The sequence below is a fragment of the Ylistrum balloti genome, unplaced genomic scaffold (assembly GCF_031769215.1).
Source record: "Ylistrum balloti isolate Yb309-2 unplaced genomic scaffold, AGI_CSIRO_Ybal_v1 Utg369712, whole genome shotgun sequence".
Lineage (NCBI taxonomy): Eukaryota > Metazoa > Mollusca > Bivalvia > Pectinida > Pectinidae > Ylistrum > Ylistrum balloti.
This window is the reverse complement of record NW_026781937.1, coordinates 37,594-181,772: the sequence shown is the minus strand read 5'-3', so window position 1 is coordinate 181,772 and position 144,179 is coordinate 37,594. Positions and strand designations below refer to the sequence as shown.

Genomic DNA, 144,179 nt, shown 5'->3' with positions numbered 1-144,179 from the left:
GACAATAGGTAACGTCAAACACGACGTAAAGACAATAGGTAACGCCCAACACGACGTAAAGACAATAGGTAACGCCGGACACGACGTAAAGACAATAGGTAACGCCCAACACGACGTAAAGATAATAGGTAGCGCCCCACACGACGTGAAGACAATAGGTAACGCCCCATACGACGTAAAGACAGTAGGTAATGCCCCACACGACGTAAAGACAAAAGGTAACGTCAAACACGACGTAAAGACAATAGGTAACGTAAAACACAACGTAAAGACAATAGGTAACTTCAAACATGACGTAAACACAATAGGTAACGCCTCATACGACGTAAAGACAATAGGTAACGCCCAACACGACGTAAAGATAATAGGTAGCGCCCCACACGACGTGAAGACAATAGGTAACGCCCCATACGACGTAAAGACAATAGGTAACGTAAAACACAACGTAAAGACAATAGGTAACTTCAAACACGACGTAAAGACAATAGGTAACGCCCCATACGACGTAAAGACAATAGGTAATGCCCGACACGACGTAAAGACAATAGGTAACGTCAAACACGACGTAAAGACAATAGGTAACGCCCAACACGACGTAAAGACAATAGGTAACGCCGGACACGACGTAAAGACAATAGGTAACTTCAAACACGACGTAAAGACAATAGGTAATGCCCCACACGACGTAAAGACAATAGGTATTGCCCGACACGACGTAAAGACAATAGGTAACGTCAAACACGACGTAAAGACAATGGGTAACTTCAAACACGACGTAAAGATAATAGGTAACGCCCCACATGACGTAAAGACAATAGGTAATTTCAAACACGACGTAAAGATAACAGGTAACGCCCCACACGACGTAAAGATAATAGGTAACGCCCGACACGACGTAAAGACAATAGGTAACGCCCATCACGACGTAAAGACAATAGATAATGCCCCACACGATGTAAAGATAATAGGTAACGCCCAACATGACGTAAAGACATAAGGTAACGGCCCACATGACGTAAAGACAATAGGTAACGCCCATCACGACGTAAAGACAATAGATAATGCCCCACACGATGTAAAGATAATAGGTAACGCCCAACATGACGTAAAGACATAAAGTAACGGCCCACACGACGTAAAGACAATAGGTAACTTCAAACACGACGTAAAGACAATAGGTAACGCCCAACACGACGTAAAGACAATAAGTAACGCCCAACACGACGTAAAGACAATATGTAACTTCAAACACGACGTAAAGATAATAGGTAACGCCCGACACGACGTAAAGATAATAGATAATGCCCCACACGATGTAAAGATAATAGGTAACGCCCGACACGACGTAAAGACAATAGGTAACGTCAAACACGAAGTAAAGACAATAGGTAACTTCAAACACGACATAAAGACAATAGGTAACGCCTCACACGACGTAAAGACAATAGGTAATGCCCGACACGACGTAAAGACAATAGGTAACGTCAAACACGACGTAAAGACAATAGGTAACGCCCAACACGACGTAAAGACAATAGGTAACGCCTCACACGACGTAAAGACAATAGGTAATGCCCGACACGACGTAAAGACAATAGGTAACGTCAAACACGACGTAAAGACAATAGGTAACGCCCAACACGACGTAAAGACAATAGGTAACGCCTCACACGACGTAAAGACAATAGGTAATGCCCGACACGACGTAAAGACAATAGGTAACGTCAAACACGACGTAAAGACAATAGGTAACGCCCAACACGACGTAAAGACAATAGGTAACGCCCCATACGACGTAAAGACAATAGGTAACGCCCAACACGATAATGTTCAATACGACGAAAGACTCCACATATTATTCACAAGAAAATGTTCAGACAGAGCACACAAACTTTCACATGGCCAAACTGAAACACCATTTTCGAATCCCTACATATGTACTGTTGCCTGAAATAATAATGCTAACTTAGAAGGTTGGCTTGTTCCTCTCCGGCTACACATCAGGCACCAACCCATACAAACGTTAACAGATAGTATATCGTTTCTATAACTAATGGTCACGGAGTGTGTTTTGTGACCTTTAGAAGGCTATGTAACCATGACATTAATATCAGAATCGCTCAGTGGACACTCTTAGTTGTGGTTGAGTTTTTTTTATTTTTAGGCAGTGGAAGGTTAAAAAAAATGTAGCAGACAATAACATTTGCGAGGAGTCAAGCAAATACCAAACCATTGAAAACAAGGACATAGTCATCAATATCCACGCCCACGTTCATTTGTTAAATATATACATTTAAAGTGAGCAACATGGAAAACTGGAAAAGATATCAGCCAATCAGTTAACAGCTGTCACATTGATCATGCGCAGAATTTGCCGATAATTGTACCAGGGCTTAAGGTAACAAGTCTATCAAGCAAGTCTCATCATAATTTATTTGTTCCTTCGAAAGGCAACCTGCGGAAAGCATTCAGTTAGAGTACCAAAAGGTATTCAGCCAATCAGATCACATCAGTCGCATAAAATATACATAGAATTTGCCGACAATCAAACCTGAACAAGGAATTAAGGTAATAAGTCTACCAAGCAAGTTTCAAACTTAAGTATAAGTAGATAAAATCATTTATGGCTAAAAAAAGGATGGATTTCAATGGAAGACTTAAGTATTAAGCTGGAAATACTACCCGGACTTACTTCTGAGACAGGGCCAGGATTTCACTTTCATAAACGTCCTGGATGACTGTTGTCATTTTTGTTATTACCTTGTAAGATCGTGCTAGCTGTATTTGTACTTAACCTATATAAGTAGTGTAAGGGTAGTCGGTAAGCCATAATGGCTGGTATTGTCCATCAAGTAGAAGGCGCTTACTCGTCCAGAATACCTGGTCTTATTATCCTTATACTTTTTCATGGGCCTCCGTAGAAATCTTTCATTTGTTCATCTTTTACCCTTGTTTCATCGATGATGATTTAAGATTCTATTCATATGTTGCCATTTTCTTTTTTTTTTCCGAACTTGATCGCCAAATCTGCACATTCATGATTTTCATATTATATTCGAAAGATTCGTGAACGCACTTGTTAACGTTCATTTATTAAGTATAGGCATAATGTTATAGTGAAGATTTTCTGAATACATCGGTGGTGAAATGTCACTGAATAACACATTTTCCGGACTCTCGCGCAGGAGTATTTCATTCATCACTCATATAAATCTACTTTTTAAAGATGACATCACATCTATTTCCTATCCTTCGCCTCATATTGTGAAACACCTAATTGACTAGTGGTTAAGATTGATGAGTTTTATGTATTTTGTCGTGTTCTTATTTATTCCTCGCTCTTTAAGTTACGGTATTTGCTTTATTAATATAAAAATGATATGTATCTGTTCGGGAGTAATTAGCGGTATAGGTGTTCTGCTTGAAAGCGGTTGTCAATCAGTGATCACATCTAGACAATAGTGCCATACAGTTTTCATGACAGAGCACACATTAACTAATAGAGATGATTCCCATGTCTGTGGAAGTTTCTAAAACAGAAGAAGAACCTCACAAAGGAGTGTTAATTAACATGGGACATATCGACCCTTTCACGGCTGGCAACCATGCCACTTACTGGAGTGGACGGGTTAGTCTGGAAACACACCGTATAAGAAGTGTTACTTATGTGTGTAGACTGTATGGGAACACCTTCATATTGTTTACTATGAATAAATGCAACCACAGCGACATAGATACGGATATATTTTAGACTGTATGCTTTTCATCACAGAGAACCAAGATTCCCTAATACTCAGATAAAATACAACTCCCAGCTTGAATATTAAAAGTAAATTTGAAACAGAATTAGAGTAAAGTTCCATATATGAAACGGCAGAGGAATATCAATCAAACTAGAATCGAGAATCGTTCCTTTTCCAAGATATGTACTTTTTACTGGAAAGAAGAATAAGAATACAATACATGCCTAGAATGTTGTGCCCGGTAACACTTCTGTTGTTTCTCAGTTTCATCTACAGAGGTAAGTGTTTACCGAGCATAATATAAGTAAGTTATATATTTATCCTGCAGCTTGCAACTGCTTTAATTCGACAGAATTACTCTCTGAATTTACTTAAATATTACGTTTAGAAACATGAATAATCGTTGAAGTAAGCGATTTAACATGTTGAAATGAACAATTTGATATATGAAAATTCATAAAAACGCCGCTATATCCGAAGAAGTTTGGAACTTTATTTCCGTGCGGAGCAAATTGGCATCCGTCATCAGGCAAAATTCAGAGTAACATCAACATCTGGTAAACACAGATTGAACAACAAAACTTTTTAAGTTTCAGTTGTCTGATTTTCAATTAATGTTGCAGGATAAATATAATAAATACGTGTCTTTCTTCACCCTCGCCAATATGCAGCTCGCCACTTTTGTCTTTCTTCATCCTCGCCAAAAAACAGCTCACCACTTTTGCCTTTTTTCACTCTCGCCAAAATACAGCTCGCCGCTTTTGTCTTTCTTCACCCTCGCCAAAATACAGCTCGCCATTTTTGTCTTTCTTCACACTCGCCAAAATACAGCTCGCAGCTTTTGTCTTCTTCACCCTCGCCAAAATACAGCCCACACTTTGGTCTTTCTTCACACTCGCCAAAATGCAGCTCGCAGCTTTTGTCTTTCTTCACCCTCGCCAAAATACAGCCCACACTTTGGTCTTTCTTCACACTCGCCAAAATGCAGCTCGCAGCTTTTGTCTTTCTTCACCCTCGCCAAAATACAGCCCACACTTTGGTCTTTCTTCACACTCGCCAAAATGCAGTTCGTCACTTTTGTCTTTCTTCACACTTGCCAAAATACAGTTCGCCACTTTTTTCTGGAGGGTGAATGTGTGTTTGTGTGGTAAGATGGATGCGAGAGTAGAGTGTGGGTTGGTGGAGGAGGGTGGGTCTTGGGAGTGTGTGGGAGTGTGAATGTGGGAGTGTGAGTGGAGCCACGCTTACAGGTTAACGTCATGCGCAGAAAAAAACGGAAATAAATTGATAAATAGCACAGACTAAAAACAAGCTTTACATTCCCACACAAAAAACCTAAAGAGTTTATATATACCACAGGAAAATCTTAAACGAGGTGTTTCAATCCATTCATTTTAAAATACACCATTTTAAGAATCGTAACGAAATTAGCATAGAAATGTCGGGTATTACACTTTTTAGGTCGCCTGAGCCAAAGGCTCATGGTGACCTATTTCCATCATGATTTGTCTGTCGTCGTGCGTCCTTAACTTTTCACATATTCGACTTCTTCTCAAGAACCACTGAATGGATTTTGACCAAACTTGGCACAAAGCATCCCCATGGGAAACTGCTTCAAGTTTGCGAAGAAAAAGAGCATGGCCCCAATAGGGGTCCCGGGAGGGGAAAAGGGGTAAAATTAGGTAAATCTTTAAAAATTTTCTTCTCATTTACCAACAGTCAGATTAAATTCATATTTGATATTTAGGGTCCTTATGGCAGGGTCTACAAAGTTTGTGAATGAAAAAAAATCGGGTCAAAAACGGCCCCACTTGGGGCGCTCAAAAGGGTCGAAAATTCAACTTTGACTGTTTTAAACCAAATTTGGTAGAAAGCATCCCTTAGTGAAGGACATATGAAATTATGTTGAAAAAAAGTAATTATGTCCCCTTTGGGGCCCATAAGGGGTGTAAAAGGGGTCATATGTTAAAACCTTCTTTAAATGACTTCTTCTCAAGAACCATTAGATGGATTTTGACCAAACTTGGCACAAAGCATCCCCATGGGAATCCGCTTCAAGTTTGCGAAGAAAAAGGGTGTGGCCCCAATGGGGCCGCAAGAGGGGGAAAAAGGGGGTAAGATTAGGTAAATCTTTAAAAATCTTCTTCTCGTGAACCAACAGTCAGATTAAATTCATATTTGATATTTAGGGTCCTAATGGCAAAGTCTACAAAGTTTACGAATAAAAAAAATCGGGTCAAAAACTGCCCCACTAGGGGGCGCTCAAAAGGGTCGAAAATTCAACTTTGACTGATTTAAACCAAATTTGGTAGAAAGCATCCCTTAGTGAAGGACATATGAAATTATGTTGAAAAAAGTGATTATGTCCCCTTTAGGGCCCATAAGCGGTGTAAAAGGGGCCATATGTAAAAACCTTCTTTAAAAATCTTCTTCTCATTAACCAACAGTCAGACTAAATTCATATTTGATATTTAGGGTCCTTATGGCAGGGTCTACAAAGTTTGTGAATGAAAAAAAAATCGGGTCAAAAACGGCCCCACTTGGGGGCGCTCAAAAGGGTCAAAAATTCAACTTTGACTGTTTTAAACCAAATTTGGTAGAAAGCATCCCTTAGTGAAGGACATATGAAATTATGTTGAAAAAAAGTAATTATGTCCCCTTTGGGGCCCATAAGGGGTGTAAAAAGGGGTCATATGTTAAAACCTTCTTTAAATGACTTCTTCTCAAGAACCATTAGATGGATTTTGACCAAACTTGGCACAAAGCATCCCCATGGGAATCCGCTTCAAGTTTGCGAAGAAAAAAGGTGTGGCCCCAATAGGGGTCGCAGGAGGGAGGAAAAGGGGAAACTTGATACGAATGTTCTACACAAGGTCCTGGCAAATGTTGGAACTTTTCGGGGCGATTCAAAATCCAAGATGGCCACCCTGGCCTCTGTTTGGCTAAGAAATTATGGACTTCCTCTCAAGAACCACTGGGTGGGTCATGTTCAAACTTGGTACAGATGTTTTACACTTGGTCCAGCACAAGTGTTATTACATTTTTGCAACATTTTAAAATCCCCAGATTATTGACATATATTCCTCAGGTGACCGTTAAGGCCCCTTGGGCCTCTTGTGTAAATTGTGATAATCAGATTCGGTTTCCGTACCCGTTCAACTAATTGCTTTTAATTAATTTTAGATGATATCATTGTGTATCATGAGAAAGGTAACGTATATTTAACGTATGTAAAACAAACCCACTTCACTAGAATCCATTAGCTTCAAAATCATCCCATGTTTCAGCTTTATTTTCCCTTTTATTTTTTTGCGAAAAAAATCTACGTAGTTGGTTTATTAATATTTGAACACATCTCAATAGGTTGCTTTTATTCGTTGCATTGAATTTTAAGAGAAACAGCACCATGTATGCTAGTAATTCTACACCAACATACACGAAAACAATATGAGAAGGAGGACTTTGGGGGTGTCTTTGTCTGAAAATGGAACAGTTAAACGCTACTATGTCCAAATTGTACAACATGAGTAGTTCCGGTCTACGCTAAATCAGATACTACTTGTTATAAAAAAAGTAATTAACAAGGACTAGAAAGGTTAGATTTTAATTTGCGAGTGATTGGAACATAAATACCTGCAGATTTACTTATTACCTTTTCATTTTCTGTTTAACTTTTTTTCATTATTATTAAAATGATAGAATTAACCTATCTATATTTCATTTAATAATATGTCACCAGCCAGTAACAAAGAATTAAAGCAAGGATGTGTTTTTGTTAGGTTTATACGTTATTCATGGAAAATGTTAACACATACTTAAAGAGTCATCTTATACTGTAATACGGGCTATCAAAAAAACACACAGAATTCATACTTTGTTTCCTTATTAAGAGATCACGCTTGTGTAATGTTTACTATATGTGCGTGCGTGCGTGCGCGTGCGTGCTTGCATGCGTGCGTGCGTGCGTGTGTGTGTGTGGGGGGGGGGGGGGGGTGAGTGGGAAAGGATGAATGTGTTGGTGTGTGACAACTTATTTATTTATGACAAAGCGTCATAGATAAATACATCCTTTGATAAACCAAATAGAAATATATCTATTCTTATATTTCCCTCCTAATCTGTATAAATGTATTTAAGACATAATCTTTCGTGGTTTGAATGTTGCTTTATGCATTCTCTGATATTAAAACGCGCAATACGTAGTTCAGGATTGTTTTATTTTTCTTTGGATTTATTTTCCGGGTTTTTTTTTTTTTTTTTTTAAAGAAGAAGGTAAACAAATTGAATTATTGTAATAATGATAAGGGTTACAATATGATCTCAATGTGTTTCTGAAATTGTAAGTTTCGCATACTAATTAGCGCCATTTCACTAAAGCTCATGCATTCTTGTAACTGTTGAAAAATAACTCACATGAGTGAAAGAAATACAGTTGAAACTCATTGTCTCGAAATCGCTTCGGTAGAAATTATGTTTGAGTCGAAATAACTTCAAAGTCCAATTTTTTTTTCATTCTTCGCCTTTATACTTTTAGTTCGGATGTCATTGAGTCGAAAAATAAAACAAAAACGGGAAAGTTATCAACGTTAGGAAAGAGAAATTGTCAACCTTATTTGGACATTTTGTTTAAGTCGAAATTCGGATAAGTCGAAATATTTCCACGGTTCCTTGAATTTCAAGATAACGAATTTCGACAATACTATAAACCTAATCGACCCGTTGTGTAATCTCTATTTATATTATTGATGTCAAATAGTCATTAAATAAAAATTCCATTATGTCTGTATGTATCACTTTACTCTATAAATAGCGCTTAAAATCTCGGGGACCTGTAACACATCGTCACATCAATGTATTCTATCACCAATTAAACTGATAAATGATGTTTATAGAACTGTCACAGCATTGTAATTTATCACTTAAATTGAAATATAATCTTTATCTTTAATTTTCATTTTCATCATCCGCATTTATTGAAAACGCATCACACCAAGAAACAGAAAATAAATACTTTGAAATCATGTCATCTATTGTTCTTTCTGTACTTTAACAAAGAATGTGACTGTAACTTTTCTATATGTTACCTATAACTGTTCTATATGTTACCTGTAACTGTCCTATATGCTACCTATAACTGTTCTATATGTTACCTGTAACTGTCCTATATGCTACCTATAACTGTTCTACATGTTACCTTTTACTGTCCTATATGCTACTGTCCTATATGTTACCTGTAACTGTCCTATATGTTACCTGTGACTGTCCTATATGTTACCTATAACTTTTCTATATGTTACAAATAACTGTTCTATATGTTACCTGTAACTGTCCTATATGCTACCTATAACTGTTCTATATGTTACCTGTTACTGTCCTATATGCTACCTGTAACTGTCCTATATGTTACCTGTGACTGTCCTATATGTTACCTGTGACTGTCCTATATTTTACCTATAACTGTTCTATATGTTACCTGTTACTGTCCTATATGCTACCTGTAACTGTCCTATTTGTTACCTGTAACTGTTCTATATGTTACCTGTAACTGTTCTATATGTTACCTGTTACTGTCTTATATGCTACCTTTAACTGTTCTATATGTTACCTGTTACTGTCCTATATGTTACCTGAAACTGTTCTATATGTTACCTGTAATTGTTCTATATGTTACCTGTAACTGTTCTATATGTTACCTGTAACTGTCCTATATGTTACCTGTAACTGTTCTATATGCTACCTTTAACTGTTCTATATGTTACCTGTAACTGTCCTATATGTTACCTGTAACTGTTCTATATGCTACCTGTAACTGTTCTATATGTTACCTGTTACTGTCCTATATGTTACCTGTAACTGTTCTATATGTTACCTGTAACTGTTCTATATGTTACCTGTAACTGTTCTATATGTTACCTGTTACTGTCCTATATGTTACCTGTAACTGTTCTATATGCTACCTTTAACTGTCCTATATGTTACCTGTAACTGTCCTATATGTTACCTGTTACTGTCCTATATGTTACCTGTGACTGTCCTATATGTTACCTGTTACTGTCCTATATGTTACCTGTAACTGTTCTATATGCTACCTTTAACTGTTCTATATGTTACCTGTTACTGTCCTATATGTTACCTGTGACTGTCCTATATGTTACCTATAACTTTTCTATATGTTACCTATAACTGTTCTTTATGTTACCTGTAACTGTTCTATATGCTACCTTTAACTGTTCTATATGTTACCTGTAACTGTCCTATATGTTACCTGTTACTGTCCTATATGTTACCTGTAACTGTTCTGTATGCTACCTTTAACTGTTCTATATGTTACCTGTTACTGTCCTATATGTTACCTGTAACTGTTCTATATACTACCTTTAACTGTTCTATATGTTACCTGTAACTGTCCTATATGTTACCTGTAACTGTTCTATATGTTACCTGTTACTGTCCTATATGTTACCTGTAACTGTTCTATATGTTACCTGTAACTGTTCTATATATTACCTATTACTGTCCTATATGTTACCTGTAACTGTTCTATATGCTACCTTTAACTGTTCTATATGTTACCTGTTACTGTCCTATATGTTAACTGTAAATGTTCTTTATGTTACCTGTAACTGTTCTATATGTTACCTGTAACTGTTCTATATGTTACCTGTTACTGTTCTATATGTTACCTGTAACTGTTCTATATGTTACCTGTTACTGTCCTATATGTTACCTGTAACTGTTCTATATGCTACCTTTAACTGTTCTATATGTTACCTGTAACTGTCCTATATGTTACCTGTAACTGTTCTATATGTTACCTGTAACTGGTCTATATGTTACCTATAATTGTCCTATATGCTACCTATAACTGTTCTACATGTTTCTTGTAACTGTTTTCTATGTCACCTGTAACTGTTCTATATGTTACCTGTTACTGTCCTATATGTTACCTGTAACTGTCTTATATGTTACCTGTAACTGTTCTATATGCTACCTGTAACTGTTCTATATGTTACCTGTAACTGTTCTATATGTTACCTGTAACTGTTCTATATGTTACCTGTTACTGTCCTATATGTTACCTGTAACTGTTCTATATGTTACCTGTAACTGTTCTATATGTTACCTGTTACTGTCCTATATGTTACCTGTAACTGTTCTATATGTTACCTGTTACTGTCCTATATGTTACCTGTAACTGTTCTATATGCTACCTTTAACTGTTCTATATGTTACCTGTAACTGTCCTATATGTTACCTGTAACTGTTCTATATGTTACCTGTAACTGGTCTATATGTTACCTATAATTGTCCTATATGCTACCTATAACTGTTCTACATGTTTCTTGTAACTGTTTTCTATGTCACCTGTAACTGTTCTATATGTTACCTGTTACTGTCCTATATGTTACCTGTAACTGTCTTATATGTTACCTGTAACTGTTCTATATGCTACCTGTAACTGTTCTATATGTTACCTGTAACTGTTCTATATGTTACCTGTAACTGTTCTATATGTTACCTGTTACTGTCCTATATGTTACCTGTAACTGTTCTATATGTTACCTGTAACTGTTCTATATGTTACCTGTTACTGTCCTATATGTTACCTGTAACTGTTCTATATGTTACCTGTTACTGTCCTATATGTTACCTGTAACTGTTCTATATGTTACCTGTTACTGTCCTATATGTTACCTGTAACTGTTCTATATGTTACCTGTAACTGTTCTATATGTTACCTGTTACTGTCCTATATGTTACCTGTAACTGTTCTATATGTTACCTGTAACTGTTCTATATGTTACCTGTTACTGTCCTATATGTTACCTGTAACTGTCTTATATGTTACCTGTAACTGTCCTATATGTTACCTGTAACTGTCCTATATGTTACCTGTAACTGTCCCATATGCTACCTGTAACTGTCCTATATGTTACCTGTAACTGTTCTATATGTTACCTGTAACTGTCCTATAGTTTACCTATAACTGTTCTATATGTTACCTGTAACTGTTCTATATGTTACCTGTAACTGTTCTATATGTTACCTGTAACTGTTCTATATGCTACCTGTAACTGTCCTATATGTTACCTGTAACTGTCCTATATGTTACCTGTAACTGTCCCATATGCTACCTGTAACTGTTCTATATGTTACCTGTAACTGTTCTATATGTTACCTGTTACTGTCCTATATGTTACCTGTAACTGTTCTATATGTTACCTGTAACTGTTCTATATGTTACCTGTAACTGTTCTATATGTTACCTGTAACTGTTCTATATGTTACCTGTTACTGTTCTATATGTTACCTGTAACTGTCCTATATGTTACCTACTTTTTTATATTTCTTACAATTTACTGAAAATGTTTTCTTTAAATCCATACTTAAAATGTGTTTTAATGCAGTTCTAATTCAGGGTAGACAACAAAAGGCAGTTGACCAGTGGATCTATGTAATTTTAGCCCTAAAATTAGCCCTAATGTTTTGTGCTGGACAGCCTGTTACATGTCAAAACTTGACATGGTAAATCCAATTTATTTCAATAAATCAAAGGTGTGTGAATTGTAAGCTGAAGCAAGATGCACCAAGAAAATCCTTCACAAGTATTCCATGATTATTTTCATAATTTCCAAGAAAAATGGTTACTTGTGTTCTCATGTGTTGAGCTCTTTAGTGTCTGTAGTTTGGAATTATTGATACTTTTTTATTGTTTTTTTCATTTTGTTTTATTTACATGCATTTTTATTTCTCAAGGCCACTTTATTGAACATGAATATTCCCTGGTGTACATTGATCAGTGTAGAACACACCTTTACAAATTTATGCTTCAGTAATGAAAGATACCTATTTCAAATGCATGGAAATAGTCAAACAGTTTACAGGATACATACACTGGGTATCGACGGCGCCAACTTCCACGCTGTTGTTTAGTTATTGATAGAAGCACCAATCGGTCTCTCTTTGGTATTGATAAAGTTGACTGTATATTCTCAGTGACAATGAAAAAAAGTGATATGTTTATATTTCAAATGTCACCCGGGGTATCAATTCTGTAACAGCTATTCATCGAACGACTGAGACCAAACCGAAAATTTCTTTACTGGTAATACTAGTATCAGCTAAAGAACGTGGAGTTGATTAAAGTGGTAGAAACATATCACATCATTGATGCGGCGATTTTTACAGTTATTTCCGCAACGTATCCAGAAATCTAGGGTACATTTCAAAACAAAATAAATTTATATGCCTTTCTAACCTTTTCAGATCTTACAATTTGCTATTTTAAAGCCGCTGTAGAGTGTTTTTTCCTTCGCTTCGTCAAAGATTAATAAATGCCTGGTACCGCCTGATACTGTCTTGTACTACCCGAAACAGCCTGGCACTGTATAGTGGTACCCGAAACAGCTCGATACTGTCCAGTGGTACCCGAAACAGCCCGGCACTATACAGTGGTACACGAAACAGCCTGGTACTATCCAGTGGTACACAAAACAGCCCGGCACTGACGTATGATTTTAACAAGTCATGCGTAACAAACTAAAAATAATCATTTTTGTCATCAGGTTCTGCACAAACTGAGGTTTGCGAAGAAGATACCAGTGTGTTGTTTCGAAATCTTTCCCTCAACAAACCAGCGACTCAATCGTCCCTTTATGATGGTTACTATGACAACGGTCTGCAAGGCTTTGCCTGGAGAGCTAATGATGGAAACAAGGACTCAAATTACCGTAACGAATCGTGTAGTCACGTAGCATTGATCCTGGACCAACATTGGTGGCAGGTGGACTTACGACATATCTACAATGTCACTTCCGTCACGATCGTGAACAGAGATAAGCTAAGTAAGTTAAGAACAATAGAGGTAAAATTAAGATAAACAGTAATGACACACGATGGTGCTGTTAAGGTACCTTCGATATATTTTATTCTCTGGTTTAAGGGAGGTATTGTTTTCCTCTCCATCTGTCCCTGTGTCTAGGAAAGTCTGTCAGTGCTCTAGCAGCTTCATTTTCTTGAGGGTTTCTCATCAAATTTTACACACTTATAAATCATCAAATTGTCTTGGACAAGTTCGAGTTTCTGTGTTGTTGGGTCGATGTTACTTTTTTTAAGTAATAAAGTAATACAGTGTAATACCTTGTCGGGGTCGGTAGGGAACATTGTTTCATCTATGCTCGGTATGTTTGTTCAATAGGAACATTTTATTTATCATGACTTTTTTCAGTATTTTTGAGTAATATTTACAAAACAAGTAAAATTAGAACAAAAATAGAAAATGTTCATAATTCGACACCCAAAAAAATCGTTTGGTGTGAAACGAGCTGAAGACACAAAGCAACGATTTGATGATGGGATGCACCGAAGTGCTACGAACACCATGATGATGTTTTTTTAAGGGAGATATTCTTTTTCTTTGTCAATGATAAACAACTCTAATGTATGTTTCTAACGATAGCATGTGTAACAGAGGTCATTATTTCTTTCAATGCCTCCGCCAGGAATCGAACCCGGGACGACTGGCTTACTCGTCTGACGCTCAACCAAGAGAAGTTCTCCCTAGCCGAGTGGTATATTGCGGCTAGTATTTTACCAGGGTTACACATCAATGACCTATGTTTTCTTCATTTTAAGGCTCAAGGTTACGTGATTTCGGTATTGAAGTGTCCTTATCTGATCAGGACGACGGAAATGGACATCTTGTAGACGCCATACCCTGTCACTATCACCCCGGAGCAGGTATTGGGGACAGTGAGGAGAGGGCCTTCCCATGCACGGCGGGAGCGGTAGGACAACATGTCCGCATATATATGTCCAGTACAACGTCTAAAGCGGAGACTCTTACCTTGTGTGAAGTTGAGGTTTCGGGTTAGTACCAAGTTAGCATAAATCTCGAATAGAATGTGTAAGAAATTTGTCCTTCCGAGAGAAATGGAAAAATGTTTATACACAAACGTGCTGAAAACATGTTCTATATAAATCTAAATCTGTTACAGGCTACAGCATTAACTGTTATGTACCAACCACTTCGCTACCGACCACAACTGAAGATTCAACAAATGGGCCTCTATGCAATTGCCAATGTGAGAACATGACTGTCCCAACAATGTCTGAACTGGTCCAGATAGTCGAGGAACTGAAGAAAACATTAACAGTGGACAAAAAAACGACCAGTTCTTTCCAGCGAAAGCTCATCAGCGCTCCAGACACCGGCCGTCTGCGAGAAACATTGGTGTTGTGCTAGGAGCAGGAATTCTGTGTGCTGTGTTCGGCAGTATTTTGGTAATGGACTGCTTTCGTCTGATATTGTTTTTAAAGCATGTGTTAAAGAAGTAGTTTTCATACTTCTCCGCATTTTCTCTACGTGAACAATAAGGAAGAGTGACGGCAATGCTACGGATGCCACATTGAAATCGCTTGGTAACCAGGGTTTTTTTTTATAAATAGCGGAATATGTTTTGATTTTTTGAGAAAGGCGGTATTTATGCTACACTCTGCTGTGCGGTACCGGTTTTGTGTTATGAGTTAACCAGAGCATCTTCTCGTAAATAATATATAGATATATTGTATACAAACAGTGTATATAACGTGTAAGTGTTGAACAAGCCGTTATACGTGACCGTTTTATCCGTTGTGACTGAGTATATATGACAGGTCCTTAATCTACAAGTGCTTCGTCACTTGATAACAATATGATAAATGGAGTTCACACATCTTAGAAAACTTAGAAACTATTCACCCAAATAGGAGCAAGCATGGACATAAAAATTATTCACCTTTTTAAGAGCAAGCACGGACGTTGAATCCATTCACCTTTATAAGAGCAAGCACGGACTTTGAATCCATTCACCTTAATAAGAGCAAGCACGGACATTGAATCCATTCACCTTAATAAGAGCAATCACGGACTTTGAATCCATTCACCTTAATAAGAGCAAGCACGAACTTTGAATCCATTCACCTTAATAAGAGCAAGCACGGACTTTGAATCCATTCACCTTAATAAGAGCAAGCACGGACTTTGAATCCATTCACCTTAATAAGAGCAAGCACGGACTTTGAATCCATTCACCTTAATAAGAGCAAGCACGGACTTTGAATCCATTCACCTTAATAAGAGCAAGCACGGACTTTGAATCCATTCACCTTAATAAGAGCAAGCACGGACTTTGAATCCATTCACCTTAATAAGAGCAAGCACGGACTTTGAATCCATTCACCTTAATAAGAGCAAGCACGGACTTTGAATCCATTCACCTTAATAAGAGCAAGCACGGACTTTGAATCCATTCACCTTAATAAGAGCAAGCACGGACTTTGAATCCATTCACCTTGATAAGAGCAAGCACGGACTTTGAATCCATTCACCTTAATAAGAGCAAGCACGGACTTTGAATCCATTCACCTTAATAAGAGCAAGCACGGACTTTGAATCCATTCACCTTAATAAGAGCAAGCACGGACTTTGAATCCATTCACCTTAATAAGAGCAAGCACGGACTTTGAATCCATTCACCTTAATAAGAGCAAGCACGGACTTTGAATCCATTCACCTTAATAAGAGCAAGCACGGACTTTGAATCCATTCACCTTAATAAGAGCAAGCACGGACTTTGAATCCATTCACCTTAATAAGAGCAAGCACGGACTTTGAATCCATTCACCTTAATAAGAGCAAGCACGGACTTTGAATCCATTCACCTTAATAAGAGCAAGCACGGACTTTGAATCCATTCACCTTAATAAGAGCAAGCACGGACTTTGAATCCATTCACCTTAATAAGAGCACGCACGGACTTAAAAACTATTCACCCAAATAAGAGCAAGCACGGACTTTGAATCCATTCACCTTAATAAGAGCAAGCACGGACTTTGAATCCATTCACCTTAATAAGAGCAAGCACGGACTTTGAATCCATTCACCTTAATAAGAGCAAGCACGGACTTTGAATCCATTCACCTTAATAAGAGCAAGCACGGACTTTGAATCCATTCACCTTAATAAGAGCAAGCACGGACTTTGAATCCATTCACCTTAATAAGAGCAAGCACGGACTTTGAATCCATTCACCTTAATAAGAGCAAGCACGGACTTTGAATCCATTCACCTTAATAAGAGGACTTTGAATCCATTCACCTTAATAAGAGCAAGCACGGACTTTGAATCCATTCACCTTAATAAGAGCAAGCACGGACTTTGAATCCATTCACCTTAATAAGAGCCATTCACCTTAATAAGAGCAAGCACGGACTTTGAATCTTCACCTTAATAAGAGCAAGCACGGACTTTGAATCCATTCACCTTAATAAGAGCAAGCACGGACTTTGAATCCATTCACCTTAATAAGAGCAAGCACGGACTTTGAATCCATTCACCTTAATAAGAGCAAGCACGGACTTTGAATCCATTCACCTTAATAAGAGCAAGCACGGACTTTGAATCCATTCACCTTAATAAGAGCAAGCACGGACTTTGAATCCATTCACCTTAATAAGAGCAAGCACGGACTTTGAATCCATTCACCTTAATAAGAGCAAGCACGGACTTTGAATCCATTCACCTTAATAAGAGCAAGCACGGACTTTGAATCCATTCACCTTAATAAGAGCAAGCACGGACTTTGAATCCATTCACCTTAATAAGAGCAAGCACGGACTTTGAATCCATTCACCTTAATAAGAGCAAGCACGGACTTTGAATCCATTCACCTTAATAAGAGCAATCATGGACTTTGAATCCAATCACCTTTTATAAGAGCAAGCACGGACTTAAAAACATTCACCAAAATAAGAGCAAGCACGGACTTTGAATCCATTCACCTTAATAAGAGCAAGCACGGACTTTGAATCCATTCACCTTAATAAGAGCAAGCACGGACTTTGAATCCATTCACCTTAATAAGAGCAAGCACGGACTTTGAATCCATTCACCTTAATAAGAGCAAGCACGGACTTTGAATCCATTCAACTTTATAAGAGCAAGCACGGATGTTGAATCCATTTACCTTAATAAGAGCAAGCACAGAATTAAAAACTATTCACCTTTATAAGAGCAAGCACGGACTTTGAATCCATTCACATTGATAAGATCAATAGTTCAACCACACTGTGCATCTTTATTTTAAATATATAGTAATCGTATTGTTATTTTAAAAAATAAACTAATTGTGGATGCTTTTAAAAAAGCGATTTGAAAGATCGCGGCATTATTTACGCAGAAAATTGCCGCTAGAGGGCTCTAACTCTTTTCGATATTTCAGCCAATGAGAAGGCCAGGATCGGTAAATTTTGTCTGAAAGGCCGTAGCAATAGGCTATTCGTACTGAGTACGTTTAGCCTAAAAAGGATCTCTAGACTTGTCGCGTTCCGATGAAAAACCTCTCGAGTAGACAGAAGGTCAACGCAGACCATTTCTCGGCCTGAAGAAGCCTGATATACTTTACACCAGCAGTCCGTTATTATTATTATTTTTTTTTAGATATAATGGCTCTATTTTACCCTTAAGCTTTCACAATAAATTTGAGTATTTTTGAAATCACAATAACCTCCGACAGCAATGTGAAAATGACAGGATATCAATGACATACATATAACAATTTAAGAAAACAAATGTTTAACAATGAATTATTGATTTCTATTCGACAGAAATGATTTTGATTACCTGCCCCTCTGTAGAATTTCTGTTTGCTTCAAAACGGATTCCTCATTTCTCAGCTATAAAGCACACCTTTCTATAGGTTTATATCACATTACGCTGTCTTCCGCCGTTATCAGGTATAGTGAAGTAACCTTTATCATCATCCTTGACACCTGGTCCCGGTGGTTTACAGGCTGGTTAGAGATAACTAGTTGTTGTTAAAGTCTTTAAAGCATCAAATGAAACAAAGTTGGGAACAATCTTTATACTTGTAATTTCACAGCTTGTTATGGTTAGTTGATATCTTTTGAATAAAAATTTCCGTGGTAATAATTTGAAATTTCACCTGATCTTATTTCCCTTGTACTCTTTCGGAAGTCTCCGTGTAAATCTATCTTTTTCTTATGTTTTTGTGCTGTTGTTTTCATCGTGGCGAAAAATTGAGATGTCTTTTGCTAAGGTTTGTTTCCTCGAGTTGTTGCTCCGACCTCCGACCTCCGACCTATCAAAACCTCCCCATACCTTGATCATGAACGTTCTATGTTACTAGCAAGGTCACGTAAAGCGGTATAACACATCCTTGCCAAGCATCATGCTATGTTTCCAGAAGATTTGACAAAAGGTACACAAGTGAATAGCATACAGTTGAATTTAGTAGAACTAGAAGGATGAAACAGCTGTATGAAGCAGTGAAATTCATTGTTTAGCTAACACTTAAGTTGTAGTAAAAGATGTTATTAACTTCTTTGTCTTTTGTACAACCTTTTGAAGACTAGGAAGCAACCGATGAAAAGTAATCCTAAGTAAAAAAAAAAGTGATCCAAACAATGAGTGAAGGCGCATTAGCCCCATTATCAAATAATTTTTGTAATTTTCATACTTCTGATAATTTTACAACAGCGTCACTTAAATGTTGTGATCCATGCCACTACTCGATTGAATTAGACATTTTGTGTTATCATTTACCTACTTAACACTTTGTTTTTATGAAATACACACTATACACTTTGTTGTTTATAACTATACCTGTTAAATAATAAATATTACCTAATTTTATATAGTAAATATTACCACTTGTTATATAGTAAATATTAATACTTGTTATATAGTAAATATTAATACTTGTTATATAGTAAATATTAATACTTGTTATATAGTAAATATTACCACTTGTTATATAGTAAATATTAATACTTGTTATATAGTAAATATTACCACTTGTTATATAGTAAATATTACCACTTGTTATATAGTAAATATTACCACTTGTTATATAGTAAATATTAATACTTGTTATATAGTAAATATTACCACTTGTTATATAGTAAATATTACCACTTGTTATATAGTAAATATTACCACTTGTTATGTAGTAAATATTAATACTTGTTATATAGTAAATATTACCACTTGTTATATAGTAAATATTACCACTTGTTATATAGTAAATATTAATACTTGTTATATAGTAAATATTAATACTTGTTATATAGTAAATATTACCACTTGTTATATAGTAAATATTACCACTTGTTATATAGTAAATATTAATACTTGTTATATAGTAAATATTACCACTTGTTATATAGTAAATATTACCACTTGTTATATAGTAAATATTACCACTTGTTATATAGTAAATATTACCACTTGTTATATAGTAAATATTACCACTTGTTATATAGTAAATATTAATATTTTGACTTGTTATATAGTAAATATTACCACTTGTTATATAGTAAATATTACCACTTGTTATATAGTAAATATTACCACTTGTTATATAGTAAATATTAATACTTGTTATATAGTAAATATTACCACTTGTTATATAGTTATTACCACTTGTTATATAGTAAATATTACCACTTGTTATATAGTAAATATTAATACTTGTTATATAGTAAATATTACCACTTGTTATATAGTAAATATTACCACTTGTTATATAGTAAATATTACCACTTGTTATATAGTAAATATTAATACTTGTTATATAGTAAATATTAATACTTGTTATATAGTAAATATTACCACTTGTTATATAGTAAATATTACCACTTGTTATATAGTAAATATTAATACTTGTTATATAGTAAATATTACCACTTGTTATATAGTAAATATTACCACTTGTTATATAGTAAATATTAATACTTGTTATATAGTAAATATTACCACTTGTTATATAGTAAATATTAATACTTGTTATATAGTAAATATTAATACTTGTTATATAGTAAATATTAATACTTGTTATATAGTAAATATTACCACTTGTTATATAGTAAATATTGCCACTTGTTATATAGTAAATATTAATGTTGTTATATAGTAAATATTAATACTTGTTATATAGTTTGTTGTTATATAGTAAATACACACTATATAGTTTATTACTACTTGTTATATAAATATTACCACTTGTTATATAGTAAATATTACCACTTTTATATAGTAAATATTACCACTTGTTATATAGTAAATATTAATACTTGTTATATAGTAAATATTAACTTGTTATGTAGTTAATATTACTTGTTATATAGTAAATATTAATACTTGTTATATAGTAAATATATACTTGTTATATAGTAAATATTAATACTTGTTATATAGTAAATATTACCACTTGTTATATAGCAAATACTACTACTTATGATATTCTTGCAGTGCATTTGGAAATAATTATTTACTAGAACGAGAACAATATTATTTCAATGAGCTTGTAAGTATCCTTGTAAATTCTTCTTAACTAACCGAAACATTTATTTTGGGATTAAACATTCATTAATTGACCGAGATTTACATGCTGTCGTTGAAAAAATAGAATTCATATTCAATCCATATTTCATTAAGCGTACTAAATTCTATTCTTGGAATGATGTAAAATCCCCGCTTTCTATATGTGTTAATAATGTGATTGAGTGACAGACTTGGTTGAACTTGTTTGGCGCTTTCCTGTTTTATTGATTCAAGTACATATAACTGAAAGCGTAACTTTCCGCCATGTGCAAACAGAGCTCTGTTTTTTTCCCTGTTGGTTCCGTTGAAGTATAGCTTGTTCTCATTTGAGATCGTAATATTACTTACTTGGATTAACCAAGGTTTGCCAGGCTGGTATTGTCGATGAAGCAGAAGACGTTTACTTTCCGGAACACCTGGTCTTAATCACCTTGTACATATTAAGGAGTTTCCGTGTAAATATTTATTTGTTCTTATTTTGGCCTAGTATTATTGAATTTGAGTTTGAATTTTTATTATGTTGATATATTGGTAATTTCTTGTTCTAATTCAAAGTAAATAAACACTAAAGCATTATACAAAAGACAAGTAAGCAAAACTGATTTTAGTAAGATTTTAGTATTAAACAAAGCATATGCCAAATAACGAACCAAACAGCAAAAAAAAAAAACTGAAATCTAACAGCCTTGTCAAAAAATATCATCATTTAAATAATTTTATGTCGAGTATTTTCAATGTTGGATGATATCTGCCAACGAACGTCAAGTAAATCCTGAATTGTGTCTTATACTGCCTATATATATATAATACATATATATATATATATATATAGAGAGAGAGAGAGAGAGAGAGAGAGAGAGAGAGAGAGAGAGAGAGAGAGAGAGAGAGAGAGAGAGATTTCTATATATATATATATATATAGAGAGAGAGAGAGAGAGAGAGAGAGAGAGAGAGAGAGAGACGTGTTTTCGAAACAAAACAAAAATTGTAAACTACTTTGTTTACAACAAAATCACAAAAATACACTTGTGATTATAGGTATCTGTAAATATACAGGTTTTAGGTTTGACATCAGAGCGATTTTATAAATAGCAGTTTTATTATCAACATCGAAAGTCTTTTGGGACTACTTTTCAGGAACACCTGGTCGTATTCTCATTGTACTTTTTCATGTGTCTCCATGTACATCTTTCTTTCGTTCATATTATCCCTAGTTTGATAGAATTTGAGTTTGGAGTATGATTTTGTTGACATAAATGTAAAAAAATCTTGCTTATTTTCTAGCACACCGTAGTAAAATTTAAACGTCCAATATCATTGTAGTAAGTGTATATACACATTTGTAATGATCGATGAGAAGTAGATGTACACGATTCACAATGACAACATTTTAACATGTATAAACTTGTATTACAACAATTGCGAAAACACCCTTGAATAGCACCTTTTAATACCACAATGAATTATATAGTAATCGGATGGACTGGAGATCGGGCATTTGTGGTAGTGGGCTAATTTATCATACAAATGACATCTATACTAACAGGCAACTGTACTTAAAACAAACTGATGTTGGAATATTATGGCTAGAGACACACAAATATATTCTTATTTGTATATGTAGACCAGAAAAGCAGGAGAGTGACGATAGTATATGTTATCATATCATTCACAATCAACCTCAAGAAAGAGATATTGCTAAAGTGACCGAGAGCGCTTCTTAATAGCAAGTCTTATGTACTTAACAAATTTACACAAATCTTTTATGTTATTAACACTGAGCAATTGAACAAGTTTGAATGCACTGGGACGGCGAAAGTAATATGGCTTCAGGTATTTCATCCGTATATCTGCATAAATAGGACACTTAGGTATAAGGAGAAACTCGTCACCAATATTATTAATATCACATAATATGCAAACTCCATTTGCCCTTGATACATTACTGTATCTTCATATATCAATATTAAACTTTTGAGAACTTAAAGAGCCAGACCCACTTCTCGACCGATATTATTTCATATAAAAAAAAATCATGATTTTCTATTTTCCTCGGGTAGCAAAAGTTCTGACTAACCCTGTAATACCGCAATTTTAAAGTAAATCGCTAGCAATCTAACGTAATAAATGGTTTTTAAAAAAATTCGAAACGACTCAGTTTCTGAACTTTTTCAGTTTCTAAGGCTTTCAAGAAACCCACACTTCACATGAACCCCAATACACTACTTACATAGGGGTCGAATACCGAACAGAATACTATAAATATGCCAACTAGATACTATTCTGATAGCTACCATAAATATAACAACAACAACCCCCACCCCACCCCACCCCCCGCCTTCCACATCTACTTTTTCCCTAGATACTATTCTCATAGCTACTATAAATATACATGTAACAACACCAACACCCCCCCGGGTATTCCATATACTTGTTCCCTAGATAATATTCTGATAGCTATCATAAATATAACACCCCCCCCCCGATATTCCATATACTTGTCCCCTAGATACTATTCTGATAGCTATCATAAATGTACCCTCTCCCAGATATTCCAAATACTTGTCCACTATATACTATTCTGAGAGCTATCATAAATGTACACTCTCTCCGATATTCCATATCTTCGCCCACTACATACTTTTCTGATAGCTATCATAAATGTACCTCCCTTCCCCCTCCCCCCTCCCCGATATTCCATATACTTGTCCCCTTAGATACTATTCTGATAGCTAACATAAATGCACCCTCTCCCTGATATTCCATATACTTGTCCCCCTAGATAATATTCTGATAGCTATCATAAATATATCTTCCCAATATATCTGATAATTGTTCCCCATTTACTTTACCTACTTTACTACTCCTGATGCCTTCTTACCTACAGGTAAACAAGCTGTCATAGCCTGCTAATATTGGCCGTATAAAGACAAACGGGTAAGCCCTGCCCCACCTGTGTACTGCCTAACGGCGTAAGGTAACACCTGACCAGGTGTAATTTATTAACTGGACAACCATATATGTATAAACAGCTTTGTATAACAGATAAAGTTATAGTATTGATCTCAAGGCGAGTAAGGGTACAAATATTTTTTTTCTGATGGGCGAAAAAGTAACCCCGGCTACTTCTATGATGGGGGAAAAATTATCCGGGTAATTTTAGGGGGTACAAATATGGTATGACACCTACCGAAATAGCCGAAAGATTAGTGTGGCTGGAATAGCCCACAGGCACTCGAGGCCAGGATATTATTTTTCAAACATTGGTTTTTGTTTTAGCACTCATGACTGACGTTATTTAAACGAAATATCAGCAGAATTCAAGTTTATGTGCCGGTTGACAAATCCGAGGTCCACGGTCATTAAAAATACACAGTTGCTTGCCGTTTGATTATACAGCTTAAACCTTTCTGAAAACCCTGTTGTTGAGCAGAAGGAAATTCAACGTGGGAATCATGAAGCCAGCGTGATACTCGTTTGCAAATCACTCTTTCCATAAGTTTGTAGAGTACCGGTAGCAAGGAAATCGGTCTACAGTTGTTAGGGTCATTCTTTTTCTTAAAGCCTCCTTTATGAATAGGAACAAGGATTCCTCGTTTCCACGTTTTTGGAATATATCCTGTGGTTCGGATGGAGTTCATTAGTTTTTGGATAACTTCGATGAGGGCTTTTCCTCCAAAGCGAACGTGTTCGTTTGATATCATATCTGCTCCAGGAGCTTTTCCAAGTTTCATCTGCCTGACAGCTGATACGATTTCTTCAAAAGTGAACTTGCTATCAAGATCGTCCTTTACTGCGAATTGCAAATTACAGTCATCGATGATCGTGTTATCTGCATATAATTTTTCGTAAAAGTCCGCAAACGTTTCGACTATGCTTTGGGGGTCACGGGCAAGTGTTCCCTCATAGACTAGTTCCGTGCAAGCATCGCGTGTTTTGTTTTTACGCTTCCGCACAATTCTCCAGAATAATCTAGCATCCACATCCGCTGTCTCGTCTAGCTCGCTATTAACTTGATCTAAATATTTATGGTGTGTTTCTCTATGTAGGTTCCGAAAGACGTTCTTTGCGTTTTTATAGTTCCTGTATGAATCATATTGTAGCCCACGAGGTCTGTTTTCATTAATCCATACCTGTCGGTACCTCAGTGCTGCATTGTGAGCACTTTCCAGCTCTCCTGTCCAATACGGTTTAAGATACTTCCTAAAACGTCGTTTAGGGATAGTTTCATCAGCTGATATTGCCATGCATAAGGTTAACTGTTCATATAATGCATCGATACCAAACTGTGTCGACATGTCATATTCATGAATATAACGTAGCTTATATGCCAAGGTTAGTTGATATGAAATCAGATGATCAACGGTAGCCTTGCTCCACGCAATATGGTCCACGTTATCTTTCGGTTGTATTTTGTGATTTGGAGCGCTGAAATCAAACACACAAACGATTGGAAGGTGATCCGAAGCGATCTCAATATCGGCACTGTCTGTGATATTACTATGGGATATATTGCTAAGTGTACTATCATCAACAAGAATATATTCTAAAGTAGTTTTGCAAGGCCTAAACGTATACTTTGGCCCTTTGCAAATCGGCAGTGTATTTACGACACACAAGTTCAAATCGTTTATAAGGTCGTTCAATGCACTGACTTTCTGTTTCACCGCGTAATATTGGGGATTATCTAAAATACGCGCATTAAAGTCACCAGCTATTACAACTTTTCCTCTTAGTGAGTAGAAGGTAAGTATGTCATATAGATACTGCAGAGTGTCTCTATACTCTTTAATGTCGTTATCACTTTGCATATATACTCCAAAAAAGTAAACGGATTGCTCGGAAACTGTTGTCATTTTTATAGCAGCAATACGATTGTTAGTAACTTCTTCTAAGGAAGAAATGCAATATCGTAGCGACTTTTTCACCAAAAGCGAAACACCAGTACCATTACTAGAACATTCGACAGTATTGGCGTTAATTGCGTAATAATCAGAGTTTATCGTGTCCAAGAAAGGTAGTGATTTATGACTCAGTTTATGTTCGGTTATAACGGCGATGTCACAGTTCGATTGCTTTAATAGCGTAGACAAACCTTTTGCTGATGAAAACGCTCCTCGAACATTCCATGTAAGTATGGAGAATGCCATTAGGTATAAATATAACGCTGTTTGTAACATTCTATTTTATCAATATGGATGTGTTTCACTAATGACGGTCGTTGTAGCGCCAGTAATTTTAGGAATCACGGTCGTAATTGCTGTAATAGTCTCTATTGTCATTACGCCATTCGTAATCATCTGTGTTCGGATTACTGAAGTCATTACGTGATTTCCAAGACGAATCGCGATCGGAGTTTTTACGCTCGTCTAGCTTTTCTTGCCATTCTTTGCTGCTGAGCCAAGGTCTGCAAGTTACACTGTTGGGCCAGAAATCTGGAATCTCTACCAAGTACGCATGGGCTGCGGAAACATTGACCTTTGCTGTAAAGGAACCGTTACGCTGTTCGAACATTCGTAAGTCAGTAACTTTTACTCCTTTGTTTCGAATGAATTTGAGAATACCGTTTTTGGTACTTTCAGATCCGATTCCAATTAAATAGTAACGCGCTGTTTGTTTACGATGAACACCAATAAACACGTCATTGTCCTCTTTGGCGTCGTGATTTAATTTCACTGTCGATGCATTGTTTCTATTTGTTTTTGTTGACCTTGTCGTACCTGGTTGATTAGCGCTTATAAGTGGCCCTTCGTTACCAACTGGCGTAGGTTTAATCCTCGACGGTGGTATTGTCGGTTCGGAGGGCGTAGATACTTCCTTATCGACATGGTCTTCACTGGCTTCCGTAGGGTCACTCACGTGTCCAACAAGTTTGATGTTATAGGCGCGTGTATCGCTTTATCATAGATATATATTTTATTATTCATAAGCCGAATTAACCATTTCCCGATGTTGAAATCTAAGGTAAAAGCCGTTTTAATGGCAATGTCTGTGATATATTGGCACTCTGTATGAAATCAAATTACAGAAGGAATTATCAATAGTAAGAGATCAAATCACTGAGTGTACTGATATCCAAAAATAATGCTGCTGTTATGGTTATGATATGGCTGGGCAGATGATCATGCTATAAGACAATACGAGTTGTCTCCCTTCATAGTGAGTTTTCCGGATTTTATTGTTTCCGGATTATTTCTGTGACCGGTTTTGTAACTTTTTTTTAACGAGAGAATAAAATGGATGAACAGAGCTGGAACGTGTTGTCCTCGATCAGCCATGTCTGAGTATAATACCCCAAACCAACACCGTTGCCACGCTACACTGCATAACGTTAATTTTAAACTGTACCGAAAAAAAAACAATTGAATTTTTGGAAAACATTACTTGTTATTATCAATAGTAAGAGTTCACAGGCCCACAGGGGGCTTTTAAGGAAATTTCACAATGGTTTACCCCTAGAAATATTAAACTGAATTCTTAGGAATCTTATACATGATTGACGCCTGTGACATTGAAGGTGGGTCAAGGTCATTCATATTTACAAATATAATAGACAATTATCTTACCATTATATTGGTGATGTATCGAACATTAAGGCATTTCCCAACTTTAGATGAAGTTACGTATATGTTGATATCTTACATTGCAGTTTTGAACTTTGACCTCTAAGGAAAACAGGAAGTTGACGTTTTACAAAAAATGTCCTATGAGAAGTGCCATTTGTTTTCAGTTCTACATAACATAAACAAAGATGATTTCAAAATATCATGTCATTATTGAGATGTTGACGTAAGTGCAAAAATTAGATATGGCGTGATGCAACTCTTAATGTAATAACGACGCTTAATGTAATAATTATTACAATAAGCGTTGCAACGGCAGTATAACAGTGTGGGTAGTGGGTTGGGTACATGTATCGAGTCTGCCATGCATGCCATGTACGTATGATATTATCTGCAAATGACTTAAGCTGTTGCGCGGACGTTAATCGACAATACAACACCACCCTTTTTTGGTCCAACTTTCAAGGTCACGTAATCAAAGGGTTATTGCTTTAAACCTAGGAGGTGACAGGCTACAACGATCACGGGGCGCAACGACCTAGATCGTCGGCCACCGACACCCCGGCCCCTCCAAACCTTGACGGGAATATACACCATTATAATATATCAGTGCTATATTGTCTTGTAATCGACACGCAGTGTACTTCCGTAACAATATAAAAATTGTTACATTAGACAATAACATATACACCTGAATTATCCTACCTGTCGAAAGGACGTACAATAATAATCCAATATTATAAACTTCTGTCTTTACTATTCATGATGATGAAAACTGTGGACATAAGACGAGTTAGGTGAAAAATTTCAGCCAAAATTGTAAAAAAAAAAGATTGGTACTGGTGTAATCTTAATCAGTACACTGATTCATTAACAGAGTTTTTTTTTCTTCATTCACAGGACTTAAACGCGCTAATACTGGATGATGCAGTGTTGCACGTTGCCGTGCTGTACAGACAGGATGTGTTAGCCATTGTTAGCTGTTGTATGTGGGCCATTCGGGACAAGTATCCTGATCAGTATGGCCAATATGTTGGCTTTATCCCATCAAGGATACAGTGAAGTTCATATGGACTGTTTGGGCCTACATGAGTGTTTACTATGACAGGGATTTATCTAGCTGTTTTGTTTTACTACCCTTTTATATATAAAGGGGAAATTAAGAGCCGAAGGCGTGAACCTGCTAGGGGGGTACAACACCACAGAAATGTTTTTAATATAAATTTGGCAAAATTCTGCATTCTGAGAGTAATTTCTACACTTTGTCAAGGCAAAAAACCTCAATCGGACAAAAATAGGAATTTACGAATTATGTGGTTTTTTTTTATATTCTTAGTTTAATGAGGTGATTTTCTATCTCAATGCAATATTATTAATCATCATCAATTTTTCGTTCCGATGAGAAAACATGCCTAAAGAGAATGAATAAATGTAAATAAAATTCAAAAGTCTACACTTTCGGAAAAGGGGAAATGTACCCTTTACTGCTAGTAAAAACAGCCTTGATAAATCCCTGTATGAGTTGGAATAACTTGCAAAATCATATTTGTCATAAAATAGTTTCGACATGCATCTTTTTTGTATAAATGTTTGTTAAGTGAGTAGTCGTTGGTTATATGTAATCAAACTCCTGACATTTTCTCAATTTTTCATTCATATGAGAAAACATGCCTAAAGAGAATGAATAAATGTAAATAAAATTCAAAAGTATTTGATTTCTTTATAAATATAACAAGATAATTTGTCCCCCAACGGACGTACTTTGATGGAGGTCAAAGGTGGAAGTCAAGGTCACAGTGACCTACTTTTGGTATGCGACATAACTGTCTCACCATGGTGCACCCATATGCCAATTTTGAAGTTTCAGTATAATGACCGTAGTTTAATTTGCTACATGTTAATGATCAGTAACTCAGTTATATCATTATTTTTAATTCATTTTTATTCCTGCACATAGAACCACTTACTTATTCACACTTTGAATATACTTTCATTCCTAGTCATTATCGTCATACCACCATCAGTCCATCACCCCACTGTCACCAAACATCATCATCATCAATCATCATATTCATCATTGATATCAACTAAAATCATGCATAATCATCATCATTGTCACAACATATCAGTCGTCAGCGACCTCATCATCACATGTCATTGCCACCATCATCATCATTAGCAAACAAATCATCTTCATCAAAAACTTATAATCATCATTAAAGTAAATGTTAGAGTCAAGGTCACAATCTAAAGAAATCAGTTATGATATCCAGTTCAACTTGTAAAGCAAGATTGCATTGAAGCTACCAGCTCTCTTGTTGGTGGAGGTTCAGTTGGGGCAAGATGAGCTGACAAGCGCCTTGGGTCAGTTGCCGCGAGAACAATATTGCCCTTCATCCCTACCCTGTCTTCAATTCTTCTTATGAAAATGTTGGATAGGAGATCCTTGATATAATAGTAGGTTTTCTTCTCTTTTATTTCTACAGCACTCCATCTTTCCAATTTCTTATTGTATGTTCTATGGTATCTGGAATACAAAATACAACTAGAACTGTAAGCCAATGGCTAACTAATACCTCTCCCCCACCCCCACCCCCGCTCCAAGTTATTTGCAAAAATTTTGTTGTGACCTGGTTACCATGGCAACCAATTTCTTTGGGAAAAAACATTGCACTCGCATAAAAACATGATCCCCAACAGAAGTGTGAAGTTTCATTGAAATTGGTATAAAAACTTGAGGGTACAACATTAATACTGGAAACTATTTAAAGGTTTTCCAGTTTACAGACTTACAGACAACTGATTCCCACAAATGGTCTTTTAGCAACCATAATTTATATATTGCTTACATTGATTCTACAGCAATCGACAACTAGATTTAGAGTAACTTGGTTACCAATTTTACAATAGGCGTTTTAAATTTCATTTGCTTTTTTCTACCACAAAATCTTATTCCTTTTCATATAAATATGTAGCATACCTTACTGAGCCATCTTTGTTATAAAGGACAGGCTGAACGATGTGGGCATAGTAGTCAATTGCTGCCAAGAGATTCCTTGCTAGGAGGAATATATGCATTTCTCTTGGCAGCAAACAAATATTCTGTATCCATGTATACATGGAACTACCTCTCAAGCAAATAATCTTAGAAATATACACGAGTCCCTTGGGTCTATATAATCATATGCCAAAAACATTTGGCCAGTCTGACCTCAAAAGTAGGCAAGTCATTCATTTGAGTAAACTTGGTTGTGCTTTATCCCAGCATGCTACACGCACTATATCAATACATGTATCCTAGGCCTTCTGGTTATTGGAAAGAAGTTGTCTAAAGATTTTACTTGAAATTTTGACCTGGGGATTTCAAAATGTTGCAAAAATGTAACAACACTTGTGCAGGACCGTGTGTAAAACATCTGTACCAAGTTTGAACATGATCCACCCAGCGGTTCTTGAGAGGAAGTCCAAACAGAGGCCAGGGTGGCCATCTTTGATTTTGAATCGCCCCAAAAAGTTGTGTAGAACATTCAAATCAAGTTTCCCCTTTTCCCCCCTCCATCGGCCCCTATTGAAGCCATGCCCTTTTTCTTCACAAACTTGAAGAGGCTTCCCATGGGGATGCTTTGTGCCAAGTTTGGTCTAAATCCATCCACTGGTTCTTGAGAAGAAGTCATTTAAAGAAGGTTTTTACATATGGCCACTTTTACACCCCTTATAGGCCTACAAAATCACTTTCTTCATCATAATTTCATATGTCCTTCACTAAGGGATGCTTTCTACCAAATTTGGTTGAAATCGGTCAAAGTTAAATTTTCGACCCTTTTGAGCACCCCCTAGTGGGGCCCTTTTTCTCCCCAATTTTTTTTTCAATCGCAAACTTTGTAGACCTTGCCATAAGGACCCTAAGTATCAAATATGAATTTAATCTGACTGTTGGTTCATGAGAATAAGATTTTTAAAGATTTACCTAATTTTACCCCCTTTTTCCCCCCTTCTGCGGCCCCTATTGGGGCCACACCCTTTTTCTTCACAAACTTGAAGAGGCTTCCCATGGAGATGGTTTGTGCCAAGTTTGGTCAAAATTCATCCACTGGTTCTGGAGAAGAAGTCATTTAAAGAAGGTTTTTACATATGGCCACTTTTACACCCCTTATGGGCCCAAAAGGGGACATAATCACTTTTTTCAACATAATTTCATATGTCCTAAGGGATGCTTTCTACCAAATTTGGTTGAAATCAGTCAAAGTTGAATTTTCGACCCATTTGAGCGCCCTCTAGTGGGGCTGTTTTTGGCCCGATTTCTTTTTCATTCGCAAACTTTGTAGACCTTGCCATAAGGACCCTAAATATCAAATATGAACTTAATCTTAGTCAAGTATGTGAAAAGTTAACGACACACATTCGACTCAGGTGACCTAAACATTAATACATTTGCAAACAAATATTACCTTATAAATAACTACACATTAAAAGTGTACTGGGCCTATTGCTTGATCTGCTTCTGTTGACCTCTCTGATCTTAAACAAACTTGGCAGCCCTTCACCCAGCATGCAACAAGACTCATATCAGTATCCTCAATCCATTATTTGGCTTATATAAGAAACGTTTTGAATTAAATAAAAACCAAAGATGGAACAATGTACACCAAACCAATGCAGTAACTCACTTGCACTTTGAACAGGTGAATTTAAATTACTCATTGAAAGAAAAAATATCTGAAACTACTAATTCAATATCTTCTAACTGCTCTAAAACACCTTCCTGATGACTAGACCAATAATCTTCTATTTATGTACAAGATAGGTTGTCTGTATCCTGTTGAAACTGGATTTGGAAGGGAAATGTAACTTTGTTAACTTGGCAAACAACTGCATTTTTATGAAGTTATTTCCTGATAACAGAACGGCGGAGGTGATCAGCAAGTCTCCACTATGGAATCTTTCATTTGTATTTAACATGGGAATTTCCACATACCTGAAATTGAATGTTGTTTTCATCATAAGAAATGTACATGAATTACCGGTACATTGTAATACCAAGTTAATAATGGCATCTTTCAGGCCCCGATAGCTCAAAACTTCTTACATACAATCTCATTCTTATCAGAAGTGACATTATGATGGTGAAGTCATTTTTCATTGATAGTTAAATGATAACATATTAAGAAGTTTCGAGATCCCAAGGCCTGGATATTATTTGATAAATAAAATTGATAACTTTGTATTGCTACATGTAAAATTCAACTCTCTTATTTGAAATTAATTATATGTGTGACGGTGCCACAAGTTTCTAACTGAAAATACATACAGTGTATAGTAGTAATACAATATCAGCTGACAGTCATAATTTCCTGATGTTTGTGATACTTATCAGTTAAATACACACCCAGATACTACTTTATCCAATTTTATTTGTATCCCCAATTTACATCCTTTCACCACACAGTTTCCATCTACATTCAAGTTTTCAAGGTGTTTTAGTTGATGGATGAATACCAAGGCACAAATGTCATCCAATAAGGTTCCCACATCATCTGCAGTTGACACTTTGGAGATTCCTGGACCAATGACTCTCACTTTCATTGTCACCATCATCTTCCTCCCAAAATACAATGTCTGCCCCTGCTCTGTCCTCCAGTTCTTCAATTTCTCCCCTCTGTAAAATGGTTGATGTATAAATTCACTTGTTACAAATGACAGGAAGACTTTCATGAAAAAATATGCATTTAGGAAAAACACTGGTGTCAATTGAATGGATTTTATATTAAAGGATATATGCAAACTCAAGTGTTTATCTCTTGTGGTGCAAAGGAGATGACCATGTAAAAGACAGATAGAAAACAAAAATAAATATAACTAAATTATATTACTTAACATAACAACAAGGGGCCCAGAATATATATTCAGGATGTAAAAACAAGGTTACTCTTTTTTAAATTTTGTTATGCACCATCAGGGGAACATACTGGTCAATTATGATAATTCTAGACCTTCCAGTATTTTAGAATAAGTTGTTTTTCAGGTTTCAACACATTTGACCCCTTTGACCTTGTATATAGAGCCAAGTCATTTCTTTTGGAAACCTTTGTTAGGCTTTAACCAAGGAACCTTCCAGCCAAATATGGTAACTCTAGGACTTTCGTTATTTCAGAAGAAGTTTTTTAAAGGAAAAGTTGACGAACGCAAGACTATGGAGGGATGGACAGACAACGTTGGCCATTCGTGCCAGTGGAGATAAAATTAATTTTTTATATTGTGTACTTTGGGATACTTTCAATAGCTCTTAGAGTTACTTTTCATGAACGTGAATTGTACTTGATCTTGTAATCCTTCATCGATACCAAATTGGTTTATGGTGTGACAGAAATTTATTAATGGGTATTTACATCATAAATAATAATTAAAAGATATGAAATGAATTGTTAATTACCCTAGTGTTATATGGAAAGTGGGGTCATCTTCTTGATTGTCTTCATCCAATTCTTCAGTCACATCAATAGTCAAGCTGAAATACAAAAAAAAAAAAAATAGAAACATATATACCAGATAGCTTTGACGACATCACAAGGTTATATAATTTCTGTGGTTGAGCAGTCTAAGGTACTGGACTAGATTGCTCTCATCCAAAAGCTTTGTCCATGTTTTGTTTTCCTTTCAAAATGAGTCATTTTTATTTTCCTTTCAAACAGGCTTTGAAAATATTGTGCAATAATAATGTAATATATTCAAGGCCCCAGCATAAAAAATAAAATAACCAAGGACCATGTAGGAAAATAGCCTTTGACTAAACATTTAATCTCTAAATGAAGTAAACTATTATCATGACAAGATCATCAATGTAACTTTGAAAAAACATATGATCAACAAAAGATAAAGACATGGTGTGATTCTTTAAAACCTCCTACACTTTAAATATAACTGATAACTAGTTAATCAACTGTTAAAATGAAGAGAAAAGCTAAGGCTTTGCGTACAATTTAATGCGAGAATACAGTAATCTTACTTGAATGGATCCATGAAAGATGTTGACATCTGTTTCCTGACAGGTACTCTCTTTCCTCTGTTACAAAATAAACATGCGCAAATGTTAAAACATTGATACTCATGGCTTTAAGATTTTACATAATTCCAAACTCAGGTTAAGGTTTTATTTCATTGTTGCTTTACTGCCAATCGATAGCCTAAAGGTTTGAGTGATTAAAAAATGTGCAAGTTTTAGATGTTGGGAGCATTTATTTATTTACTTATTTCTTTATTCTAAGGAAGTTGTTTTACATCATATGGACAGCAAGGGTCATATAAGGTGGAAACCAGAGTACCTGGAGAAAACCAACAACTTGTAGTCAGTACTTCCTGGCAACTGCTTCACGTAAGCCTCCAACATGTGACCCAGAGGTGAAAGCTATAGCAATTAATGGTAGTATGCCTGAACTATTTTGTCACACAGCGCCCTAAATATTGGAGTAAGCCAAAATATTTTTTTAAATACACGCAGATCTAGAATGCACAAGTAAGTTTGCTTCTATCCATAATGTGATATACTGTACTTACAAGGAAATGCTTGGGATGGTCATCCATTTCTTTACCAGAATCAAGTTCTCCAACACCTGATACCTCAGACGATGATGCTTTCACTCTGAATTCATAAATTACAACGGAAAGTGATTTTGCAGACTGATCTGACTACTGTACATGGTCTGAGAGTGCACTTACATGCTGTATAGAATGTATTTATAGTGATAAGAATTCTGTTGTTTTTCAGTTGCAAAATTATAAGTTTATTGTACATGTACGATAAATATTATACAATACAAAATAATTATATATATAATATACTGTTACCAAAGGCTACCCATGAACATTTGTATGCACAAAATAACAAGATATTGCCAAATCATAAATGAAAATATATTCAAATACATATACTTCACTTTATGCATTAAACTTACTACTTTAATTAGCTTGAAACTATTGTGATGTTAATTAATAGACCATTTTTTATTCTTGGTCAAAAAAAGTCAACAGTAGAAGAATTAAAATTAGGACAAGAAATAATTTTGATTTTATGACAGACTTTTATGCACACATGTATATGTCTACATGTATAAATTTACCTCCCATCAGACTTTACTGAAGAAATTTCTGAAACCATGAGTTCTGCTGCCATGAATTCCATGGTAATGGGTGTAGAGAACACTTTTGGTTATGCACTCCTGTCTGTCATCCTTGTTTTGTCGGTGTATAATCTATAGGGAAAATATATACATTGTACATGCATTACAACTTTACATTCTATAATTGACAATACTGACACTTTTAAAGAGAGTCGATAATAATAATCCATATAACCTTTATCTATATATTTTAAAATACCTTGATGCGATCAATTGTTATTCACCTAGCTAATCGTTCGACTGTTGAGTGTTCACAGTTTGTCAGTTCAGGCTCACTTTTATCACACGTATATCTATATTTGTTGCATTAAAACTGATGCACAGGCTTATAGGAAAAAAATTGCGTTGAAAAACGATACCGGACTTTGTTTCTGAATTGGAGACATCATAGAAATGAGAAATTAAGGATATTCCAAGGTATCTAGATCAAGACTACTTATTCGAAAATCTTGGTTATGATTTCCCCTCATGGGGCCCCCGAAATTTTGATCTCCGTTAGCTGCATGCAGAACACCGTATTTGTCTTAGATTCTTTAGCTGTCAGGTCATCATATGTCACGAAAACCAACAAACATACTTTAACCACATGCACAAAATAACCAAACATTAATATTCAAGCCTTACTTATCCCGTATTTTTATATTTGTGGATTGAGTTCTTACCTGTCGAGCAAAATACCCGCTACTTCGTGATTTGTTTTTAAATTCAGATCGGTCTTCTCAGCATTCCATCTTTCCGAATGCTCGCCAATATAAATCTTTGCCTTTGAGGTATCACGATCTCGCGCCATCTTCCTTCTTTTCGCCTCAGAGTCCGTCAAAACACGTTTTCTTCCCCCGCTTCCCTCGCACGCTTTCTGCTACGTTGGCAGACGACAGATTTGTTTACAGTTCCTTGCGCATGCGTCACAGTCGCAACGCTTGATGTAACAATTATTTCATTAACGCCATTATTACGTCCTGGCGGCCATTCTACTTTTTTGACAAAGTTGCAAATCACGTCAGAATTTAGAGGGCACGTAACCAAACCTCATCCAAAATTAATCAACAAAATTGTATTGTAGGATCTCGGGAGTAATTTCAGATCAAACTTCTTGTCTGCAGTTTACATCGAACTAAGGGATTTTTTTAAATGACGTAAAAACGTCAAAGAAAGACATTATAGAAGAAATGTATACACTGAAATAATCGTGGATACTGTTGGGAAAAAAAATCGGAAAATGTAATATTTGTTTTATCTATTTATAGGTGACGACGAACAATTGCGAGCTTTTTTATCTTAAATAATTTCCATGAACAAGTGGAAAGTTAGATATGACCCTCCTCTACATAAAATATATATTTGTAGCAAATTTGTAGGACAAATAGGTTGAGTTATTGCTGTTTTTAGAATTTCTGGTAATTGGGGCATGGCGGATTTTTGACCTACTTAAAAATGCGAAATTAACAAGTTCAGATGTACTGCCATAACATACTATACTACTCACAATTTGATAGGGATCACACCTAATAATTAGCAAAATTTTCTTTTAAAATAAAATGATACCTATTCCTTATATTTGTTGGTTTATATCTGTACCGAGGTCTATGTGTATCGGGTGTTTATGTGGTCAGTCACCAGTAACGCCTACACTTCACGTGTACACGCACGTTTGTGGCAGAATATCTCATTTTTTGCTTTACATTTTGAATTTTAACGGTTTCAAAATGCCCCGACAGCAGGCTAGAAGACGTCTAAGCACTTCAAATATGGACAGGGGCATTGCTATGATCCAGTCTGATAGGTCACAAAGGGAGGTGGCCAATGACATTGGTGTGTCCAAGAGTGTTGTGTCCCGTATGTGGAATCGTTACCAAAATTATGGAACTCTCTCCAGAAGACATGGTGGGTCGGGAACGACTTACCTCGCAACGTCAAGACCGCTATCTTGTTATTGCAGCTCGACGTAAAAGGTTCATCAACGCTACGTCACTACGTAATGACTTCCAGAATGCCACCGGAACTCGTATCTCCACACAAACTGTGAGAAATAGACTTCATGATGCTGGTTAAAGGTCGCGCAGACCTGTTGTGGAATTCCTTTGACGTTACGACATGTTCAAGCTAGACTTGCTTGGGTTCGTGATCATGTGAATTGGAACCTCCATGACTGGTCCCCGGTACTTTTTACAAACGAGTCTAGATTTTGCTTAGATTTCACTGACCAACGTGTCAGGGTGTGGCGACTACCAAATGAGAGGTTCCATGCCGCTAACATTTCCCAACATGACCGATACGACGGTGGATCTGTTTTGGTTTGGAGTGGCATTAGCATGCAAGGCAAGACCGACCTTCATGTGCTCCTTAATGGCAGTTTGACTGCACAGAGGTACTGTGACGAAGACCTGGACGTGTACGTCGGGCCTTATGCTGGTGCTATAGGTCCGGAATTCATTCTTATGGACGATAATGCGCGACCACACAGAACTCGTGTGACTGAACAGTATCTGGAAAGGGCAACAATTGAGAGGATGGACTGGCCAGCCCAATCTCCATATCTCAATCCTATAGAACACGTGTGGGACATGCTTCAGAACGCCGACATTTCGGCGAGAAATATCCAACCTAGAACGCTTCAGGAACGGACAAGTATTCCCCAAAACCGGATACGAGACTTGATCAGAAGCATGCGCCGCCGCTGCCACAGCGTAATTGATGCTCGAGGACGTTATACTCGATACTGACACTGTATTTTTCGCTGAACGACACTGTTTCGTAGGACTTAATTTTTCGCCCCTTTCGTCATAATTTGCGATTTTCGGGGCATCTGTGTACAATGAGCATTGAATCAAATTAATACTGTTATTCTTCGCCTGATGTTGTTAAATCTTCATCTTATAATGCAAAAATATGTATAAATTGAACTGTAGAATATATTCTTAAAATAGATACCGTTACACATTAAATAAAAAAGTGATCCCCATCAAATTGTGAGCAGGATATATAGGTTGCGTGCCTATCCCTTACCGTTTATAAAATTATGAACCCATACATACGGAGGAAGAATGCATAAAAACAATAGGGTCTTTTCACCTTTTAATGAAAGCCCCAATAAGCAAATTGTTTAAAATATTCCCTGTATAAACTATTGTAAAATTTACCCCTCCTCAAGGGTCATGAAATTAACAATTTTGGTAAGCATCAAAGTTCTTTCCATCCACGAATGAGTTTTTGATCCTTTCATATCTGGGATTTGTGAAGATTTCTGAAGTACCGAATCGTCCATTTCTTTTATCAACACCCCTGCGTCCCAAACATCGGGTGTAAGCATGCCGCAGTTAATTCAATACTCAAAAGATTTGTTCAAAACATCACAATTTTTGTGTTCGATGTCAACTCAAAACACGAGGCATGTTGATGCGTTGCGTTCACGGTCATCACTGGGACATGTTTTGTTGTTTGCTTGTGGAAAATCTAGTTAGGGATGTTTGATGCTCGCAAGTAGACGCGGTGGTTTTTATCTATTCGACCCGTCATGGCACAAGTTCACTGGTCCAGTGGATATGAATGAATAGACTGATCAAAAGAATCTGCAACTTGCTTGTCAGTTGTAATTCTACTTTTTAAGCACAAGAAGTCATTAGTGATGACAATATGAACATTAACATTTACGCTAAAATTTGAACTAGAGATATCGCGGTCATTTGCAAGCGCGCGATTTTATCCAAAATGCCAAAGATATGAAGCTGCTAGAATGACATGAATGAAAGTAAAATATATCCTGCTGCGATCTGAAATGTGGTTCTCGATTTCAACACATACACATATTCAAATTGTCAACAAATACATTGTTACATGAACAAAACTGGTATCAACAAAGTTTGTTTTCAAATGGAACGATATCGTGTGGTAGTTTAGCATTTTTGACCCGAACTCGGAAAGTAAAGGTCATTCATTTGAACAAACATGATAGCCCTTCATACCAGCACCCTGGACCTTCTGGTTATTGATTAGTCATTTAAGATTTTGACACTAGATACACGCGACCTTGAAAGTAGGGCCGTGTCAATCGTTCAAGTACCAACTCGGTAGCTCTTTATTTTATATTAAATAGTCGAAAATTTACAGTAACTTGGCATGACAGACGACGCCACACAAAAGGCTATTGCAATAGGTTGCCTTAGACTTCATCTTGAGCGACTCTCTCGGATTTGGATTCTGAAAATTTCAGATTAGTAAAATGCAGCTAGATACCCAGGATAGCATCTTTGTACCTTCTCTGCTCTAGTTTAAAACTGGTTGGATTTGCATATAACTGGACCAAGAAAAGAAAACAAGCAAGTTATATGTATTTAAATACTTTAATGCCATTACCTACAGCATCAAAACTTTTTCCTTCTCACTTCCTTTCGATGGATTTTTTTTGTAAGAAGTTTAACAGTCCAATAAATGCTATGCTGTGGATCATTCAAAAATGATTTCATTTGACCAATTGTTTTTTTTAATTTTGTCTTCTTGGACAAACCTAAATCGGACAAAATAAAAGGAAATTTAGAATTGCTTGGCTTGTGGACTGATGAAATAGATTCATTTCATTTCTTGGAAGCTTTCTGGGCAGCTTTTGTCATTTTCCCAGTTTTCTCCATTTTCTTGGCAGACTTGATGACTCCAACAGCTACTGTTTGACGCATGTCACGGACTGCAAAACGACCAAGTGGAGCGTAGTCTGTAAAAGCTTCTACACACATGGGCTTCTGGGGGACAAGCTCGGCAATACATGCATCACCAGACTTCACAGTCTTTGGGTTTTCTTCAAGGGTCTTTCCAGTACGACGGTCAAGTTTCTCCATAAGCTCCTTGAATTTGCATGCAATGTGAGCAGTGTGGCAATCAAGAACTGGTGTGTAACCAGTACGGATTTCTCCAGGGTGATTCAGGACAATAACCTACAACATAAATATAAAATTTTAAAGTCTTAACTGGTAAAAAAGCCTAAACAAACTGTCTTCAATAGAATAGTCTCTTCCCTCTGAAAGATATCTTTCTTACAAAAACAATTATTTGAATACACAAGAAGTCACAAGTCTCACCTGAGCAGTGAAATGTTCCACACCAGCAGGGGGGTCATTTTTGTTGTCTCCTGCAACATTTCCTCTCTTAATTTCTTTAACAGAGACGTTCTTGACGTTAAATCCAACATTGTCTCCAGGGAGAGCTTCTGGCATAGATTCATGGTGCATTTCCACAGATTTAACTTCAGTTGTCAGGGCAGACGGAGCGAAAGTTACGACCATTCCTGGTTTAATTATTCCAGTCTCGACTCTGCCCACAGGCACAGTTCCAATACCTGATAGAAACAAAAAGAATTTCAATGACGATGCATTTTGTTTGCAACTGCAAATCTTTAAGTGACATTCTAGTCAAAGAGAGTCATTAGGGATGAGTTATGCTCCCCCTTTGTGACAAAATTTAAGTATTGAAAACAAGAGATCCCAGAGGGATCTTGGTGCCCACCATTTGATAATCTGTTTTCAGTTCTTGATGATTTTTTTTTTTGTTACAGGTGTTGTAAATGTTCATGAACTGGTCTTCATTGAATGTACTCAATGATGGCACAAGATATTTTTATTAAGCACCTATTAGCAAATTAAGCACCTATTAGCAAATATCATTTGAAAAAGATCCCAAAGTATTATTAGATAGCAGTCAGTTACAGGTGGATAATGGACAATATGCTTGTGCTGTATTACTGTCGACATCCAAGATGGCTGCCGGTGGGCCACCTTGATTTCAAATCAGTCCAAAAAAGGTACAATGCACAACTAGGGACCAAGGGAAACCAATATCTATGAAATATCAGAAAGATCCATCCAGTACTTTCCAAGAAATAGCAGTAACAAACTTTTACATTCAAAATCCAAGATGGCCACCTGTCTGCCATCTTGCATTCGAATCAGTCCAAAAAAGGTACAATGCACAACTAGGGACCAAGGGGAAACTGCATATGAAATTTGAAGATCCATGCAGTACTTTTCCAAAAATAGCGGTAACAAACTTTTACTTCCAAAATCCAAAATGACCACCTGTCGGCCATCTTGAATGTGAATCGGTTCAAAAAAGGTTCAATGCACAACTAGGGACCAAGGGGAACCATATGAAGTTTGAGAAAGATCCATCCAGTACTTTTCCAGCAATAGTGGTAACAAGAATTGTTTACGGACGGACCACGGATGCAGGACGATTTGAATAACCCACCATCTATTTGAATAAATGGTGGGCTAATAAAGGGCAGTAACTCAAAAGAGAGTGATCAAAGGTTCTTGTGCACTGCACTTCTTGCCGTGATATATCTACCTATGAAGTGTTAGTTGATACCTCTTAGTTTATGACAGACAGCAAATACTACAAATATATGCTCTCCCTTGGGGAGCATAAAAATCTTGCAATTCTGTACTTATGAATTATGCATGTCCTTACATTGGCAACAATATTAAGCTTTCCATATGATTTTTAATTGATAAGAATTCTTAACCTAAAAACCAACATTTCATCAGCATACCAGGGCACTATGACCCAAAACAGTCAAGAATGTCAACAAAAATGGCTTCCGACCAAAACCAGAGTAAAAAGTAACAGGGTCTTGCACCAAATGAAATGTATTGTATGCAATGCACTTGGACCATTCAAAACTAGGGTGTCACTTCACGCTATATGGCGATTTTTGCTATACCTGACAAGCTTTCAAAACACACCCAATTTACCACACTGAACAGTGGTTATGAAGCAAATAACTTTTAACAATGTTCTTCGTCTGGATATATTATTTTTTTTTTCATTCTACTTGAATTAAAAAAATGACGACTTAACTGTCCCTTTAAAAATTCACCTATATTAACAGAATCATTCTTTTCAAGAAGAGGCCTCATAGGACCTGTACTGTTCACTAATTAAACTCAATATTATCAAAACATTGCATATATGATCTCTCTGGCTGGTCGAGATTTCTGAACTTGCCATACTGAAGATACATTCTACAATATCTGATCACTTTTCCAGAAATAAAATTAGATTATGTTTGGGAACAATTACCTCCAATCTTGTATACATCCTGGAGTGGGAGTCTCAAAGGTTTATCTGTAGGACGCTTGGGAGGAAGGATGGCATCTATTGCATCCACAAGGGTATGCCCTTTTTCATTGCCTTCTTTCCTCTCAATGGTCCATCCGTTGAACCAGGACATGTTTTTAGTTTGTTCAATCATGTTGTCACCGTTCCAACCAGAAATGGGAATGAAAGGTACAGTTTTAGGAACGTAACCAACCTTCTTGATGTAGGCACTCACTTCCTTGCTGATTTCGTTGAAACGTGTCTGAATACACAAAAAATTACTTTGTCATGGAACTAGCAATACATTCAATCATTCAATTTTGTTAAGAATTTATCAAAAAATCAACCCTACAACTACCGACTTACTCGACAACACATTACTTTCCACTTAATCAAATAATTCAATAACGTGAATACTCATCGTTATATATACATTTCTATTTAGTTACAACTTCATAACAAGGCATATTTGCACTCACCTTTATACATAATACTAACATGTTAATCATGCAGTTCAAAAACAATGCCTACCAATAAAACTTGCTTTGTATTTTACAACTATTCGTTAAACCATACTAATTTCTAAATAATGCCCACTAATAAACTTTTATATTGTACAGTTTATTTAATACAAAGTGGTATGTAAATATGCTTCCCGTCACATAATGGAGTTATATAAATTTTAAAAAACTAGGGGGCAAAGACGAATTAAGTCAATTCTTTATATCATGTACATTGTTTGCTGCTGGTTCTAATAAACACTTTAATTGATGGCCAACTGAAACTTTTAAATAGTGAAATTCTGCATCAAAATGTTATACCTGACAGTATGGTGGTTCAGTGCTGTCCATCTTGTTAATGGCAACGATCATCTGCTTCACGCCAAGGGTGTAAGCAAGCAGGGCATGCTCACGAGTCTGTCCATTTTTGGAAATACCCGCTTCAAATTCTCCAACACCAGCAGCAATGATAAGTACAGCACAGTCAGCCTGGGAAGTTCCTTTAATTCAAAACAAAAGCCATTGTCAACAACTACAAAATCCACCACATTCAACTTGCACAAGTTTATTCACAATTTGAGAAGTACTATCCAGTGTTAAATTTTTTAGCAATTTCTTTTTAATGAAGAAATTTCCGACAGCTTTTTCTGTCTCAAGTCAAGAGGAATAGGAAAACAAATGTTGGGAAATTCCTGAAGATTACAGAACTAGAACTATCATCCCGAGGTTAACCAATTCTACATGCAAATGCAGACTTTACATATCAATTACATGGCTCTACAATAACTTTTTACCTCACTTGTCCGAATTTTCAGCAACCAATGCTATCTTACATTATGCAAGTTTTGGTTCATATACATTTTTAGAGCTTATGTTTCTATGGGCGTCATTGATTGTCGCTAGCATATTAAATTTTGAAGTGTTGTCTTAATTTTATCTTGCATAGGCAAGACATGAATATGAGTGACGGATGTAGTAATTACCAATGATTGAACTACATGCAGTAACCTGCAGTACAAAGCTGTTGAAAATCTCTTTGAACTGTGTTCATGTTTTTTATACAGACGGTATTAATGCATGATTGAAGAATAAAATAATCAGATTATAAATCCAAGAACAATCATAGGGTTGGCTTTGCATTTAGTTTTATCCACCAAGTAATATTCATTTTAATGACCGAATTGGTGACTAACCAGTCACCACTTCCCGGAATACTTATAGTGACAAGATGACCTGCAAAGGCAACTGAATAACAAATAAGTCTAGATAATCCAATCCAATACATTTAATAAAATTAATAACAATACCAATCAATATTGCAACAAAAATAAAGTCAGGCAAATCGAACACAGCATGCCAGCAGTCTCATCAAATGTCAGACCGGGATACTCGGTCAGTCATTTTTGCTGGAATGTACGCTTCCCTTTTAGTTCATACAATCTATTTTTATCATTTTCTGGCTGTGTGTCTGTCTTTTGTTTCTCCTTTGGACCATCCCCCGAGGAGGTAAAACCAGGATTTCCTAAAAGCTTTAAACAGCCTTTCCAAACAACGCAAAATTGACACAGATTACAAACGTTTTCGGAATATCACAGACTTTCTCGTACAGAACAATGATTATTATTTAAGGCCGAGCTTTTGATCTCAATGGAATAGAGTGATTACGCCAAAGAAAAATCAACAGTAAGCGCAATTTGGCAGAGGAATGATTCAATTGATTTTAACAAATGATTTAGTTACTTTGTCTGCCGAAATTCACATAGATGTACTTGTCCGACATGATCTTGCACTGGCACAGACAAGTCCGGCAAGCATTATTGTTGAGCCCTGAATTACAGTGAACACATAGCGGCAGCTTTTTCATGTCCTGCAATCAATATATTGCTTTTAGTACAAGAGGCCCATAGGGCGTGCATCACTCACCTGGATCTTGAAGCCATGCAATGTTATTCATGCCTACAGGTTGGGTATCTCGATCATTTCCTAATTAAAACCCAATCACTCAACTCCTTTCACAAGATGAGACCAAATATCAAGCCAATTGGATGCTTGGAAAATGACTTTCTCAAAATGCAGATCCAAACAAAATTCTGTACATTATGTTAAAGGTAAACCACTTTTAAAGACAAAGAACAAATTGTACCAACGACAAACCCCCATGCATGCTTCATTCCAACTTACCTGTAATCATGTTTTTGATGAAATCTCTGTGTCCAGGAGCATCAATAATTGTCACATAAAATTTCTTGGTTTCAAATTTCCACAAAGCAATATCGATGGTGATTCCACGCTCGCGTTCAGCCTTCAGTTTGTCCAATACCCAGGCATACTTGAATGAACCTTTTCCCATCTACAAATGTCAAAATAATAAGAATTGTATTGACGACAGGACCTTCAAGGAACAATTCACTACACAAATATGAAAAAGGAAACAAGCTAACAATTATTGTGGTAGGGATCCCTGTAGTCAGGCAAGATAATCTTTTTGTCTCCCTTTGTGAATTGCAAAATGAACAGTGGACCAGCAACTATCTTTTAGCTCAAAATTTGTGGCAAGGAAAAGGAATATTCATTTGCCACTTCACTCAGAATTGCATTAATTTATCTTCATTCTAAATGTTGATGTGGTGGGGGAGTGAATGAATCCGTCATGTGTAAATTTGCACGAGAAATAGTAAAATTTCAGGGCTGTTTTTTTTATACAACTACATTAAATTCCATGTCAATTTCATTCCTTGTCCTTTAGGACAGTGTTATTCAATTGCAGCACTTCCCCACCCCACCTTTTTTTCTTACCTCTTGGGCTTCTTTCTCATACTTTTCGAGGACTCTCTTGTCGATGCCACCACATTTATAAATCAAGTGGCCGGTGGATGTGGACTTTCCAGAGTCGACATGGCCAATGACCACAATGTTGATGTGAGTTTTTTCTTTACCCATGGTTGTTTCTCAGTTGTTACAAATTGGCAAAGATCTGCAAGAGAAAATTCCCATATACCAAAAACAAAGTCGCCAAATAATCAATGCCAGCATTTATTTTGCAAAATTCTTTTCTTTAGCCAACAAATTTTGCATTCCCACACTATTCCACTAGTTTGGAATGGCTTTAAATTTGGGGGGGGGAAACCAGTCAGTCCCGGTGGTTCACATCATGGCATTAAACAATAATGGGATGCTACTATTATCATTATATGAGAAACGTTGTATACTGGTTATTATTTACAAAGATGAAAATTCCTCGAGTGAAAGATTAATCAAATATATAAACCAAACCCCACATTTGAAAGCCACGTGGGTGAAAAGTCGCCATATTGGATTTGAAATTAGGTTGACGTTCCGTTGTGCAATACTCGGGAATGAAAATCGTCCACCTACATAATAATTAGCCGTAAACGAGGAAACGTATTGTTTAAAAATACTCGACATTACATATTTTTCAAATCGCCAGGTTTCCAACTAATTCTACCGAGTAAGACAGGGAGTAAAGTATATTGTATAGTATGTAGACCTACGCGAAGGATACGATCCAATTCAAGGCAAATATTTTTGATCAACGACTACTTATCAAAGAAATTATGAAAAGACCGTCCAGATGGCGTTAAGAATCGAATTATTTAGACTATAACGGCAAGACTAAAAAAAGAGTGATCACCAAACTTCGGATCCCGTCAAATCTGTCGCACAAAATACAATATTCAAAACTCGCCAACAAAATGACAGTGGGACATTAAATCCCATATATCACAGGTATTTCTCCCTAAACAGTTATGATGAGTAGATATTTGCTATCAAGGAAACTGTTACTGTCGGCTGACCTGCGCCATTACGCCGGTATGTCGACGTGGATGGTTTCATCATAAAACGAAAAAGATCAAAATATCAATAAAGTACAGATAATTTTGCATAAATAGTTAAACCAAATGTTCATAGCGTGTTTATATTTTATAAATATTGTTAGAAAAGTAATAGATGATAAAGATATGTAGTGATTAGTACGGATTTAAAAGCTACACGAATAAAGTTGCATGTACTCACGATCACGCCACCGCAGAAAAGGAAAGAGGTAGGTATCACGTGGGCTGCGCACACAATTCTTAGTGACGTCACTGCGATATTTGTACTTCACTCAGTCTTTAACGCGTTTGTATCAAATAGTAGAGAGTAACAGTGAGACTTAAGCATTAAAATGAGAGAGAAACTGGTGATTACAACTTCCGTAGTGTGTGTTCATTCGAAGGGCCTGCATTGAAATTCAATGAACGCGATTCATTAAGACTCGTATTACCATTGTTCAAGTCGACAATTTGTGCACTATGCAAACTATTGTATCAATACGAAGTTTGGCAAGACCATTTTTGAAGGTAAATAGGCAAACCAACAATCTTTCGCTGAAAAACCGTGTCATTTAAAGTATTTCGATCTTTCACGTTGTCCATCTCAAAGAAGATCCAATTCTGACACACTTCCCATCTCAACGCATATGAAATTCTAAAGGATTGTTCCTCGGAGTTTACTTTGGCTCCTACACTAGACTAAGTAATTTTGACCGATATTTGCTTTGGCTGAAAAAAATGTCTGACGTCGAGACGTCAGTTCTGTGCACGGAATCGGAACTGCTCTTCAGCAATGCATTATTGGATAAGCCTTAATCCATTTATCCTTGCAATGCTTTTAGATATACACCAAGGAACCAAGGATGATAGAGAAAATTTAATGGGATCACTATAAATTCAACAGGTTTAGCACAACCATGCCTATGGGTAATGGCCCTGCATTTGATGGGATGGTTACTGCATTGAGTAATCTATTACTTGCTCAAATGCATGTTCAATTAAAAAAGAAACACCAGAAATTCTTTTACAGAATATGCAGCAAAAATACTTAAGTCGCACAATCAAATACAGTACTTTTTATTTGCAATTTTCATCAATCCATTCTGTATCAAAATCATAAGATAAGTTTATTTCCAGTTCAGGACTTCTGTGCACCAGATTAAAAAAATACATTATACAAAATATTGAAATTTTAAAAATACTACAGTTATTTTACATAGACCTCTTGCAAATGTACATCATGTATACAATATAGTATATACAAGAACCTGAAGTACTTAAGTTTGTTTTAGTCAATATCATTTAGCTAAGGTTATATTACCATTATAAAAACTGTTTTAAGTAACTCTATTTATCCTGTAATAAAAGGAGACTTGGTAATAAACCCACCTATTCATTCAATAAGATTGAAAAATACCATTTCATTGTCCTGTTATAAGATTGATATGGTACTCTAATAGCATCTTTAAGAGTGAAATTTTATTTTTGCTTTCCAGTTGCTTAAATTTCCTCAGACAGCGTTACCTGTTGAGCAACAGTCAATTCAGACAACTCAGGTCCGAACAAGGTATGTAGATTGGAAAATGCGAAGAGATGCTAAACGACGGGACCTTGTAAAGGAATATGGAATGGAAAGACTGCGATATAATGCTCTGAAGCGCAACACTATCCTACCATCAAATATAAGGGTAGGTTTCGTAAACATTTATCAGTCAAAATATTGACATTTAGCATTTACCAAGAGTTACACTGTCAAAAGCTCAATATAAAGTATCTGCATATCATGACATGTAGAACATTGATGTAACATTTTGATGAGTGCTCTGTTGCATTCATCAAACAGAATTGCTAAAAACACCCAAGTTTAGCTTATGGCAGATGTAAGATATAATGTTTCAGTTATATGACTTTCACATATATACTGGAATTCACTGTTTTCGAAAAAAGAAAAGAAAAAAAATAAACTTGTTTGAGTATTCTGTATTTATGCTACCTTATTTCACAGTTTGACAATGTCTCCAACATAGGAGTCCTGGACTCCTGCTTTTCCTGTTGGACTCACTTTAATTTTGCAAATCCACTAGCTGTATATCTCTTTTATTACTGGACTCACAAGAAAAATTCTTACCAAGTTACCATACTGAGCAGTCTTGTAATTTATGTAAATCCACCTGATGACTTTGAAGTCAAAGGTTACATGAGGTAATGATAGTCCCACTAGGCTGATCACTGTATAGATTCAGCAATAAGGTTACCTTTATGATTCCTGCATTGACGTTTTATGATGCCAATAACAGTTAATTTCAAATTTCGTTATCTGTCAGCTCTTTATATATACTAGCTTAAGGGACAAAAATAAGATGATTTTCAAATTGCTGAAAATTGTAATTTATTTGCATTGCATATGATGTGTCCAATAAGCTTATTTTACCTGCTTTAGTGAATGATTTAGATTAATTGCCTACATATCTGATTTTTAGTCACCAATTCCTTATTCAGAGTGGGACCTAGAGTTACCAACAACAGATTTTCTTGAAAACTGACACTGAAAAATTTTGCTCTAATCACCCAGTGGTTATTACATGCACTGTCCTGAAATTTACCTCAGATTCAATATTTGATTCATCATATTTAAGATATAAACCTAAGATGGTTTTCCACTCCTTATTTTGTGCATCTGTTGGCCAAACAGATTATTAGGACACTTTACATCGTCGCTCTTTAGTATAGTTTGTAATTTTGTCTTTGTTTTATGTTCTATGTGCGAGATGTAACTTATGTAATATTTTGTGCCTTGATAAAGAGACAGATTGCAAATTTGACAATTTACTTGTGCATTGTTATTAGTTTGTTGATCATATAACTGTTGCAGTAATACACATCCCATCAACATTGATTTGTTAGTATCCAGTACTTATATATTATCTATTACTGTAAATCCTATATATTATATATGTTACATATATGGTTAGGCAGTTTAGAACATTTTAATGGTGAGCTGATTTGGTGTCATAGATTGTTAGTTGGAAGCACAGACAGGGCAGGAGTCAAAAATTGTCTTTCTTTGTCAGTTGTGTTGCAATGTCTAATATAAATATATATATATATAACACCAGTAGCAACTAACTGAACTTACCTGAATCACTCACTGTCACTAGTTCTGCAGTAGAAGACTTTCAGTCAAGTGATCTTATGGAAATTTGAAATACCCATTGCCTAGAATTGCATCTATAGAAACACTTTGACCCTTTGCTCTGAAGCATGTTTTGGTAATTGGTAATCAGTTTTGTATGAATGATGGGTTTCGGCTAAAGGGGCGAGGCCCAACATGGAAAATCTGACCCAAGTAGATTTAATTCATCTTCATATGATTGCTTTGCACCATCAACAATACATTTGGATCTTTGGTTCTTTGAAACAGTTGTGATCCCCACTGAATAACTATAATATTGCTGAGCATCAGGAGATAAACACAATCATAACTGACCAGCCCCATGACAGATTATATCTTTGAAGCCATTTAGATTGTCATCCCATAACTTAATAGCACTGCTACACATAAAGAGGTTAACAACTGATCTCTGTCCCTACCCTTTGGGAATTTGAAGCTCTATCTGTGGAGTGAGGCTCATCAGGGGAGATATTTTCCTTCTGAAGAAATGTAAAGTTTTGCATTATTGACTTAAATATCCAGGTGAGTGTTGCAGGCGCTCTGGGCCTCTTGTTTTTCATTTAGACCATTTACTATCTAGTAGTAAAAACTGCCAACATTGGCAGGGCTCTCACAGACCATTTTGGGACTGGGGCCCGGGGCCCTTAGAATTGGGAAAACTTGGGGTCTAAATTGGGAAAAAAAGATACTATTTTGCATTGGGAATGGGGCCGAATATCGGCCCCAAATCTGGCAGATCGAGAGCCCTGATTGGAATTCACCTATCTCACTCATATCCAAGAGATGCTTTTGCTAAGAGAGGGGTGGTAATTTAATAACAAAATGTTTCTGATTTATCTGACCCAATGCTTTGTAAAGTAAGCTTTCCTCTCTCTTACCTTTCAGGAAAAAGCAGCAGAGGACCTCATGACACTTCCTCTTAACAGCTCAATTTCTCGGGTACATAAACGATGCATCATCACATCCCGACCGCGTGGAAACCTGAAGAGGTTCAGAATGAGTAGAATTGTATGGAGAAAGCTAGCAGACTATAACAAACTATCTGGAGTGACTCGATCTTCATGGTGATGTGTTTCAGGACACAGAGTATGATTAACCTTTGGCTTGATTGGTGATTTGGAATTTTCTGCATTCTAATCGCTGTAACAGGAATATTGGAGGAAATGGAAAAAAAGACTAATATGATTTTGAAATGAAACAAAATAGATGGGAAATCAGATTTGTATAAACAGTGGGTTTCAGCCCCCTTGGGCAAGATGGGTAGGGCCCATTATTGAAAATCTATTAATTTCTTCAAAATCTATTTTGTTCTTTAGGAATTGCAAGATATTGTCCAAAATTGGTCTGAAGCATACTTGGGTGAATGGAAATCAGTTTTGTAAAATTAGGGTCTCTGCCCCCTGGGGCCAGAGGGGCAGGGCCAAACAGGGATAATATAATCCAAGTAGATTTAATTCATTTTCGATATCATTGCTTTACACCATCAACTATTCATTTGGATCTTTGGTTCTTTGAAACAGTTGTGATCCCCACTGAATAATTAAAGTATTGCTGAGTATTAGAAGATAAACACAATCATTACTGATAATTTGTCCTGGGGTCTGGTCCCACACTAGGATTGATTATGTCTTTGAAGCCATTGAGACTACCATCCCATTACATAATAGCATTGCTAGACATACTGGCCCTTTGGGCCTCTTGTTTTAATTATTACTTACATCAGTTAATTTGATTACAGTAAAGCATCATCTAAACTTTGTGATAAAATTGAGGATGTAAAGTAAAATTGGTTTTTTTTTATCATGTAATTTTCTGCTTGAATCTATTTTGAAGACTGAGGTGTTTCTATATATGTTTTGAAGAATGATGGTTTGTAATATATATAGATGTGTTTGACAGTGTATAAGTAAAGAATGATGAATGAAAGTATTTCATCGTGTTTAAGGTTTGTAATTAATTGAATAAATAGTTTGATTTCTTCATTTTGAATTTGGCTTTTAATTCACATTCTCTGTAAAACTTCTGTATTATTAATAACGTCAGTATTCACAAATTTACAACATCTTCAAATCATCAGACTTTAGTTCTAGTCTTGTTTTGGCTATTTCTAGAAGGCTTGATTAATCTACTCAAATAAGGTTCCCCTTGGTTCCTGCTTGTTCTCTTTGGATATTAGGACTGATCTGAATAACAAGATGGCTTACAAGTGACCATCTTGGTTTTGTCTCACATGTGATTTAGTTATGGAGTGAGACACAGACGTTGCTTTTCTGGCACTGGTACAATATTTGTGTTAAACTCCAAAATGTTCTACTAAATACAAATGCTGTCATCCACAGATCAGCTCAGTGATTATAAACTGGTATAAGCAAGATTACATACATGTCTTTAATTAAAATTTTTATATATCCTTGACAATTAATTGAACTTCATCAATGAATTTCTCTCATATATCAAAGAGATACACAAACGGTTATTACAAAACCTAGGCTGAAATACACTTATGTCCATTTACAGTCAGAGCTATCATAACATTCCATCAACTCTGATCAATATATAACCATCTAAACACATATATTTCAGATTCTGATTTTAAATGTTAAAAAATAGAGCAAAGTTTTCCGTTTCGCTCAGTGTTGGGCATTATTTCTCTCAAACTATTTAATCTGTCTTATCCAAACTTGTAACATATGTACTTGTATCTATGTGTTATCATCCTGACACACTTCAGAATGTTATTTTCACCTCACAGTTACATGCTATTTGATTTTGTTAATTAATTGTGCTATGTTCATTTGTTACATGTAGCTGTACATCGAACTTTCTCTTTAAGTACATGTGCTGCTATAGCCTTAAAGTATACTCAATACGTAATGTATATATCTCTCTATACATGGTCATCTCAGCACGTATTTTTGGTTAATTATTTCACCTACACTGATGTCATATGATTGTACTTGACAATAGAATATCACTATATGGCAGATTTATTAGTTTGGTCTCTATTCATTTACACAAACAATAAAGACAGTAGTATGATGAAGTGCACAAATGATTTACTTCTAAGCATGTTTTGTTGTTTCTTGATACAATTAAAGACAACATTTAGCCAATGATCAGTAGATAGCTATAATCAAATGATCCTGTCTAGGTCTGTCCATTAGTCTGTAATCAGTTTTAGGTATAGCTATTTCTGGAATAGCACTGGATATGCAAGCTATCCTTGGTCCCTACTTGTTCATAACTATTTTAGGACTGAACAGAACACTTATACATTGTCATCAATTTTTGGCCGGGTTGCACATAGTGCAAATCCAGGTTGAAGTATGGTGAATGTCAGGCGGGCGGGGAAAAGGGGTACCAGTTTTTTTTTGGATTTTCCAGGTTTTGGAACTCAGTTATTTTCTGCAGTTTGGCAGGGAAAAGGGGTACCAGTTTTGTAGAATCAACTCCTCCTAGAGTTTTTGATTTAGAAGCTTGAAACTTTGTAGGATGTTTACATATATATTGAAGATGTGCACCTATTAATTTAGGATTCATTCCGAACATTTTTTTTTAATTTTCTGGGCTTTGGAACTTGGTCATTTTCAACAGTCTGGCGTGGAAAATCCAAGATGGCAGCCTTTGCCTCTCATTGGTTGCGATGTTGTTTTGAGTGCAATAGCCTCTTATTGGCTGAAACGTTGTTTTGAGCGCGATATATAACATTGCACTCATCCTGAAACCTGGCCAATTGTGGCTTTGCCCCCATTTTTCTTGAGAAGTATTTGATGGATCATTCTTAAATTACATATGTACGCTTGCCTTCATCCCTAATTGAGTGTAGCTTTGTCTTTGTTCTTTTATTTTTGGACTGATCAGATTGTAAGCCATCTTAGATTTGTTTGTTTGTTTTCACCATTTCTTTAGAAACTGTTGCCCCATTCCATAACCACGTATAAGCATTGCTGGGCACAAAGAGATAAACACGATGGTGATATAATAATTGGCTGTGAGGTCTGGCCCCACCCGCAGGGACATTCTTTCCTTGTTATATCTTTGAAATAGATAAGATACCCACTCTTTGACCATATATAGCAATGACAGGCATCAAGAGATAAACATAATCATGATGTTAGAATTGCTCTTGGGTCTGGCCCCATCCCCAGGGACTTAGTTTCCTTGTTATATCATTCAAGCTGTTGAGATACCTACCCCATAGCAATATGTAACAATGTTGGAGATCAAGAGATGAACACAATCGTGATGTAAGAATAGGCCCTGGAGTCTGGCCCCTCTCATAGGTTTCGGGGGTTTCATGGTAATATTTTCTGAAACATTTGAAATTCCCATATATAGAATTGCTTGGCATTGAGATAAACACATTTGTTATGAAGGAACTTACCATTGTGTGTGGTACATCTCAAAGGACATTATAACTGGGTCATATTTTTAGCCCACCATCTAATAGATGGTGTGTTATTCAAATTGCCTTGCGTCCGTGGTCCGTGGTCCGTCCGTCCGTAAACAATTCTTGTTACCGCTATTTCTGGAAAAGTACTGGATGGATCTTTCTCAAATTTCATATGCAGGTTTCCCTTGGTCCCTAGTTGTGCATTGTACCTTTTTTGGACTGATTCGAATGCAAGATGGCCGACAGGCAGCCATCTTGGATTTTGGAAGTAAAAGTTTGTTACTGCTATTTCTTGGAAAGTACTGGATGGATCTTTCTCAAATTTCATATGCTGTTTCTCCTTGGTCCCTAGTTGTGCATTGTACCTTTTTGGACTGATTCGAATTCAAGATGGCCGACAGGTGGCCATCTTGGATTTGGATGTAAAAGTTTGTTACCGCTATTTCTTTGAAAGTACTGGATGGATTTTTCTCAAATTTCATATGCAGGTTCCCTTTGTTTCCAAGTTGTGCATTATACCTTTTTGGACTGATCCGAAATCAAGATGGCTGACAGGCAGCCATCTTGGATTTTGAGATTAAAATCTCGTTACTGCTATATCTGAGGAAGTACTGGATGGATCCTTCTGATATTTCATAGATATTGGTTTCCCTTGGTCCCTAGTTGTGCATTGTACCTTTTTTGGACTGATTTGAAATCAAGTTGGCCCACAGGCAGCCATCTTGGATGTCGACAGTAATACAGCACAAGCATATTGTCCATTATCCACCTGTAACTGACTGCTATCTAATAATACTTTGGGATCTTTTTCAAATGATATTTGCTAATAGGTTCTTAATAAAAAATATCTTGTGCCATCATTGAGTACATTCAATGAAGACCAGTTCATGAACATTTACAACACCTATAACAAACAAAAAAAATAAACAAATCTTCAAGAACTGAAAACAGATCCTCAAATGGTGGGCGCCAAGATCCCTCTTGGATCTCTTGTTATATAGTTGAGATACCAACCTAATAACCATATCAACTTACCGGGAATCAGAAGTCATGTATAACATTGGTGGGCTGTAAGAGCTGGGTGACTGAGTGATACAGACCCTATGGGCCTCTTGTTGGAAATTAGAGCAATGAATGAAATAATACAGCATTTATTACATCCTGATGATATATAAGTGAAGACAGCAGATACATAATTACATGTAGGTGTAATTCTTGTTGTCAAGGAAAATTCATTACTATTTCTTGAGAAATATTGGAAAAATCTCCCTCAAATTTATCATTTAGATTCCTCTTCATTCTTAGTAGTGCCATATCAATTCAGTTTTGAGATAAATCCGGAAAACTGAATGGTTAGCTATGTCGCCAGCTTAGTACATTAATTTAAACCAAGTCCTTTAATTAGTGTGATTTAGATTGTTTAATTCAATTTGTTTAGTATAATTGTAGACTTTGGTAAGGTGACTGCTTAAATAGGGAGATTCCAGATTTCCTTGCAACGGGAAATTACAAGGGACTGTACAAAATTCCAGAATTTCAGGGAGAGGTGATGGGTATATTGATTGGCCGCCATCTTGGGTTTAGGCAATTGAAGATTATTATCGCAAATTTCTGCAGAAGTGTTAGGTCATTCTCAAATTTCAGTTGTAGATCTACTTTAGAAGAGGGTGCATATGACTGATTGTGTTACGTAAGAATGGTAGGGTGATACTGTGCTGGATAGTTAGAACTGCTGGGTCATCTCCCAGCTGTAGGGCTGGCACTCCCAAACACTACATATGGACTACATTGAGGTATTCTGTGTCATTTGGTCCCTAAGGGAGATCAGTCTTAACCCTCCAGTTCAGGGGAGAAGACCCAGCATGACACCTTATTATCCAGCCATACACTGTTATCCTTATCTGAGCTACAGTGCTTCATCGTCGCAAGCATGCAACCATATTGCAGTAACGCTTACCATTTTATAACATGCAGTTTTGGTTTTCTTCTACTACATAACATTTCATTCTCCGGAGGATTTCAACATTAGGATTTAACTAATTTGAGAAAGTAAAGACCCCAGCATAGCAAGTCATCTTCACAATCCTTGTTTTTGCATGGATTTTGTCTTGTATGTTTGACATTGCATGTATTATACTACGAACTTTTTGTGTACGTAATACACTACTGTTACTCCTTTGCAATTTTCTGTTGTCCTCTCAACTTTCATGTTTGGCTTAACTTATATGTATAATATGCTTCTTAGCTCACTTGTCCTGAACCTTTTGGGTTTGGGATGGGAGGGATGTGGACCAATAGAGGAAATAGAACAAATTCTTTAAAATCCTTCTTCTGTAGCAATGCACGGATGTTGTCCCAATGTGGCTTGTAGCACGCTTGGGTGAAAGGGAATCAGTTCTGTGGATCTAAGCCCCCACCCCCTTGGGCGAGAGTGGTGAAATCCTTTAAAATCCGTATTATGTAGAGTTGCCAGAATTCTATCCCGATACGGTCTGAAGCATGCCTGGAAGAAGGGGGATCGGGTTTTTTTAATCAACAGTGGGTTCGGCCACTTTGCGCAGAAGGGGCGGGGCCAAAAAGTGGGAAAGTCTGTCAAACCCTTCTTCGGAGGAAAATTAATACATTCTTGGTGAAGTGAATATAGTTTTGTACAAAGTGCATATAACCCCGTTTAAGAGCATCCTATTATGGAGAAATAGATACAACTGTTCATCAATTTCTGTGACTTTAAGCAAAAGCGCCTGGGGTGTAAGGATGCTGGTAAGTTGCCTGAATCGGGGCCATTGTGCTTCTTTTTCTTGCAATCTGCATAACCTTACTTTTCATATCTTACGTGTATTTAAATCGAAATAATAGTCTACATATAAATGAATTAACTATACTTTATATCTAAAGGTGGGTTTAGAGCTGATGCCCATAGAGCTGAAAAAAAGCGCGTGGCCCGGTTCGGATTTTAAAATAGCTGATGTTCCGTTTTTGGCGAACAAATAATTAATACAACTGGTCATATCGCCCAGGAAGCTTGGTCCTATACATGCGTTTCCCTTCTAAATTATTTGTTACCAAGTACGCTTATGACTAACAGTTATCTAGATTGTTTACATCACTCAAACCATTTGGTTAGAGATAAACAAACCCGGAAAATGTTACGTATTATGTACATTAAAGGGATGTAATTATCACACAAAAAAGTAAAACAATATGAAACATATGCGAAATACTAACAAATGTAGTGTCAAATCATGTTGTAGTGAAGGAACAATTGCGAAATTTACAAATAACTAAACTTTATAAATCGTGACAATTAACTATCGCATGATCAACCAAAATTGTTAATATCTGCATTTCCTGGATTGGAAATGCAATCAATTAAATGAAATACAAGTGTATTAATAAGATATCTAATCCGGGTCGCTGATTGGTCAGTGAAGAGCAGCAGTGTTTCAGTGGTGTGTTCCCATTTCGCCTTAGTTACATATTTTGGTATAAAACAGGTGCTAAGGCGAAATGGGAATTGGGCTAAGGCAAAGTGGGAATTTAGTAAAAGTGTAGAAAGATAAACAAACCAATCACATGCAGCAGTTGTTGTTTTTACAATAACTCATTCTACAGTTAAATCTTAATTATAATTGACCAAAGGCCAAATAGATTTAAAGATATATATGATATAAAAAATATATATGAAGAAATAAAAATAACTACATGTATTGGAACTTGTACATTTTAATACTAAATCAATCAAATGTATTTAAATAAATATTGGTTTTATTTCTAATTTCTTTTATAATTCAAAGAAGTAACAAATCTTATTTTAAAAACCAATGAAAAGTATGTTTACAAGCAACTTATATTTTTAGTTATAGTTTTAGATAGTTTTTCTTGGGATATATGCATACAAAAATATTCATAGTAGACTTTTACAGACTGAATGATCTGTTCACTCTAGAAGTAACAGCTTGGATTAGCACTAGACTTACAGAGATTCAGCTTGGAATAACTCCTCATCTCAGCTTACATGTTATCTGTAAAAGACCTTTGACAGTATGCTGAAGTATCAGTTTCACAATCAACATGGCAGGAGTTATGCTACATGTAGACTTTTTTAGAGACTAACAGAGGCGGTAAACATCTTGTATGGAATGCCTTTACATATCGCCAGAACAACAAGAGGGACACATGGATATCATGGAAGTGTACCGAGAAAAACTGCAAAGCTACATTATGCACCCGAGATGACGTACCATCTACCTGACCGAGCAGCAGTAGAATGCAAGAAGATTATGAACAACGTACGAACGAGAGTTCAAACTAAACTTCATTCACTACCAGCCATCTATGATGAAGAAATATCCAAACTCCGAACTACTCCATGGGATGCCCAGAGTATAGAGATTGCCTCTAAACTTCCAACGTTTGATGCCAAGAAGTCGTCACTCTATCGTAGCAGAAAGAAGACGTTACTGCCAATTCCGAACACCAGACCAGAGGTACAACTTGAAGGTAAATTTACCCAGACCACCAATGGAGAAGTTTCTACAAGCAAATGATGGAGACAACGACAAAATACTGATATTCACTACTGACGAGAACCTAGTACATTTATGCTCTGCCGAGATCGTCTACTGCGATGGAACCTTTTATACAGTCCCACAGATGTTTGACAGTATCTTCACCATCCATGCTTTTGTTGATGCTGTTATGTTTCCGCTTGTGTATTCATTACTGCTGAAGAGAGATACAAACACCTACAATATATTATTCACGCTTCTGAAAGACATTGCCGTTCGACACAACCTGAACTTCTAACCGAGCACAATTAGCCTGGATTTTGAATGTGCTTCCCGTAATGCCGTCACTCAGACATTTCCAGCAGCAGAACTCAAAGGATGCCTGTTCCACTACACAAAAGCCATTTGGAAAAAGACGCAAGAATATGGACTGACTACAAGAACCTTCCCGAAGTCCAGGATCTTGTCCACCGTGCAGCAGCTTTGCCACTTCTTCCACTACACCAAGTTGAAGATTACTGGCTACATGCCCTAGAAGATGCCCCACAGAGAGAAGACTGCCTGAAACTCGCAGAGAGTGAAGACAGCACATTCCAACATCTACAAGATAATCGAGGAATTCCAGCGACTTCAAGCAACTACCGAGGTGAAGATGATTCAATATGCAGCAGGCGGACAGAGACGAAAGAAAGCAAGGAAGTACAGAGAAGTAGAAGAATGTCTAGCAAACCTAAAGACAGATCTATTGAATGGGACCAAAGACTTCATCCAGTGTGGAGACCCAGCATCCAACATTCTGAAACTCGGTGACTAGTTAAACAGTGTTGTGACATTTATATTGCTTAATTGGAATTTGAATGTTAGGACTATTCTCATAGCATATCGCAGCAGTGGATTTTTTTAACATTAGTGCTTGATTTAAATGATTGGTATGATAAGATTGATAGTGCTTAACTATAAGATTTTGTTGCATGAAATGTATACTTGTCTGTGTCAATATATATTATATATCTATAATGTTAATTATGTTTGTATTGATGACATTGCAAAAAGAATACTAGTATATAGCTAAATAAACATTATTAAATTAATTACTCGGCTTTCTTAATTTGTTTACCGTAAGGTTCCCTTTCGCCTTAGCTGACTCCTTCCTACCTGGTTTTGGCACTAAGGCGAAATGGGAATAATTTTTTACCATGAAATTGACAGCTAAGGCGAAATGGGAGTAAGCCGTTTCAGTTCGCAAGTCCGGGTTCGAATCACGTCTGCCTTGCTTGTCGAAGGTATTATAATTTAAAGGAAGACCTACGAGACGAAGGTTTCAAACCCTCCTGTAACCCCATGTATTTCAAAGTGGTAGTTGTATGCATGCTAAACGTAATACTCATTCATTATTATCATTAGCGTTGGAAATATCTTTCATCCGCAAAAATTAGAGAGTTATCAAAGATGTCAATATATCCCGAATTCCGCAATGATTTATCCTTCGCCTTTGCAATATTATACACTTGAAGTATAGGGTTGTTGGACGTCCTGTTGGTGAAGCGAAAAACCTGCTCTGTCTGTATATCCTCGTAATTCCATGAAATCGGGTTTATACTTAATTTAAAATGGATAAAATCTTATTACAACTTCCTTGTGCAGTTCAGAATTCATATCCGTATAATTCAACTCGGTTTTCCTACATAGGTAATTATAAGGAAATATCCATTGTACGCATGTTGATAAAATCGTGGAGGATTTCTCAAGTATTTAAACGATTCTCGAATCTTATTTTGAAACATAAGAAAAAAATCTAAAAAAACAAAAAATAATAATAATAAAAAAAAAAAAACCACACCCATCCACACCCACACACACATAAACACATTGATATATTTTAAGTGCAGATCTGGATTTTTTTGTTATGTTACATTACACAAAGATGTTATTAAGACTTACTAAAAAAATGTATATTACTTGTATAATAAGAACACAATTTGTTCATTCTTCTCGAAATTGCAGCTAAAATATAAAACATTTCTACATTTATATACTGATGGTTCAAAAGATAATGATAAGGTTGCTGCGGCCATGGTTACACAAGATGAAACATATGGATGCCGGCTACCGAACAACGCCTCAATATTCTCCTTGCTATTGAGACAACCATCGAGACGAAGTTATCCTTGCCCGACTTTGGATGGGTCATACATACCTTACACATTCATATATGTTGAAAGGCGAAGATAATCCTCGGTGTATAGAAGGTGACGAGCCATTCACCGTTAAACATTTTTATTGGACTGCATTGAAGTTCTGTCTACTCGAGAAATTTTTTATTACAGGTCTAAAGACCCTTTTTGGTGTTGGTCTATATAATAGACTATGGCTTACCATTCTATTTATTTTTTGTTGTTGATAATATATCCATTTAAAATTTTTAGCATTTGTGATTTACTTATTAGTGTGTTTGATGTTATTTCCGTTTTGGATCGCTGTGTGTTTTACCAGTTGATGGCCTTAATGACCTTTGATGTGTTGACGGGCCGTTAAAATATCATAATGATAAGAAGAAGAAGGCATAATGAAAAATACCCTTCCATCGTTGGGGTAAGAACTTGCGACACATCGGTCTCTAGCCTGACACTACAACGCTCGACCAAAGGGAAATTTCCACTAGCCAAGGCTAGTAAGGTGACATGTACTCTGTAAAAGACAATGAAAACCAAGGCCATGGTCGGTATATTTCGGTAGACACCGATTGTAAATTGTGGAATGGTAGTGCATCCATCGTCACGTTTTTGTTTTGATTTCAACAACAGGCACTGTGTGTTTTTTTTTAAAATTCCGCTGCCAACAGTTCAATATCAATTATTTAAAGTCAAATTTAGAAATATCATATTTACATTTTATTTACAACACAAATCCCAAGTAAAACCTTAATCCCTAAGCTGCCACCAATACTCTGCTCTAGGATTTCCCCCATCTACACAATGTAAAAATGACAAAATACCACAACAAACCAACCCTACAGGTATTTTGTTATCCTTTATCACAACTATTTCATCCTACCTCACCACTAAGTATTCCAATTACTCTTTAAAGCCCCTACTCATGTCACGTGGTTTTCTGGCTTCCGTTCTTAGTCTCTACACAAACCCGCTCTCAAAGAACCCCACGTTAATCCCCCCTTTACTGACTGCTATTCTCTCTCTCTCCTGTAGCGCCTAAGTCATCGGTACAATATGTAGGGACTGTGATCTAATTTTAGCTCGGAATAAGAGTTAGGAACATGTAGGATTCTTCATTAATCATGCCCGTAGGATAATGTAGCCTCCGTCTATATTTTTATTCCTAACAGTATATGTTGTGGTTGTATGTTAGTAAGATTTGGGATTGTCAAAAACTATTGATAATCAGGTATGACACACGAAAGACGCACTAACTATCGAGCTAAACGTAGCACGCTGGGACCTACTATAAAGATAGATATATGCACTTTGCACGTTCAGAAAGTTACACCTTAGTCAAGCAGGAAAGTATAATACAGTCAAACTCGTATAACTCGAACACCCCGTTTAATTCAGTATTTCGTCGGTCCCTGTCTGACTTTACACAAAATATTCGAACTCGTTTAAATCGAGTAGTCGGTTATCTCGAAAGTTTTTCATGGTCCCGTCGAGATCGAGATAACAAGGTTCGACTGTACAAGCAGTCTTCGGTCAGTGGATGCAACAGTACAATCATAACACTGCACGGTTTGAGACTGGGGTGACCAAGGTTTACATGGCGAATGTCGTATATGAAGCAGAAGACACTTACTTTTCTGGAGCATATGGTCTTATTCTCCATGTGAATCATCTTTTGTTCATATTTTGCCCTTGTTTTGTTGAAGTTGAGTTTGGATTATAATTATGCTGACATGTTGGTATTTTCGTGTTGTGTTTTTAAATAAACTAAGCAAACATTTATCACTCGCACTATCATGGTTGTAGGTGGAACAACCAACAAATATGTAGTAATGTTTGAGTAGCTATATAATATGTTCGCAACTGTAAAGCTCTATATGACTTCACTGTCCACACATAATTTTTGCATCATTTGAAGGGCCGGCCAATTGACCAGTCACGATTTTACACAACCAAAGTTAGGATGACGCCATCCCCTGAATTAAACATGAAAGACGTACATCTGGGGTTTCCCAACACCGTAACAAGATCCAATACTGGCCTAGACCTATACCGAGTAGTCTACATACTTATTAGATAGTAAAACATTACGCGCTATTACGTAATGTCCTGATGCACGTGACCATACACACGTGTTCATATAAATTTGATACTTATACATGTAGGCATACAGTTACAGACACACATGAGAGCAACTAAGTATAACACAGAGAAAACAAGTGGTGAATTTTAACATAAAGCTACATGTCACATACTTACGTTATTTTACGTTTATTCGTTTCCATATCTGTTAAAATTATTTTGATGTGTAACAAAGCTCCCGAACCTCAAGATCTTAGCCACATACAGGCTTGAAGATGTTAACATTGGACAAACCAGCTACACATACAGCGGGATAATTCTCACATCAAAACCAACCGTACTGGCCAACCGAAGATGGACACCACGGCTACAAGACACCAGGGACCCAGGATGTCACCCATCATGCCACAGTCATCTGGATCATACCCCCTCCCTCCCGCCCCCCTCACCCACTCTCAAGAGTGTTTTAAATGTGATAAATGGATATTCCATTGTTTCAATTGCACGCAAATTTAACATGTCAGACATAATCAGCCAGACATTTTTCATAGGTACGTTTCTCAAAGCGCCAATCTCCAGAACCTAACAAACAAACAAAACGAAGACATCAAATCAACTTTCTCATATCAAACTCAAAGACCTGATCCTGAAAATTAATCTAAAAATCCCCTGTAAAAAAATGTAAAAGAAAAGTGCATGAAATATCAGCGATTTATAAATGTTGTTGCTGTTAAGGTTGTTGTTTGTTAATATTGTTGTTTGCTGCTGAGGTTGTTGTTTGTTAATACTGTTGTCTGCTGTTAAGGTTGTTGTTTGTTAATACTGTTGTCTGCTGCTGAGGTTGTTGTTTGTTAATACTGTTGTCTGCTGCTGAGGTTGTTGTTTGTTAATACTGTTGTCTGCTGCTGAGGTTGTTGTTTGTTAATACTGTTGTCTGCTGCTGATGTTGTTGTTTGTTAATACTGTTGTTTGCTGTGAAGGTTGTTGTTTGGTTGTTAAAACATTTAATGTTTGGTTGATGTTTTGTAACATATGAAGGAGGTTTGATTATTAAAATTTATCTTTCAATTTACATAAAAATAATTTGATTTCTCACGTGAACAGATTTACCTGGGAGCCAATCAAATACCTCGTTACAAAAACTTGCTGACACACCTACAAAGTGGCGATGGGTGAAGTAGTCGTTGAGAACTTCATAAACGGGGAATTCGTACCAACAAGTTCTTACATTCCAAGTTTTGATCCGTCAACTGGAAAAGTATGGGCGAAAATTCCCGACAGCAATGAGGACGATGTAAACGTGGCGGTGACAGCAGCGCAGGCTGCCTTCAAAACGTAGGTGTGGGACATGTGGCTACTAACATGGTCGCGACGATTTACCCAAATACACCATAATACACCCAAATATTTCACAGTTATACCCAACTAAAGCCAAATCTTACCTATTTGGTCACAAATAATTTAACGCTACTGTCTTTGAGTGGTGTCAGAAGTCGTGCAGACATATGTAAATCAAAAACGAAAGCAGGCCATGCCTGCCATGCTCCGGCGACCTAGTTTTGTAACAGCGCGACGATTTACCCAAATCTTACCCAAATAAACCCAAATCTACCGAATACTGTCCACTTATCTCAGTTACGATTGTCATCACGGGAGAGAAAATGGCCCGACGATTTACAGGGACGGGCCGTAACGGGCTCTGTATGTCTGTTATATACGTTCCTGGTATTACATTTTATGACTAATAAACGATATTACTTACTTACTTAGTCTTACTTAGTCGATTCTGAATGTAGGCCTTCTTAGGCCTCTATACTCAGATCCAGATTTTGTCTCAATAAAGTATTCATATAGTCACTCCTGGTTGATGTACTGCTTTGGTGATTGTCAACATTGTACTTTCTGTCCTCTAGTTCCCAGAATTTGTCCAATCTGTTTTCAAAGGTGGTCAGTGTCGGTGATCTCACAATCTTTTCCGGTAATGCATTCCAGTTACTCACTACTCTCTGTGTGAATGAATATTTTCGAATGTCTAGTCTGCTTCTTGATTTCTCCAGTGATAGTGAGTTCCCTCGTGTGCGTTTTGTCTTGTTAACTCTCAGTAAGTTCTCTGCAGCTTTCATGTCATAAAGACCACTCAGAATTTTGTACACTTCTATCATGTCTCCTCTATCCCTTCGATATTTCAATGATTGTAAATTTAAATATCTCATTCTGTCCTCATATGACATTTCTCTCAACCCTGGCAGAAGCTTTGTCGCCCTTCTCTGTACACTCTCTAGTAACTTGATGTCTTGTATTTGGTATGAATTCCAAATGCTAGCCCCATATTCCAGGTGTGGCCTGACTAGTGACTTGTACAATAAACAGAATGATCTTTTGTCTAGATAAGTAAAAGTTCGCCTTACAATCCCTAGGACTTTATTAGCTTTGTTCACTGCTGATTGAATGTGTTTCTTGTAGTTTAATTTACTATCCACAATAATTCCCAAGTCCTTCTCCTCACTTTCTTCCTTCAGATGAATTTTACTCCTTGTCTCCCCTGAATCGCTGTACAGATGTAGACTGCCTTTGTTAGTGTCCTTTCCTATTCTCATCCAGTGGCATTTATCTGGATGGAACCTTAAAAGCCATTTATCTGACCAACTTTGCAGACTATCTAAATCCTTCTGTAGATCTTTCCCATCCCTAATATCTGTATAAATTTTAGTGTCATCCGCAAAAAGCCAGGAGAATAATTGAACTACCTCCGGTAAGTCATTAATATAGAGAACGAAAAGTGTTGGTCCAAGTACGCTGCCCTGCGGTATACCACTAGTGACTTCCCGCCATCCAGATGTTTGACCATTTACATTCACCTGTTGTCGTCTATCTGTCAAAAACCCCTTGATCCAGTTTTGTACCCTCTCTGATATTCCATATGAAACCATCTTTCCTAATAACCTCCTATACACATGATCAAATAGATTATCTTTGTCAAATTTAAGCTTCCATTTACTTAGGCAATTCATATAAATTCCGTAATACCATATAGGCTAATGGGAAAAAACGTACAGAAACTGTGAAATACACTTCTACGCTTTGTTATATAATTACAGTGTATAAATTGTTCATAAAAAACATGAAATTAAATTGATTATATGCATCTTTCGTTTTAATCAAATGACAAACGCAAATCCTATAATGTGTTTAATTATTTACTGTATCAATTTACAAACATTTTTTTCTAAAGCAGCATCCTGGTCCCATTTGTATATTGAAATCAAATCATGCGGAAATAATAATTATATATATAAACAAAAGAAGGTTTGATATATAAACAATAAAGTTAAACAAAATAAGATTCATATAAAAAAATTTAAATACATCAGGTGAAGACAATTTTTGTATAAATAAGATACGTTCATATAAAATATACCAAAAACAATATAAAATCTATATGAAAAAACGCATAAATAATTATTTCATAAATATATAAAAATCATGCACATATAAATAAAAATGTATATTTTGAAAGCATTAGCTACACAATGTGTGCACCCAAGGCTTGGGAACACGGACCTGCTTTCTTAAGCTTCTTTTTATATCTTATTTATCGGTTCAAATTTATATGCTTTTCTGTGAAATAAGAATGATTCAATTTAAGAGTGAAAAACACTGATCTCGCTTATGAAACAAAGCACCTGATGAGGTGACGATGCTGTGATTTTTCTCTTCGAAAATACGATAATAGCAGAATTACTGATGAGATTATTCTAGCTATAAAAAATAGATAATGATAAAACATGTAGTAGTATAGATAGAGTACAGTTGTCGTAATGTTGCATTCATGTGAGGATGTGTTTAACCTTATATTAGATACTATCATAACAACAGAAAGTAGAACTACAGGATTGATCAAACCCATCTATAATAAATGTGGTCGTAAATAGCTGGATAATTACAGGGCAATTACGCTGGTCTCGTGTTTTTAAGTCTAGTTCAAATACAAGATTTTACAAATTGTGCGATGATATTACAATAACTAATGCACAACCAGGAAAACATTATCCATGGTTGACTGTCCTTTTTTGTAAGTAGTGTATATTTTCACCTTGAAACAAAGCAACTCAATATACTTTCTTTTGATATTGATATGAGGTGAAAAACATTTTTATTTCTACTTCATTCTTCCGATATCTTTGAAAATGTGTGGTCAAATTATTTTAGAACAGTTTCTTTTCCACATAATTATGTGGTACACTTGCACGAAATATATAGAGTTTGAAATATCAGTAATACGTGAAATGTACGTTACATTTTGAACACAATTTTGAAATGTTCACCAATGATTGACACTTATCTTGAAGTTCGTTGTTCTTGTTATGCATATAAGACAACATTTAACTTGTTAAAAACTTTGCTTGATTTTCTTTTTACATTCTGTGTTTTACGACAGTTCAGTACAAAGCTTTGGTATTAGAAAAGTTTCCGGTCTCGGAAAATTAGATTTCGGAACTTATTTTCAATTTCAATTAGATACGGTTTCCAAATTGATTTCGTAGTTTGAAATTGATCACAAATAATCAATATCCATTAAAAAGATTGTCGATACTGTTCCTTTTCTACCCGCGACAACTGGTTTTGTCTTAACGATACAATGGTAACGGACATTTCACATGACAAATTTCTTGAGTTTTTCCGTTTCTCTCTAATAAAATTTTCTCAAAATCTGTTGCTTTGGTGATAAAGAAATTTTGGGAATAAGTTTGATTGGGTTACAATGTATGTTTAAATAAAAATGTAAAAATACTAGCATTATCTTGCTGTAAGATTTCGCGATATTTATTTTCCCAGTTGCTTTTCATTACTGAGAATAGTAAAGGATTAAATGAAGACAAACACAACACATCATTCTTTAAAACTGTTATTATTTTGTTTTAGATATCAGCATTTTATTGATGGTATACAATGTTTTGAATTATCAAAATATGTTTTAATCATCAACATCTTAATGCGATACTATCACCACAGTACTCGCGCAATATTACACTATATACAGGTATGGCCGTTTCAACTAGGGCTGGTATTGCAGCGAGGTTGTTTTGACCATATACCAAACTAATCATGAAATGTCATAATCACGGCATAATTAAGAATCTCACGGGGAATGAAGTATCTATGGTAATGAACATTAAATTGTCCAGAAAAATGGTTGGTCTACTTGGATAAGCTTAGGATTTCACTTTTCAAGGGAGACAATCGGAATTGAGAAACGTTATTAACCTGAAAAATGATAACCGGTAGATTAAATTGTTAATATTGGTGGAAATTGTGTAAGATTTTTGTATATATGGGTAAGATAATGGTATATTTGGGTAAGATTTGGGTATTTTTGGGTGCAATTTGGCTTTATTTAGGTATATTTGGGAAAGATTTGGGTATATTTGGGAAAGATTTGGGTAGATTTGGGAAAGATTTTGGTATATTTGGGTAGATTTGGGAAAGATTTGGGTATATTTGGGTATATTTGGGAAAGATTTGGATATATTTGGTTATGATTTGGGAAAGATTTGGGTATATTTGGGAAAGATTTGGGTATATTTGGGTATATTTGGGAAAGATTTGGGTATATTTGGGTATATTTGGGTATATTTGGGAAAGATTTGGGTATACTTGGGAAAGATTTTGATATATTTGGGAAAGATTTGGGTATATTTGGTAAAGATTTTGATATATTTGGGAAATATTTGGGTAGATTTGGGAAAGATTTGGGTATATTTGGGAAAGATTTGGGTATATTTGGGAAAGATTTTGGTATATTTGGGTATATTTGGTTATGATTTGGGTATATTTGGGTATATTTGGGAAAGATTTTGGTATATTTGGGAAATATTTGGGTATATTTGGGTAGATTTGGGAAAGATTTGGGTATATTTGGGAAAGATTTTGGTATATTTGGGTATATTTGGGTAGATTTGGGAAAGATTTTGGTATATTTGGGAAAGATTTGGGAAAGATTTGGGTATATTTGGGTATATTTGGGAAAGATTTGGGTATATTTGGGTAGATTTGGGAAAGATTTGGGTATATTTGGGAAAGATTTTGGTATATTTGGGAAATATTTGGGTAGATTTGGGAAAGATTTGGTTATGATTTGGGTATATTTGGGTATATTTGGGAAAGATTTTGGTATATTTGGTTATGATTTGGGTATATTTGGGTATATTTGGTTATAATTTGGGTATATTTGGGTATATTTGGGAAAGATTTGGGTATATTTGGGTATATTTGGGAAATATTTGGGTATATTTGGGTAGATTTGGGAAAGATTTGGGTATATTTGGGAAAGATTTTGGTATATTTGGGTATATTTGGGTAGATTTGGGAAAGATTTTGGTATATTTGGGAAAGATTTGGGAAAGATTTGGGTATATTTGGGTATATTTGGGAAAGATTTGGGTATATTTGGGTAGATTTGGGAAAGATTTGGGTATATTTGGGAAAGATTTTGGTATATTTGGGAAATATTTGGGTAGATTTGGGAAAGATTTGGTTATGATTTGGGTATATTTGGGTATATTTGGGTATATTTGGGTATATTTGGGAAAGATTTTGGTATATTTGGTTATGATTTGGGTATATTTGGGTATATTTGGTTATAATTTGGGTATATTTGGGTATATTTGGGAAAGATTTGGGTATATTTGGGTAAATCGTCATGCTGTTCGTTTTTGATTTACAAATGTCTGCACGACTTCTGACAGCACTCAAAGACAGTAGCAATCAATTATTTGTGACCAAATATTTAATATATCATTGCACATCATTGAATAAGGACGAACATTATTATATCGTAAACTTTTTTAGCAATAGACGTGTACTGCTTCGATGTACAGTAAGCATGTATGTATATATGTGTGCATGGTTCACATTTGTTCACAACAAAAATAATCTTGATGAGAATGTTTTCCCAAGTACATGGACTGTGTTAGAGGCATCTCAATAATCATCCATTGTACAGGTATATAAGATATGTAATATTAGAGCTTGAACTAGACTAATTAACTGATCTCTCTGCCAGCTCCCCGTTATAAACATAAGCCCACTTGTGAGTACAAACTGCTTGTAGCTGATTAGGGGAAATTTAGTAAACAGTCAAAAGTTTCCACAATGGCCTTTTCTGTTAATTTGACCAACCCTGTATTTTTGAAGTCAACCCTTTTTCTTTTGACAATATTAAAAACAGGAAAATTTACTAGAGAAGGACTAGTTTTAGGTTTTTGACACCTTTCACTGCCTATCACTACCTCAGGAAGTCTTCTCCTCAGAGGTAACATAACTCAAATGCTCCACGACATCTCAAACTCTCCTCTAGTTTCTGTCTGCTTCTCTTTAATTACATAAATACATAGATCATAAATACCATGATCCAGGTTACAAACCTAAAAGTTGACAGTACTGGTCACCCTACTAGCCTCAGCTAGTGGGAATTTTCCGTGATACCAGTGTAAGTGTCAGTCTGGAGACGGAAAGGCCAATAGTTTGAACCCCAGAGTTAGAATGGTCTTTTTCATTATTCCTTCCTATTACAAAAAAAGCTGAAACCTTTACACTCTTTCATTGTCCCAGGTTAATGTGTGAAAACCTTTTAATGAATTTTCTATTTCCATGGTAATGATACTGGGAAGAAAATCAGAGATCAACAGCTACCAAGATTGTTTAAATAATGCTTCAAACAATTTCTTTTAAAAGGTACAAATTCACAATGTTTCTCAAATCTTACACATTCTCAATAACCAATAATTCCAGAGTTGTGTAATAAACCCTGGTACTATGTGTGTTCAAATTTCAAAGTCACCTTGACCAAATTTCAAGGTCACGGTGGTCAAACTTTTGTACAGTTGCCAAGAGTCATGATAAGGGGCATGTGGCGTGCTGTAGGACATGTGGCGTGCTGTAGGACATGTGGCATGCTGTAGGACATGTGGCATACTGGGATAAGAGCTACCAAATTTGTTCAAATGAATGATCTTCAGGTGTTGTTTCATGTGATAACAGTTGTGAAATATTTTTTTTTTTTTTTCACAAACTGAATAATCTATGATATTCGGTTATTAGCATGCTTTAATGAAGTGTTACATGATCAGCTCATATGACCTTGATGTAATTTAAGGTCATAGATGTAAGATATATTTGAAAGTCCTCACAGTCTTTATATAGACCCAAAGTCACCCAATGGGGGGGGGGGGGGGGGGGGGGGGGGGGGGGGGGGGGGGAGAGAGGTGCGCTTATTAGAGGCCATCTTAGATGTAAAAGAAACACATTCAGTACTAAAAAATCTACTGTACGGTGCTTGTATTTATAAAATCACTAGTTTTTTACATGCAATAAAACCATCTTAGATATAAATTTTTTTTTACGTTTTTCTGGAGTACATCTCCTTATAAATCGACTTAAAACAATTCTTGATTGTGACTAAAAGGTAAGTAAATCTAGACTTATAGGTATCTGAAGGGGGAGGGGGGCGCTTATAGGGACATGGGCGCTTATTGGGTCGAATACGGTATATTATTTATTGTCCTATACATTAACATCTGGATTCGGCCTGCCTGAAATACAATATGTACTACATGTGTTGAGTGAAGACAGAAACATTTACAAGAATGTATGATATTTGGGATTAAGTGAGTATGAGATTAAGTAAAATTAATGAGCACTTTTAATAATTGTGAGATTTCATAAACTGCGGAGAAGATGAGTGATATGAAGTCTCTGTATTTAGGCCTCCTGTTTTGCCATCAAGCATGGTACATGGGGATGCTCTGTGTTGTATACATATGTTTTTTTTTTTCAATAAGATTTCCTATACTTTTCACAGATGGTCTGTGAAACCTGTCCAGGAAAGGTCAAAGGTTATGATGAAGATCTCGGACCTTCTGGAATCCCGTCTGGTCGAGTTTGCAGAACTTGAATCACATGACCAGGGAAAGCCTGTTTGGTTGGCTAAGGCAGTAGACATTCCAAGGGCAGTGTACAACTTTCGCATCTTTGCATCATCCATCTTACATGATACAAACAGGTACATGTTCTTGTCTTTTAGAATTTTGGATAATGAAACATTCTTATCATTTCAAACAGGTGTTAATCTATGCAACGAAAAGATAGCTTGTTACAGTGATGGGATGTTGGTCCAATATAATTGATTAACTAATAATTTAATTTCAACTGATGTGATGGTCTGCAACAGATCTTCTGTGATGGATGCAGTAGACGCTGTTAACTACACAGTAAGAGACCCTGTAGGTGTGGCTGGTCTAATCAGTCCATGGAACTTGCCGTTGTACTTGCTGAGTTTCAAAATTGCCCCAGCGATTGCTGCCGGAAACACAGTTGTGGCCAAGCCTAGCGAGATGACATCGGTAACAGCCTGGAAACTCTGCCAGGTATTTAATGAGGCAGGTAAGAGGTCTGAAAATTGACAGCTAGTCATCCGGATATCTTTGATATAGTGCACCAAACATCACTTTTGTTTTTTTGTCACCATACAGTGACAAAATCTCAAGTGGCATGATGCAATCTTATTTTGCACGTTGCCATGCGACGTCTATCTTTAAACAATTAGCATTTTCATCTTCTTCAAAACCCCTCAACCAAAATTGATTAAATGTTATGGCAACTTTCCAGAGACAAAGATGAACCAAATTTGTAACTTATACTGTCACCACTCTCCGGGGGAGGGGGACCGAGGGGCAGGGACAAGAAGGTTCAAATTAATTGCAAAAATATTCCTCTTAAGACCAGGATGTGTTGGACTGAGGTACACTTTACAAATAGTAAGGTCTTTTGAAATGTGCAGTATTAAGATAGTGGTTTTCATCACCCAAGAAGGGCTAAAAATGACCTTGATCCACATTCAAGGTGACAAAAGTCAAATTTGCAAAATGTTTCAACTATTTCATCCAATAACTTAGCAGTTTTTTTTGCACAAGTTTTTAAAACTATAAAGAAAAGGCAAAGAATTTTAAAAACATTTTCAATCTGTGTTGACGGATTATTTTTCAAGAAAGTGCTTTATTTTAATTTTTGTATGAACCCATGATATACAATCCAGTAAAACTGATGTGGTAAGATTTTTTGGTGTTTTTTGAGGATAGCATAAGTCATTGATTGTAATAAATTTGATTGATTTCAAGTTTCAGGTTTAAGTCGCTCATCAATATACAATAGATCTATATATACACAGATTTGTTTGGTACAGGGTTACTAAAGAGAAAATCATACCTTATTTCTCTGCCAAGCCCATGTCTAGTAAAAAGCCTGCATATATAAATATATATTGATGTTCAATAAAACTAAAACTAAATGGATTTTGCTAAGCTATTTTTCGTCCTGTATCAAGCCTACAGCATGACTTTAGAGATTACTGTTTTTACAGGTGTACCCCCAGGTGTAATTAATCTGGTGTTTGGTGTGGGGCCCAAAGCAGGAGAGGCACTTGTTGTTCACCCGGACGTACCCCTGATCTCATTTACTGGAGGAACAGTGACTGCCAAAAGACTGAGGGCTTCTTCTGCTCCTTTCTGCAAGAAACTCTCTCTCGAGGTAACCATCCTAACACAGTTTCTTCTTCACAGCCGTTGTTAGGGATGAGTCTCTGGTACCTTTGATTTTATCTCTGCATCAGATTAATGCATGTAAACTAAAAAAAATGTCAATTTGATACTGGCTTTGTTAAATATTTAAACATTTAAGTTAAATCAGGGTTAAAGTATAAAGTGCAGTGGTCGTTAAGAAACCAGTGTAGTCAAATAGGCACTAGTGTAGTGTGGTCATTTATAAACCAGTGAAGTCAAATAGACACTGTGTAGTGTGGTCATTTATAAACCAGTGTAGTGAAATAAACACTGTGTAGTGTGGTCATTTAGAGACTAGTGTAGTGAAATAGACACTGTGTAGTGTGGTCATTTAGAGACCAGTGTAGTCAAATAGACACTGTGTAGTGTGGTCATTTAGAGACTAGTGTAGTCAAATAGACACTGTGTAGTGTGGTCATTTAGAGACTAGTGTTGTCGATTAAACACCAGTTTAGTGTCGTCATTTATAAAGCAGTTTAGTCACATAGACACTGGTGTAGTGTGGTCATTTAGAAACCTGTTAAGAATGACAGTTTGAAACTGGTGTAAAATGGTCAGTGTGATAAGAAATTTGTGATACGTGTTCAGTTTTAAACCTGTGCAAATTGACCTGGGCACATCTCATTGACCCATATGAACTGACCAATGTTTGAAATTACTCTTAAGGAAGCTACAAACTCCCACCTACTCCTCGCCCCTAAATTGTGAAATCCAAGATTTGTTCCCTTTGTCTTCAAGAACTCTCCTATCTGGAAATAATTTTAGAGATAAAAATTGGTTAATCTCCACATTAATGACAGTTGTCTGTAATGTTAGAAGTAAGTTGACAAGGGTACATACTTGGTCTTTCCTGATACAAAAATATATGTAAAACAATCTTTCCTAGATTAGTCAGGTTTACAGAATTTATTAGAATTAATGTTTTGTAGCTCGGAGGTAAAAATCCTGCAGTCATATTTGCTGATGCTGATATGGAGAAGTGCATCGCCACAACTATCAGGTACTAGAAAATGTCTGTAAGACATGAATGCCCCCGCCCCCCCCCCCCCCCCCCCCATGTGAAATAATAGTGAAAGGTCCGAAAGAGATGATTTTGTTAATTTGTATGCAACTATGTACAACTTAAGTTTCATACTTAAATTGACAAGTTGATTTAACGTACATGAATTTGGAATTTTGTTCTCTGGAAAAAATGAGGGAGTATATTAGTTCCTTATGCCTTAAAACCCACAAGTACCAAATTATGTAGAAATAAGATGATGTTCCTCTTTTTTGAGTTATCTCCCCTTGGTGGCCATCTTTTTTTAGAATGCCGAGAAATTCAAGACTGCATGAGGTCTTTCCATACTTGATATTTGTATGAAGTTTCATGAAAATTGCCTTCCGAATGAAGTTGTTAGGTGGTATATACTGATTTGGGACGTGACGGGACGCTACGGGACGGGACGGACGGACATGGGCAACGCTATATGCCCCCGGCCATAAATGGCGGGGGCATAAAAAAGATAATAACATTGTCAGCTTGTTTTTTTTTTCTTTGGTTTTTGCGAGTTCTCTTATTTGTTGTTTTAATTATCATAAAATATAAGGTGTAGTATTTATCCCTTGGTTTCTGCGAGTCCTTAAAAGGTAAACTTAGTAGAAAAGGTCACCTTAGAGGTGAATGTCACTGAAGAAGAAAGGTCACCTTAGGGGAAAAGATGAGCTTAGGGGAGAAGGCCACCTTAGAGGTAAATATCTCTGAAGGAGAAAGGTCACCTTAGAGATATTGTCACTGAAGGAGAAAGGTCACCTTAGGGGAAAAGGTCACCTTAGAGATATTTTCACTGAAGAAGAAAGGTCACCTTACTGGAAAAGGTCACCTTTGGGGGAAAGGTCACCTTAGTGGAAAAGGTCACCTTAGAGGAAAAGGTCACCTTAGAGATATTGTCACCGAAGGAGAAAGGTCACCTTAGAGGAAAAGGTCACCTTAGTGGAAAAGGTCACCTTTGGGGAAAAGGCCATCTTAGCAGAAAAGTTACCTGAGGGGTAACTTATAGAACAAAGATGTTGAAATATATGTTGACTTCTCTCCAGAACTGTTATAAGCCAATCATCAGTAAGGGATGTAGTATGAACCCAATGACAAGAAAAATGTTGGCATTTATATCAGGTTTTGTAAGCCAGAGTGAAATGTCTATGTGTACATTTCTGATATGTTTTTTTGAACTTGAATTAAATGAATGTGTTCATATTTTAGATCAAGTTTTGTGAACCAGGGAGAGATTTGTTTGTGTACAAGTCGTATTTTTGTGGAGAGATCTGCCTATCAAACATTCCTGAAGAAATTTGTTGAAGAAACCAAGTGAGTACCATGTTATATATGTACATTTGTAGATGAAGAAAGTAATATTTTATTGATGCAAAGGATTAATATATAAACTATAGTAAATTTTATCTACTTCCCAGCCATGGGTCAGCTTAATCATAATTTTGATGGTTCTTACATAACTGGATCTTGAGAAGAAGATTTTTGAAAGGTGGGGTCAACATTTGGCCCCCACAAAGATTTCTATAATTTTTTTTTGCCATATGAAGATACATGAAAATAACCTACAACTGCATAAATGATAAGTCATTATAACTACTCATAGTCATACTGGACCTCCTTGTATAACACCAGGTGGAGTCATTATAGCTACTTTTAGTCATACTGGACCTCCTTGTATAACACCAGGTTGGGTCACAAAGGTACCCTAACATAATGACAAATACTTGCTACATGAGAATTTTAAATGAAAATATTTATCTACCAGCCTAAAGTACATAAAATTTATTTTGATACCACATATGTTATATTGGCATAAAAAATGTAAGCATATTGATAACTTTGATTTTAAAAGAATGCTAAATTTTCACAAAATAATGAATATATCAAAGTCAATTTTGTATAGTTGCAATCTCAGTCTAAATTTTATACTTCTTTAAAAACTTTCTATGTATATATGCTGTCTATTGAATAAATTTTAATTGATTTCAAAACTGGTAAAATACATTTTTAGCAATTTAAACATGCTTATTGCATAATTTGCCATAATCATGAAGATTTTGCAAAGTATCGATAGACAGTTACATAGACAAAGTCACACTTATGTCAGAAATTCTGTATTAAATTCGAATTACTGCAAATCTCCCATCAACTTTATTAATAATCATGTCAGAAGTGTGCATAGGTCATGGTTGCAAAACTATGTTGAAAGATATACATGTATTTCAAGGAGCCCGAGCTCAAGTAAGACATGTATATTTACCCAAGTGTAACTGGCTGCACCAGCTGCTAACTGCTGAGATCATTAGCATAACAAAAGAAAGCATATTATGTGGAAAGTGCTACAAGTGGTACCTCAAGCGAAGGCCATTTCAGTCTGAATTGTATGAACCTTCTGGTATGAGCACTCCAAATGGCTTGGCAAATGATGCAAATGATGCTTACACTGATTTCATGTCATCCAACCAACTACCGCTAATCTCTGTTGAGAAATTATTTTATGGTGGCAATTCACATAAAAGATTGTCATATGTGGAAACGAGGGCACTGGGCTATGTACTATACCCTAGCATGCCAGGACAAACTTGAGATTTTTCCATCTTCTTTTTTTTTTTTTTTTTGATGAAAGATTTTAATGCCCCAGAAACTTAATTAATGAGGGTCTGCCAGGGTTGGGGCCCTGGGGTCAGACTCTGTACAAACATGTTGTCCTCTCACAGGAGGGCTATCTATCATCACACACACTATCACTACATACATTTCACTTACACAGCCTTTCACACTCATTTTATTACAATGGCTATGGAATGAAATCTGGATAGGAATAAATACCTGTTAGTTTTACCTTACTTGTACCTCATTCATTCCCTTACACTCACTCATCATTGCTCATTACAGTTACTAATTCATTTTCTCACTCACACTTCACAGTCTTCCAACCATTCCCTGATATACAATGTACTGGCAACGCCATTGGAAATTAATATATTAAATTCTTTAGATTAGAAAATGAATAAAGTGAGCTGACTGCATATGGATTGGATTAGAGCCCCCTCTGACACAGATCATATATAAACAGCTAATTAAATCTTTTACATTGCATTGCATAGCCCTTTCATATTTATTTACAGTGTGTAAATAAAAATAATAAATGAACACATAATCTTAAAAATTTTAACGTGTACGTTCTTGTACACAATGCATGAAATTGATGTATGGGGAGAGTTCTCTTACATTACGGATTATTTGTTTTAATTGTTTAGAATTATTGTGAATATCCCCCACTTATTTTGAAATTTTGATTCTAAATTATGTTTTTTTGCAATATATTTTTCTACTTTCAAAACCTGAGTGAAATACAGTTTACATGCTTGGAAGGATGGTAGTTTATTTTTAAATTTACATGAATAAATGTGAAATTTCAACATTAAGAGGAAGTGGTTTAATCTTTGACTAAAGTTTGCATTACCAAATATTACATCAGTGGCATTTACTACAAGGTCATTCTGGGTATTATCATTTTCAGAGTACCACATAATAAATTCTTCTAATAATTCATTTGTATAATAACAATAGTATAGAATGTGTTCCACTGTTTCTTCCTCTCTATTGCAGAATGAACATAAATTATCTTGTTCTATATCGATTTTAAATAAAAAGGACTTAGTAGGTAAAATTCTGTGATGTATCTTATACTGAAAGGCCTGTAGTTTAGTTTCTCTAGTATATTGAAAAACAGAAGCATAAGTATCAAATATGAAATTTTCCCTTAGATCTAATTTGGCTTTCCATTTATCCTGACTCGTGAATGGATTAATAAACTTTTTATCCAAGAAGATTTTTTAAATAAATTTCAAGCATGGAGAGGTCTTTATTTTATGAATTACATTGGTAGTTTCACACAATTCTATATTTTCCCCCAAAAAACTCCTTCTTCGATATTCATCTTTCTACCTCTAATTAATTTTGTTTACAAGAGAATAAAATTGCAAAAATCCTAAATTTGGAATATCCTGAACATCCTGATATCTTTTTAAATTACCATTCTGAAAAAGATCCTTTATTTTACTAAAGCCAAACCGTTTCCAGCTGATACCCAGGTACATTTTGTTGTGTGGTAGTAGGTTAATTAAATCTTCATTTAAATATTCTTCTAGACTATGAGACTCATTTTGGATCTCTGCTAAGGCAAATATGACATCTTTCCAAAACTTGTTCTTAATATGTTTTCCTATATTTTCAAGAGAGTGTGAGTTCAGCTGAAAAGCAATGTTCGGATCAAGTTTCAAAATATCTGGAACTAAAGTTTTCCATGGTACTGATTCATTTTCCAGTAATCTTTTTAACCATTTCAATTTCAAGTGTTTGATAAAAGAAATAATATGAGTCATTTTTAGGCCTCCAACTTCAAGCAAACCAATCAAAGTATCTCTCTTAATTTTTTCAACTTTATAATTCCATATAAACTTGTACAGTATGCTATTAAGCTGAGTTAAAATTTTTGATGACGGGTTTGGGATCGTGCTGAAGATATGTACATATGTCGGGAATGATTATTGATTTTACCACTGTTATTCTGCCAAGTAAAGAAAGATCTCTTTTGGTCCAGAATTTCAATTTACATTCAGTGTCTTTTAATTTATTAGAACAGTTCAATCTTTCCAATCTTCCAAGAGAGAAAACTATTCCTAACAGTTTGAAGTTCCTTGTAGACCATGACAGGTTAAGATCTTCACAGATTTTTTGTTCTGAAAACTTTTTGCTACCTAACCAATAAACATTAGATTTTAAAACATTAATTTTCAGACCTGATATGACAGCAAATAACCTTATTACTTCAACAGTTGCATACAATGATTGACTTGAGCCATCTAGTAAAAGATATGCATCATCTGCATACTGACCTAGGAGGAAAGTTTTACCACCTATCTGTAGAGGTTTAACATCAGGATTAGTTTTTAGAGATATAGATAAAATTTCAACACCTATAATAAAAATATATGGTGACAATGGGTCGCCTTGGCGACAACCACGGTGAAGACTGAAGAAGTTTGACAGATGACCATTATTAATTACACAACTTTTTGAATCCTTATATAAAACTCTAAACCATTTTCTAATAGATTCCTTGAAATTAAAACTTTCCATGGCCTTATCAATGAAATCCCATTCTATCGAATCAAATGCTTTTTCGAAATCAATTAGATACAATAGTCCAGGCTTATTTTTTTCTTCCAAGAGCTGCATTAAATCATAAAGTTGTCTAGTGTTTTCCCCAATAAACCTACCCTTAATGAACCCAGTTTGAGTATTGCTAATGATATCCGGTAATAATGGCTTAATCCTATTTGTGATTGCAGCAGCTGCTATTTTATAATCAACATTTAGTAACGATATGGGTCTCCAATTTTTTATACACCTTCTATCCCTTCCCTCTTTTGGCAAGCATGTAATAATACCTTGACATTGAAAGTCTGAGAGTTTCCCATTTTCATATGCATAATTTACTGACCTACAAAGCAGAGTTCCTAAATCACGCCAAAAAAATTTGTAAAATTCTGCCCCAAACCCATCTGACCCTGGACTCTTCCCATTATCCATGTGTTTAAGAGCTTTTGCCAATTCATCTAAATTCAGTAATCCCTCACAACTCCTTTTCTGTCCTTCATTCAACTTAACTGTATGATTTAAAAAATCTGAGTTATCAATACCCTGTGGCCCTCTGTCAGATTTGTATAGATCACCGAAAAAGTTTGCCTCCTCCTGTAAAATATCTTCCACATCATCAAGAACATTACCGGACTCTGTAATTAGTTCAGAAATAGTTTTGTTAATGTAATTTCTTTTTTCTAAATTGCAAAAGTAATTAGTATTTTTCTCACCATCTTCATACCATGATGCTTTAGATCTGAACATAACACCCTTTATCTTATCCCTACGAATTTCTTCCAATGTCTGTTTTTTGTTTTCCAATTCTGTACGAGAGTCTGTAGAGGGGTATTTATTAATAATTTCTTCTAATTTGATAATATCACTCACTAGAGCTTTCTCCTGTCTTTTTCTATGCTCAACCTTATTTACATAGAAAGAAATAGTTAGTGTACGTATTTTCATTTTTAATATTTCAAATAATAATTGGTCATTTATCCGAAAAGTGGTGAACTCAAGATTCTGTTTGTCCCCAGTTGTGATGTACTCATCTATAGTTTCACTAATACAGTTTTTAACCTGCCTGACATATTCTGCTTCCCCTAACAGTTTGATGTTGTGCTTCCAATATCCCCTTCCCCTTTGTATATTGTCTAGATTTAGTTCTAAAGAAATACACGAGTGATCAGTTCTGTAACCTGGAAGAATAGCTGTGGCTTTAATTTTTGTAAAAATATCACTTGTAGTTTAAAAATAATCTAATCTGCTTTGCCGGATAGGTGTTTTTTGCCTCCAAGTGAAAGTTTTTTGTTCTGGATAAAAATTCCTCCAAGGATCAACAAGATCAAAACTATTTATAATATTATGAATGCTTAACTGACATTTAGGGTTGTTATTTCTTACAATATTATGAGTGTCCATATCCCTGTCCAGAACTGTATTCCAATCCCCACATATAATCATAGGATACCCTTCCCAAGTTTTCAACGTTTCACTAACATTTTCAAAAAACTGAGGTTTATCTAGGTTGGGCCCATATATACATGTCAGTATTAGCCTATTAGTATTAATAGACATATCCAAAATAATAAACCTACCTACTGGGTCTAATCTACTACCATGTATAGTGTAACTAAATGTATTTCTGAACAAAATAGCCACACCTGCAGATCTAGAGTTCATATTATTGAAAACACACTGATACCCCCACTCCCTTTCCCATAATTTTTCAACTTCATTAGTACAATGAGTTTCCTGTAAACAAACAATATCTGCTCTTTTTTGTTTCAACCAATGGAACACATCCCGTCTTTTATGTTGATCAGAGTACAAACCCCTTACATTCATAGACAGAACTTTTAAATTAACCATGAGTTAACTTAGCTGTGCTAATGATACTGTGCCAGAGAGAAGCATCCAATCCACCTACATTCCGATCACCCCTTCTACATTCCTCTAGTGTACTTATACCGCTAAAATCGATCTCTGTCAACATTACTGCCCTGCTCGAACCTTTATGACTAGTGATGCCGGAAACCGGAAGTAGTATTCTAACGTTATGCCGGACCTGAATTACGGATATCTTTGGTGTCGTCAAAAAAAAAATCATACAGATTATAATTAAGAGGAAGAGATAATAGTATTTATAGTATATGGTGATAAAAAAAACCCACACAATATAGAAGTAAACAAAATTAGAGTAATATCAGAGTAACTCATATTCTTCTCAATTATTATAGACAATTTTCATTACACTCAGAGCTATCCTTCCAAACACATTTTAATATTATGAACTAGATACAATTTGATAATATAATACATAAATAGAAGGAAGTGTCTTCCGGTTAACTCATTTTCTAAGCAAAAACAGCTATCTGTTATATATACAATATAATTATAATATTTTTATGAAGACTTACCTCCTTCAAACAGAAAAGCATATATCCCATGCACAATAAATCCTGTTATTTAATCGATAACTTTTAGTATTGACTATTGTTCAAGGAGAAAAAACACTATACTAATGAAATCACACGTGGAAAATATTTGCCACTTCATCAAACAGGTCTGATTGTTTTCTTACTCCTCCACACTCAGCGAACACTTTCCCATTGAAATACCAGGCATTGTCAACTTTAGGGTTTTCCTTTAACCGTTTAACAAGCAACACATTGTCTTTGGTAACATCGTCCACTATCCTGATTGTGTCGGTAAGGGTCTTCTTCTTCCTCATGACGGAATTCCTCACTTCCTTTTGCCAAAATTTTGCCACAATCGGCTTGGGCTTGGTAGGGTCCCTTCCTGGTATTCTATGGATCGCCACAATATCTTGAGGAGAAATCAGCTGAGTATGTAGCTTTCCATTAACCAACTCACAGAAGTCCACAGCCAGATTCCTCTTGTTCTCATCCTCTTGGGAGTCTAGTTCATGTCCATAATTTTGATGTTGTTTCTCCGACTATACTGTTCGTTGTGGTTTCCCTTTTGTACTCCATCTTCAGCAAGCTTTCTTACTTTTATCACCTCAGCCTTTAAGTCTAGAATTGTGTCCAAGTTTTCTTCCTGAAATCTTTTAAGTTCATTTATTTCTCCTTCCTTGTCTCTGATGTTTTCCTGAAGCCTGTAGTTATGATTATTCATTCTGTCCATGTCCTCTCTCAACTTCTCTGTTTTCAGTTGAACTTGTTGCTGTATCTGCAGGTCCATGGTTTTTTTCATATCTTCTCTCATCTCTTCAACAATGGTATTTACAATATCTGTGACAAGTTGTTTGAAGTCTGATTTCTTAACAATATTATTGGATAACGTTTTGAAATCTTCCTTTTTTACCACATTTTTCAGAGAATTTCTAATACTGTTTAGCTCTTCCTTCAGTCCTTCTTCTGCTCTCCCTAAATTCCCCATAGAGGACCTAGTCGCCATGTTTAACACTCAACAATATCCACAAGAAAGTAGTAAGTCTGTGTATACTATAAGTCTATACAGCTGGGCACTATACACTGACCACAGATGTCCACAGGTAAATCAGGTGAGTACTTGTCACTTTAAGAATTTGGGAAAAAAACCTCAAAAATCACAGGTTTGAATCTTCAAAACCATAAATAGTCCCACATATCACTAGAAAAACATCTAATATCAGTGCCTGCCAAAAATCCAAAGTAACTAAATCCTGTAAAAGGCACTATATCTGAAAAATACTGGAGCAGTACCACACAGGTGTTCACTACTCGGCAGCCATGTTGATCCCCATTTTTTATGGTGTCCCCCTGATGCTCGTGTTTGCAATGACCATGTAATTGGTGACTTTCTGAATCCTTCTTTGCAACTAGATCTGCAAATGAGGGAACCCTTAGCTCTTTATCTTTAAGGAAGAGCTAATCAGGTTATCAATGACCTTGAACTAAGCCATTTCCTTTCCGCTGGTGCTCCAACCAACACAGACATAGATGTAGACCATTTCGGAAATGAAGAATTCAAAGCATGGATTTGTTACACACTTGAACAAATGCAGCAAATCCATAGAATTTGCTCCTTACACATCAAAAGAGGATCATGTTCCTCTACATTCCATGCTTTGTTTCTTTTCTGGGTTAAACTGAAGACCAATATTTCATGGTCTCAACTCGGTGTCTTGTGTGGTCTGACAAAAAAACAGTATGTGTCTTACACATTTGATAGTGTCTTAAAAGCCTTGAGCCAGACCATTATGTCCCGTTAGCTTGGTCCAAGACACATTACCTGCAAGGACGCTAAGTGCCACAACACTGCCTTTACAAGATGTTTCTATGGGGACAAAGTATATTTATGTCCAAAAAAGTGCTGATCACCCCCTTCAAAGATCCTCATAGTGTGGGCAAAAGAAGCACAACTATGTTAAATTCATGAGCATTGTCTTTCCAGATGGTTATGTACTAGACACTATTGGGGCTTTTTATGGCAATGAAAATGATGCAAATATCTTGACAAAAATTCTTGGAACAGTTGAGAACTTGACCTTGTGGCTCAGTGAAGATGACTATGTGATTGTTGACCGTGGGTTTAGGGATTGTTGGGGCTGCTGCGAGGTTCAGGGTTTTCTGTGTACATGCCATCCTATCTTCTGTCAGGTCAGACACAGCATGATACACTTACTGCCAACGAGGACTGCCAGTATACTTAAGTCAAGATGGGTTGTGGAGAGCTACCATGGTCGACTGAAACAGTGGAAAGTGTCCAGAGAACAAATCAGCTCAAACTACTTCCTTAGTGTATAGAGGAACTGGTTAAAGTAGCTACTGCTTCCTTGAATGCTGTACGTGGACCAATTTATGTGTCCACACCAGAGAGGGACTTGAGGGACTGTCGCCTTGCTGAGCGAATGCAATCCTTTTTGGCTCTGCCCAACACCTTAGCCTCAAGGGTTGCAGATGAACCTGACCTTTCTAGGCACCACAACAAGGTCCACTGGTAGAAACTTGATGCCTATCCAATAGTGTTTCCAGTACTGGATATGGAATATTTAAAAACCGTAACCTGCGGATCATACCAGTTGAAAGTAGCACCCAGATATATTGCTGAGCATCTGACTCCTGCTGGAGACTTTAAAGTTTGGGTCTATCAGCATGATGAAAATCTTCTCAAAATCCATTCAAGGCACAAATCACAGTGAAAATACAATGTTTGGATTGTGTTTGACAGAATTGTTCAAGATGACCCTGTCAAAGATTACTACTGTGTCTGTCCAGCAGGCAAGTGAACCGTTGGAATGTGTGCACATGTTGCATGCATTTTGTATTTCGTGGGCCATGATCAGCACCAAGATCAAACTAACCCAGTCCATGCAACACTCAAGTTCAAACAAGCAATCACTTGAGCAGTTCTGCTATACTAAAATGCAAAGTAATGTGCTGCAACTGTTCTATCTCTTAGTAGCTTCTCAAAGTGCTGCAAATTATGGATCGTAACTGACAAAGGCAAAACCCGTCGCTATTGCTGTACATAATCTATCTAATAAGGTCACTTTATTGACCTTCATCAAAAGATTTGTAGAAAGCTGCTAATTAAATCTTCAAGTTGTGAAACTTGCACAAAAAAGTCTTTATCTTAACAAATTTCATTTGTTTGACCTTGAACAGAGGTCAAGTTCAGCAATGTTAACCAAACTAATACAAATTGACATAACAACCACCTTGTCAAATAGCAAGACCTTACAGACTTTTGGTTATTAAGCTGTCACTAACGAAAATGAAAAAAAAAAATCAGAGTTTCTTGGTTTTTGTAAGCAAATGTGAAAAATGACAAATTTACCGGTTTTCGTTTTATCCAAGAATCCATCTTTTGAAAGATATCATCTGTGGCCAACTTTTAAGCAAGTATGAAAGTAAGACTGGTTTCAGAAGTATGAAAATTGAAGTGTCCAAAATAGTACTTTTCTCAAAAGTAAGGACTTTTTATATGGTTTTTGGCTGCATTTTTCAACATAAAAGAAACGTTACTCCTGAAATAGTGTGATATGTGGTATCAAAATGTTGGTTGGTACAATGTGCACACATTAATGATGTAATTTGATTGGAATTGCCTTATAATAATGCACTAGAAGGAATTACATAACAACTACTTTAACACCCACCAAGGTGTTAGTCAAGGAGCTCCCATTTTATAAGAAATCAATTCCGAGACTAACTTTTCCGTATTTAAGCTTCTGATACCCATATCTATTTATGGTTATCATATTTTGAAATTCCAAGTGGGGACTGATGCTAATGTTAAATTCCCATATATGTTGACCCAACCTTTAATGATGAGATTTCTGTGTCTCCTGAACAGTAAAAAGAAGCCTTGTACCAGTTCAATCATGTATTGACATGTTCAGGAGCTGAGAACTGGTTGTCTAAGTTAGTCATCACCAAGATATTAACTGAATTTCTCTCTAACTAATCCATGGACATTATAACTTAATTCGGTGCCATTTTTTGTTCCCATAGCTGTGTTTTTTTGTATCATTTTTTTGTAGATGGTAGTCTAGAAGTTGCGGGTTGATGCAATCCTGTAGACCCTTCAGAACTGTTTTGTTGGCCACAAACTCCTTCAGTAATTCAATATATTTCTGGCACGTATGTGCCCGAATGCTTAGTTTATGATAAGCTTTGAAATAGGGTACCAATGTAGCTGGAAGGTTGACCCTATCCTTGGTCCCTTCCACCCTTGGTCTCTTCTTCTCGGAGTAACTAGTTGTATCTTCGGTATTAAACTGGGTTGGAAACTTAAAGGAGAATGTGTCAGTTCCTTCCTTAGGCATAGTTGGTTAGTGGGGTCGGTCCTAAGGCGGACTTTGTGTTCCCTTCGATGGATCCCTTGAGATACAGGGGCTCTAAATAAAAAACTTAGTAGGATTTACGTAGTAGAGCCAACGCCGTTCATGTTAGGTTGGTTTGGTGTTAGGTTCCTTTACTCTTCAGCTGGATACACGAGAGTATGCAGGGTGATTGAGCAATAGAGAATATCAGGTATAGAATGTCAATCACAACGGGTTCCGAGTAAGTTTTGATAATTATTAACCGTCATCAGGACGACAATATTACAATTGTTTAGGATTAAAAAACTATTATTCCCATACCCTATTCCATAAATACTCTACAATCACATTATGACATATCATCGCAAGCACGATAACTCTCATACTTATTACCCCTCTTGATGAAGCGGTCATATAAAAGTAAACATTCTTGCTCGAAATGTACCGACACTTTTTCTAGGTGTCTGGGAAAACGGATTGCTCTTATTAGGTGTGCCGGGTGACAACTATTGTGATGTTAATATAGTATAAAGTAATAGATTTGTATACAGTAATAGATTTACATAGTAAAAAGTAATAGATTTGTATACAGTAATAGATTTACATAGTAAAAAGTAATAGATTTGTATACAGTAATAGATAAACATAGTAAAAAGTAATAGATTTGTATACAGTAATAGATATAGTATAAAGTATATAGTATATAGTAATAGATTTGTATACAGTAATAGATAAACATAGTATAAAGTAATAGATTTGTATACAGTAATAGATAAATATAGTATAAAGTAATAGATTTGTATACAGTAATAGATAAACATAGTATAAAGTAATAGATTTGTATACAGTAGTAGATAAATATAGTATAAAGTAATAGATTAGTATAAAGTAAACATAGATTTGTATACAGTAATAGATAGATATAGTATATAGTAATAGATTTGTATACAGTAATAGATAAACATAGTATAAAGTAATAGATTTGTATACAGTAATAGATAAATATAGTATAAAGTAATAGATTTGTATACAGTAATAGATAAACATAGTATAAAGTAATAGATTTGTATACAGTTATAGATAAACATAGTATAAAGTAATAGATTTGTATACAGTAGTATAAACATAGTATAAAGTAATAGATTTGTATATAGTAATAGATAAACATAGTATAATGTAAATGAGTTGTATACAGTAATAGATAAACATAGTATAAAGTAATAGATTTGTATATAGTAATAGATAAATATAGTATAAAGTAATAGATTTGTATACAGTAATAGATAAACATAGTATAAAGTAATAGATTTGTATACAGTAGTAGATAAATATAGTATAAAGTAATAGATTTGTATACAGTAGTAGATAAACATAGTATAAAGTAATAGATTTGTATACAGTTATAGATAAACATAGTATAAAGTAATAGATTTGTATATAGTAATAGATAAACATAGTATAAAGTAATAGATTTGTATAAGTAATAGATTTGATAAAGTATAGTATAAAGTAATAGATTTGTATACAGTAATAGATAAACATAGTATAAAGTAATAGATTTAGTATAAAGTATACAGTAATAGATAGATAAAGTAATAGATTTGTATACATAGTATAAAAAGTAATAGATTTGTATACAGTAGTAGATAAACATAGTATAAAGTAATAGATTTGTATACAGTAATAGATAAACATAGTATAAAGTAATAGATTTGTATACAGTAATAGATAAACATAGTATAAAGTAATAGATTTGTATATAGTAATAGATAAACATAGTATAAAGTAATAGATTTGTATAAGAATAGATTTGTATACAGATAAAAACATAGTATAAAGTAATAGATTTGTATATAGTAATAGATAAACATAGTATAAAGTAATAGATTTGTATACAGTAGTATAGATAAACATAGTATAAAGTAATAGATTTGTATATAGTATATAGATAAACATAGTATAAAGTAATAGATTTGTATATAGTAATAGATAAACATAGTATAAAGTAATAGATTTGTATACAGTAATAGATAAATATAGTATAAAGTAATAGATTTGTATACAGTAATAGATAAACATAGTATAAAGATTTGTATACAGTAATAGATTTATAAAGTATAGATTTGTATACAGTAATAGATAAACATAGTATAAAGTAATAGATTTGTATACAGTAATAGATAAATATAGTATAAAGTAATAGATTTGTATACAGTAGTAGATAAATATAGTATAATAGATTTGTATACAGTAATAGATAAACATAGTATAAAGTAATAGATTTGTATACAGTATAGTATAAAGTAATAGATTTGTATATAGATAATATAGTATAAAGTAATAGATTTGTATACAGTAGTAGATAAATATAGTATAAAGTAATAGATTTGTATACAGTAGTAGATAAATATAGTATAAAGTAATAGATTTGATTTGTATACAGTAGATTTGTATAGATAAAAACATAGTATAAAGTAATAGATTTGTATACAGTAATAGATAAACATAGTATAAAGTAATAGATTTGTATACAGTATAAAGTAATAGATTTGTATACAGTAGTAGATAAATATAGTATAAAGTAATAGATTTGTATAAGTAGATAAACATAGTATAAAGTAATAGATTTGTATACAGTAGTAAACATAGTATAAAGATAAATATAGTATAAAGTAATAGATTTGTATACAGTACATAGTATAAAGTAATAGATTTGTATACAGTAGTATAAACATAGTATAAAGTAATAGATTTGTATATAGTAATAGATAAACATAGTATAAAGTAATAGATTTGTATACAGTAGTAAAAGTAATAGATTTGTATAAGTATAGATAAACATAATAAAGTAATAGATTTGTATATAGTATAGATAAATATAGTATAAAGTAATAGATTTGTATACAGTAGTAGATAAATATAGTATAAAGTAATAGATTTGTATACAGTTATAGATAAACATAGTATAAAGTAATAGATTTGTATACAGTTATAGATAAATATAGTATAAAGTAATAGATTTGTATACAGTAGTAGATTAACATAGTATATAGTAATAGATTTGTATACAGTAATAGATAATTATAGGAAGGCTTATCTGCTGAAATTACAAGTTTTTTTGTATATTTATAGAAGATCTGTTTCTTTACAGGAAGTTGAAGGTAGGAAACCCAAAAGAGGACAGTAGCTTCATGGGTGCTTTGATAAGTAGGGAACATCTGGTGAAGGTGAAAGGTTATGTGAAGATTGGTGTAGAAGAAGGAGCCACCATTATGTGTGGTGAAGGAGTAGAGTCACTAGACCTGCCTGCTGAAAATAAGGAAGTGAGTGTTGCTATTTATCTGTCTTGTAGTTACAAGTGGTACATGGGATTACTAAAATGACCCAAAATTTAATATTACAGCCTTAGAAGCTGAACCTTGTAATTAAAGGCCCTTGATTTAACCGTAAAGCCTTGTAAAATGTAAATTTAGTAGTAGAGCCCTTAATTGCCCAATATTTAATGATAAAGCTCTGGAAAAAGTCCTAGATTTTTAGCCCACCATCTGATGATGGTGGACTATTCAAATTGACCTGTGTCCATGGTCCGTCATCGGTAGCCCATCCATTTGTAAACAATTTTTGTTTTGTATTTCTTGAGAAGTACTTAATGGATCTTTGTCAAATTGCATTTGTAGGTTCCCCTTGATCCCTAGTTGTGCCAGTTTGATTTTGGGACTGATCAGAAAAACAAAATGGCTGACAGACAGCCATCTTAGATTTTTACTTCGAAAGATTGTTATCGCTATTTCTTCAGAACTACAGCATAGGTCTTTCTCAAATTTCATGTGCATGCTTTCCTTGATCTCTAGTTGTGCCTGTTTGATTTTGGGACTGATCAGAAAAAACAAAATGTCTCACAAGTTGCCATCTAGGATTTTGACTTTGAAAGTTTGTTATCACTGTTTTTTAAGAAGTACTCTATAGATTTTTCTCAACTTTAATGTAAAGGTTTCAATAGGTCACTAGTTGTGCCTTTTAGAGTTTTGGACTAAATAGCAGACAGACAGCCATCTTGGATTTTGCCTAGTAAAGATTGCTATTCCTATTTTTTTTAAGAAGTTCTGAATGGATATCTCTCAAATTTCATACAAAGGAATGTTCAAATTACCCAAATCAATGAAAATGCCTTCAATTTAAACCTAAACAAAAGTGAAATTTTAACCTCCAGATGTGTTCTTTCAACAATCTTAAGTGTCAGAATTTGTATGGTCAGTATTTATTTCCTAAAGACATTTTCATGCAGATTATATTTGATGTCTGCTGTGTCATCATTAAAATGATGACTTTTGTTATTAATTTGTAAAATTAAAAAATAAATCATAACCCATCACTATTTATCAAACTTTCTCTTACAGGGATATTTCATGAGACCAACTGTTATAACAGACCTGAAGGAAAATTCGCGTCTACTGAAGGAAGAAATCTTTGGTCCTGTCACATGTGTGGTGCCTTTTGATACAGAGGAGGAGGTAGGTGTGACATACATTGTATATATGTAGTTTTGTCTGATACAGAGGAGGAAGGTGTGACATACATTGTATATATGTAGTACTGTCTGATACAGAGGAGGAAGGTGTGACATACATTGTATATATGTAGTACTGTCTGATACAGAGGAGGAAGGTGTGACATACATTGTATATATGTATATGTCTGATAGTACTGTTGTATATATGTAGTACTGATACAGAGGAGGAAGGTGTGACATACATTGTATATATGTAGTACTGTCTGATACAGAGGAGGAGGAGGAAAGTGTGATATACATTGTATATATGTAGTTTTGTCTGATACAGAGGAGGAAGGTGTGACATACATTGTATATATGTAGTACTGTCTGATACAGAGGAGGAGGACGTAGGTGTGACATACATTGTATATATATAGTACTGTCTGATACAGAGGAGGAAGGTGTGACATACATTGTATATATGTAGTACTGTCTGATACAGAGGAGGAGGAGGAAAGTGTGACATACATTGTATATATGTAGTACTGTCTGATACAGAGGAGGAAGGTGTGACATACATTGTATATATGTAGTACTGTCTGATACAGAGGAGGAGGTGTGACATACATTGTATATATGTGTGTCTGATACATGTGACATTTGTATATATGTAGTATCTGATACAGAGGAGGAAGGTGTGACATACATTGTATATATGTAGTACTGTCTGATACAGAGGAGGAGGAAGGTGTGACATACATTGTATATATGTAGTACTGTCTGATACAGAGGAGGAAGGTGTGACATACATTGGTGTGACATGTGACATTGTATATATGTAGTACTGTCTGATACAGAGGAGGAACATACATTGGTGTGACATACATTGTATATATGTAGTACTGTCTGATACAGAGGAGGAGGAAGGTGTGACATACATTGTATATATGTAGTACTGTCTGATACAGAGGAGGAGGAAGGTGGTGACATACATTGTATATATGTAGTAGTCTGATACAGAGGAGGAGGAATATGTGACATACATTGTATATATGTAGTACTGTCTGATACAGAGGAGGAAGGTGTGACATACATTGTATATATGTAGTACTGTCTGATACATTGTGACTTATATATATGTAGTACTGTCTGATACAGAGGAGGAAGGTGTGACATACATTGTATATATGTAGTACTGTCTGATACAGAGGAGGAGGAAGGTGTGACATACATTGTATATATGTAGTACTGTCTGATACAGAGGAGGAGGAAGGTGTGACATACATTGTATATATGTAGTACTGTCTGATACAGAGTATATATGAGGAGGAGGAGGTGTGACATACATTGTATATATATGTACTGTATATATGTGATACATAGGAGGAGGAGGTGTGACATACATTGTATATATGTAGTACTGTCTGATACAGAGGAGGAGGAAGGTGTGACATACATTGTATATATGTACTACTGTCTGTCTGATACAGAGGAGGAAGGTGTGACATACATTGTATATATGTAGTACTGTCTGATACAGAGGAGGAAGGTGTGACATACATTGTATATATGTAGTACTGTCTGATACAGAGGAGGAGGAAGGTGTGACATACATTGTATATATGTAGTACTGTCTGATACAGAGGAAGAAGGTGTGACATACATTGTATATATGTAGTTCTGTCTGATACAGAGGGGGAAGGTGTGACATACATTGTATATATGTAGTACTGTCTGATACAGTGGAGGAAGGTGTGACATACATTGTATATATGTAGTACTGTCTGATACAGAGGAGGAAGGTGTGACATACATTGTATATATGTAGTTCTGTATGATACAGAGGAGGAAGGTGTGACATACATTGTATATATGTAGTACTGTCTGATACAGAGGAGGAAGGTGTGACATACATTGTATATATGTAGTACTGTCTGATACAGAGGAGGAAGGTGTGACAGGTGTGACATACATTGTATATATGTAGTACTGTCTGATACAGAGGAGGATGAGGTGTGACATAAATTGTATATATGTAGTTCGAGGAGGAGGAAGGTGTGACATACATTGTATATATGTAGTACTGTCTGATACAGAGGAGGAGGAAGGTGTGACATACATTGTATATATGTAGTACTGTCTGATACAGAGGAGGAAGGTGTGACATACATTGTATATATGTAGTACTGTCTGATACAGAGGAGGAGGGTGTGAGGTGTGACATACATTGTATATATGTAGTACTGTCTGATACAGACGAGGAGGAAGGTGTGACATACATTGTATATATGTAGTACTGTCTGATACAGAGGAGGAAGGTGTGACATACATTGTATATATGTAGTACTGTCTGATACAGAGGAGGAAGGTGTGACATACATTGTATATATGAGTACTGTCTGAGGAGGAAGGTGTGACATACATTGTATATATGTAGTACTGTCTGATACAGAGGAGGAAGGTGTGACATACATTGTATATATGTAGTACTGTCTGATACAGAGGAGGAGGAGGTGTGACATACATTGTATATATGTAGTTCTGTCTGATACAGAGGAGGAAGGTGTGACATACATTGTATATATGTAGTACTGTCTGATACAGTGGAGGAAGGTGTGACATACATTGTATATATATGTAGTACTGTCTGATACAGAGGAGGAGGAAGGTGTGACATACATTGTATATATGTAGTACTGTCTGATACAGAGGAGGAGGAAGGTGTGACATACATTGTATATATGTAGTACTGTCTGATACAGAGGAGGAAGGTGTGACATACATTGTATATATGTAGTACTGTCTGATACAGAGGAGGAGGAAGGTGTGACATACATTGTATATATGTAGTACTGTCTGATACAGAGGAGGAGGAGGAAGGTGTGACATACATTGTATATATGTAGTACTGTCTGATACAGAGGAGGAAGGTGTGACATACATTGTATATATGTAGTACTGTCTGATACAGAGGAGGAGGAGGAAGGTGTGACATACATTGTATATATGTAGTACTGTCTGATACAGAGGAGGAGGAGGAAGGTGTGACATACATTGTATATATGTAGTACTGTCTGATACAGAGGAGGAAGGTGTGACATACATTGTATATATGTAGTACTGTCTGATACAGAGGAGGAGGAAGGTGTGACATACATTGTATATATGTAGTACTGTCTGATACAGAGGAGGAAGGTGTGACATACATTGTATATATGTAGTACTGTCTGATACAGAGGAGGAAGGTGTGACATACATTGTATATATGTAGTACTGTCTGATACAGAGGAGGACGTACATTGTATATATGTATATATGAGGTGTGACATACATTGTATATATATGTACTGTCTGATACAGAGGAGGAGTATATATGTAAGGTGTGACATACATTGTATATATGTAGTACTGTCTGATACAGAGGAGGAGGAAGGTGTGACATACATTGTATATATGTAGTACTGTCTGATACAGAGGAGGAAGGTGTGACATACATTGTATATATGTAGTTCTGTCTGATACAGAGGAGGAAGGTGTGACATACATTGTATATATGTAGTACTGTCTGATACAGAGGAGGAAGGTGTGACATACATTGTATATATGTAGTACTGTCTGATACAGAGGAGGAGGAGGAAGGTGTGACATACATTGTATATATGTAGTACTGTCTGATACAGAGGAGGAAGGTGTGACATACATTGTATATATGTAGTACTGTCTGATACAGAGGAGGAGGAAGGTGTGACATACATTGTATATATGTAGTACTGTCTGATACAGAGGAGGAAGGTGTGACATACATTGTATATATGTAGTACTGTCTGATACAGAGGAGGAGGTGTGACATACATTGTATATATGTAGTACTGTCTGATACAGAGGAGGAAGGTGTGACATACATTGTATATATGTAGTACTGTCTGATACAGAGGAGGAAGGTGTGACATACATTGTATATATGTAGTACTGTCTGATACAGAGGAGGAAGGTGTGACATACATTGTATATATGTAGTACTGTCTGATACAGAGGAGGAAGGTGTGACATACATTGTATATATGTAGTACTGTCTGATACAGAGGAGGAGGAGGAAAGTGTGACATACATTGTATATATGTAGTACTGTCTGATACAGAGGAGGAAGGTGTGACATACATTGTATATATGTAGTACTGTCTGATACAGAGGAGGAAGGTGTGACATACATTGTATATATGTAGTACTGTCTGACTGATACAAATGGCTTTTCTTGTTGCTTTTGTCATACATATTTTTATACCAGACAAGTTGAAACACAACTGATCTTGAATGATTTAGTGAGAATTAACTGATTCTTGTTTTAAATAAGCACATTCTATTTTCCTGTTAGGCCATTGTAAAAGCCAATGATGTACAGTATGGACTTGCAGCCACACTCTGGACCCAGGATGTTTCTCGTCTTCACAGAGTCTCCAGGAAAATACAGGTACTTCACACCTCTATTTGTTACTTTGTAAATAATTTTATATCAAGTCAATGCTCGCCTGAAAATTACAGAACTGCTCTATCTTCACAGCATTTTTATGGAAATACAGGTGACACTATTTAGTCGACAGTTTCTGGAAAACGTTTTTAATGGAAAGCTTTTTTTACTGTATTCCTACCATCCCTTAGGAGGATAGCGTTGCTCATGTGTAAATAGAGATAGGGTGTCGTGATTACCTCCCTTGGTGGTAAATTGCCTGTTTTCCTGTTTTAGGCTGGCACGGTTTGGGCCAACTGCTGGCTTGTACGAGACCTCAATATGCCGTTTGGAGGGATGAAGGATTCAGGGATAGGACGAGAAGGTTGTGTGGAATCCATGGATTTCTACACTGAGCAGAAAACAATTTGTATTAAGTTGTAACACATTGGAATTTGTTGTTGAAGCAGTTCTTCACATTATTAAAATAGTGCTAGGGTTAAAACAGTCAACATATTAAGGCTTATGATGTGTGTTTCATGCCTCATTATTCAAACGTAAGACGTTTGTTATATCAGAATATACATGTTAGGATTGAAAAGTCTGTTGTTATTGTGTAATAATGTTTTTATTTACTTTTTTTATAAAAATGTTTGACATAAAATCGTGTACACTTAGGCCAAAATGATAAATGTAAGACATTTATAACATGGTAGCAGTATTATATTGTAAATAAACCAAATCAAATGTAATATTTTTATATATCACATGATTTCTTTGTTTTTTCTATGAATATGCCAATATCCAATTTTTACATATTACAGGTTGTCAACTGATTTCTATGTTCCTATATTTTCCTCTATTTCAGGAAATTTGTCACCGATAAATGTAGAGATTGTAAATATTTCTTTGATATGGCTTTTGGCTTCTTTATTCTACAGGTTAGAGAATTCTTCAGTCTTTATGATATGTGGTTTATGAAACTCCTCACAAATTTTCCAATTAACTCCCTAAAAGCTCGCTGCAATGAAAAATTTTTTTTTTATTTGTTTCATGAATTCACTTATCAAATGGAAAGTCATGTAAGATTCTGTACATTAGAATGTAATTATATTATATGTTGTGATATCAGGTTTACAAATGCAATAAAATGACATATCACACTCCCAGATTGCATAGAGACCTCGGTCATACGGTGAACAGACGTTATACAGACCTCGGTCATACGGTGGACAGACGTTATACAGACCTCGGTCATACGGTGGACAGACGTTATACAGACCTCGGTCACGTTGGACAGACATTATACAGACCTCGGTCATACGGTGGACAGACGTTATACAGACCTCGCTCATACGGTGGACAGACGTTATTGAGACCTTGGTCACGTTGGACAGACGTTATACAGACCTCGGTCATACGGTGGACAGACGTTATACAGACCTCGGTCATACGGTGGACAGACGTTATACAGACCTCGGCCATACGGTGGACAGACGTTATAGAGAGCTCGGTCATACGGTGGACAGACGTTATACAGACCTCGGTCATACGGTGGACAGACGTTATACAGACCTCGGCCATACGGTGGACAGACGTTATAGAGAGCCTCGGCCATACGGTGGACAGACGTTATAGACCTCGAGCTCGGCCATACGGTGGACACGTTATAGAGAGCTCGGTCATACGGTGGACACGTTATACAGTTATACAGACCTCGGCCATACGGTGGACAGACGTTATAGAGAGCTCGGTCATACGGTGGACAGACGTTATACAGACCTCGGCCATACGGTGGACAGACGTTATACAGACCTCGGTCATACGGTGGACAGACGTTATACAGACCTCGGTCATACGGTGGACAGACGTTATCGAGACCTCGGTCACGTTGGACAGACATTAATTAAGATTTTTTCATCAGTTTTACACTGAATGTAATTGGTATATAGCTTTAAATCAGCAAGATCTCAGGTGAGTTTGATGGTCATTTTTAAAAATCTGTGGACATTTGCTAAATTTATAGGATTTTAGATCCTTTAAAATAGAAATTTTTTCTGAATGACTTGTTTATTTACTTACTAGAGTGTTGATATAAACCTTTGATATGTTGCAAAAAATGCCTTTCACTTGAATGTCTTAGTCTTCATCTCTGCTTAGCCTTCATCACGGCTTATTGTTGGGGGCATATTGTTTCTCAAGCAGATAATTTTTTCTGGTCTTAATGTTCCTCTAATGAAACACCTGGTATTTCAAGGACTCGATTCACAAATCTGAGATAAAAATGAAAGCATGTGGAAGATTTTACCTAATTGTTAGAATTATCAGTATTAATCTGAAGTGTTATATTGTAATAAACATTTCAGTGTGTGTTCTATAGTCTCGTTTGACCTTTTTGTCTTACATGTGCCTTAAATTTCTTTTACATTCCTGTACCTATGTATTATGTAAGCATAATAAACTTGATTCAAGCTAGGACATATAACACTGTCAATCTAATTACTAGGTGTATGTCCCTGGCTTGATGAACAAGAGGGTTGAAAGGATGTGTGGATGTAGCATGACTTTGGGTTGGGGTTAAGATTGTAACATTACATTTATAATAGATAATTGGAATATAAAATAAACCGTATGGAAAAAATAATTCTTACTTTTGTTTGTTTTTTTTTCAACACGACAATTCATCTGAGTAAATGTACAGTTGAGTTTAGACTTATCTTTACACTCTAGTTCACTTCTAGTGCACCAGGAAAAAACTTCAGACTACAGGTAAACTAAAAGTGCACAATGGTCCATACAGGTGATGTGAAAGAATCCCTGATTTATAATGAGTTGAGATCATGGCCTCCTGGTGTTTCAGCCCAGAGACAATACAACCCAAGGCTGTCTGTGGTTTTACCAGCACAGCTGTAGAGAGATACATTTTTTGTGCCTTGTATTACAGTACTACCAGTTTGGTACCACATCATTACAGATATTGAATAAATATAAAAAATGTATAATTATTAAAATGAAACATAATTTTTTTAAATTGAAAATATCTCATTCAAAACCTGCGGTAACTGCTGTTTATAGATGAAAGTGTATGCGTTATTATCCCTTTATTAATGAAATAAAAATATTATATTTGATTACACAAAATGAGACTTAAATATGCATGTAATGTGCCGTCATGTGATCTTATATCGGTAATTATAATTTATATTTTCTTGGCAACGGCAAAACCAACAATTGTTTGAAATTTAGATAAGTATATGATTTACTTAGGAGATATTTGTTAATATTAATATTAATCACTTTCTTAAACTGTGTATTCTTACATTCCTTACAGTCTCTCCACATAATTCAATCTTCAAATATTAGGTATTACTGCATTATTTCGTTGTCGCTAGGATCCAGAATCAGCTCAGTGGTTGCCAGCGTCCCCACTTTCCTTCCCTTCCCAATCTTTTGAAGCAGTATTGACTGTATTACAGGTAAAATGGTAACATCTGGCCACTTTGACCAATCCACAGTGCAATTAACTAGCCCCCAAACAATTTAATTAAAAGAGTCAACAATTTCACTTTTTTTCGTCGTAATACCGTCTGTGGTGATATGGAAGCTTGTCAGAATTTCTGAAAACAACAGGTTTTTTTGTTCATATTTACCTTTATATTCCATCAAAGACATATATAACACCGATATATACGTCTCTGATTCCATGCAGCAATATAATTGTTTTAAGTGTTCAGCAGTTTCAAGCCCTTCTTAGACTCAGAGAATAGTGTCGTCAGCATAAATAACCAAAACAATGATTTATCACTTAATTCAACACATTCGTTTATATTTAAAAGCAATTCATTTTCAAAATCATTAATATAGAAAGATAAAGGAAGGGAGATAACCCTTCACCTTGCATAAATCTTTTTTGTGTGGTCGAACAAGGTAGATAACTCTGATTTGTATTTTACTCGCGACTTAACTTTTTCGTAGATAGATTTAATTACAGTGTACATTTTGCCATTAATGCCAGTGCTTCATTTTGCACTAAATATACATCCCTGATAACACTATGCAAGACAAAAATAGCATTGGTTGTCCCGAAACCAGGACGGAACCCAAACTGGGTGTCTTATCTGACATTGTGGTTATCTGACCACTCTAATATTCTGTTATTAAGAACAGAAGTGAACAGCTTTGACAGACAACTCACTAAGGTTATGTCTTTGTATAACATCATCAGTATTCCCTTTTTTATGAAGAGGGATTTTAACACCACGTTACTAACTTTCTGGAAAATTTACTTTACCCAACTGTGTATAAGATTAATGACAGTCTCACTGGTACTCTTTCATTGAATTGAACATTGTACAGGTGTATTAGCCCTCCTGTGATTTTTAGACAAAAGACCTCCCTTTACAGTCATCATCCCACTCAGTCGACACGTTTTAGTATAGGGGAGAGGTAATGTTGTGACAGGGGAGAACAATTGATACTAATTACAGGTAAGGCTATAGTCAGTTTTACGAAAGTGACCGATTCTCAGGTAACAAAGAACCTTTTCTAACGGAAATCTCACAAGTAAAAGAATTCCATCAAAACATGTATAACCTTAAAAAATGACAGAACAGACAGTTGAAGAGGCCGCGGGCGCTCTGTCTATTCTCAGCTGGAATACTCGCGATCTGAGATCTAACCTCACAGAATTAAAAGACCTTCTCATACATCATACAGACTTAATTGAAATACAGGAAACTAAACACAACCAAGACAGGAAAATGCACAAACTTCAAGATTATTATGAACCTCTTACATTACAGGTTTAGCAATATATATAAAAAAGGATATTGCATATAAAACAATAAAAATACCAGACCCCCCCCTTCCCAAACACACACACACACACGCTCTTAGGTGCTGAAATTCGCAGCATTTTAATATCTACATAAGCCCTAGTATCACACTGAAAAAACCCGGAAAATGTAGAAAATAATCGTTAATCAATATCATAAATTCTTTATATCTGGAGACTTTAATGCATCAAATACCTTATTTGGTAGCGATAAAACAGGAAGAGGAGATTCTATAGAAAATTGGATATCTGATAATGACATCACTGTGCTTAACGACCCCTGGATTGACAACAACGGTCGATATAATAAACGGAAAACCTCACATCTAGATCTCACATTAGCGTCACCGGAAATAGCTACCACACTCAACACATTGGACTGCAAGCAACAACACACCAGGATCAGATCATTTCCCTACATTCGCAAAATTTAACTTAAAACCAATCAGAAACACAAGACTATTCCATTCCAAATGGATTTTCGATAAGTTTGATTGGAATAGATTTCAAAATTTATGTACTTAAGTGAATCAACACACCATCAAACATGATAATGTAGACACATATACAACAACACTTACAAGCAAATCCGTAGATATAGCAACACAATGTATCCCACAAACTTCAAGAAAACCTCAAAATAGAAAAAAACCTCTTTGTGGACAGAGGAATGTTCAGTAATCTAAAGAATAAACGTAGATGGGAAGACATATGCCAAAAAAATATCCCATGGAACAAAATGTAAAACACTACAAAACCGCCGAAAACAAATATAAGAAAACATGTAAAAAAAAACAAAAAAACCACACAAACAAAGAGAAGCATTGGTTAGAATTCTGTGGTTTCCTTTAACGATAAAACCAGTACTAGTACAATGTGGAATAATATCAAAGCCATACAAGGCATTCCTACAAACGATATGCACATTCTAGGTTAAAACACTGAAGGAAAATCAAACATACCAAAATAGTATACATATTGATCTATCACTTCCAAAACACCAGTAGCAATAACAACCGTACAGAAGATTTTTTTAGGAAACAAAAATAAAACATCACAGAAATTAAAAATTATCTTATAGATACAGGACAATATGATACAGATCTAAACATTCAGCCTAGAGGAATATTAGAACACTAAAAAGCAAAAAATACATCTCCCGGTATAGACAAACTATGATATACCATATTAAAAGAATGTCCCAGTGATATAAACCACCTTATTTTGGATTTAATTAACACTATTTGTGAGACAGGAAATTACCCAGTATCTTGGAATAGGGCTACTGTTATACTGATACTAAAACAGGGTACGGATTGTCATGTTAGTGTAACAGAGTTATCCCCCTTCTCGGAACCCCTGTCTATATTTGGTAGCGGGGATTTCCATTTTCTGTGTCGTACGCTGAGCGTTTCAAGATGTCGGACGTGTTTACATCGTTGAGCGATTCACAGAGTACAATTCTAGGAATATTACCGTCTCTAGTCCCCCAGAGAGTGGGTTTATTGCCCCATACAAGTTCAAGAATTATGTTCTTCCAATTGTTGTAAAATAGTCACTGCCTTTGATGCGCTATGCAAGTTGGAACTTATTACCAATCTGCCAATTTTTCCACTGTCCCATTTCGCCCCATAATGTTTTCATCCTGAATCGACCCACTATTTGCTCCCATCTCGATTTCGTTTTCTTTCTATGTTTTTGCTAAATATGAGCCGTAGTAGATTTTTCCCAATTACTCGTGTTGTGTGCCCAAATTTTGGTAAGTGACTTATGAGTGTTCATTTTGTTCTTTCAGTTTTTCACTACATACATGCTCACATCCGTAGTCTGATCTACATACATACATCGATCAACATGTTGTACTTCGTTTGATTTCTGCGTGTTAGCGACATACTTGAAGTATTGCTTTTTCTGGAATAAAATCGAAGCCAACATTTCTACATGCTTCAAGCGTTTTTCATTTTCATCGATCACAGGCTTGATAGTTATACTGATACTAAAACAGGGTACGGATAAAGAAGATCCGGCACTACTGTTATACTGATACTAAAACAGGGTACGGGTAAAGAAGATCCGGCATCATATAGACCAATATCCTTAAAATTTCTGTAAAACCGTCGAACCAATGATATATAACAGATTAAAGCACTTCCGAACGACCAATAACATGATGAGTCAAAATCAAAACGATTTTCGGAATCATAGACCCATCCTTGATTCACTAATTAGGCTAGCCAGGAAAATCCATCAGAGACAAAGGGAATCGCATTGTCCATAATTGACGAGAAATATAATGATCATACCAAATATTATACTGACGGATAAAACAAATTAATCCACAAACGAACAGGGTAAGGTAAGGTATTTATTCCGGAGAAAACAACACCGCATTATCACTCAGACTGACCGATCAGTGCTTCGTATATACCAGTGAAATAATTGCTAAAGAATTAGAAATTAAATTTATCAACATCAAAAAGTCCACAAACTGGGCAATAATTCTTACAGGTAGTCTTTCTTCATTACAATTAATACAGAGCAGAAATAGTGAAAGAACTTATGTAATTAATTCAATATTGAATCTAGTTAAAAACTTAAAACAACAGAGAATTTGGTAAAATATGAGTATATACCATCACATGTCAATATACCTGGAAATAAAAAGTTGATGATATGGCCAAAAAAGCTCTTCAGAAAAACACAGTAGAATGTAAGGTGAAATTATCTAAGACAGAAGTATATTTTATTATCAATCAAAAATCAATAATAAATTGTCAAAAACATGGGTAAAGTTATAAAGTTCAATCAACCCAAGGTAAATTATAGATAAACCAAATACTACATCAAAAGCTTTAGGACGAAATAAATTAGAAGATATTATCATCACAAGATTAGGAACCACAAAATTAAACAGTAACGACAGTATAATGGTAAAAGTTACCTCACCAGACTGTACGAACTGTAGTAGAGAACAGACAATAGATCACATTTGTCAATATTGCAATAGATTCGATCGGGAAAGAAAAAATCTCATTGCCGGATTTAAAGTATAAACGGTAAACGGAAAGGTCAAAGGGAGACAACTCCCAAATATCAGAAAACATCTGAACGTCATGCCCATCCGGCGGGATCCCCAGGATACCCAGGGAGACTGTAACAGAGAGGATTACTAGTGCCCCTCTCATTCATTGGTGCATACTGACACATCATGAGGTATGTTGTGTCCTCCTCTGTGCCCCACCCCAGCATTCACATTTGTGTGAAATAATATGAAACCGTACAAATATATGAAGCAACACACACACATGTAAACACGCTCCTTATAGCATTTAATAATAGGAAGAAATACACAAAACACATTTAAGACCATACGGCCAGTAAAGATAACGGAAACTTCCGAGTACAACGGCCAAGGACTGGTTTATAGTCGGATTTGTGTCTTCTACCCTGGCTTGTAGCATATGGAACGCTGTTAGGTAGGCCAATGGGGATAAACAGTTTTCGATAATTAATATACATATTTGTTTATTCAAAACTGACTATAGGGTCTTAAAATCACCACCACCCACTCGCCCATCCCATCTCAAACCCTATTTAGAAAAAAAAAACAAAACAAAACAAACAAAAAACAAGTGTTAATTATAATTTCCCCATCAGGGATCATGTGGAACCTACGTCTCAAAAGTCAGGGACCAATCGGAACCTTAATGAGATTTAAGAGTTATCCATCCTGTACTTTTCAAGAAATAGCGATCCATTCAGTACATTATTTCCATCCGTGTTAGTGGTTTATTGTTAGTAAGGTGCTGGTGCTGATATGTTTTTGCCGTCCATACCTACGCCTTCTTTCCCTTTCTGCATGCAACACTGAAAACTTGTCGCTTTAACTATATCCATACTTTCTGTTATTCTGCCATTTACTTATTGAGATTGAGAGACAAGAGTACATCCATCGTATATGTCATCACGGAAATCGATTGTCAGTGATTAAGACCATATGGAATTTTGGCGCTGCAGTAGACCTGGAGGTGCACTAGACCTTAATGCCGTGAAAAGTTCACAATACAGGATTTTATTACAAGTTTTAACAAAACCTTGGAAAATACATACAACTGTAAACAAAACGAGGGTAACATCCAAATCAACAAAAACTAAAGTGTTTAGATAATAACCCGACCGAGCAGTTCGGTACGGCTGTTAGGAACGCACGCCTTTGTAACCGATACACGTCAGCTACTGTGACCGAGCAGTTCGGTACGGCTGTTAGGAACGCACGCCTTTGTAACCGATACACGTCAGCTACTGTGACCGAGCAGTTCGGTACGGCTGTTAGGAACGCACGCCTTTGTAACCGATACACGTCAGCTACTGTGACCGAGCAGTTCGGTACGGCTGCTAGGAACGCACGCCTTTGTAACCGATACACGTCAGCTACTGTGACCGAGCAGTTCGGTACGGCTGTTAGGAACACACGCCTTTGTAACCGATACACGTCAGCTACTGTGACCGAGCAGTTCGGTACGGCTGCTAGGAACGCACGCCTTTGTAACCGATACACGTCAGCTACTGTGACCGAGCAGTTCGGTACGGCTGTTAGGAACGCACGCCTTTGTAACCGATACACGTCAGCTACTGTGACCGTGCAGTTCGGTACGGCTGCTAGGAACGCACGCCTTTGTAACCGATACACGTCAGCTACTGTGACCGAGCAGTTCGGTACGGCTGCTAGGAACGCACGCCTTTGTAACCGATACACGTCAGCTACTGTGACCGAGCAGTTCGGTACGGCTGTTAGGAACACACGCCTTTGTAACCGATACACGTCAGCTACTGTGACCGAGCAGTTCGGTACGGCTGCTAGGAACGCACGCCTTTGTAACCGATACACGTCAGCTACTGTGACCGAGCAGTTCGGTACGGCTGATAGGAAACGCACGCCTTTGTAACCGATACACGTCAGCTACTGTGACCGAGCAGTTCGGTACGGCTGCTAGGAACGCACGCCTTTGTAACCGATACACGTCAGCTACTGTGACCGAGCAGTTCGGTACGGCTGTTAGGAACACACGCCTTTGTAACCGATACACGTCAGCTACTGTGACCGAGCAGTTCGGTACGGCTGCTAGGAACGCACGCCTTTGTAACCGATACACGTCAGCTACTGTGACCGAGCAGTTCGGTACGGCTGTTAGGAACACACGCCTTTGTAACCGATACACGTCAGCTACTGTGACCGAGCAGTTCGGTACGGCTGTTAGGAACACACGCCTTTGTAACCGATACACGTCAGCTACTGTGACCGAGCAGTTCGGTACGGCTGCTAGGAACACACGCCTTTGTAACCGATACACGTCAGCTACTGTGACCGAGCAGTTCGGTACGGCTGCTAGGAACACACGTCCTTGTACCCGATAGACGTCAGCTACTGTGACCGAGCAGTTCGGTACGGCTGTTAGGAACACACGCCTTTGTAACCGATACACGTCAGCTACTGTGACCGAGCAGTTCGGTACGGCTGCTAGGAACGCACGCCTTTGTAACCGATACACGTCAGCTACTGTGACCGAGCAGTTCGGTACGGCTGTTAGGAACACACGCCTTTGTAACCGATACACGTCAGCTACTGTGACCGAGCAGTTCGGTACGGCTGCTAGGAACACACGCCTTTGTAACCGATACACGTCAGCTACTGTGACCGAGCAGTTCGGTACGGCTGCTAGGAACGAAACACACGCCTTTGTAACCGATGCACGTCAGCTACTGTGACCGAGCAGTTCGGTACGGCTGTTAGGAACACACGCCTTTGTAACCGATACACGTCAGCTACTGTGACCGAGCAGTTCGGTACGGCTGCTAGGAACACACGCCTTTGTAACCGATACACGTCAGCTACTGTGACCGAGCAGTTCGGTACGGCTGCTAGGAACGAAACACACGCCTTTGTAACCGATGCACGTCAGCTACTGTGACCGAGCAGTTCGGTACGGCTGCTAGGAACACACGCCTTTGTAACCGATACACGTCATCTACTATGACCGAGCAGTACGGTACGGCTGCTAGGAACACACGCCTTTGTAACCGATACACGTAAGCTACTGTGACCGAGCAGTTCGGTACGGCTGCTAGGAACACACGTCCTTGTACCCGATAGACGTCAGCTACTGTGACCGGGCAGTTCGGTACGGCTGCTAGGAACACACGCCTTTGTAACCGATACACGTCAGCTACTGTGACCGAGCAGTACGGTACGGCTGCTAGGAACACACGCCTTTGTAACCGATACACGTCAGCTACTGTGACCGAGCAGTTCGGTACGGCTGCTAGGAACACACGCCTTTGTACCCGATACACGTTAGCTACTGTGACCGAGCAGTTCGGTACGGCTGCTAGGAACGAAACACACGCCTTTGTAACCGATACACGTCAGCTACTGTGACCGAGCAGTTCGGTACGGCTGCTAGGAACGAAGCACACGTCTTTGTACCCGATACACGTCAGCTACTGTGACCGAGCAGTTCGGTACGGCTGCTAGGAACGCACGCCTTTGTAACCGATACACGTCAGCTACTGTGACCGAGCAGTTCGGTACGGCTGTTAGGAACACACGCCTTTGTAACCGATACACGTCAGCTACTGTGACCGAGCAGTTCGGTACGGCTGCTAGGAACACACGCCTTTGTAACCGATACACGTCAGCTACTGTGACCGAGCAGTTCGGTACGGCTGCTAGGAACGAAACACACGCCTTTGTAACCGATGCACGTCAGCTACTATGACCGAGCAGTTCGGTACGGCTGCTAGGAACACACGCCTTTGTAACCGATACACGTCATCTACTATGACCGAGCAGTACGGTACGGCTGCTAGGAACACACGCCTTTGTAACCGATACACGTAAGCTACTGTGACCGAGCAGTTCGGTACGGCTGCTAGGAACACACGTCCTTGTACCCGATAGACGTCAGCTACTGTGACCGGGCAGTTCGGTACGGCTGCTAGGAACACACGCCTTTGTAACCGATACACGTCAGCTACTGTGACCGAGCAGTACGGTACGGCTGCTAGGAACACACGCCTTTGTAACCGATACACGTCAGCTACTGTGACCGAGCAGTTCGGTACGGCTGCTAGGAACACACGCCTTTGTACCCGATACACGTTAGCTACTGTGACCGAGCAGTTCGGTACGGCTGCTAGGAACGAAACACACGCCTTTGTAACCGATACACGTCAGCTACTGTGACCGAGCAGTTCGGTACGGCTGCTAGGAACGAAGCACACGTCTTTGTACCCGATACACGTCAGCTACTGTGACCGAGCAGTTCGGTACGGCTGCTAGGAACGAAACACACGCCTTTGTACCCGATAGACGTCAGCTACTGTGACCGAGCAGTTCGGTACGGACATCGTCATTGTTAATCACTCAGGTTTGCATCTCAAAGGAATTTGTTTACTGTAAGCAAAAGCGTTATTGAGCAATCTCGGCTTTGTATATAAGGCTTTATTGAAATTACTAGACATCTATATAAAATAAATGAATTTGAAAGTTGTTTCAGTAATCTTTATAAGTCATTGGGTATTTTCATGTACAATTTTCGAGTATAAAAGTTAAATGATCGGGATATGGGCCGTTTAGAGACTAGAGAACTTTAGGTCATCGCCGACACTGTGGCTGGTTGTACGTTTGGGAACACAGTGTGTGTACAAAGTGGTTTATAGTTTCAATGGAGCTCTATGTAAACATTTATTGTGAAATCATCATTTGCTGTCGGGTTTTAATTTCAACGCATTCATATGTCTATGAACTACCTGTTGAAAATAGTATAAGTAATTATTATCAAGCTATAATTATCCACGAAATCAAATAGCCAAGAATTTTTTTAACCACGAAATTGATTCACACGTAGATATTTTTTTATTTTTCGATATAATACAAAAATAAATCTTTCTAGTACATAGTTAACTATTCCATTACTGATCTCACAACATAAATTTATTGAACTTTGAATTAATTTATTGAAATGTACCGCGTATTTTGAAAAAAAAACTTGCACACACTAACATCACATTGGTGTTGTACTCCTGTGTTTTTTCCCATTCGACTCCTATGCTATCTCTTTTACTTTTCAAAGTCAGTTATAAAGGACGATACACATTATGTATTACACATATCAATGTTAATGAAAATGTTTTCTCTGGGAATACACAAACATTACACACAAAAATCTAATTTGTACGGAAACCTACTCATGTCCTTTCAAATTCATTTCAATTCATTTAATATCTTATGAAAATAAATAACAACAGCAATAATAATAAGATACAATCACTTTCAACTGTATAAACAACTGTGGAAAAATCATAAGGTTTATCGACATTTTGTAGTTTTACGCAGGTTTACAAATATATAATTGACTGGAGGTCATTGCTGCAATATACATTGATAGGTACCAGTAAACGTCTTCATGACAGACGTTATTTCGTTAAAAATAAATAATGAATGACCCAAAATTATGTTCATTAAATTGAAATGGATTGAAATAAAGTTTCAGTTCAGAGTATGAGTTTTAAATTTAATTGCTATTGTTCTGTGTCTTGGTTTCCACGTGATATTCTAGTTCTTACGTTCTAAACAGTTGCCATGGTTACCATTGTCATTATAAACGATGGCGTGTTCTTGTTATTGATCACGATTTCTACCTTTTTTCGAAGTCTCAGTCCTTTCCTTGGTTTAATTTTGCTTTACAATGTTACCACGCAATTTATACACTTCTCAAAGAATTAAGCTTTGAAAACTAAACACTATATATTTTTAATGGCCAATTAACAATTTATTTCGTGTAAGATGTGATGACACCCATTAATGAGGAAGCATTTCAATGTAATCCACGATCATGGCGACATCCTCTCCGTTCCACGTGTGACTCCAGGAGCCTCTGGCGTCCCAGAAGTCTCTCATTGGGTGGTTAGAATGACCCCATGGTTTGGCAACGTCATACTGTCCATCACCGAAGAAATTTCCTCCAACAGCTACATTCAGGATCAGTTGGAACTACAACAAATGGCCAACATGTCAACAGAATCCTAATTCACAATCAATTTGGACGATACCCGCCACGTAAACCTTGTTGAATAGAAGTAATATCATTTTCCATGAACGAGAACACTAGGAACATAACTGAGAGTGTTAGATAGACATTTATTTAGCATTATTTAAACATTTGAGGTCAGTTGATATATGTAGGAACAAAATTTAAGACGATTTTCGTAATTCGAATCTAAACCGAAATTTTATATGCTAAAGTTATCTCCCATATTTAACGCATTGTTTGAAGGCTTGAAGTATAAACGGTCAGTGACATCGGTAGTGTTATACATTGGCATTGGGAGTTGTAGTAATCTAAAGAACAAGCACGGACAAGCAATGGTAATATTTTGAATTTTTTTGGTCAACTTACCTAGGAGGATCCATACAAATTTGATCGAAGTAAAGCCAGTTCGAAAACACTGAACTCAGACGACAAAGTAATATGGTCTTTCTACTAGCCGTAATAACAAACTACAAACCCTTCGAAATGAATTCATGTTATCATCGTATTCTGAAGGTGCTGCGGGATATATTTTGGTGTCTTTCTCATTGAACCTGCCGGCTTATCAAACTGATAGTGCCCTATCGAGTCCGAAAACATTTATCTTCGACACAGAATGACGACACGGGATCGGCATATATGACAACGATGAGGTATACTTACCGGTTGATCAAAGGGGGCGTTCTTGCCACCAGATGCCCAAATGTTGTTTCCACTGAATCCTCCCCAGCCCCAGAAACTTTGGCTCGGGGTGTTTATTCTCATGATCTCAGCATTGTCAACATAAGTGCTTCAGAGATAAAGAATAATTCTTACACAATGAATATTTTGCCGTCAATATGACAGTAAGAAGAAAGTTACTAAATTACATTTATATCAAACACAAAATTTTCAGCGTCACAAAGCAGAAAAAGAAACCCGAAGACACATGCCAAACGAGGTACATTGTGATTACCAACGAACCATGAGTGGCGTCTGTTATGGGATGGTTTAACCAACTGGAATCTATAATCCAGTATACTGATATTTAAAAAGGCTGACAATAAAAACCTGGAGTTATAGTTGATTATATTAAATTTGACACTGAAGGACGATGTTTAAAAAAAAAAAAAAACAGATTTTTTCCCCTCAAAGGAATAAATTCACCCATTAAAAACCTTCAAACCAAATTTTCGTATGACCCTTGTACACTTAGAGCGCAGTTTACTGATGTCTTTCAAAACTTGCACCAAAATAAATAATAATAGATTTGACGTTAAAATTCCAAGGTCCAAATGTTTAAAAACAGAGTTTATTGATGCCTGTCAACATCTGAACCAAAACCTTGATATTGAGAAACCAACACCGACGCCACGCTGACATCGACGCCGACGCTGTGGTGACAACTTAAACTGCGACTCTCTTCGAGAGCTCAGCTTAAAATACATATAAATACTAATCTTATGGACTTACTGATGTATATATATTTATTCAAAAAGATTAACACAGAGTACCTGTAATTAGAGTCCAGCTTTAGGCGAAATATCTCTTAATGACAAAGCCATTCACGCAAACTGTTTATGTTTTTCTTGGCTAGAGGAACTGGATAAAGATATGAACACTTACATTATGTGGTCTGCGTTCCAGTCGAGTGAGTACGTATGCCAGTCATGCCAGTCACCTCCTCCGTCCTTCCTCCTGTCAATGTCCACCAATAAATGTCAGGCATATGTTTGTATAAATTGTTTATGATGACGTCATGTCAATTGTTGTCTTTTTTCAAAAAGACAAAACTTGAAGAGGTGAAATCTTCAATGTGGCGTCAATGAACAATTAGATGCTTTCGATAACTTAGTTACGTAAAGTCAGCCTCTACTTCTGACGTCATAACAGGTCAAATAACATAGGTCCACACTCTCTTCATGTGTGAATATACAAATGTACGACCAACACAGTAACATAGCCTCAATAAAGTGTTGAACCCGATAGATTTATAGGTGCTTGTTTTTAATGGACTGTAGACACCGTATGTATGTATGACGAAGCATACTTAAGGACACTCGTTTTGTGTCTAATGGACTGTAAACACCTTACATGTTTGATGACGAAGCATACTTAAGGACACTCGTTTTGTATCTAATTGACTGTAGACACCTTACATGTTTGATGACGAAGCATACTTAAGGACACTCGTTTTGTATCTAATGGACTGTAGACACCTTACATGTTTGATGACGAAGCATACTTAAGGACACTCGTTTTGTATCTAATGGACTATAGACACCTTACATGTATGTATGACGTAGCATACTTAAGGACACTCGTTTTGTATCTAATTTACTGTAGACACCTTACATGTATGTATGACGTAGCATACTTAAGGACGCTCGTTTTGTGTCTAATTGACTGTAGACACCTTACATGTTTGATGACGTAGCATACTTAAGGACACTCGTTTTGTAGCTAATGGACTGTAGACACCTTACATGTTTGATTACGAAGCATACTTACGGACACTCGTTTTGTATCTAATTGACTGTAGACACCTTACATGTTTGATGACGAAGCATACTTAAGGACACTCGTTTTGTATCTAATTTACTGTAGACACCTTACATGTTTGATTACGAAGCATACTTAAGGACACTCGTTTTGTATCTAATTTACTGTAGACACCTTACATGTTTGTATGACGAAGCATACTTAAGGACACTCGTTTTGTATCTAATGGACTGTAGACACCTTACATGTATGTATGACGAAACATACTTAAGGACACTCGTTTTGTATCTAATTGACTGTAGACACCTTACATGTTTGATGACGTATAGTTTTTTGTTTTGTATCGATAATTGAACCTTACTTATCGGCGTGGGTTTTGTAAAACGCATTATGATTGTAGGCGGGACCCCAGTGAAGAGTTGAACCAACATTGTTGACGCCCTGGTTTACACCACCCAAAATAGCCCTTGCGTTACCTGTAAATATAAACAAGTTATGACGTCATCATTATGCAAAATAGATAATTGATAATGTCAATACCAGAAAACACATATTCTTATCTATAGAAAACAAACTTCAACATGTTCCACACTTGTAGCGACAAATGTCTTGTTGAGGAGTGAAAGTTTCTGCCGAATCCCTGTAAACTGTTAAGTATTATTTGATTCAATAGTATGTTCAACGTTACCTCTAGACTCCATAAGGTCGATTTCTCCAGAACGAGGCCAGCCACCATAATGCCAATCTCTTGGCAACATCCAGATGGCTACAAGAAAATTGCTTTAATTATTGTTAGGTCTCACAGAGAAAACACAAATAAGCAAGGTATCAAAGACACATAGGTGAAAAGCAAATATCAAAACGAAATTAAGAATAAGATATAGAAGAGATAAATCAAACTGCCCTTCTAAGACTCGTCAGTGATGTTTAAATTGTTGACGCTGTTGTTAATGTCCCTTATTTTATACGAGCTCTTTTAAAATTAATATAAATCCCGATAAATATATTGTCTCGAAAAAAACCCACATTAGTGCTGGTCCTGTAAATATATATATATATATATATTATGAAAACACTATATATATATATATTATGAAAACACTATATATATATATATATATATATAACATGTTTTCATTCGTGAAAAATGTAAATAATCTGCAAGATCATTTATCCTACTATACTTTAAATTGATTTCATTAAGTCTTCCTCATTATAACGAGTTCTTCCTCATTATAGCGAGTACTTCCTCATTATAACGAGTTCTTCCTCATTATAATGCGTTCTTCCTCATTATAACGCGTTCTTCCTCATTATAACGAGTTCTTCCTCATTATGACGAGTTCTTCCTCATTATGACGAGTTCTTCCTCGGTATAACGAGTTCTTCCTCGGTATAACGAGCTCTTCCTCATTATAACGAGTTCATCCTCATTATAACGAGTTCATCCTCGGTATAACGAGTTCTTCCTCATTATAACGCGTTCTTCCTCAGTATAACGAGTTCTTCTCATTATAACGAGTTCTTCCTCATTATAACGAGTTCTTCCTCATTATAACGAGTTCTTCCTCGGTATAACGAGTTCTTCCTCATTATAACGAGTTCTTCCTCGGTATAACGAGTTCTTCCTCGGTATAACGAGTTCTTCCTCATTATAACGAGTTCTTTTCTCATTATAACGGGTTCTTCCTCGGTATAACGAGTTCTTCCTCATTATAACGCGTTCTTCCTCAGTATAACGAGTTCTTCTCATTATAGCGAGTTCTTCCTCGGTATAACGAGTTCTTCCTCATTATAACGCGTTCTTCCTCAGTATAACGAGTTCTTCTCATTATAGCGAGTTCTTCCTCGGTATAACGAGTTCTTCCTCATTATAACGCGTTCTTCCTCAGTATAACGAGTTCTTCTCATTATAACGCGTTCTTCCACAGTATAACGAGTTCTTCTCATTATGACGAGTTCTTCCTCATTATAACGAGTTCTTCCTCATTATGACGAGTTCTTCCTCGGTATAACGAGTTCTTCCTCGGTATAACGAGCTCTTCCTCATTATAACGAGTTCATCCTCATTATAACGAGTTCTTCCTCGGTATAACGAGTTCTTCCTCATTATAACGCGTTCTTCCTCAGTATAACGAGTTCTTCTCATTATAGTGAGTTCTTCCTCGGTATAACGAGTTCTTCCTCATTATAACGCGTTCTTCCACAGTATAACGAGTTCTTCTCATTATAGCGAGTTCTTCCTCGGTATAACGAGCTCTTCCTCATTATAACGAGTTCATCCTCATTATAACGAGTTCTTTCTCATTATAGCGAGTTCTTCCTCGGTATAACGAGTTCTTCCTCATTATAACGAGTTCATCCTCATTATAACGAGTTCTTTCTCATTATAGCGAGTTCTTCCTCGGTATAACGAGTTCTTCCTCATTATAACGAGTTCTTCCTCATTATAACGAGTTCTTTTCTCATTATAACGAGTTCTTTTCTCATTATAACGAGCTCTTCCTCATTATAACGAGTTCTTCCTCATTATAACGAGTTCTTTTCTCATTATAACGAGTTCTTTTCTCATTATAGCGAGTTCTTCCTCATTATAGCGAGTTCTTCCTCATTATAGCGAGTTCTTCCTCGGTATAACGGGTTCTTTTCTCATTATAACGAGTTCTTCCTCATTATAGCGATTTCTTTCTCATTATAGCGAGTTCTTCCTCGGTATAACGAGTTCTTCCTCATTATAACGAGTTCTTCCTCATTATAACGAGTTCTTCCTCGGTATAACGGGTTCTTTTCTCATTATAACGAGCTCTTCCTCGTTAAAACGACTTTCTTCCTCATTATAACTAGTGCATATTTCGTAATAATGACTTTCATTCTCTACGGCTTCAAAGAAATCAACTTCGACTTACCGGGCCAGAGCCAGTCTCCCTTGGGGATCTTGGCACGTACATTTACACGTCCGTACTTCATGGCAAAGTTAGTTGTAATCTTGCCGGACATGATCGGGGGCAAAATCTCGCCGTTATGCGTAGTTTTATGACAGCCATTGTTGTCATGCTGTGTACACGTACCCCACAAGTCTAAAAATAATGATAATTAAATGAATGCAATTTTACAGTAAAATGTTCAATTTTTGTTCGGATTATTTTATTTTTTGCATTTTTCTCGCCTTGCTCTTCGTTTCTTTTCATATTTTTTTTCGATATTGAACTCCTTCAGTCTTATTTCATTTCTGTACCTAATTATGTAATAAACAAACAGAAATTCGAATATAGTCACATTAAAACAATATCTTGTTTTTTTCTCTCCATCATTAATCTCACAAAACACTTATACTTTGTGACATTTTCTATAACACGTTTTTCAATTATCCTTGTGTTGCAACTAATTTGTTAGTTGAGGAGACGGTTTCGATATTCCTCGCTATAAACATGAATTTTACTTTAGTTACATGATGAATGACGTCACACTGGATATCAGATCGTTTGAAAAATACATTGTAAACGCATGTGTTTTAGCGGCAAACTCGTTTTAGCTCTTTCCACTCTGAAACTATTGCACTAAAATAGTATTGCTTGTGTTGTAGATATCGGATTGATTTGTTTAAGAAATAAATAATGAACTCAAATAAGATTACGCCTATTTTTGTTTACTTTTGTATTTGTGTGTATGTTTTAATCACAGTAAGTGTTAAAAATGATATGGTCCCTTATCAAAAGCCTCACAATGGAGAAAAAACTTACTATATAGATTCATGTCTCCGTGATAGAGGTCATTATTACTAAAGTGTGGGCTCGATGTCGTGAACGTCTGTTTAAAAACCAAAATAATTCATCTTAGAAATAGGTCTCACCAAAGCTATAATCAATTGCACCTGTCTATTATTCATTAACACCATGTAATATTCGATAATACGGTACAACCAACCCCCCAACAACCCCATCCCCCCCACCCCCAACCCCCCACCACCACCACCACGACCTCCACACCCTCCCTCCCCGCCCAAATGATGTTATGTACCATTATATAATGTTATGATTAATAGCAAAATCATTTTGGACACCAATCTTCCATATTTTGCCATCTTAAATGCGTTAGAAGCAGCCAACGTGTGACGTAACAGAATGTGACGTAATAGAAATTGTGATGTAATAAAATATTAAAATATTATATAACAAAGCGAAGACTCACCGGTCGGATGTAAAGCTTCCCATCCCTTACGTACAAGTTACTTTGCTCTGGCGTGTACACCTGGAACTCGTTGTTCTTAAAGGGAAAGCAAACATTATTGTGACAGAGATTGAATAGTGTGCAAATGGAACGCATCGTTCTTAAAGGGAGAGCAAACATTATTGTGACAGAGATTGAATAGTGTGCAAATGGAACGCATCGTTCTTAAAGGGAGAGCAAACATTATTGTGACAGAGATTGAATAGTGTGCAAATGGAACGCATCGTTCTTAAAGGGAAAGCAAACATTATTGTAACAGAGATTGAATAGTGTGCAAATGGAACGCATCGTTCTTAAAGGGAGAGCAAACATTATTGTGACAGAGATTGAATAGTGTGCAAATGGAACGCATCGTTCTTAAAGGGAGAGCAAACATTATTGTGACAGAGATTGAATAGTGTGCAAATGGAACGCATCGTTCTTAAAGGGAGAGCAAACATTATTGTGACAGAGATTGAATAGTGTGCAAATGGAACGCATCGTTCTTAAAGGGAAAGCAAACATTATTGTAATAGAGATTGAATATATGCATTAAGACCGAGCGTTGTATTATCAGAAGGAACTCCTCCTTCTTACTGTAATTATTGTGTTCCTATCTACCTCATGGCGTTTTGTTTTTCTTATTCTATGTGTGTTTCTGACAATCTAGATAAATTTGTCGCGTAAAATGGTAATCGCTTAACTTAAGTTGGCAACTTACCAGCCACCAATGGCGTTGACGTCAACTTTATAGTACTATCACTCGAGCATAACTTACCCCGATACTCCAGGTCATAACGTCACCTTTATAGTACTGTCACTGGGGGATAACTTACCCTGCCACTCCAAGCCGTGACGTCAACTTCATAGTACTGTCACTGAGGGATAACTTACCCCGCCACCCCAGGCAGTGACGTCAACTTTATAGTTCTGTCAGTGGGGGATAACTTACCCCGCCACCCCAGGCCGTGACGTCAACTTTATAGTACTGTCACTGAGGGATAACTTACCCCGCCACCTCAGGCCGTGACGTCAACTTTATAATACTGTCACTGAGGGATAACTTACCCCGCCACCCCAGGCCGTGACGTCAACTTTATAGTTACCGGCATTCCAATAGTTAAAGTCGTCACGGAAGGCTGGAAGAATTTAGAAATGAAAAGAAGAAATAACATTTTCTTTAAGTCGTATATGAGTTCACCATTTACCGTACATATACATGCTGTATGAATTGGACTAGATGGCACCGCTAAGGGAAGCAACTCGTAACGTTTTTGTTATGATTTTGTCCGTTTTTCAAAAATAACAAACAACCGAAAATGTGATTTTATAAATTTCACGTTATATTAAAGAACATTATCAGGGACATTGTGTAAAATTTTATCTTTTCTAGTTCAGCAAAGATATTTATGCTGGGGTCATGTGAATATGACATACGGCTATCGTTAGACACGCGCATTGCCGACCTAATGTTATCTCATTCAGATCGAAAGGTTATAAAATGAAATGGAATCAACCAATGATATGATTATTGTAGTGGAGGAGGAGACCCGGGAGAGAAGAAACAGATCGACAGGAGATGTGAGAAAAAAAAAACAATGCCATTTTTATTTAAGAATATTGATGTATAAAAAAATCTATTCACGGTTTATTATCCGAATTTTGATATTACAAATGTTGAAGCAATGGCTATGAAATATTTCAACTTTTCAAACTTTGGGAAAAATCTTGATCCTGCATTTGCCACACATTAAAATCTCTGCAAAACAATCAGTCTGTTTATATAAATATTTTTAGCCTTAATATCGAGCCATGAATTGACAATACTGCTGATTACTATCAAGAATCTTCAATATTTGTGGTAAATGAGAGAACGTTCCCGAATGCACAGTCCGTGATTTTAAAATCAAATTATTTTCCAAAACATAATTAAGAGCCACAAATATTAAGTGCATATCACCCGGCCACACCAATAGATAACATAGATAATAACACTTGAGTGAATTTTACGATAAATTCCAATGTCATGTCATATCGTACATGGTAATTGAATGACGTCATGTGCGCGTGTTGAGCGCTTGCGTTGCGTGCGAGTGTCTTTGGGTGTGTCTGTGAGTGTGAGCGGAAGGCTGAGATATGTTCATTCATCTACCGACATTTCAATGAATCTTAATTCAGCCTCGGAATGGCCAACTACGACAAGAACGCAAGAAAAAAAGATTAATCCAAGTAATTAATGTCATGTTCTTCAAATGGGAACAAGATCAACAAAACTTTACCAAATCGTAAAGCAGCATTGACAAGGTACTTAATTAAACACCCAGTGATTATGACACAATTATTTAAGTGTTGGATGCATGCTTTTCCTTTGGAACTTACCAAAATATTGGTACCCACTATATATCTTTTTAATGGGACAATTCTTACAAAACACTTCGGACATTTTTCCCTGTTATCATAAACTTTTCATTGTTTCCAAAAGCAAACGATTGCTTTTTGTTTATGAATATGTACTGTGTTATACTGTAAACTCATTTTATTTCGCGGAGTTTTATTTTCGGTTACTTTATGGGTATCCTTCATCCAGGACTTAAAATAAAATTGATTTAAATGTCTGATATCGATCAATACTTTGGTTTCTACCATTTGATGAATTAAAACGCCTCCAAGATATCTGGATGAAAATCACTAGGAAATCTCATGGACATAACTGTCATGTATATTAGTATATCGATCACTTATTGCAAATATTTTCACGATAGAAGATAATAAAACAGATAAATTGAATTGATAGAATAAACAGATTCTGTTTCGTTATTTCCATAAAACAAGGTTATGGCAAACCCGAGAAAAATGTATTCATCAAAAAGAAATATTTAAATACCTCCTCCCAGAATTTTCCTCGCTTGAAATGTCTTTTAAGAAAATAAAATAAAAATATTGATACAATCTGGTGTAATACAGTACCTGTGACGGCCACAAGCGGCAACAGGACTAGAGCTAGGAGCCGAGCCATGACTTCACCAAGAGGTGTCTTGTACAGTAGAGCACAGCCTTATAAAGTCATTGATAAGATCTTATCAGTCTGTTACATAAAATGGACGTCAACAAAATATGTCCGAGGTCAGCGAACCTCTGCACTAGAAACACTTTTTTGAGCTGTAGAAAACGATACTATACCAATAACCCTACACTAAATAACCCGTACTGTAGAAAACGAGCGACATTCTATCACCATATCAATAACCCTACACATAATAACCCGTACTGTAGACAGCGAGTGATATTTCATCACCATACCAATAACCCTACACATAATAACCCGCGCTGTAGACAACGAGTGATATTTCATCACCATACCAATAACAATACACATAATAACCCGTGCTGTAGACAACGAGTGATATTTCATCACCATACCAATAACCCTACACATAATAACCCGCGCTGTAGACAACGAGTGATATTTCATCACCATACCAATAACCCTACATATAATAACCCGTACTTAAGACAGCGAGTGATATTTCATCACCATACTAATAACCCTACACATAATAACCCGTGCTGTAGACAGAGAGTGATATTTCATCACCATACCAATAACCCTACACATAATAACCCGTGCTGTAGACAGAGAGTGATATCTCATCACCATACCAATAACCCAACACATAATAACCCGCACTGTAGACAGCGAGTGATATTTCATCACCATACTAATAACCCTACACATAATAACCCGTACTGTAGACAGCGAGTGATATTTCATCACCATACCAATAACCCAACACATAATAACCCGCACTGTAGACAGCGAGTGATATTTCATCACCATACTAATAACCCTACACATAATAACCCGTGCTGTAGACAGCGAGTGATATTTCATCACCATACTAATAACCCTACACATAATAACCCGTGCTGTAGACAGCGAGTGATATTTCATCACCATACCAATAACCCAACACATAATAACCCGTACTGTAGACAGCGAGTGATATTTCATCACCATACTAATAACTCGGCACTAAGCAACCCTCACTAATGACAACATGGATACGAATTGTACAAGGAACATACAAATTTTAAAAAATTGTGACGTCTTTAAATTTAGTTTCATTGTCCTATGAATTGATATTCTTTCTTTTCTAGCAAAATGATATGTGATCAATATATCTAATACAAAGGTAATTCATTCAATTTCTTGCCGACACAATTATGAATATATTTATTTACATGTAAGGTTCGTAATGAATCTGTTTTCTATGTACGGTAGTACGTATTTGGAGTTCGTTACTTGTTTAACCGAAATAAAATTCATCGCATTTAGAACAAATTATAGCATAAATAACATTCTTTGATCTGCAATCCATATCTGAATGAACAGAGAACTTTGATTCATTCTTTTTAAAAAATGACTACGTTTAATTATCATAAAACATGTACCACACCAAGGGGTCTTCCATTTGGCCACTTGGGAAATAAAATTAGAACTATCTTATTAAGAAAATGGCAACGTTTGTTTCAAATGCCTTCTTCTATGCAAAAATTGTATATTCATCTAACTGCTTTTTTCACATTTATTTTTCATTACGGATTACATGTTCAAATATCTTTGATCAAAAGTTGAAACACATCGAACATTTTTTTCAACTTTTTTTTTGTTCCTGTCGAAAAGACTTTTCAATATATATATAACATGAACTGCTATTCATATGAATTAAACGCGTTCGTTTCATTTGTTTCCTTCTTTAGCACAAGACACTTACTCTTCCGGAACACATGGACCTTTCTTTTGTTCATAGTACGTCCTAGTTTTAAGTTGTGTTAGGACTATGATTTTGCCGGTATTTTTGGTTTTATTTCGAGGCATCCTATGGACATTTCATTTTGAAGCAAACACCCATGATTTCTTTAATCAAGTATCCGTTATTAGGCAGGTATATGTACTTAAATATTCGTAACACGTGTGCAGTGTTTTTTGCAGCATACAAGGATAAATTCATGAATTTTCCAAAGGTGACAGTGATATCTTCTATAAGCATTATCCAATAATACTACAGTCAATTACAATGGGATCATGTTGTTGAGAACATCGGGAGCATTATAAGAGTCTAGATATTTTTTTTTTTTTTTAAACAATTTTACTTTATTAAAAGCAGTGAAGCCTCTGTTTGTTTTCCCCCGTTGTCACTGATTGTTCTTAAGTTATTACATTGAAAGCATACAGCCAATCATCACCGTAAACATTGTATCCTCTCCTTTACTATGTCTGTATATTGGTAAGGACTTTGAACGCTAAACGAATATCTGTTTTTCCTTAGTGCCCCTCTAATAGCTCTAACCATTTCAAAACAGATCCCTAACAGGTTGTTGACTATCCAGCGCTGGTCATCTCCATGTTCCTTGCCACATTTTGCAAGAAGGAGATGTGGTACTTGCTTTGTGACCTGTTTTATTGTCACCAAGATCATTGGAGCATAGGAACGACAGACTTGCTGCATAGGGAACCGGAGGGAAAACAAGAAAATACAAAGTTTTACCAGCTTCTGGTATAGTTGGATGGACAAAACTGCTGAGCGTTAAATATGTTATCTGACACAAATCCTTCCCGACATTTCTGAGGTAAGATGTAGCCAAGCCCACAACAAAGTGGTTCATATCTCGTTACACTCAAACTTTTCACCAAATCCAACATACATTTTCTTGGGGAAATAAAGTCTTCACATATTCGCAATGTTTTATGTAATTTCCAGTCTGGAAGTAATATGCTGTTAGCGTTCCTCGGACTTGTAACACAGAGGCAAGTTGTGTCAGCAGATTTCTGCTTGTTTTCACATACAGCTGTGTGTTCTCATTTCTAAATTACATATGACACATGCCAAGACGGCGAAATCTTGGAGGACGGGACCTCAAAATATAAAGTAATGGCGAGGACGGGACCTCAAATATAAAGTAATGACGAGGATGGGACCTCAAATATAAAGTAATGACGAGGATGGGACCTCAAATATAAAGTAATGGTAGAACGTAGGCTGAACTATTTGTTTAACAAAATAGAGGTTAGGACAGGATATAGAATGCCTGCTCTTGATGACCCACAGATTGTTAAAAATCTGTTCTCACCACGTGATCGGATGTGGTCACTTATCTTGTCTTTGCACTTTATTATTGATACTTTATCATAGAACTGCGGTCACGATAACGGCATGACTTGGATTGATAAAAACAGCTCTCTATTCTTCCTAAATTTGATATCAATTTCAAAAGTAGATACTGACAGCCTTGGAAAAATATACACTTGTATAAAACTGCACTTAGTCAGTGATGTACAGCACAATGTGAAAGTCTTTTCCAAAGCGACTGACGGAAAAATTACATCTTATATAATACGAGTCGTTCTAAAGCTCACCCGACTTAACTAAGGGTCTTCCATATTTTTCAGTGGAATGTCAACAAAATATGATGATTCAATCAGAAAAAATTCTCTCATCACTATTGATAACTTCTGAATGTACTCACTGTCACAGTACGTTAGAAAGGTTATTGTCATCGAATTAATATTCGTTCACAATTTTTGAATTCGACTCGATAATCAAACCTATGACAATCTACTCGAGGTTTTATATACCTCTGTACAACGATACTTATGGTGGCTGATTCGGGACATCGTAATATCGCTTCGTTTAATGGGAAGCGAGATTGCGATATTACGATACCATGATGCGATATCACGATAGTACGATGCGATACTACGATAGCACGATGCGATATTGTGGTATCGCATCGCGCTATCGTAGTATCGCATCGTGGTATCGTAATATCGCAATCTCGCTTCCCATTAAACGAAGCGATATTACGATGTCCCGAATCAGCCATCATAGATACTAGTTAATGTAAATTAATCCTGGAATCATCAAAAGATCTGTACTTTTATTTCTTCTATAACAAATAAATAATATCCGTTCCTAGTACTAAATCTAAAACTAAATCTGCTACAGACTGCCTTCGATATATTGTTTAAAATCGTTCACATATAAATTCAAGTGTCACTGAGTCATTACACCAGCAACAGGAATCACATTGGCAAGACACGTCATACTTCTCCGTTAGTTTGAACATGAAACGATTAATTAACACATTACTGCTTGTAGTACAATGTTATACAAAAGGCACGTGCATAATAACACTATTGTGACGTCATAAAAAAGTTACGTCTAGATGACGTCATATGATTGCATCAACACAGAAAAACGTGCTGTCCACTTTTTTGCTTTTTGGTTTTTGTTTTGTAGGGGATACATTTGGGATCTTTTTTCCTTATTTTTCGGGAAAATGGGTTAATTGATACGTTGTATGTTGTGTCGAGGTAAAATGAAGTGTATCATACCCGTTAGATAATTTGATATGTCACTCGACTCCAGATCTTGAAGTCGTTTAATAAACATACGGTATGTAATATCCTTAATACACACTGTAAATAGAATTAATAGAGAAAAACCGCGGTTTTTGGTGATACATTTGTTTTTCAATTAACCGTGCGGTAGGTCTTGCAGTGTGACAATTCCAACCACGTCACGAAGGGAAAAAATGAAATTAATAAGGTTTTCTCTTACCATCACATTTCCCTGACTAGAATATTTAGTACTGTCACACATCACATCTCCTGCTCGTTCTCTTTTCTGGTTTGAAAATTGAAATGTGAAGATATTTTGTTTCGGCTCCTCAAACAGTTACCGATAAACACCAGAAGTTTCTTTCTGTGTGCGTTTGAGGGCAACTATGCATTAAAGAATTAACATTACTTGTATGCTATTCATAGCCCAACATAGAAGCACCGTTATTCCTCTGTTTTGGCTTGCAACAATTGATTTATGTGTTTGTAAGATCAGCACTATATCAGTTCAAGTTTTTGAGTCTCCCATCGGTTAATACCATCAAATTAAATTGAACTTTCAATGGCCTATTCACTGTTAAGGAGGTGCACCGTAACATTGCTTCCCGTAAGTAAATCAAACCTACACCATGTTGGTTTTTAACACGGAACTATTCATATAGACCACGAGGACAAGCAGAATCTAGTCAAATATCAGGCCGCGAAACTGTTCCAATCTCTTCAAGCAAAGGACACCATAGGATGAGGACGAGTACCAAAATAACACACTGGAACAAGGCTACCACACCGAGGTCATACATTGTGAATCAGATTGGAGACGTTATCAAAAATTTGAAATCACCATTTTCCTTCGCTGTTGTGCGACACTCCACAATCAGACAGTCGCATGGCGATGAAAATGTGGTTTCTCCCAGGTAGCTCTGACTTTCTACAACCACCTAAATCTGCCATACCATTACAGGACTAAGGCTGTTAAAAGGACGCGAAAAAAAAAACAAACAAAACATCTGGGGGCGACGACCATGACGTACCGAAAAAAAAAACACTCTCACTTCTGTCTCTGAACATGTTAAGAATGCGGTTTCTAGCAATGTTACTAATTTCAAGTACGTCCCTGTCGGTGATAGAGATATCAAGCTTCCGTTCAAATACACTGATTAGTTATACTTATTAAGAAACTCTCCAAACTGTCATCGATCTTTCTAGGTAGTTGTGGAGAGTACGGATGTCGAATTTATAACATAAAATGTTTATAAGTTGAATGTTAAACGTTCTTATCTATCATTTTAGCGGAGTCTGAAAGAAAAAAAAATACTTACTCTACGATAAATTCCCTATTTGTTGAAAATTGAAGCCAAGTTGCGTGACAGCAATATTAAAATCTTCACTAATATTTCAGTTTGCATTGTATTAGTGCTAAATTTTAGGCAATTTATACATTTAAGATCATTGTATATCTAAGCATTGTAAAGTATTTGGTTTTGTCATTCTGGTCAGTTAACTGTTTGATACCATTAAGTTTAACTTGGAAGGGAGTAGGTGTATCAGTTTCGGCATTGTTGCTGTTATACGAACGTAAGAGTTATCGTTCTTGATTTGTGTCTACGTGAAAGTGATTCGGTCTCACTATCTTTGACAGGCTTGTTATACAGTATAAACAATTCCACTAGCTTTTGGTACAAGTAATATGTAGCAGCTGATAGTAGAATCCAGAACAGAGCCTCGTTAATTTGGTCATCACCAAGGCGTAACGTTCCATTCATTGATTGGCACACCCTTGTTGTCGCAAGCAAACACGAGTAAACGTGTGATTAATATTCAACATGTGACAGCATACATCATCTTATAAAGCACAATGTAGAGGTAGGTATGTACAGTGGTCTTGATGAAATGAGCTGATATCACTGAGCTCTGTCTCTTTAGTTCAGGAGGTATTCAATACGAATTGAAAGTGTTGTATTGAACATTTTATCATTTGGAAAAAAGTAACTTTAGAGTCTGCACGTAGATCCGATTCTACATACTTGTTATGAAAATTCAAAATGTAACGAATTTTCTCTTTAAAACATATTTCGGATTTTATGGACAGTATTGTTTTTACAGTTGGATCAAGGGAGCAGATATTGCTATTTTTTACATTATATATGAAAGTGTATGAACGAGATTGTATATTTGGATTTCCCCCAAAATAGCTAGATAGGATTCGTCATGATACAATCTGTCATTGAAACTTCTACCATCCAAACCGAAAGACAATTGCACTGTTTCCAATGAATACCTTACATTTCCTTCACTTTAGCATTCTAGGCCAAATGGCCGAATGCATAATAGTGCTAACAATGCCTTCTAAAGATACACTTTTTGGACATGAACTTGTAATGATAAAACTGCCAACGCTTTATCAGTGCATAGATGTATGCGTTTCCTTAAAGTTGTGCCGTTGTGTTGCCTTTGGCAAAGCATACCCGGTCGGGAACTGTACACTTTATTCTGCTGATTTCACCCCTTACCGACTCTGGAATGTTGATACACCCACAAGACTAATGGAGAGAAGTGAAATTCCCCAGGTGAGTTTATTTATAATATTCTTGTAGATAACATAACAGACTAGACATTATCCCGTATATTATTTATAAGACGCTACTAGATAAAATATGTCTCTGGACACTTACCCACTTTTGGCATTTTAAAGCGCCATCTCACTAATGACATGAGTAGTATAGATAGGGAAGACAACGGGTTTGTCATTCAACTGATTCTGCTAGCTGCTCACTTTGTTGTTCGTAATTGAATTGGAAGAACAAAATGACCATTGGTATTGAGAGCGACCAATTCATGATCTTGAATAAAGATTAGAGTGAAAAATTTGTGAAGATTAGACAATTTTTAGAAAGATCCAAGATATTGGTGTATTGTCACACAGTAGTATTAAGCATGACTCTTCATGGTAAGTATAAAGAAACAAATCGGTAATTCAAGGTTCACAAAGTAAATGTCGAAAAAGTGCAGAGAAAAGGTAAATCTATTGTTCGTATTTACTCCAAAAAACACTATCTCATAAATTGTCAATTAGATGATGTGGAAAAGAAATACAAATAAAGGGGTATACATGTGTAAGTGAGCTTGTAAGGGAACAGCTTAACTCTATCTTCAATGACGTATAGATGAATTAAAATTGACAAAATTAGTTCTGTGTGGTCATTTAGGATACTTTTGCACACAATAATTTTAAAATGTTAATACGTTTAAAATGTAACAGGCTTTGATGAAAAAGAAATGACTTTCTTATACGTGTGGTAAACCTGAGATATCAATATCTATCCATTGACCTGACAGAACTTAATTTTTTTAGCCTATAATAAAGGCTTTTGACAATCTTATTACAAGGCAGGAGTACTGGATTAAAGTTTCTTTCTCCGCTCGATATCCTTATTAGAAAATATTAAAAATTAAAAGATTTTTTGAACTTTTTCACCCAATATTCCTGTTATGTTATAAGAAATACACTGACTTTTTCCGCCAAAAAAGAGAGAAAAATTAAAATTTAAAAATGCAATTGATCCCTCTTAAATGACAGAAGAGAAATCAGGTGGGTCAGTCAGCAAGCAGTTTACGTATTTGGAAACGTGGATTAAGGATCAGTTGTAAGCGGGAAAAAATGCAAAAATACCAACATACCGTCATAATCATAATTTCAATCCTTAGAACAGAAAGCTAGGGCAAAATATCAACAAAAGAAACATTTATATGGAGACTATGGAAAAAGTACAAGAAGAATAAGTCTAAGTGTTCCGTAAGGGTTTACTGCGTCATCGACAACATGGCGGGCCATGCAAGTCTTGCAAATTCAAGTAAGTTCACAGATGAGAACAAGGGATACATCAACGGAACCAACAGACAGACACACGAGCATCAAATGAGAACAAGGTTTACAACAACGGAATCAACAGACAAACACACGAGCATCAAATGAGAACAAGGTTTACAACAACGAACCAAAAGACAAACACACGAGTATCAAATGAGAACAAGGTTTACAACAACGGAACCAACAGACAAACACACGAGTATCAAATGAGAACAAGGTTTACAACAACGGAATCAACAGACAAACACACGAGCATCAAATGAGAACAAGGTTTACAACAACGAACCAAAAGACAAACACACGAGTATCAAATGAGAACAAGGTTTACAACAACGGAACCAACAGACAAACACACGAGCATCAAATGAGAACAAGGTTTACAACAACGGAACCATCAGACAAACACACGAGAATCAAAAACATCCAGTTTCATGTCGCGCAAAGAAACAAAATATTTTTAAATGAAATCAGTATAAAGACCGTAAAACTTTCCCATAATTTTCATTTACCTGCATATTTATAAAACCATTTGGTTCTAATTTGTCAGTAGACGACTTCTTGCATGGAAAATGAAAACTATTCTTAACAGAAGGCCAACATGGTTTTGTTAACCATAACAAGAGTCATGTTTCACATGTTTTTTCATGCAATTGATGGAAATATTTTTGTACCTTAATACTTTTCAATTTATTGTCTTGCATATCAGGAATACATTACTTCAAACCCAAAGCACACAACATTATATACATGTGTAACACATCCAAATTAACAGATTGCCAACATTCGTAAAGTAAGGTAAGGTAAGGTTTGATGCATATATACCACAACGACATCGTTCCTGATCTCCTCCCATAAACTGAAAATAATTCCTTTGTTTCCAAAGTCTAGGCATTTTTTCCAAACATTTGAAGTTTGAGAAATCAAAACAGTGGTGAGGTAGAAATCAAACAAAACATTTGGCTAACTATGAAATCAAGGGGCTGTGACCATGAGATTTATAATTAAAACGTACATGGTATGTACCATGTAAAGGCTCTATATAAGGGCAGAAAGGGCCGATTGAAGTTGAAGATTGAAGATCTTAATTATGATATGATATTTATAGGTAGACAAATAAGTGAAATAAAAACAAATCAAGATTGACCTTATTATAAGAAGATAACGGCAGAAATTTGCATGAACATATATGATAAAGGAATGTTTCATGATACTATACACACTATTGATATGTTATGCGTAAATGTATTTCTTCGCACTTTGCAGCAGTCGTGAAAATCAAATAGACAGCATGCTCACAATTATGCGGATATTACTTTAAAAAAACCCCAGTGCTGTTTGGCTGGTCACGATTTTCTCTTAAAGCTGTTCTGAAAGACCCAAAGAGCAGCTGTGCACATTGTGTTGTATATTGTGATATGTATACATAGATACCAAAATCTTTCATGGGTGTATTTAGCAGAGAAACGTAAACGCTAATGAAATAATCAATGATTAGACTAGAAATGAATAGAATGATTATGTTTGTACTGAATTGAGACAATTAATACTTTATCTCAGATTTCGGGTGTTTCCAGAGGAGTGCATGTACAAGATTATAACATGAAAAAACTACGATTAGCAAAGCTGAAGGCAGGAATCAAACTAAAATCGACATTGTCCATATCGATATATTTGTTGTTACTGTCACAGCTGTCACATCTGACACACAATAGGTCTTGAAGAAATGGTAATCAAATGTTACGACTTTAAGTTAATAAATGAATATGCAAAACACTGCCACAGACCTTGTATTTTGAGTTACATTTATAAGCTCACAGAGACCGGCTGTAGTAATCTAATGGGCATGCTATTACGGTTTTGATTTGTATGAGATTGCATTTAAAAGTTGATTTCTTCATCTTCCTCCCAATTGTACAGCCATATATATTTTGTACAAGTCAATATGTGAGAACGACTCCAAAGTAAATAAGACTCACATTTTACTGGTGCTCGGGAACCACTTTTTAAGCGAAATTCAAACTTCAAATCAAGAACGGATCATCTGACAGAATGGAAACATACTTTCCGCCCTAAGTATTCATCTTTATTTGGTTTCACGATTTTTTCCTTTTAAACTTTGTTCCAAACACGACCTGTTCATGTAATTTTCCGTTTGCCTGCCTCCTGCTTTGCATTCCGTTTTGCGATTCTGTATTGTATCCTGTATATTGAAATCAAATGCTAGCACTAGATAAACTAATTATTGAACCTGATGCCGTATGTTATCCGGATATGTACAAGTTTATCTATTACGAACACTCGAACACTTAAGATTGAATTGACATTGAGATGAATTTCCACACAAATCTCCATGCAAGGAAAAATTAATAAGCCTCAATTATGACGTAACCTTCACTGTCTCAGATGAGAAAATGTTCTCTATTTCACGAACGATAGATAATGTATGATAGTCATGATTATTTCAATTTTCTTTCTGGATAGCAACCACCCTGCCTCCCCAATCTATGCTATTTACATCGAAATTGATTAGATATCCAAAGGCCTGTTCCTGTTATCACATTTTCGTGAAAGAAGTCGTCAAGTGACTGATAAACATGGGGCATTAAAAGGTGCAACACTTGTTTCCGCATACCACTCGATTTCATCTAGTATGTTTATTACGTATTGAATATAATGTATATACGAATAAACTAAATTCTATACTAACCTTAGGTTGTTTGCTATGTACATTGTACATTCATTTTTTAGTTAAGTGTATAGTCAGGTTCTACGTTTTGAACATTCTTGCTTGTGTCCTATTATGCATTTGAGTGTTTTCGCTGTTATAACAATATTGTTATGCTAAGATGGCTTTTTATCAACAAAGTGATGATGTCGCCATGTTTGACTGCACCTTATTCGCAGAACGTTCAACAACTCTCACATATCGTTCAAAAAATAAACTCCATATCCTTATCCATATCTCCGGAAAATGTTTATATAGTGTCCTGTATTGACCCTATGTAGTCCGCATATCATAATCTCTGTCTGATGTGTACAAACGTGTCCACGATCCCCATTGATCAATGTTTCTTTCATCGTTACGAGTCTTTGCCTAAAAAACGTCAATCCCAAGAAGAAATCTGTCCCAGATAGACGACATGTTTCCGTAGCTATAATTCCAAGTATCTACACCTATTATCACAGATGCATCAGCGCTTGTATCAATACTAATCCACCATCGTTCCATTCTCATAAAAAAACTGGAATAACAGTACTTCTTTCCTTGTTGCCAACCCATGGGTTTTTTTCCTGATCCTGATTTGGGGATTTACTATGTTACCGCGCCATGGGTATAGAAATTCATAATCGACTCTCTGATTTGAAGTCTTTCTTGAAAAGCCAGGTTTGTCCATATTGGAAGAATTATTTATCATTAGCTATCGTTTTGCTACGGTTGTGTTGCTGGAGTCGCAGCCGGCACAGTAGAGAACAACTTTTACGAAATAAATTGTGTACGTTGACCTACAGCCCCTGATGTGAACTATTTGTATGTAATTATATACAACATACTGCTTTAAACAAGACTTGTTCTGAATTTTGCTTGTACACTGTAATTAACTTTGGTATTAAGGCATCTGAACTCTCGCGCACTGCTAGGTTAACTATAAAACACAAGCTAGGGAACTCCAGTGAACTGCAATGTTAACTATAGAACACAAGCTTGTGAACACCAGTGCACTGCTAGGTTAACTATAGAACACAAGCTAGTGAACTCCAGTGCACTGCAAGGTTAATTATAGAATACAAGCTTGTGAACTCCAGTGCACTGCAAGGTTAATTATAGAATACAAGCTAGTGAACTCCAGTGCACTGCAAGGTTAACTATAAAGCAAAAGCTAGTGAACTCCAGTGCACTACAAGGTTAATTATAGAACACAAGCTAGGGAACTCCAGTGCACTGCAATGTTAATTATAGAACACAAGCTAGGGAACTCCAGTGCACTGCAAGGTTAATTATAGAACACAAGCTTGTGAACTCCAGTGCACTGCAAGGTTTATTATAGAACACAAGCTAGTGAACTCCAGTGCACTGAAAGGTTAACTATTGAACAAATGCTAGTGAACTCCAGTGCACTGCAAGGTAAACTATTGAACAAATGCTAGTGAACTCCAGTGCACTGAAAGGTTAACTATAGAGCAAAAGCTAGTGAACTCCAGTGCACTGCAAGGTTAACTATAGAACACAAGCTAGTGAACTCCAGTGCACTGCAAGGTTAAATCCAGTGCAAAAGCTAGAGAACACTGATGCACGAAGTGGTTCACTGGATTTCACTATTCTTTTGCACTCCAGTGCACTAGGCAACAAAACTTTTGTTTGATCTCTACTGTAATTTTTCCCGTGAAACATTCACACAAGTGTTCATTTCTGTTAGCATCCATCCATCCATATCTTTCTACTTGTCGCGCAATTTGCACCAGGAAATCTTTTATGCCTTCCTTTCCCTCATAGACTGGCAGCCTTGGTTAATAATCCTTATTCACATACTGTCTGGGTATCCTGATAAATGTAGAAAAGTTGGGGGGAGGGGATATTATAATCTCGAATTGAATATTGGTTTTTGAACTCTGGAGGCATTGAACCCTGTGATGGTGTATTCCTATTACCAGGATGTAGTTACTTTATCTCCCTCTCTTCGATAACACTGAGTTCATCTGCATACTGGAACCGTGGAATATATATCTTGTTCGTAGTTTTGAATCAAAAGACCTGGTTGGTTTTGATGGGATATGTATCTTGTTTAGGTAACGTTGTAGCAGTTGATGTCTTTTATTTCGAGAGTTAACTCGTGTTTATTAAGTTCATTTGCGGCCGGATTGAGCGTATACTGTCAAATGCAACCATTTTCATACCTCACCCGGTCACATACTTAGCATTAAGCAAGGAGTTATGACTACCATCGGGCATGTCCCGACCAGGATACAGAACCGAAAGCCTTCTTCACAGGCTTGAACACTCAACTAAAGATAGAAATGAGAAAGGATCAAGAAAAATATTGACAAAATAATAGATATTTAGAAAGAGGGAAATATACCAGATCCCAAACTTAGTCGTCCTTCCTTTTGCTTTCGATATTTTGCATCTTGTCTACCAATTAACTTTGGATGTTACGTTTTTTAGTGTTAATATCATTTAGGGTATATGAAGTATTTTGTTTTCATTTCTAGGGTTACGGCTGGTATTGCAGTGGAAACCCCTGTGCTATTGATGAGAGGTGTATTCAGACTGGACAGTCGTATGTCTGTGTAAAACACGGTAATTTGTTTTATCCCGTCTCATAGAATGTTCACCTACAGCTTACAGTGCTATCTATAGTCTTACCTGTATACTGCTCTGGCCCGAAGCGGACTCAACATGTTACATAACAGTTTAAATTCTAAAGATTGGAGAATTTCTTTTGCGTGAGTTTTATTCTCTGCTGAGAATTTTATCCACAATGTTCCTCCATAACACTCTGTTTGAAGAATCCGTCAAATAACTAATCGCCATTTTATTTATACTTACCTTATCCTGATCCAATGACTGTGTGTAGCTATCGCATTCCGTCGACTGCACGGTGCCAGTCATGCATTATTTTTCACACTTTAAACTTTTAAGGTTTAACATTTTACTTACCTGAACATTGGTAGGGACAATACGGATAGGGCAGGAAGCTGCCAAAGTGTTGCTTTCTTTTGGTCAATATGATTTTCCTGACAAGAACCCATTTTTAACTTTAATTACACCAATTATAATCAGCTCAGACTTGTTTGATATGATCCAGAGATGTTCTGAACTCAGCGCTCTAAGTTGTACTTTTTGGTAGGCCACCATCTTGTAAAACAATTATGAGCTTCTGGTTCAGTTTCATTGGTCCCATGCACATTTTGTGGAAACAATGAGAAACTGAAACGAAGTGTTTTTTTCTGTTACTTTATCATTAAGAATTGATTTAATTATTTTACAGTCATTGACACTACCATTATCGCTATCATGACATTGATAGGTCTTTACAGTCAGATGATCATTAAGGTTTATGGGCTTTGTGGTTCATGAACGTTGTTAATAAGAAAGTGATCAAGTGCTTGAATTTTTGGAAAAATCGAGTTTTGTTCTTCCTGGTGTACTTAAAAAAGACCTAAACTGAAATAATAAGGAAATAAAAATCTGATGTCCCATCGTAGGTTACAATAAGGACAAGATATTTTCCTTTTTTATCGATCCGCTCTATATTTCATTGTGTTTTTTTAATTTGTTCTTTCCTTGTTTTTTGTTTTGTATTGTTTTGTTTTTACCTCTGTATTCATAGGACCTCGCTTTTTCAATAACGAACAACTCTTCAAAAAAGGCAGAAACATTCTTGTTTCAATATCACTAATAGAATAAAATCTTCACACGTGTGACTATTCCAATGAATTTGAAAAAGACATATCAACCATTCAAAGAATATATATTAATTTGTTTTCGTAGAATACTCAACAGTGAGATGTTTGAACTTATGGGGACGTTTAAATGACCATTGTTTAATCGTTTTTCATTTTGAGACGCCATGGATCGGAGCCAAGGTATGTTTTTTAAATTTTTAATTTTTTGTAATTATTTGGGACTGCAGGAGGCAGACACTGCTGATAGACATTCATCCATAAGGAAGTTTATGGTTGTGATTACAATCTCATAGATGAGCTTGCTTCAAATCTAAGAACAAAGTCTGGCACAACTCCATGGACTTTTGTACTATCGGATTGTTCTGAATTTATCGGTTTGAATTTGAATTACGATGCATTTTCTCTTTGTTTGAATATGTGTAAGTGAAGGAAACGTTTTTATATAAAATGTCTACATTCCAAAGCGTCTAAAAGTCTTAAACAACTTTAAATTTGCATTTTTTCAGGAGTACTGTGAACGACTAAATGCGGAAGTTCTGACGTTTGACACACTAGATGAATATGAATCCAGTTTGGAAATGATCAGACACATACTACTTGCGATGGGTATGTCACCGTATACAATTTGTATAATGTGTAAATTTCTTTTTCGTCAGTCGCCTTTCGGTATCATTGTGTCAATAATATCTGTTCTTGTACAATAATAACATCCTTTCATTTTGTTTTACCATCACTACAAACATCTCCCCTTGTACAATCATTACAAATCTCTCTACTTTAATCATTATGGATATCCGTTTTGTTTTTATGTCATCACAAATCCTCACGCTCAAGTCATATTCAGAGGCGTAGCGACATCGGCGGTCATTCGAGGTAAGCAAAATTGAATATAGAAAGGTTATAATTTAGCTAGCTTCAAAGTGTCACAAAAAGAAATTTGAAATCGATGATAGTAAGACTCTAGTGAAATTAGTGAAATGTTATTGTATTTTGAAGCCCTTTTCATATACCCATAATTTTCATTAAGTTATTTACATTGGAAAATAAACAATGAAATGCTCAAAACTGCAACTTTGTTATAAATCTAAAGTCAGCTTTTCCTAATCCCCATGGTGAAATATAAGAACCTGAGGTCATGAAATATCAATTTTGGCGAAGAACATGAAGACGCTTCCATTTGTTAAAAGCGTTTGGTTCTACATGAGGATGTCGAGAAGACGAGTTCTGAAACTTGAGTCAGTTTGACCCCTTTTGGACCCCCCTCCTCCCCCCCCTCATCAGTCCATGGGGGTCATTAAAGACCAATGAGTGTATACCATATAGCAATCATTCTTCGCTAATAATTCTACTCAAGCTTGAAAGTTTTCCAATGGAAGTTAAACATATTATGTTTAAAAATCTACTTCTTCCGATACAACCATTATATAATAGTAAATTAACGCTCTCCCAATCATGGGAAAATGTGAGAACCAGGGACTTTGAAATTCATAATTCTGGTGAAATACCTTAAGACACTTCAATCAATGAAGATCGTTTGATTCTGCCACACCTGTGTGTTGTGAAGACGAGTTTTGAAATTTAATTCAATTTGACCCATTTTCGCTTCACTCCTGGGGTCAGCCAGAATCAGTATGTGCATACCATTAAACCATCCTATGGAAATTTTATTTCCTTATATACACTATATCAAACTGTACCCCCTTCCCACACGGAAATGTGAAAACCCTTGGGCCATGAAATTCCCACTTTTGGTAAAGCACCTTCAGACTCTCGCTTCCATGAAAAGCATTTGATTCTACTAACGTGGAATTTGATTAAATTTGACCACTTTCGGATCCGCCAATCAGGCCCTTAGGGGTTGAGAACTGTATAATTCACTATTTTTTTTCTTCTTTGGCAATGAAAAGTTTTTGCTCAATTTCATTAAATCGGTCAGGTGGTTTTTTGAAGTAGTCGAAAATGTAAAAATGTTTATGGACAAATGACACCAAAAAAGAGATAAGTCACCATGAGACTTGGAATCTACAATGACATTTTCGCAAAATAATGAGGCTTAATTTTCATTGTTATAACTCATAAATAGAAATAACTGGAAAATAAATTATGATGGATTTGCAGCTTCAAATTTAGAGTAAAATAGGCTACTAAAACTGATATCCTGCATTCTTAAACATAAGATTTCCTGATATAGACGGTTTTGCTTTTATTTCCTTGTACCATCAGAACAGATATCCTTTTCTGTATCATACAAATTTCTCATTGTAACATCAGAACAGATATCCTACCCTGTATCATATAAATATCTCATTGACCATCAGAACAGATATCCTTTTCTGTATCATACAAATTTCTCATTGTAACATCAGAACAGATATCCTACCCTGTATCATACAAATGTATCCTTAAAACATTAGAACAGATATCCTACCCTGTATCATACAAATGTATCCTTATAACATTAGAACAGATATCCTACCCTGTATCATACAAATGTATCCTTATAACATTAGAACAGATATCCTTTTCTGTATCATATAAATATCTCATTGACCATCAGAACAGATATCCTACCCTGTATCATACAAATGTATCCTTAAAACATTAGAACAGATATCCTACCCTGTATCATACAAATGTATCCTTAAAACATTAGAAAAGATATCCTACCCTGTATCATACAAATTTCTCATTGTAACATCAGAACAGATATCCTACCCTGTATCATACAAATTTCTCATTGTAACATCAGAACAGATATCTTACCCTGTATCATATAAATATCTCATTGACCATCAGAACAGATATCCTACCCTGTATCATACAAATGTATCCTTAAAACATTAGAAAAGATATCCTACCCTGTATCATACAAATTTCTCATTGTAACATCAGAACAGATATCCTTTTCTGTATCATACAAATTTCTCATTGTAACATCAGAACAGATGTCCTACCCTGTATCATATAAATATCTCATTGACCATCAGAACAGATATCCTACCCTGTATCATACAAATTTCTCATTGTAACATCAGAACAGATATCCTACCCTGTTATCATACAAATGTATCCTTATAACATTAGAACAGATATCCTACCCTGTATCATACAAATATTTCCTTGTATCATCGATACAAATATCCTGCCATGTATCCTACAAATATCTCCCTTCATATCAGCATTGTATATTGTATCATCATTTACAACTGTCTCTCCTTGTATCGTCTCGTCACGTGTATATTCTTGTATAGTTAATATTGATTTGTCTCCTTGTATCATAACTACAAATGTGTTCCCTTGGACTACCACTACACATATGTATATTCCACTTTCCCCTGTACCTTAGATATAATAATTGAGAAATGTAAATGGTGTTTGACAGTTTAATTTGCATAAGATATTTTTACTTCTTACTTATATCAACTTCCTCATGACACAGTGTCATTCGTGTCTGAAATCTATAGCTACATAAAGGGTGCTAATCAAGTTCCACACGTTCAATTCTGAGTATGCCCATAGTTTGCATATATGCGTGTCATACATCTACGATAAAGAAGGACGGATACATTTTTAAATATTCTGACAAATACCTGAAAATGTACAACGTAATGCATCCTTTTCATTCTAAACATGCTTTATTGAAGATAAGTATGATGACACACCAGGTCAAGGAAGCATGATGATGTTATGTTTTCATGAATATGCTCAAATAACACGTGCAGTATGAAGTCTTCAGTTGTCCTGTTACAAAATAATGTTACGCTGGCTGTTACAGATAAATGGGGGAAAAAACTGATATCGTATAATTTCATCACAAAGACGCACATCAGTCAGTTTTCATCCCATTTTTACCAGAGGTGTCCTTCCATGCGTTGTAGTGCAAGTCTATATCATAATTCTCCCTTCGCCGAATTGACAACGCGGAATAACTGATTTGTTTTCTTTGAATTTTTTCTAATATTCATCTCATACAATATTTCACTTAACAATAAAACATTTTGTTACCAGCATTCACTTACCAATTACACAAACGAGCTTACGAAGTGTTGTAATTTATTCGGTTAAAATGGATAATACGGAAAATGTTCTATCAGAAACAAAAAAGCTTTGAAAAAAAATCTGATAATACTGTTTTAGGCTGCATGCGATATCTAGCTCCCCTGCCACCTACCTACCCCTCGCCAACCCCAACCCACCATGAAAAGACCATGACAAACAAATTCCGTTCCCGATTATTTACGATTTACAGAGATAGATATTGAGCTTTGGTATCAATCACTGTATAATGATTACATTGATATTAAATTCAGATCTGGTTTTCGTCCACTTTTTCCTCAAATGTACTTCCACGTAATATAACATTAATTTCTTCAACATTTTCACAAGATAGGTATAACCATTTTCTTGACCAATTCTATTTTTAAAGAAGTTTAACAGAAAAAAACGTGTAACTCAAAGCATAGAATTGTGTCTGATTGCAATGAAAAACGTTAAAATATGACTAGTGAAATAAAAAATCTTGCTGTTTTAAGATTTCTCTTTGCAGTCTTATTTGTGTGCTATTGCTAAGTGCATCGTGATCTTGGTTGCTGAAATTTGCTATTGTGTCCTTTGTAAAACAATTATTTTGATAATAATTTTTAGATTTGACCATGACTATATTCTAAGAAATAATGGATGGATCTTTCTCAGATTCCAAATGTAGGTTTCCCTTGGTCCACGTGTGCACTTGCTTTTGAAAAACGAAATGGATGACACGCGGCCATCGCGGTGCAAAGATTCCTCCTTCGTTTTGTCATCATAGCTGAGATAAATAGCAGAAATTTTTGTGCGTTTATTAGACTTTATATTCCGGAATACAGACTCATTATAAACGTTTCTGTACGTTGAATTTTGTCCCATTGTCAATATATCGCAGCGCATAATATACTCAACTGACTAAAGCCTTCGAAGGATGGTTTGGCTGTTTATAGATTTCACCAAGTCGTCTTCAAAAATAAGAAAGTAAAAACAAAAAGAAAAACTTTATAAAAATGACGGCATAAAATCAAGGCGAGTTCAAATCAATTTCTAACCTATTTTCAGTGACACTTTAAATTTTGTGCAAGATTTTCTTCGGAGCAATCCGGTTGTCAAACAATAGGATCATATAAAAGTTTTAAGGTATCGTGGAGCAATTGTGAATTTTGTACAAAAGTGAAAAGCACCCTTTAATACAACTCTAGAGTTATATACAGTAGAGTCAAATAATTCATCCTTCTTGGACTCGTCAGTGATGCTAAGGGCCTATTTTTTGAAGTCGTTGAGGCGCCACAGGAAAATTCAAAATTATCGAACAAAAAAATCGGAAGCTAGATTTTGAGATGCATTAGCTCATAATTCAATACATTTTGTAATTTTCATATACCTGATAATTTACGAACAACATTAAGTACACGTGTTTATTTTGAAACGTCAAATCGAACTTATCTATATGGAGAAATAGTCCGTCAGCTGTGACTGCCACCTGCAATCTCGAAGATTTTACAAACGACACACAATTGAATATCATCTTTTGATATGAATTTAGAGTAGTAAGTTTCTTTCTGTTTTAAAATGACATGACCAGGTTCATTCTAGTTCGATGATACCCTGACATGATAAATCTAATGCCTCGATCAAGACTGAATTAACATGGCACCTCTTGGGAATTATATGACACAAAAGTCACTATGAGCAGATGGAACTTTGACGAGCAACGTAGTCATTTATTGTGAAACATAACGCAGTGGTATTTATCATAGCTTCTGTCACATACGATTTCTTTAAATAACAAGAAATGTATTCACCACGTCCATCGTATATACTCATCAGAATTGGAAATCAAACACACAAAAGACTTTTCGACATTATCCGCTTATCTCGATCTTTTCCTACATCGAAAAACAAAAGGACAGCTTTCCACCAAGCTGTATGATAAACATGATCATTCGTATATCCCAATTGTGAAGTTTCCATTTTTGGATAGCAATATCCTGGCATCGCAAACCTATATTTCATTTTGATGCTCAGTTGTATGACTTTCAGCTCCGTTGTTCTATACTTTGTTCTCATTTGAAAACGTGACATTACTTACTTGAATTGACCAAAATTTACGTGGCGATTGTCGTTCGTGGCTTCAGGAACACCTGGTCTTTTTCTCCTTGTGTTTTTTCAAGAGAGTGTAAATCTTTCTTTTGTTAATATTTTGCCTTTGTTTTATTGAATTTGAGTTTGAATGATGATTATGTTGTCAGGTTCGTATTTTTCTACCCCTAGAACATAGTACGACGTGTACAAATGGTAAACGATATTCTTGTCAGAACAAATACGCCGTCCGCCTTGTTTGATTTCAATGTTACCAGCAAATGACAACTGAGTGACTCGCATGATATTAAACATATTCTGTTAAGTAGGTAGATCAGAACAGAGTGTGATTACGATTCGACATTCACAACCCAAATGAAGTTATGTTGCTAGATTGCAGTAATGAATATAAACAGTTACATAAAATTATATATCACGTTCAACGTGTGGGCTGGCACTAATAATGTTTAGTTAAGGTAGATTAACATCTCTGACAATTGGAATTTTCAACTTCAAACGTTCTCCATAGGTAAGAGACTCGTATTTATTGTTGATTTACCTGCAACATATACACTATAAGACGAGGTGTAATGTTTACGGTAATCAAAAACCTAGAGAGAGTCAAATTCTTTTTTTAATGCCGTCTTTGTATAAGCTAGAAACGAAACCCCTTCGGACACCCTTTTATTGTAAAGTTAAGTTCCTAGTTCTGTACGTATTTATCACTGTTAGCTAAACATAAGATCTATAACAAAAAATAACTCTTATATTGTACCGTATACGTCTTATTTTAATTATATTTATTTTTCAGGAATCCTCCGCACTGGTCTTAGACGTATAGTTCAGCGAGACGTTATGCTTTTTTGTAACTATAATTCACTTTGTTACCATTTCTCTGTTTATCTGTAGCCGCAATTTAGTACAAAACATTTGTTTTCGTGACTATGTTTTCTGTCGCCTCAGGTGAATTTGATATGTAAATGTCCTTTATGTATTGGCAGATATATTATGTCCAACTTAAAGTTCATCTGTGAAGTCAGTAGATATGAATGTATTTTACTTATATTTTTGTGTCATTTATTCGATATCAACCTTTTTGAAATATCCTACGTTTGTAAAAACATTTACTATTTAACTTCTCATACTGAATTGCTTAATACCGAAGATGTTTCTCTTGTTGTGTGATCTGGGTTTGGCAACTAGAACCTCTTACAGAGTCAGTACTAGTGACAACCACAACCTCTTACAGAGTCAGTAGTAGTGACAACCACAACCTCTTACAGAGTCAGTAGTAGTGACAACCACAACCTCTTACAGAGTCAGTAGTAGTGACAATCACAACCTCTTACAGAGTCAGTAGTAGTGACAACTAGAACCTCTTACAGAGTCAGTACTGGTGACAACTAGAACCTCTTACAGAGTCAGTAGTAGTGACAACCACAACCTCTTACAGAGTCAGTAGTAGTGACAACCACAACCTCTTACAGAGTCAGTAGTAGTGACAACCACAACCTCTTACAGAGTCAGTAGTAGTGACAACCACAACCTCTTACAGAGTCAGTAGTAGTGACAACCACAACCTCTTACAGAGTCAGTAGTAGTGACAACCACAACCTCTTACAGAGTCAGTAGTAGTGACAACCACAACCTCTTACAGAGTCAGTAGTAGTGACAACCACAACCTCTTACAGAGTCAGTAGTAGTGACAACCACAACCTCTTACAGAGTCAGTAGTAGTGACAACCACAACCTCTTACAGAGTCAGTACTGGTGACAACCACAACCTCTTACAGAGTCAGTACTGGTGACAACCACAACCTCTTACAGAGTCAGTAGTAGTGACAACCACAACCTCTTACAGAGTCAGTAGTAGTGACAACCACAACCTCTTACAGAGTCAGTAGTAGTGACAACCACAACCTCTTACAGAGTCAGTACTGGTGACAAGTAGAACCTCTTACAGAGTCAGTAGTAGTGACAACCACAACCTCTTACAGAGTCAGTAGTAGTGACAATCACAACCTCTTACAGAGTCAGTAGTAGTGACAACTAGAACCTCTTACAGAGTCAGTAGTAGTGACAATCACAACCTCTCTTACAGAGTCAGTAGTAGTGACAACCACAACCTCTTACAGAGTCAGTAGTAGTGACAACCACAACCTCTTACAGAGTCAGTAGTAGTGACAACTAGAACCTCTTACAGAGTCAGTACTGGTGACAACCACAACCTCTTACAGAGTCAGTAGTAGTGACAACCACAACCTCTTACAGAGTCAGTAGTAGTGACAACCACAACCTCTTACAGAGTCAGTAGTAGTGACAACCACAACCTCTTACAGAGTCAGTACTGGTGACAACCACAACCTCTTACAGAGTCAGTACTGGTGACAACCACAACCTCTTACAGAGTCAGTAGTAGTGACAGAGTCAGTAGTAGTGACAATCACAACCTCTTACAGAGTCAGTACTGGTGACAACCACAACCTCTTACAGAGTCAGTAGTAGTGACAACTAGAACCTGTTACAGAGTCAGTACTGGTGACAACCACAACCTCTTACAGAGTCAGTACTAGTGACAACCACAACCTCTTACAGAGTCAGTAGTAGTGACAACTAGAACCTCTTACAGAGTCAGTAGTAGTGACAACCACAACCTCTTACAGAGTCAGTAGTAGTGACAATCACAACCTCTTACAGAGTCAGTAGTAGTGACAACCACAACCTCTTACAGAGTCAGTAGTAGTGACAATCACAACCTCTTACAGAGTCAGTAGTAGTGACAACTAGAACCTGTTACAGAGTCAGTACTAGTGACAACCACAACCTCTTACAGAGTCAGTAGTAGTGACAACCACAACCTCTTACAGAGTCAGTACTGGTGACAACCACAACCTCTTACAGAGTCAGTAGTAGTGACAACCACAACCTCTTACAGAGTCAGTAGTAGTGACAACCACAACCTCTTACAGAGTCAGTAGTAGTGACAACCACAACCTCTTACAGAGTCAATAGTAGTGACAAGTAGAACCTCCTACAGAGTCAGTACTGGTGACAACTAGAACCTCTTACAGAGTCAGTAGTAGTGACAACCACAACCTCTTACAGAGTCAGTAGTTGTGACAACCACAACCTCTTACAGAGTCAGTAGTTGTGACAACCACAACCTCTTACAGAGTCAGTAGTAGTGACAATCACAACCTCTTACAGAGTCAGTAGTAGTGACAACCACAACCTCTTACAGAGTCAGTAGTAGTGACAACCACAACCTCTTACAGAGTCAGTACAACTCAACCTCTTACAGAGTCAGTAGTAGTGACAACTAGAACCTCTTACAGAGTCAGTAGTAGTGACAATCACAACCTCTTACAGAGTCAGTACTGGTGACAATCACAACCTCTTACAGAGTCAGTACTGGTGACAACTAGAACCTCTTACAGAGTCAGTACTGGTGACAACCACAACCTCTTACAGAGTCAGTACTGGTGACAACCACAACCTCTTACAGAGTCAGTAGTAGTGACAACCACAACCTCTTACAGAGTCAGTAGTAGTGACAACCACAACCTCTTACAGAGTCAGTAGTAGTGACAACCACAACCTCTTACAGAGTGACAGTGACAACCACAACCTCTTACAGAGTCAGTAGTAGTGACAACCACAACCTCTTACAGAGTCAGTA

The 144,179-nt window shown here is 36.2% G+C and overlaps 5 protein-coding genes and 1 long non-coding RNA gene across 7 annotated transcripts; 3 read left to right on the top strand and 3 right to left on the bottom strand.

Moving 5' to 3' along the window:
• Window positions 1–31,682: 31,682 nt before the first annotated feature.
• LOC132565318 (uncharacterized) lies at window positions 31,683–36,690 on the bottom strand. Its single transcript, XM_060229956.1, has 7 exons — window positions 36,526–36,690; window positions 35,804–35,935; window positions 35,241–35,325; window positions 34,693–34,749; window positions 34,120–34,194; window positions 33,076–33,345; window positions 31,683–32,664 (listed from the first exon to the last, which is right to left on the bottom strand). The coding sequence occupies exons 3-7, from the start codon at window positions 35,261–35,263 to the stop codon at window positions 32,475–32,477; spliced, it is 615 nt and encodes a 204-aa protein (XP_060085939.1). The 5' UTR covers window positions 35,264–35,325; window positions 35,804–35,935; window positions 36,526–36,690; the 3' UTR covers window positions 31,683–32,474.
• Window positions 36,691–40,184: 3,494 nt separating this feature from the next.
• Window positions 40,185–46,423, bottom strand: LOC132565295 (elongation factor 1-alpha-like). Its single transcript, XM_060229935.1, has 6 exons — window positions 46,246–46,423; window positions 45,631–45,799; window positions 43,771–43,949; window positions 42,932–43,211; window positions 40,933–41,189; window positions 40,185–40,788 (listed from the first exon to the last, which is right to left on the bottom strand). Exons 1-6 carry the CDS (start codon window positions 46,387–46,389, stop codon window positions 40,435–40,437), a joined length of 1,383 nt encoding a protein of 460 aa, XP_060085918.1. The 5' UTR covers window positions 46,390–46,423; the 3' UTR covers window positions 40,185–40,434.
• A 1,234-nt stretch (window positions 46,424–47,657) lies between these two features.
• Window positions 47,658–52,436, top strand: LOC132565297 (small ribosomal subunit protein uS14m-like). Its single transcript, XM_060229936.1, has 3 exons — window positions 47,658–47,810; window positions 48,779–48,970; window positions 51,340–52,436. The coding sequence occupies exons 1-3, from the start codon at window positions 47,763–47,765 to the stop codon at window positions 51,520–51,522; spliced, it is 423 nt and encodes a 140-aa protein (XP_060085919.1). The 5' UTR covers window positions 47,658–47,762; the 3' UTR covers window positions 51,523–52,436.
• Window positions 52,437–64,776: 12,340 nt separating this feature from the next.
• LOC132565294 (2-aminomuconic semialdehyde dehydrogenase-like) lies at window positions 64,777–97,714 on the top strand. 2 transcript variants are annotated; one of them, XM_060229933.1, is made up of 10 exons: window positions 64,777–64,943; window positions 72,469–72,669; window positions 72,838–73,049; window positions 74,026–74,192; window positions 75,154–75,224; window positions 76,464–76,568; window positions 90,326–90,497; window positions 91,572–91,685; window positions 96,039–96,134; window positions 96,408–97,714. In XM_060229933.1, the coding sequence occupies exons 1-10, from the start codon at window positions 64,777–64,779 to the stop codon at window positions 96,552–96,554; spliced, it is 1,452 nt and encodes a 483-aa protein (XP_060085916.1). In that variant the 3' UTR covers window positions 96,555–97,714. The 2 variants fall into 2 exon arrangements, with proteins under 2 accessions (XP_060085916.1, XP_060085917.1); XM_060229934.1 differs by lacking the exon at window positions 64,777–64,943 and adding an exon at window positions 72,189–72,274.
• A 113-nt stretch (window positions 97,715–97,827) lies between these two features.
• Window positions 97,828–98,754, top strand: LOC132565298 (uncharacterized). Its single transcript, XR_009554921.1, has 2 exons — window positions 97,828–97,980; window positions 98,137–98,754. It is a non-coding gene; the product is annotated as an uncharacterized LOC132565298 (long non-coding RNA).
• An 11,050-nt stretch (window positions 98,755–109,804) lies between these two features.
• Window positions 109,805–119,736, bottom strand: LOC132565320 (beta-1,3-glucan-binding protein-like). The gene is made up of 10 exons (XM_060229959.1): window positions 119,688–119,736; window positions 117,789–117,859; window positions 116,703–116,777; window positions 116,255–116,321; window positions 115,421–115,591; window positions 113,203–113,280; window positions 112,876–112,990; window positions 111,639–111,710; window positions 110,697–110,823; window positions 109,805–109,996 (listed from the first exon to the last, which is right to left on the bottom strand). The coding sequence occupies exons 1-10, from the start codon at window positions 119,734–119,736 to the stop codon at window positions 109,805–109,807; spliced, it is 1,017 nt and encodes a 338-aa protein (XP_060085942.1).
• Between the last annotated feature and the right edge of the window lie 24,443 nt (window positions 119,737–144,179).

Coding starts and splice junctions, on each gene's coding strand:
- LOC132565318 (XM_060229956.1), bottom strand. CDS start 35,263: ATGACCATCCCAAGCATTTCCTT. Junction 34,750..35,240: donor ACCATCCCAAGCATTTCCTT/GTAAGTACAGTA, acceptor ATTTTGTAACAG/AGGAAAGAGAGTACCTGTCA. Junction 32,665..33,075: donor TTGGATAAAGTAGTATCTGG/GTGTGTATTTAA, acceptor ATTCAATTTCAG/GTATGTGGAAATTCCCATGT.
- LOC132565295 (XM_060229935.1), bottom strand. CDS start 46,389: ATGGGTAAAGAAAAAACTCACATCAACATTGTGGTCATTGGCCATGTC. Junction 45,800..46,245: donor ATGAGAAAGAAGCCCAAGAG/GTAAGAAAAAAA, acceptor TGACATTTGTAG/ATGGGAAAAGGTTCATTCAA. Junction 40,789..40,932: donor TGGAACATTTCACTGCTCAG/GTGAGACTTGTG, acceptor TTTATGTTGTAG/GTTATTGTCCTGAATCACCC.
- LOC132565297 (XM_060229936.1), top strand. CDS start 47,763: ATGCAAACTATTGTATCAATACGAAGTTTGGCAAGACCATTTTTGAAG. Junction 47,811..48,778: donor TGGCAAGACCATTTTTGAAG/GTAAATAGGCAA, acceptor TTTGCTTTCCAG/TTGCTTAAATTTCCTCAGAC. Junction 48,971..51,339: donor TCCTACCATCAAATATAAGG/GTAGGTTTCGTA, acceptor CTTACCTTTCAG/GAAAAAGCAGCAGAGGACCT.
- LOC132565294 (XM_060229933.1), top strand. CDS start 64,777: ATGGGTGAAGTAGTCGTTGAGAACTTCATAAACGGGGAATTCGTACCA. Junction 72,670..72,837: donor ATCTTACATGATACAAACAG/GTACATGTTCTT, acceptor GGTCTGCAACAG/ATCTTCTGTGATGGATGCAG. Junction 96,135..96,407: donor GAGTCTCCAGGAAAATACAG/GTACTTCACACC, acceptor TTCCTGTTTTAG/GCTGGCACGGTTTGGGCCAA.
- LOC132565320 (XM_060229959.1), bottom strand. CDS start 119,736: ATGGCTCGGCTCCTAGCTCTAGTCCTGTTGCCGCTTGTGGCCGTCACA. Junction 117,860..119,687: donor GCCGCTTGTGGCCGTCACAG/GTACTGTATTAC, acceptor AAATTCTTCCAG/CCTTCCGTGACGACTTTAAC. Junction 116,322..116,702: donor GGAAGCTTTACATCCGACCG/GTGAGTCTTCGC, acceptor GTTTTTAAACAG/ACGTTCACGACATCGAGCCC.